The sequence below is a fragment of the Cricetulus griseus genome, chromosome 2, assembly GCF_003668045.3.
Source record: "Cricetulus griseus strain 17A/GY chromosome 2, alternate assembly CriGri-PICRH-1.0, whole genome shotgun sequence".
Taxonomy (NCBI): Eukaryota; Metazoa; Chordata; class Mammalia; order Rodentia; family Cricetidae; genus Cricetulus; species Cricetulus griseus.
The window spans coordinates 401,816,801-401,957,911 of NC_048595.1; the positions used below are offsets into that span (position 1 = coordinate 401,816,801).

The following is a 141,111-nucleotide window of genomic DNA, read 5'->3' on the forward strand; positions in this document are numbered from 1 at the left end:
TAGCATCTTTTCTTTTGTATTCATCATTTTGAGATCAATGACCCACCATCACTGAGGTAAATCCCATGCTGCTGAAGTCACATGCATTTCACCAAACTCTTTACTGAATGACAAAAAACTTCTATGTTCATACTTAATTTTAATGTTTCATACAAACTTTCAATACCAGTGTAGAATCCATACTCAGTTCCATAAAATAAGTAAAGACTTGAAATATACAGAGTTAGGTTGTCATGTGATAGTCATTCTTTGTGGGCCCACTACCTCCCAGAGGACTTACCACACTGAAAGAGTAAATGCTTTTAATGGAGGATCAGTATTAAATAAATACATTCTCAGCCAGCCAAGCATCTGAAAGGACCAAAAACATTGGCAAGTGTTTTACATTTCTGTTTTCTGACCTGGATTGAACCGGACACACTGAAATAATGTGAGAAAGATTGTTTTTAGCCAGAAGGGGAAGTAAATCTGCCAGCTCTCCAGTGAGCAGGCCTTTTCTCTCTCCAGCTTTGACCGTATGAGAAGTCATGTTAGACCTAGCCCATAGTCTGAACTACAAAGCTTTTCAGATGATGGAGAGCTTTAGCTGTAGGAGGAATGGTACTGTTGAAAGGCAGATGTTGCCAAGCAGCAGAGGTGAATGGCTAATCACGATCTGGAGCAGTCCACAAACTGTGCCTTGAGGCTTGAGTCTCAGTAGCGGTGTAATCCAGTCCAGTCAGGGACACCTAGCAAAGAGTCTCAAGGTGTGCAAGGAACTTTCCTTCATCCACATGTAGTGAAGGAAGTATATCAATAGTTATTCTCCATGTAAACCATGGCACACTAAGCTTATGCATTAAGGATTACTTGAGATGGTGTCATTTTATAATTTATAGATAACTCTAAACTTTGTTAGTTTTTACCCTGGTCTCCAATGACCAAATGTTTCTTTTCTAGACTTAAACTTTTTCTAATGTAGACCAGAGAATCATGTCTCATCCAAGATTATATATTAGTGTCAACATTTGGAAAGATTTTTTGTTCTACTTATTTTATCTTATTAAAAACATAATTTCATTTTCTTTTGGAACCATGAACCAAAGCTGAAAAGTCCCATGAAAAGTCAAACATCCTAGAATATCCTTTTGAGGGAAGAAGTGACACATTATCCTGATTTCACACAAACATTAGCCCTTGCCTATGTCTATGCCCGCAAGGGGATCACAAACTGAGCTCATTTTCGCCTTTTTGGTCACCAGCAAGGAACAGCTGGAGCCTCTTCTCTGTGTATTCACTTTTGGATACACTTAGGATCAAGCTCAGCTCTCTGTGTTTAACTAAGACTAAACAAGAAATGTTTCTTTGGACTTCCTAATCACTTGTATCTCCAGCTCATTAGTTATCATCATGTGGGTGACTCCCCAAAATCTGTTTTCTCCTCAAGTTGCAGGATTATAAGTAGACACAGTAACCTTGAAAAGATGAGGAATTATGAAGGATATGCACTTAAAATAGTTTTATGTTTCCTGAAGCCTATTGCTTAGTACTTTCGTTTTAAGTAAGAATGGCATACAACTGATACATGTGCTCAAATGGATTGATTTTGCCATTCTTAGCAACATTATTTAAATGTATTGATGGTATATATTTTCTCCACATCTATTCATTTGGGTCATATCCATGAAGCTTAATGTTTACATTTGATTAGACATGATAATCTGTTTACAAACCCTCCATTATTTGTCTATATATGAGGGGTATTAAAATGATAGCACTGATCATGTAAATTCATTTTAATTAAAGAGACAAAAAATTTTAATGGGAAAGCTCATTTCAGAATCAAATATTGAAGGATAAATTATTATTTTTACAATTGCTCTAAATCAGGATTATACTTTCCAATGGGATATATATATAAACTATATATCTATATACTAATCCCTTAGGTAAAAGCCTAGGGGATTAGTAACTAGAAGCAACCCTGTCAGGATTTCTTTTTTATTTCATATATACCATTGCATTTTGTGGCTAAACTGAAAAGTAAGCAAACCAGCCCATGGTGCCTAAAATACAACTATCAATGAACAGTATGGTCAATGATAGTATGAAAAGGAGTTTTAAAATATTGAGCATACTATATTCCTATCAAATAGTATTTAAATGTCTATGTTTGACAGGAACAAAATGCCTTAAATTGTAAGAATATTTATTGCATATTTATAAAAATCTCAACATTTGAATAAGAAGCTTAGCATTAATTCCTAGTGCTCTGCCATGTTTTCTTTTTTCATTTTTTTATTATTTTTAATTACTCGTATTTACATATCCATCCCCCATTCCCTCGCCCTCCCATCCTCCCATGTTCTCCACCCAACCCACCCCAACCCACCCCCTGACTCCTCCACAGGGATAGTCAGGCCTTCTACCAAGGACCTTAAAAGTCTGTCATATTGTTTGGGGGAGGGTCTAAACCCTTCTTGCTGTATCTGGCCTCAATAGTATCCCTCCATAGGGAATGGGCTCCCAAAGTGCATTTGTGCTCTAGGGATAAAGACCGGCTCTGCTGTTAGAGGACCCATAGACTGTCTCGAACTCCGAGCTGGTTTGGTTTGGTCCAATGCTGTTTCCCCAGCTTTATGACTAGGGTCTCCATTCTATCAGTAGGTCAGGTCCACTGTTTCTGCAGGTCTCTCCATCCCCATCTTGGCTCCTTTGCTCAACCTTCCTCCCTCTCCACAACAGAATTCCAGTAGTATGGTTCAGTGCTTAGCTATGGGTGTCTGTTTCTGCTTCGAACAGCAACTGGATGAAGACTCTCCTTCCTCTCCCTGCCACCGGGCTCCAATTTGCTCAGGGGTTTTTGTCCCCATCCCCTTCTTTGAGGAACTAGGCAATCTTCTCTTGGGGTCCTCTTTGTTCACGAGCTTCTCTGGCAGTATGGAATGTAGGCAAGTGATCGTCTGCTCTGTGTCTAAAAATCAAAAATGAGTGAGTACATAGCATGTTTATCTTTTTGTGATTAGGTTACCTCACTGAGGATGGTTTCTTCTAGTTCCATCCATTTGCCGGCGAATTTCAAGATTCCATTGTTTGATTTTTTTTCCACTGAGTAGTACTCCATTGTGTAAATGTACCAATTTTCTCTATCCATTCTTCAGTTGAGGGGCATCCAGGTTGTTTCCAGGTTCTGGCTATTACAATAATGCTGCTATGAACATAGTTGAACATATGTCCTTATTGTATGAATGTTCTGCCATGTTATCATATTTCCTTTCCAAATTTTTTCACAGGCCTGGGCCACCATCAAAGCATACTATGCCCACCTTCAGAGGAGAAATAAAGGGGAGAAAATATTAATCTAATGTGAATCTCAAACTTATTTTTTTAGTTGGGAAATAATTTTCCCCAGCAATTTTTTTTTCTGTTCATGCCCATCTATAAGGTGCCTATTAAATAAAATATTTTTTCAGTGAAAAGTAAAATTGCCATAACTGGCACAAATCAAATACACTCATTTTCTAGGTTTAACCTCTTGTCATATTTTCTGGACACCTATGGCTTCACCATGTAGATTCAGCAAATATATATATATATATATATATATATATATATATATTATATATATACTGTTTTGATAACTGTCATTTGTAGGCAACTAAAGTGTTCAGCATTGTAGCAATCCCTTCTCCACAACTGAATGCTTAGGCAGGCACTGTTTACAGCAGAGGACACAGGCTTCAGAATACCACATCAGAAGCTTAAGCAAACACTGTTTACAGCAAAGGACATAGGCTTCAGAAAAAGCTTTACTTTTAAAGCATGAAGGAATTTTAAAAGAATAAACTCTTTCAAACCAAGGCAATGCTAGAATGTAGAACTGGAAAGGTTTCCTGCATCTTCAGCATCTTTGTCAGTAAACATCACCCAAGGAAAAGCTGCAGATTCCTCTTATTTGAAATGATTATTCTGTTACCAAGTTGAGCCTTGTCCCCCTCTCTCTGGGACCCCTTTTCTCATAGCAGTGAGTGCTTCTTGAGAAGAAGACTCATGGAAACCGAAGCTCATCCTAAAGAAGACTCAGACAATCAGTAGAGGCATCTGCTCCCTGGAGCACCACATCGCACCCACCGTGCTGAGCCTGTGACAAACATGTCCCTGAGGCTAATTCATCTTAGGTGTGAGATGAAGATAATAGCAGATACTCCATGCATTGAGAAAAACAGTTGTATGTGTTAAGAGCTAAGTCAATGTGTTAGCATTAAGAGTAGGCATCCCAGACTTAAGTAAAAGTACCAGATTTTTTACTTACATAAAATCTAATCATCTCATATTGATTTTCTGCTATATTTATATATATATATATATTGGTTTTTTGAGACAGAATTTCTCTGTGTAGCTTTGGAGCCTATCCTGGCACTCACTCTGGAGATCAGGCTGGCCTCAAACTCACAAAGATCTGCCTTCCGCTGCCTCCCAAGTGCTGGGATTAAAGGCATGGGCCACCAACGCCCAGCAATGGTAGGCAATACTAAATACTTAAAGTCTCTGATTGTAGCTCTCATGGTTTTCCTTAATTGTTTAAAACTAGTTTAATCAAGAGTTGCAATTGGCACCAACCCTTTAAAAACTAGATCAAATCATGTCATTTTTTCCTACTCAAAACCTTCCACCAGGAGCTGGAGAAATGGCTCCATGGATAAAGTGCACAAGCATAAGGACTTGAGGTCAGATCTTCAGCACCTATGACAAATACCACAGACAGCAACACGTGTCTGCAACCTGGTGCTGAGGAGTGAGGGATAGGAACATCTCTGGTTCTCAAATACCATCCAGTCTCATGAAATGGTCAACTCCCAGTCAGTGACAGACCTCTATCTCAAACAATAGCTGCAGAGCAATAGCAGAGAACACCCCGCGGCAACCTCTGATCTCCAATGCACACACATATGTGCACACAGCATATGCCACACACACATACAAAACAAATGAATTATTAAAACCTCAAGTTGAAAGATGAAATCCTCATCACACCATATTCACCTAAGGGTGAATGAGGGTCAAAAATATCCATTCTGTTGCTTTTCTAACTTCACATTTAGACATCCTGAGTGCTAGCCACTCGGCTCCAGTTACAGGAGTTTCTAATTTTATTAAAAAAGAGAAAAGAAAAATCTGGACACATTCCCACCTCTGGACATTTGTAGATGCAGTTCTCTATCTGATATTCTGCCCCACAGCAATTGCAAAAAGATTTTCTTCCTTTTATTATTTAATTATCTATTACCCTGTGGCTTCCCAGCTTAGTTGTTGATATGATGGTCCTTATCTCTAATGCCATTTTATTCATTCTTGCTATAGTAGGTTCTAGATTATCAGTTCTTTGTACCTTCCCATCTTTACTTTACTGTGACATACTCAATTATTTCTTGGGATATGTCCATAAATGTGTTCATTCTTTGTATTGACTACCATCATTTCTCCCAGATGCATGATCTTATCTTGCATACACCTTTTAGTTTTTCCCTTCCAACCTAGTAATATTCTTCATGTTCTAATTTAAAATTATTAGGAGAAGATTATTGTTAAAGTATTTATTTTATTTTTGTACTTTTATGTGTTTTCACATGTTGGTGTATGCACATGAGTGTAAATGCCATAAGTGTGATAGGAAGTTGTTGGATCCCCCACAGCTGAAAGTACAGGCAGTTGTGAGCTACCAGCGTGGATATTGGGAAGCAAACTCAAGTCCTTGGTAAAATGAGTGCATGTTCTTTTTGGACACTATATATTTATTCCCAAAATCTGATTTAATTCAGCATAAACTGCTATGGTATCTTTCCTCTTTTAGTAGTATGTCTGTCTGAACAGAAAAGGCTGACTGAAACCCTCATGTAAGTTGTTGGAGCTTAAGAAAAATAAGCTTAAAAAGAGAAATAGTGGCTCATTTGGGAATAGGAAGAATGACAGAAATGCCAAAAGAAAAAAATTACTTGTAAAGTAGAATGCTCTCCATAATTTTCTGCTGATGGACATGACCTCTTTCTGAACCTATCTAGAACTAAGATATTCTTTCAACTTCTTTACTTTTTTTCTTTTTATTACATACATTGTATTCAAACCTTTCCCATGTTTATCAGTCATTTACTGAAGAAGAGTACACTTAATTTCCATGTATTAATTAAGACACTTAAACATGCATGGTAGGGTGGGGGAGTCTTCTTAGACCCAGAATTTTCTGGGACTCTTTTATCCCAAGTCTTTTGTTTCTTGCAGATCCACTTGAAATTTCTGTGGATATCTGTTAGGAAGATGGTTTTCTTTCTGTGCCACATGGACCCTTTCAAATCTTTTACTTCAAATATGTATTTTTATTAATCAACATAACTCCTTCTACTTTTGACATTCTGCTAGAAGAATCTTCTTTTGTTCATAGTACTCATACTGATACATTTTCAATCATACCTTTATGCTTAGTGGCAATAAACTTTTCAGGGAAACTTGGAAGAAGGTGGGAAACAACAATCGGGATTTTCCTAAGAAATAACATCCTGGTTCTCCTAATTATTCATTTTTTAACCCCAGTCAAAGCCACTTCACAGTATATTTGTAGTCTTATGTCTGAGTCCTCTTAATTACAAATACCTTGAGAATACAACATGGATGAAAATCATGTAGTATACTATCTGATGTTTAATCTAATTTCAGGAATTTCAGAAAAGGCAGACAGGAATTCTAGGCTCCAGGTTTTCGGTTATGTAAGTAAGGTGGCAGAAAACATTAAGTAGAGGGATGACCATGGTTTCACACTATGTGGTTGTGCCATTGACTTTGTAAAAAAACAATCTGCAAAATTTTTTGGTCCAAACTTCCCTCAGTTTTAACATATATTCTTTTTTCCTGACAATTTTTGGCTGATTTTTATGAGTATGATTTTTGATTCTTTATTTTTATCTATCCCTCATCACTCCTACAGAGTCTTTTAAGAAAATAATTCAAGATTATAGAGAGAGCAGCACCTTAACTTCATTATGGTTTTCCATCCCTTAACAATTACCACGCCTGAAGAATGGCAGATGCACTTGGCCCAAGATCCTAAGACTATAACTGAAATTTGCGGACCTTAAGTCAAGATATCAAAGGACAGGGGTAGAAAGCATAAACTCACGTCTCTTGAAAATTGAAAACTAGGGAGTGTCCATCATTCTTAATTTAAAACAGTGACAAATAAATCACAACAAGAGAAAGCAGAATATAATGCGATCATTTATTTTATTGGAAAGGTTAAATTATTCAATGCCATCATTTTTATATATATTGATGATGGTCATCTCCTGACACCTGAAGCTTTGCTAGATGGTGGGAAATAGCTCTTGGGATGCTTTATAATTACCACAGAAACCATCATCTGTTTTGGATGATACTGGAGACAGAAATTTTAGGTCACTTCCAACTCTGATCTCGTGTCTGGGTCTAAGTGAAATGAGTCATTTCCAAACAATATTCTCCAAGGCAAACATAGCACTTCCTGGTGCTTCCTTAACTTAGGGGTTCCTTGGAAGCACAGATTTGAAAAACCCTCTCATTATTTATCTTACCCCAAAACAGTCTTAAGACCTCTATCTTTACATAGACAACTATACAGGTCTCTTTCCAGCTATTGAAAATAATTCTTCATTTTCTTTTCAACTTAGTCTGCAGGGAACTTTATTAAATCCTAGCCCGTATATTGTCCTTCCTAATGAAAAGTAAGTCACTATTTCAAAAATTGTTTTTCTCTGGAAAATTCCTTTCCATTTTCAAAGACCTCAATTTTTACATTCTGTGATGGGCTCTTTCTTCACTGCTATGATTAAAACATGGGACAAAGGCAATTTAAGGGTGGAAGGGTTTATTTTGGCTGATGTGTTGCTATTTCCACTTATGACAGAGAAGACATGGCAGAAGGAGAAGGGGGCAGCTGCTCAAAATTGTGTCAAAAGGCAGGAAGCAGAGTGCATTCAGGTACCTACCTCATTTCATCCTTCTTATTAAAACCTGGAATAACTCTACCCACTCCACATGTAGAGTCGGTCCTCCCATCTAAGTTGACCTAATCTAGACAACCCCCCATGGAAATATTTGAACCCCCCTTTGACTTCACAGTCCATTGGCTACCAGTCCTTGAGGACAAAGGGGAGGAAGTGGCTACAGAGAGCTTTGTAAGGTCTGTGAACATGATGGGAAAAAGCCCTCTAGGAGATAACTTCAGTGAGGCAGCTCAACTTTATTCCTATATATACAATGGATATATAGGATTGAGGACAGTAGCTGGTGAACCACCTAACTTGCATTAAGTGGCATGCTGTTTTTGTCATATAGCTGGATTAGGAGCAGCAGAAACCTATCAAAATAACTATAGCATGTCACCTAATTACCAAATAGGCAGCAGGAGAACATCTGCAGGGAACTGTGTAAAGGGTTACACTAGAGATAAGTGAGGCATATGGAATATTTGTTTAATGATGTAAAGATGTGTTGCATTCTTTTATGTTTCGTTTGGTGAACTCTGTGAAGCTGTGTTACTACTGTGACTGTCTGAAACACTTGATTGGTCTAATAATGAGCTGAATGTCAGTAGCTAGACAAGGAGAGGAATAGGTGGGGCTGTCAGGCAGAGTGAATAAATAGAAGAGAAAGGAGCTAGAAAAGGAGGAAAAGAGGATATCAGGGGCCAGCCACCCAGCCACATAGCCAGACACAGAGTAAGAAGAAAGAAAAGATATACAGAAATGGAGAAATGGAGAAGCCCAGAGGCAAAAGTTAAACAGGATGATTTAGGTTAAGAAAAGGTTGCTATAAACCAGCCAGGATAAGACCAGGAAATTCATTTTGGTTTAATTATATTTTTATTTTTTTTGTTTACTCATTTTACATAACAAGTCATAGCTGCACCTCCTTTCCCTCCTCAACATTCCCCCAACCCATCTCATCTACTCCTCCAAAAGGTTAAGGCCTCCCATGGGTAGTAAACAAAACCTGGCACATTCAGTTGAGGCAGGACCACTCCCCACCCCCATTATCAAGACTGAGCAAGGCATCGCACCATATGGAATGGGCTTCAAAAGGCCAGTTTATGCACTAGGGATAGATCCTGGTCCCACTGCAGGAGGAAGGGGGGTGTCCCACAAACAGACCAGGCTACAAAACTTTTGCTCACATGCAGAGGGCCTGGTGCAGTCTTATGCAGGCTCCCTATCTGTGGAAGACCAGGCATTCATAAGTAAGAATAAGTCTCTGTGTGATTATTTGGAAGCTGGGTAGCAGGTCCCCAAAGGGCAAAGAATAAATAAGCCCAACAACAATTAATAAATTACTATGTTTGCATTACTCATTTTTTTTGCAAATTAAAACTATTTTGAGGATAGCTAAGATTTAAAATTGATTATAAATACTGGCTTAGATATTGGCCAAGGGAAACATCCAATCATTGGTAAAGCCACTAAGGAAATCAGTTTACAGATTCCTCAAGTTGTTAAAAATATATCTACCACATGATCCAACAATATCACTTGCATATTCTAACACAGAAACTTGTTCATTGATATTCATTTCTGTTCTATTTGTAATATCCAAGAAGCAGAAATAATATAAATGCATACTAATTGGTGAGTAGATAATATAAATTTGGCAAACTTAGTTCATATAGACAACAGAAAAATAATTTAGGTGCAAAGAAAATTTATATTATGAATATTTCATTCAAGTAAATGGATAGAATTGGAAACAATCATAGAAATCTGGAGACTAGTTTGGGATTATGGGGATTATATCAAGGAAAGGGGTTCTGGTTTTAAAAGTTTTTCATTCATGGCCCACTGGATCCCCTGCTGAGTGCCTGTAATGTGACAGAACATTGTAGCAGAACTGAAGAGAGTAATCACATCATAGTTTCTGGGAAGCAGGATTAAGCCTCTCAAGGGCACATGCCAGTAACCAAACTTCCATTCATAAAGCTGTATCTATTAGAGGTACCACCAATTTACAGTAGCAATATAGGTATTGGGGAGAAATTGAAAATCCAATCTGTAACAAGCTATATCTAGAGTTATGATATACTGACATTAATGGATGCTGCTTATAATTATGTACAAAAACTAAGTTAACTGGTACACAGTATTTTAAATGAGAATGAATAGTGCTCTGGTTGGTTATGTTTCTCATGAGCTGCTACTATCACTGATGTTTTGGTTACCAAGTAACAGATAATTGAATGCATTCTGTAGCCCCACTGGTAGGCTTGTTGCCATGCAAAAGGAAAATGATCCCAGTGGACATCTGGAGCTTGTCCTGAAATATTTTATTTCTCATTTTAACGTTCTTTATCCTAAAATCATTCACCTACCTACATAATTTTGTGATGATTATGTCTTTTCCCCAGTTAAAAGATTCAACTATAGAAAATAAATTAGAATTGAATATATACTCCTATCTAGTATATCAGTAAATCCTGTCAACATAAATCATCTGTTAATTCCTTAAGGCTATCCATAAAATTCCTAAATTTATTTGTGTTAAAACTTATGTCTGAAGTATCCCCAAAAGGGCTTGGATTGAAAGCTTCACTTATACTTTTGCATTACTGGGAGGCGGTGGAGGTTTTAGGAGATGAGGGGAAAGAAATTAGGCCACTGGGAGCATGACCTTGGAGGAAATACCAGAATCCCAACCCTGTGACCCTTTTCTTAGTTTCTTGGTGAACAGTTTTGGTATACTGTGCCACCACTAGGATTTATCCCTAGTGCATGAACTGGATTTTTGGAGCCACAGACTGACTAGGCCATACAACTGTCATCCACATTCAAAGGGCCATGTTTGGTCCCATGTAGGTTTCCCTGCTGTCAGACCAGAGTCAGTGTGCTTCCACTAGCTCAGGTCAGCTGTTTCTGTGTGTTGTTCTTTTAAGTTTAAAATTTAGAAGGCATGAGATGGAATATGAGAGATACAAGAGATACATTAACCTGTTTATTACAGGGCAGGAGAGGGAGAGATGTAATAAGGGTAAGAGAGAAAGAGAGAGAAAGAGAGAGAGAGAGAGAGAGAGAGAGAGAGAGAGAGAGAGAGAGAGAGCCTAAGTGGGCAGGGGTGTGTCTTTTAAAGGGGTCCTCTACATCTGCCTGCAGACTTAGTACCCATGGAACCCTGGGATGACCAGAGTACTGCCTGAATGCATTTTGCCAGATAATCAGGACAGGCCAGCATAATGCCTGAATCTTTCACTGTGGATATCCTAAAAATGGTCTTGCCTGCTTTGCAATATTATTGCTTCTCTCTCTCTTTGACTGGACTCTGGCAGTTCATCCCAGTGCTTAGCTCTGGATCTCTGCATCTGCTTCCATCAGTTGCTGGAGTAAGATTCTATGATGGTAATTAAGGTAGTCATTAATCTGATCACAGGGAAGGCTAGTTTAGGTATCCTCGTCACTAATGCTTAAGATCTTAGCTGGGGTCATCCTTAGGGGTTACTGAGAATTTTCCTTGTGCCAGATTTCTCACTGGCCACATAATGGCTCCCTCAATCAAGACATCTCTTTTCTTTCTCTCCCTCTCCGTCCTTCCCCCATCTCAACCATTCTGTTCAGTTCCCTGTGCTCTCTTCCCCCATCCCCTTCCACTCCCCTCCCATCACACTCCCAATTTTCTCAGGAGATCTTGTCTATTTCCCCTTTCCTAGGGGAGGGTATTCAATGACATCTTGAAATTTGCATGCAAATTGAGGAAACCAGAAAAATCCTTCCTAAGTGAGGTAACCCAGACCCAGAAAGACAGACATGTTATGTACTCACTCATAAGGGGATATTAGATGGAAAGCAAAGGATAACCTGACTATAGTCCATGACCCCAGAGAAGCTAGGTAACAAGGAGAACTCTTAGGGAAACATACATGGATCCTCCTTGATTGGCTAATTTTAGTATAACTGATGCACAAGTAATGAAGGGAGAGGGGAAAGGAGACACTGTTAAAAGTTGGGAGGGGGGAGAAAGTGTCACTGCTCTAGGCCATCAAATTCCTAAAATCAAGGGGGCCTTAATACAAACAAAAGTACAAAGGTTCTACTAAGCTAAGGGGTTTAAAACATTCACATAAACATCTTACAAAGTGAGGGAGATAAAAAGATTTTAATTAGCCTGGTCTACAAGAGCTAATTCCAGGACAGCCTCCAAAGCCACAGGAGCCCTGTCTCTAAAAACCAAAATAAAAAAAAAATTGAATTATTATGTTAACTTTGGCAATGAGTCAGGCAGCATTTTCGTGATCTTCTGAGAACTTGAGTAAGGCTGATTTAAGAGCAATACAATAGTTGTTTGGTAGAGTGTATTTCAAGGCAGGATAATACTAAAGCTATTGTCATATTTACTATGTGTTTTCCTCCTCCATGTATATGGGGGGTTGGAAAGAGAGAGAGAGGGTGGGGGGAGAGAGAGAGAGAAGTTTAGGCAAAAGTATCTAAAAACTGGGAAATTTGTCAAGAAATGGCATGTTAGCAAGCTTAAAGTTTCAGTTAAAGAAGATGCAGATGTAATTGGCAAAGTTGTTAGTGCCATAGAAGAGAAGCATAATTACTAGAACAAGAGAAGAGGTATCTGGAGGGCAAGATCCCACCCATGGAGACACTATCTTGTGAAAATAGCACACGCAGCACACCACAGCCACAACCCTACTATTATCAGCAATAAGTGTCTGAGACATGTAGGTCCTTGTGCTCACAGATAAGCACTAGGGAAGCCAAGAATGTTAAACATACAGGGTTGTCTCTTCAAAGGAAGAGAAGTATGATTTGTTTTCTGCCCAGAAGACTGGGATTAGATGTGGTTGATAGCCCGTGATCTTTTTGCTCTATCTGTGTGGCCAGGCTACACTGCATCTTCCAGACCCTTGTGTTGAGCTTGCTCATCTCAAGTCAATCTATCCTCCAGTGGGGCTATTCTCCCTCAGACCCCTCTCATGAGCTTCTTTATCTTGAGATCATTTTCTAAGGTACTTTATGGAACTCAACTTAATGGAAAATGTCAAAATATCACGTGTATTTTACAAAGGTTTCAATGTAGTCGTGTCTTAAATTTTGTTGTACACACAGGATTGAGTTAATTATCACCAGGAATTTTTTTTCCAAATTTTGCTGAGCTCAAATATGCCAAAAGTGATCATAATGTGGAAAAATCTTTCCTATGCTCCTGGATTGGTAGGATTAACATAGTAAAAATGCAAACAAAAAGCAAACTACAGATTCAATGCAATCCTCATCAAAATTCCAACACAATTCACCACAGGATTTAAAAATACAAGTTTCAGCTCCTTATAAAATCAAAATACACCCAGGATAACTGAAACAATTCTGATTAGTCAAAGAATTGCTAGAGGTCTCACTATCCCTGATTTCAAATTGTACTACAGAGCTATAGCAATAAAATCATCTCAGTTTTGGAATAAAAACAGATACATTTATCAATGGAACCAAATTGAAGTCCCAGATATAAATATATCTGATTTTTGATAAACAAACCAGAAGTACACACTGGGAAAAGACAGCATCTTCAACAAATGGTGCTGATCAAACTGAATATCTGCATGTAGAAGAAGGCAAATACTTGTCACTCTGCACAAAACTCAACTCCAAATGGATCAAAGACCTCAACATAAAACCAGATACACTGAACCTGACAGAAGGGAACTGGAGAATAGTCTTGAACTCATTGACACAGCACAGGCACAAAGATCAACATTTTATAAATGAGACCTCCTGAAGTTGAAACTTTTCTCTGTGTCAAAGGACACCAATAATCGGACAAAACAGCAGGCTACAGAATCTAATAGAAGGCTCATATTTATCATTTATAAAGAACCAAAAAAACTGGAATCAAGAAAGGAAATAATTAAAAATGGACACAATCTAAACACATAATTCTCAAAAGAGGAAACACAAATGGATGCAAAGTACTTAAAGAAAAGTTCCATATTCTTATTAATCAGGAAAACACAAATCAAAACTACTTTTATATGCCTTCTTATACCAAACAGATTGGCCAAGATCAATAAAATAAATGACATCTCATATTGGTGAGGATGTGGAGTAAGAAGAGCATTCATTCATCATTGATGGGAGTGCAAATTAGCACAGCCACTGTGGGCTTTATTGTTGCAGTTCCTCAGGAAGCTGGGAATAGGTCTACCTCCAGGTCCAACTATACCACACATGGCACATATCCAAAGGGCATTTCATTCTACCACAAGGACACTTTTTCAACTATGTTTATTAGAAAGCGCCTAGATGTTCAACATCAGATAAAGAAAATGTGGTATAGGTACACAATGGAATATTACTCAACTGTTTAAAAAGCTGAAATCATGGAATTTTAGGTAAATGGAAGGAGTTACAAAAAGTCATTATTTGTGAAATAACACAGACCCAAAAAGTTTAACACAATATATATTCACATATATTTGTATGTTAGCTATTAAATCTTAGATAAGCAGGCTACAATCCATAGAACCATAGAGGTTAGGTGTAGAGTAAGGGACTATCTGAGAGAGATCTTGCTATGAATGGGAAATAGAACAGACAGTAATGGATGAATGTGAGGCAGGGGAGAAGACTGGAACAGGAGGATCAAATAAGAAGGATGGAAGAGGGGCATAGGGATGAAATATGGGGAGTGGCAGACAAAACTAAAGGGCATTTGAGGGACCATATGGAAAACTACTACAGTAGAAACTTCCTAAAATACATAAATATATGAAAGTGATCTACATAGAATCACTAAATTACAGGGATAATGGAGACATAATTAGTCATCTCTCATCACCAAATGACATACATAGCTCATGGAATAGGTTATCTCTAATCAATTGTTATCAAAAGGAGCCCCATGGGGACCCACAAATAACCCAGGGTATTATCAAGGCTATTGGTTGCTCTCCAAAAACGGATGGTAAGACCCTATTGCTGAAGGCAATACCTACATAACTCCTTGAACATGGATAAGTTGAGCCGACCTAGAGCCTTCCCCCCTCATCGCACTGGAATGTATTCTGCATGCTACCAAAAGAAAAAGGGAAACACTAGCCCAGCTCTTTGATCTATAATGGTAACCTGACTGCAAGATGTGTGAGTGCAATTGTGGTCAAAGCCTCTGGGACTAACTAACCAATACAATATTAGATTAGATTTCAGGCCCACTCCATGAAATAGAACCCATCCCCCACAGTGCAAGAGCAACCGAGAACCTAGGACCAGATAGATCAGGGACCCAGTGAAAAACAAATACTACTGTTTTCTTAAAATAATCCAGCAATTAAGTGGCTCCTAATGACATTCTGCTATAGTCATAGATCAATGTCTTCCTCAGCCATCATCAGAGAAGGTTCCTCTTGCAGTAGATAGGAACAAATATAGAGACCCATAACTAGACAATTTGCAGAGAGTGAGAGCTCTGGGAATACTGTTTTTAATGTTATATCTACAACAGCTCCCTTTCTCAGGGCTCAGAGAATCTTTTGGAAAGGAAGTCAGAAAAATTGTAAGTACCAGAAGGTATGGGGACACCAAGGAAACAAAGCATTTTAAACACAGAAGGACCAATACACTTATGAACTCACAGAGATTGTAGCAACATGGATAAGGATGGGTCTGAGCCAAACAGGGTCCCAGCACTGAGAGGGAAATTGAACACAAGCCCTCACCCCTAACTTAGAACTTATCTGCAATTGATAACTGTTTGCAAATTGAAAGTTAGTTTACTCCAAAGGAGACTCACAGGGTATATAACATACTCTTAAGTCAAGGCCCCATGCTCTGAAGTAGATGGCTAACACAGAACTCAATGGATTTTCAGAGGTTCTTTCTCTCATAATGCTTTGTCAGGCAATTTTTTCAACCTTACAGGTTGAAATACATACATGTGTATGTACGTGCATGCATGTGTGTGTGCATGAGTACGTGCATATGTGTGTGTTCATTTATATACAGTTTCTGGGTTTGTGTTTTTATGGGATTTCTGTGTGTACATATGTCTATATGTATTTCTTGAGTTTTTCCTTTGGATATTTTCTTCTATTATGTTTGTTCGTTTTGACCTATTTGATCATATTTATTATCTAGCTCTTTTTCTTATCCTCCTTTCTCCTTGTGTTGATTTTCTTCTGCTTTCCAAATTGTCCCCATTCTGTCTTCATGTCATTTTGGAATTAGATTCTACAAGTAAGAGAAAGCTTGTTAATCATGAAATTTTAATTCCCATTGAATTTGGAAGAAAATTCTAACCCTATGATTTAGTTATTGTATGACTTTGGCAAATTAGATTCTCTGAGTTTAGCTCTAAATATCTTTAAGTAGAACTACAACTCATTGGGGTAGATTTCACAAGAATACAATGTGATGGCATATAGCTCCTACAAAAGGCCCTGCTCTCACAATGTGAACTAACTTACCTGCTGATAAGGATACCAGGATGACACACAGCTGGCATTTCAAGTATATGAGAGAGGTCTGTCTCCTGTGTCATGGAAATGACTAGCTCTGTATCCATTAACAGCAAGAGTAACGCAAATACTGTACCAAATGAAAAACTTTAAACTATTACTCTTTTTATAATAGTAGCTGCCAGTTAGTGAATCTTCTGGCTAGGACATCTTTCCAGAAATTTGTGTTTTATGTAACAAGACAATGATCCAAACATGTTCTTGGCAAACATTACCCAGGACTCCTTACTTATAACTACACCATGGCTAGCTTAGCAGTTTTCCTTGCATATAATCTTTAAAACATATTTCAGTGGAATATTATTGCTACCACCTTCTCTGAATTTCTTTCTAGGACACAAAAACAGCAGAAAGCCGTTTTCACTGCCAAACATCCTCTGTGTCTAGAAATCTCCCTTGGCAGTCAAGACAGTGGGTTTCCACGTCTGATCTGCATACATACTATCTTGGAAACTGGAAGCAGCTGCCAGCACTATGCCTGGTGCAGACCAGGCTCTAAATAAATGAAAGGATAAAAAGTCAATTGAGAAATGTATCTATTAATATTTTGAGAGCTAAAATTTGAAGAAAAATACAAATGACTATTGTCTACTTATGTAGTATATTCTTTTTTCCATTTTAAAATTCAAATTAGAAACAAGCTTGTTTTACATGTCAATCTCAGTTCCCTCTCCCTCCCATCTTCCCCTGCCCCCATTAACCCCCTATCCCATTCCCTTTCTGCTCCCCAGGGAGGATGAGGCCTTCCATGGGGGATCTTCAAAATCTGTCATATCTTTTGGAGCAGGGCCTAGACCCTCCCACGTGTGTCTACACTGAGAGAGTCTCCCTCTATGTGTAGTGGGCTCCCAAATTCCATTCATTTATTAGGGATAAATACTGATCTACTACCAGAGGCCTCATAGATTAACCAGACCGCCAAACTGACATCCATGTTCAGAGGGTCTGGAACAGTCCTATACTGGTTTCCCAGTTATCAGTCTATAAGCAACCCTTTGTTCAGGTCAGCTATTTCTATGGGTTTCTCCAGCCTGGTCTTGACCCCTTTGCTCATCACTCCTCCCTCTCTGCTACTGGATTCCAGAGTTCAGCGCAGTGTTTAGCTGTGGGTGTCTGCTTCTGCTTCCATCAGCTACTGGATGAAGGCTCTAGAATGGCATATAAGGAAGTCATCAATCTCATTATCAGAGAAGGGCATTTAAGATAGCCTCTCAACTATTGCTTAGATTGTTAGTTGGGGGTCATCCTTGTAGATCGCTGGACATTTCCCTAGTGCCTGATTTCTCTTTAAACCTATAATGGCTCCCTCTATTATGGTATCTCTAGTATATTCTTTTATATCATATTCTTTCTCCTCACCAAGCTCTATCCAGATTCCCTCATCCCACCCTACCACAGTCCGTGTTCATTCTCTGTCTCTTAAAAAAGTAAAGCAAAATATGAACACACACACACACACACACACACACACACACACACACACACACACACACACACACACACACACACAACACACACACACACACACACACACACACACACACACACACACACACACACACACACACACACACACACACACCAGTTCTCTTTCTGTTAGCTGACTATTCCTGAACATGCAGCCTGCATTTGGGTTGGCTCATATATCCATGGCCACTCATTTTCTTCTGCTAGCAGCTATCAGTTGGAAACAGCTTCTTGGTTAGGGGTTGGGCAGAGCTCTCAGGAGTTACAGACATCCAAAGTAGACAAAATCCCAGCAAGGAGAAGAAGTAAACACAAATCTCAGTCCAAAATAAAATGATTTGGTTCTTGTAAAAGACTGTGTGTGTGTTGGGGTGGGGGAAGTATGTGGAATAAATGAGTCATTTATATGTAGTTTCAGGTGAAACTACTTCGGAGGTGAAAAAATTATTTCAATTGAAAATATAACTATCAATCCCATCCAACTTTTTTTTAACTATTGATTTACTGTTTTTTAGTTACTATGTAAGTCATTAAATATCATGTTCAGTGTGATAAACTAGCCCACATCTTAGTTTGTTGAAGATATAAATATTGGAATACATACATTATTCCAAAATTACTGAAACATAAAAAGAGAAGTCTAATTTCAATGTACACAATACAAAGGATATAGAGTGAAGTCTTTTGAGCTTTTCCTATAAAATTATATGATTATTACATTGATCCCTTCCTTAATCTACATTCATATTATTAATATTTGTGACTAACAACTGAGTATATCATGATTAGGTTTTAAATATTGGATGGTCCCAAGTCTGATTCAAGATGTGAATTAGTCTTAATAAGATGCTAATTAGGCTTGTTATATATTTATCAACTACAAACTAAACAGCTCATATTAATAAAACCATGAGAGACAAATGTTTAGAATTTAGTTCTTCTCTTTGGGGAACTAAACATTTGTTTCCTGCCAGTTAATAATACAGCATAAAAAAAACACTACCACTTATGAGTTCTAAAAATAACATACATCAGTCTTATGGGAACTTCTCATCTTTTCCTAACACTAATGTATTAGAAGTAACCCTTTCATCATTTTTTTCTTTATAAACTTGCTCAGTTACAACAATCAGGCTTTAGGAAAGAATGTTCTGAGTTAAAAATACATACATTATTGAGGGCTAAGTCTCTCCTGAGAAAGGGCAGTGGATCTTACTGATGTAAGATAGTAATTTGAAATGTAATATTTACATTTTGCATTGTGGTGAAAAAATTCCTGGCAAAAATAAGCTCGAGGAGAAAGAGTTCATTTAGGCTGACAGTTTGAGAGTGCAATCCACATTGGCAGAGAAACAATGAGAGCCTGGTCACACCATATGTGTAGTGAGGAACCATGATACACAGGCGGGCTCAACTTTCTCTGTTTTGTTCCAGTCCAGGCTCTTAGCTCATGGAATGATGCTTTTCACCACAGAAGGGATATTCTGTCTTATATGGCTTTCCCCCTACATATGTCTTCTCCATTTTGTTTATATACACCCTCCCTTGTACTAACTTCCTAGTATTGTCTCAGTCCCTCAGAATGGATTTTATTCTCTTTTACCAGACTCTTGAGAAAGCTATTACCTCTACTTATTTTCATTTTACTTTCCCAACATTGAAGAAAGTTCTTCCAAGTTATCTTTAATTTCCTATGGTAAGATTTATCAACCACCACCAGCCAGGTGAAGAATCTGTGCTTTGAACCAATGAGATAGCTCAATGATTTAAGGCACTTTCCACCAAAACTGATGAAAGGAGTTCAGTATCCAGGATCCACATGGGAAAGGAAAGAACTGACATCTGCAATTTGTTTTCTCACCCTCGCAAAGACACATACTGTGACAAACCCGTCCCCCCAACAAACAAGCAAAGAAACAAATAAATGAATAAAATTTTAAAGATTAAATAATATTTTCAACATCTGTGTTTCACACTCTGATTTCACAACACAGGAGTTCTTTTATATTGTTAAGTAACAAATAACAATTTGAATAACATTTGAGTAATGTTTCTCCATCATAGTGGACACCATAAATACTATGTTAGAACTATAAACATAAAATTTCACTTAGCACAGGATGTGTCATATAATTAAGCTTAATACATTTTTATTGTATGAAAAAATGAACTAATTCTATAGATGTGGAAATTAATTTGAATGATCCATTCCTTTTTATTTGATAATTTGATCACTTTGAATCACATACATATGTTGTGATAAACCATAGTCGACTTTAAAAATGTACATGAAGTAATGATGCTTTGAATAATTAGTGGACAGCAGAGCAAGAAAACATAATGAGAAATTTGCACTTATTTTATTTCCCTCTTTTCAGGATGTAAAATGTTCTATATCTTGATCTATGTTAGTCAAGACAGACTAAGACAATATATTACAACATATGTTGTAAGATATTCAATGGAACAATGTAGCACCAATCTAATTAGTCTTAATAACAAAAACCCAGAGTCAGATATTGGGGTAAATGCTGAAAGGTCAGAGAAGTAAAGCAGCAGCTACTAAAGTTCTTACCTCTATGAAATTCTCAGACCCCTTTTGGTCTGTCTCTATGAATCCTCAGACTGAATGGGTAGAGATTCTGTCTCCACTCATCTTATATTCCTATCTCTGCCTCTCTAGTGCCTGGGTTAAAGGTGTGTGCTTCCCAAATACCAGGAACAAAGGCATGAGATCCCAAATGCTGTAAATATGTGCCACCACTGCCTGGCTCTATGGTTAAATAGTGGCTAGCTTCAACTTCTGATCTTCAGGGAAGCATTATTTGTTAGAGCACAAATTATTGTCACAGAACCAGATAAATATTGAAATTTGGAGTTTTTTTAATTAGGAAGATGTATACTTTACATTAATTTTCTTCACAGTAGTAAATGTAAAATTGATGACGAAATTGTTCAGAAAATGCCTTGGCATACACTGTATAGATTTGATTTTACATCTGATTTTAACTTCAATATAAAAATCATGTTTTAAAAGATAAAAAAGGAGGAGGCATCATTTTTAGTAATTACTGTCAAACTTAAGTCATTTATATCTTTGAAAAATATTGGTAATCACTGAACAAACATACCAATTGCCAAAAATTAATATCATTATTATTTGCCACAAATAACTCTTTAGGAATTAGTATATAATTTGAATGCAAACTCAAATCTATTAAAATACTATATAAATTTTTAATATGGCATGAGATATCAAATATATTTTGCAATATTTAAGAATATCTATTGTTTATTGGCAATATCAGTCAGTATCTTTTAATCATAAAATTCCAAGCTGAAGTATGCCAAAATAAATTACAAGGTTCCACTTTATTTCTAATATCATCAAGTAGAAGTTTCTGTAAGACACTCTCCAACTTCCTTGAAAAAAACTATAAAAGTATTACACAGTTAAATACTAAGAGTAGATGCTTAGTATTGCATTTTTAATGAAAAAATAGAAAAATATACGTTTAGGACCCTAGCTGAGAACTTACCAGAAATTATGCTCCTTACTTCACAGAGATTTACTTAGTTCATTCTCTGAGAATCATATGAATTTTAGTAGATCCTACTGAATTTTTTACCCTCAACCATTAAATCTGCATTGTTATTATTTTCAAATAGTATTAGAGATTGTTATATAATGCTTTGTTGATGTTTTACCAAAAAAGACAAATTAGATGTTTTGTGTTCTTATTGAAAGACCCCTGTCCCTTACCCCTTTCTTTCTCAAGTTTGTCTCCTCTTCCTCCTGTTGGCGGCTTCCCCGATCCCCACCCCCGGCGGCCTTTCCCCGCCACCCGCCGCACGCCCGGCCCGAGAACAAGCACCGGGTGGGCCGGCCCGAGAATGAGCACCAGGTGGGCCAGCCCGAGAACGAGCACCGGGTGGGCCGGCACGAGGGCGAGCACCAGGTGGGTCGGCACGAGAACAAACACCGAGTGAGCCGGCCTGGAGCCCTGCCCCTGAGCCCCCGCCCGAAGAGAAACACTCCGTCCCAAGGTCTCCGCCCCCAAGGTCAGCCATCAGGAAGGGGGGGGGAATTGAGTCTGCTGTACCAGACACCAGACACCAGACCTTGAGAATATGCTGATCTGGAATGGCTCTGTGTCTCATTTGAACCATCCAATGGAAATGATTCTGTATTTCGCCTCATTTGAAAGACTCTGTGTTTCACCTCATTTGAATAACTCTGTACTTTGCCTCATTTGAATAACCCTGTATAGCGCCTCATATACATTGACCAATGGGAATAGCTCTGTATAATGCCTCATTAGAATTATCCAATAGAATCCCTGCTCCTAGCTTGCGCCTTTTTCCCTATATAAGGACCCCTTTCCCTTGGCTCGGCGCGCTTAGCCACACAGAAGCTAAGTCGCCCCGGGTACCCGAGTCTCCAATAAAGCCTCTTGTTTTTGCATCCAAGTTCGTGGCCTCGCTGATTCCTGGGTGTGGGTCTCCCTCTACGAAAGTACCTCTTCGGGGGGTCTTTCATTATAAGTTGGCTTTGTCATTCTTTGTAAAAAAAATTTTTAACATTTACCCTGAATACAAATCAAAGGCAAAGGCAAATAAATACTGTCCTTGAGGAAGAGACACATTTTCCAATTCCTTTCATTATCAAAGACTTTATATTTTAAATTATTTAGGTCACTTATGAAAACATATGCATTCATGCATTCCTCATCACTATTTATACACCTTCTAGATCCCACCTCATAAATTGGCAGGGATTTGCATGACTGTGTTGTTGGAAGGAAGTACATGAGTGAAAGGGATGTATTCAGGGATTTGTAGAGTGTTTTTCTTGAACTGAACTAACAGTTATTGAATGCCAATTAACTCGAGAAAGACTACATATTTCCAGCACAATGAAGGGAATGGAGTGTCTGTTCTCCATCCATGTTATATGATTAAATTTGGAAAGCCAGATTGTCATCTCTAAGCTGTTTTGCTTTATCTTTTCCTCACAAAACAATGTATTGCATTCAGATTACCTATATTTCTGAATGTATTTGAAATACTTTTTCTATAGCTGTCACAATATATTAATGATATCAGTGGGAAAAATCAGCAATGTATGCATCAGGTAAACACTCCACCTCTGTCTTATAATTGTTAATGACATGAATTGCTTCCTAATACCAATGTACTATTTGATTTAAGTTTGAAACAATCCTCTCTTTAAATGTAAGTGTTGAAGGTTTGGTTTTTAGTTCTTATTGAAAAGAAAATGGATAGGTGGGTTAATTAGTTGCTGGAGTCATAATGCAATAGCATTATTGGCAAGAGGTAGATTTCTGTTAAATAAAGTAGGTCATTGGGTGACTTTACAGGTATCTGGGTCAAAACACCTGACAAAACTAATTTAAGGAAAGGATTTATTTTAACTTTCAATTTGAGTGTATAGTGTATTATGGTGAAAAAGTCACGGCAGGAAGAACTTGACAGACTGGTCACATCATATCCATAGCCAGGAAACTCAGAATAATAAATTCCATGATTAGTTCATATTCTCCTTTTTATTTGGTTTAATAGATAGAGTGGGGCTCCCTCTTTGTCTAAACCTAAGCATTCTTTATAAATGAAAATCCAAAATATCTGTCTGCCAGAAGAGCCACCTGGTATGAGACAGAAGAAAACCAAAATTAAGAGACTACTCTATTGCCACTAATCTAATAACACTTTGGTTTTACTTACTCTTTAAAACTTTTCTTAAGGTATAAATATTGTCTTCTGTTATGATATTACTGGTCATATAGAGTACAGAGTACTTTGTATTTAAGGAATGCCACTTACACCCCGGCATTCCATGGTAGGAATATACCTACATGGAGGCCTAGATAAGCCATTGTATGAAGCTGTAGACATGAAACCTGGAATTCATTGCAGTCCCCAAGATGTTGTAAATGCAGAGCCACAGTATATCTGTTGATGAGAGTTACAGACAAAAAGTGGAAGCAGCCAAAGAGAAAGAAGTACATTGCAGTCAACAAAGCATTAAGAGTACAGCCATCTATGTCTTTGACACTAGGCATGAAGCTACAGGAGTTGGAGTTTTCCCTGCTAGGTTTTGGTCTTTCTTTGATCCAATATGTCCTCACTATGCCTTCTTTCCACCCCTTTGTAACGCTATTGTATGCTTTGTGCCTTTGTATGTTAGAAGCATGTCATTTGTATTTTGATTTTACAAGAGGTTACAATTCAGAGATTGTCTTGAATCTCAGAAGTGACTTAGGACTTATAAGTAGCACTAAGAGTGAAAGATATTGGAACTTTTGAAGTTGGACTAAATGCACCTTGCACTGTGATACAATCACAAATCAATGGTAACCAGGGAGTGGAGTGGTGGTTTAAATGAGAATGGTCCCCATAGGCTCATATGCTTGAAAGCCTGGTCTCCAAACAGTTGGAAGAACTGTTTGGAAAGGATTAGGAGGGATATCCTGGTTATAGGAGTTATGTCACTGGGGGCAGACGCAGCCTTTGGGGTTTCAAAAACCCATCCTATTCCTAGTCCTAGTTAGTGCTCCTCTCTCTCTCTCTTTCTCCCTCTCCCTTTCACTCTCCATTCCTCTCCCCTTCCCCATCCCTCTTCCCTCTCCTGCACTCCTCCACATCCATCTCCCTCTCCCTCTCCCTCTCTACCTGTGCTTGTGGATCAGATATAATCTCTTAGCTACTGCCCCAGCACCATGATTTCCTGCTTTCAGCTATGTTCCCTTCTATAAGACTCTAAACCTCTAGAACCATGATTTCCAATTAAATGCTTTCCTTTATAAGTTGACTTGGTCATGGAATTTTGTCACAGTTATAGGCAGTTAACTAAGGCAGGCATCCTACCTCAGTGATCTTAATCTATAGAACTACCCATAAACATGCCCAGATATTTAAACCCAAGGTGAATCTAGATTCTTTCAAATTAGCAATAAGTGTGTAAGCCATGATAGTATATGCTGTTAAAGTATATAACTAATTTCTGGTCTATTCTTCACTTTCTTTGTACACAAACACCAGAAGACAAGCAAGTTTACACTTCAGTACCTTTCCACCATGACATTGGTTTGCCATAGGCCCCAGAACAATGGAACTAGAAATGAAAACCCTAAAACCTTAAGCCCAAACAATACATTTTTCTTTCAAATTATCTACTTGAGATTTTTTGTCACAGCAAAAGTCATGACAGCATTCTTAAAGTATGACAGGAGCTCCTTAAGGATAGAAAATGTAAGTTTCCTACTCTTGTCTTACTAGTGTTGGGCAAATGTTTGAATATTTAGTGGGTAGTTTATAAAACATTTCTGAGTAAGAATAAAGGTATGCTACTTAATTTAAAGGCCTAATGTATTAGTAAAGGGATCTTAATATGCAGCAGTTTATAGAATTAAAGAATTTTGCCTCTAAATAGGAAATTCCAATTTATCAATTTTTGATTACTATGTAGACTTAGCAGTAATTGAAAGTGTTGCACAAAAGAAATACCTGGATAGTGTTCTACTTTATTTTATTTAGAGATATCATCTAGAAAATATTTTTATTTTTACATATAATTATACAATTTATCCCTTCTTCTCACTTCCCCCACAGTCCTCTCATATACTTCCCATTCCTTTGTTTTCTCAAATTCATGGCCTCATTTTCTTAACTGGTGTGTGTGTGTGTGTGTGTGTGTGTGTGTGTGTGTGTGTGTGTATCCACATAACCCAAAAATATAAATGCAATCTACACAGCTTGTTACTTGTATGTATATGATTTGGCATTGGATAACCAATTGCAAGGGTTGGAGGTTTTTCCCAAGGAAAATCATTTCTACCACTCTCAGCATTCCTTACTGGCCTGTAGTTCTTTGTTTAGAATCTAGATCACATTTTAATTAGATAAATAAAAGTCTTTGGAAGTGAAATGCAAGTCTCTGTATTTGATTCCAGTGTGCAACTAAATTTGAAAAACACTTTTGCAGGGGGACTAGGGTGAGCTTACTTAATTGATATATTTGTAAAGTTTTTATTTGTCAATTGTTATTCTGTGCATATATATTGGGGCTCACATGTATAACAAAGCGTATATATAAAAGTTAGAAGAAAACTTTAAGTCCATTTCCTTTCTGCTTTGTATTTGGGTTTGTTTTGTATGTATGTATGAAGCTCAAGTTGTCAGGATTAAGCAGTGCTATAGAATAATCCTCTTGTACACTGTAAAGTTTTGTCACTTGAATTGGTTTAATAAAACAATGATTGATCCATAACCAGGCAGGAATTACAGGCAGAGCAACCAAACTAAATATGGTGGGAAGGAGAAAAGTGGGGTGAGGAGTCACCAGTCAGATGTAGAGGTAGCAAGAGGTGAATATGCCATGCTAATGAAGGTATCATCATGTGGCAGAGCATAAATAAGGAATATGGGTCAACTTATAGTATTAGAGTTAGCTAGTAACAAGCTTGAGCTATTGTCTGAGCATTTGTAATTAATATAAGTCTCTCGTTGATTATTTGGGACTGGGCAGTAGCGACAGGAAGCATCCAATTAAATGGGTGTTCCAACATGTGGCCAAAATTCTACATAAAACTTGACAAAGCTTTAAAAAGGATTCTAGACACACAAGAATAGAGTCAAGCACAGCTTCTTGGTAGCAGCATTTTTTCAGTGAACTCTGTTTACTGGTAGCACTTCTCCATTAAGAGATGGCTTTCTGGCTTAGTGATGGTTGCAAAAATGAGCAGCTCTTTTCAGAGGCCATGCTACCAAACACTTAATTGGAGTTTCTGGGTAGCAGGTGGCATACTACTCAATGGCAGCATGGACTCAGAGTTGGGGTGGTAAACATGGCTTCTAGAGCTGGTGGTAAACATGCCTCCACCATAAGACTAGCCTCTCAAGGAACCAAGGAATGGGATGAAGCCAGCTGTCAAAGCCACAGTTTAAAAGCCATACTTTAAAGAATCATGCTGTCAGCAAAAGGTAGAGAAATGCAGTAAAGACAGATTCAGACAAAACAAACAAAAAACAAAAATTCTAAACAGGTTACAGTGTGTTTAAAAGTATGTTTAAAAATATATGTAGGCTTGGGAGATAAATGAAAAATGGTAGAGAACACTTTAAAAAAGAAATAGAGTAATAAAATATAATAAGCCATGTAAAGATGAAAAATATACAGATGGTCTAGATTATGTATATTATTGTGCTGACTTTAAATTTTTGATGCTAAAAGCTTGGATTATGAAAACTGCTACATTAACCCAATCTATATATTTTAAAATTATCTTGACTTCAAAATTTAAGTAAAAAAATGTGTTGTTTTGGGGTAGAGGTTATGCTTTTGTTTCCACAGGAAATAAGAGGCTCTGGGTTTATTCTGGGTTAAGAAAAACAAGGGATGTGACAGTGAGGAGGCCTGGGAAATATATGGGGCCTCTTGTGTTAGATCAGTACTTATCCCTAGCATAGGAATGGACTTTGGGATCCCATTTCACATAGAGGGATATTCCCTCAGCCTAGACACACAGGGAAGAGTCTAGGCCCTATCACAAAGGATATGACAGACTCTGAAGAACCCCTATAGAAGGCCTTACTCTCCCTGTGGAGCAGAAATGGTATTGGATAGGTAGGGTGTTAGTGGGGGGAGGAGAGTAGGGAAAAGAGAGGGAACAGGAATTGACATGTAAAACAATCTTATTTCTAATTTAAATTTAAAAAGTTAAATTAAAAAAGAATAGGAATTGAGTGAAAAAAGAAAATATTTTCATAAACAAAAGTGATTTGAGTTTGGCATAAAAACAAAAAAGAAAAAAAGAAAAAGAAAAGAAAAATAAGGGATGATCCAGGAAGACCCCAGAAAAATCTCCAATAGGAATGGATAGCCAAGATAATCTAATGTTTCAGAGCACCTCTGTTTCAATTTACTCTGAATTCTGCAACCAGAACAGCTACAGGCTTATGGCTAAGATGATCCAGCCTCATAAAATACTCAGATCAGGATTTGAACATGATCCTAAATTTTCTCAGGGTTTCTCAAAGATTACTAGTGCCCCCAATCAAAAGAAAGTAGTCTAGAGAACTGCACCTACATCCCCAAAAATTAATTCATTGAGGGGGGTTGGTTACAAGTTGTTATGGATAATGGTCATGAAAAAGCTAAACAGGAGATTACATTAAGAGATCTTGTTCTGAAAAGAAAATGGAGGCAGATATAGAAATGACAGGATAAACAGGTAGATTATTAAATCTACTTTAATCCAAAAACAACTCCTAATCTTACATATTTTACACTGGTATAGATTTTGATTTATTGATACAAATTCAAAGTTAATTTTTCTATACTGTATGTATATTTCTACTCTTCTTTAAGGTATCATGTTTATGCAGCTCATTTTAAAATGTAATGTATAATTAAGAAGTACAGATTAATACTCATATATAATAGCAAACTTATAATCATGTTGGGTCTTTCAAAGTCATGCAGATATATATTTCAGATAGATAGTCAATCTTTAAACACTTCAAAGAACTACAGAATATTCCACTTAAAATATTTTAAGAACTTAGACTTCTTGACAGGATGATTGGCATCAAAGAAACTCCAGATGAAGTTGTTTTCTTTATGGTAAAAGCTAGACAATGAGCTAGAAACTGCCCTTGCCTCAACTGCTGACAGTTTGCTGGCCAAATTGGACAAGCAGGACACAAAAGAAAGTATGGCCAAATTCCTTGCTTCACAAGAAAGTCTGTCATATACACAAAGCCTGTAAGCCAGAGATGGATGCCCCAGTGTTACAGAGGAACTTTGAATGACTATCCAGGAATCCTGATGCTTATGTCATTGCATAACATTTCACTCTTCTGGGGTCTTTGATGGAGTTGAAGACTAAATAGTTATAATCATAGTTTTCCTTAGTTATAATAGGAAATAAATTAGATATAAAACTTTAGACTTACCAAGATAGATTATTAAGTATTTTCTCTAATTTTGCCAATACAAATAGGCTGAATTTTGTAGCAGTAATTCTTAATAGCTGTTTTTGTTGTACATGATCTTACAATGTTAAAGTTAAAACTTTCCTTTTTAATTAGACAAAAAGAAGGAAATGCTATAAAATAATCTTCTTGTACACTGTAAATATTTATCACTTGAATTGGTAAAATACAATGCTGATTTCCCAGTAGCCAGGCAGAGAGTATAGGCAGGGTGACCAAACTGGGGATGATGGGAAGGTGAAGGGTGCAATCAGGAGTTATCATCTAGACACAGAGGGAGCAGGAGCTGAAAATGCCATGCTAATAAAGGTATAGCCAGGTGGCAGAAAATAAATAAGAGATATGGGTTAACTTAAAGTGTAAGAGTTAGTTAGAACAAGCCTGAGCTATCAGCCAGGAATTTGTAATTAATATAAGCCTCTGAGTGATTATTTGAGACCAGATGATCTCAAATAATGGGCAGGAAACATCCAATTACAGAGCAGCAAGCACTTTATCTACTGAGCCATCTCATAGGCCTTCACTGATATATCCCAAAAGTCATAGCTAAACTTAAAGAGTTGATGACAATGAAGAAAACTGCTTTGATCAGTTTTAGAATTTCTGAAAGGATAATGATTAATATGTGGGTTCCTTAATCCTAATAAATTAGAAAGTATTTTCAAACCTAAAGAGAAATTTAAATCTGTCTTAGTCAGTGCTCTAACACTGTTAAGGAACACTATGAACATGGCAGCTATTATAGAAGAAAGCATTTAATTGGGGCTTGCTTACAGTTTCAGAGGTTTATTTAGTCAGTTAACATAATGGCAAGAACATGGCAGCATTCAGGAAGATATGGTGCTGAAAAGTAGCTGAGAGCTGCATCCTGACTCATAGACAGAGAGAGAGAAAGAGATTCTGGTCTTGGCATGGGCTTTTGGAACTTCAAATGCCACCCCTAGTGACACACTTCCTCCAACAAGGCCACACCTCCTAACCCTTCCAAAAAGTACCACTCCCTAATGACCAAACATTCAAATCTCTGAGCCTATGGGGATTATTCTCATTCAAACTACCACGAAATGTTTTTCAAAGCTTTATGATAGGACAAAATGTATATTGAACATGAAGGAAGATCCCCAGATTTGGATGTCTACCCATAAATGCACCAATCACATCAGTCCTCATCTACTAAAATGCCCAGGTTAGATCAGATCTGCACTTTTCTGTCCAGCACCACAATAATATCTAGTAACTGATTTAATAAGTGCATTGAATTGTTACTCTAAATATTTTCTAAAATATACAATTTTTCATTTGAGAAAGTATACTTGATAATTATGTTTAAACAGCCCCTTGGTAAGGATAAAAATCTTTTCTGTTACATTAAAGAACTCTACTAAGCTATAAAAATAAATTTAGTCTTCTTAGTTTTGATGAAAAGTTTTCCTTGGCTCAAATTCTTTGAAGTTGAATCCAGATACCAAGATTATTACCCATAGTCTGCATGAATATTTCCAACAATGTTGGCTGCTAGGCTGTGTGAATTGTATTTAATGGAATAATGTTGATTTTGAGAAATATTTAAAAACTGAAGAAAGCTATAATAATTAATCCTAGCTCTCCCAGATCTATGAAGAAATGATGTGAAAATTTTATATCAGATTTAGTTTAAAAAATTAAATTGGTTGTTGAAATTCTCCCTCTGACCATTATATTTAATCTTCTATTTGTTCTCATATTTGTATAACTGTTAATGGAGACAATTATCTTCATTACAATATAATTCTTGGCTTCTCATTTTCTTCATGACTACCTTGTAATAATAATAAAATCTGTGGGACTGAGAATATTTTTCTAATTTATTAAAATATGAAAGGTAAGGTAAGGTTAAAAGTTAGAGGAAGTTCAACAACTTGTCCAGAGTCAGCCCATTTCAGGGTCAGGGCTATATCCTGTATTTCTTTATTTCAAGGAGTCTCTTACTATGGAACTATGTCATTACCATTGTGTAGGGGACATGGTAACCACACCTGCTCGGAGCTGGCTACGAGGGCGTGGTCAAGGTGATGTGGGGGAAGGTTTAAGAGTGAGAGTCACGCACATGGGGGCCCCTTCTTCCTTTTCATCATGGGCTTGCTCTACTTACTCAGTTCCTGGCTGGCTGGCTAGATTGCTCTATAAGTAAGACATCTCCTGAATAAAACCCTAATATCTTTACCTGACTCCGTATCGGTAATTCTCTCATTACCATTGCTTCTTTTGTTTATTGTCACGATAGTTTTCAACTTTATTTACAATGATCACTCACTGAGGATTTTTATGATAGAATAAACACAGCAATAATTTGTAACCACTATAGATGAAGGCATGAGATGATGAAAGATGTTAAAATTTACCAAAGTAAACTCAATTCTGGGATCAGAGTTAACATCTCTAATCAGATCTCCATTAATGACTGTATCTTCTTACACTAGTCATAACTTCTTTAAATTCTAGTTATTTAAAAGTTTAATAAGAGCTATGAGCAGAGTTTTTCTGTTTTATTTTCAATATATTAATTATATGACTGCTATTTGTTATTCTTTTGCTTAAATGAAAGATAAAGAAGAGGAACACAAGATGAGACACAAGATAAGACATATATTCAGTTTCTTACAGGCCCAGCAGAGTAGGGAGACTAAAGGAGAAGAGAAACAGGGTTAATGGCTAACCGTCATGGCCAGTCACCAGAGAGAGAGAGAGAGAGAGAGAGAAGAGAAACAGAAGCAGACAGAGAAGAGGAGAGTAAAGAGAGCATAAATGGGCAGGGATCAGTCTTTTAAAGGTGTCCTCTGCACCTGCATGCAGACTTAGTTCCCATGGAACCCTGGGTTGGCCAGGGTACTGCCTGTTCTTCCAGGTAACAGGGGCAGGCCAGCATAATGCCTGAACCTTTCAATCCCACCTTTACTTATTATTTAAAAAAAAAAGGTGGGTGTTAGACATGGCAGATTAAGGAATAAGACTGCTTCCTGCTGACGTGGGGGGGTGTTGACCATCTTTGGGGGACCTGAGAAGGTTGGGGTGCTGCCACGTTCTGGGTAGCTGGTTGTTTCATCACACCCCAGGCTGTATGGAACTCCCCTGGAGCCTCTTAGACCTGGCAAGATGTTGGCAGAGCAGAGGACAAAGTTAAGTTTAGAAAAAAAATTTTTTCTTAGGTCCTGTCACTTGAGGGGAAGATTGTAAGATGAGGGAGGCGTTCCCGAGGAGTCCCAATGTGAGGAAAGGGAGTCCTGGGACCAGGGAAAGACTAAATAACTGGAGTGAATCTGACCTGTTTGTTTGGACCCAATTCAGCTCCCTGGAATTTACAAGAATCCTTAGAATTTGTGGAAACATTAGACACATTAGCAGCATATTCACGTTAGAAGCAACTTGGCTGAAAGCAGTAACATTTTAAAATTGACAGATTTTTTTAGGACAATGAAAAGCATCTTAATCTTGACCTTGTAGTTATGATCCTATAATGGTATTGTAGAACTTTACTATGAATAGTAGCATGAGAAATAGAGAAATCCAGAACATATTTTATTCTTTTTAATGTCTCAACTCACTTTATCATCACTTAAGCCTTTTTATCCTCAGAACTTCATGACTTTAATTCATACACCTTACATTACCATCTTAGACCTTCCATTTTCAGACCTTTATACCTTCCATTCTCAGACTTTCATAACTTACATTTATGCACCGTATTAAACCTTTCCATATTCAGACCTTTGTACCTTACATTCTCAGACCTTCATAACTTGCATTTTCCTATATTCTCATAGATAAACCCTAAAACACCTGTTCCTGAAATCTGTTTTGCTAAGGTTCAGGCATTATGCTGGCCTGCCCCTGTTACCTGGAAGAACAGGTGGTATCCTGGTCAGCCCAGGGTTCCATGGGAACTAAGTCTGAATGCAGGTGCAGAGGACCCCTTTAAAAGACAGATCCCTGCCCACTTATGCTCTCTCTCCTCTTCTCCTCTTCTCTGTCTGCTTCTCTTCTCTCTCTCTCTCTCTCTCTCTCTCTCTCTCTCTCTCTCTCTCTCTCTCTCTCTGGTGACCAGCCATGGCGGTCAGCCATTAACCCTGTTTCTCTTCTCCTTTAGTTTCCCCACTCTGCTGGGCCTATTATAAACTGCTTAATATGTCTAATATCTCTCTTAGTCTTATGTCTCATCCACCTCTTTTCTTCTTTATTTCTAATTTAAGCAAAAATTTAACACTATTCTTTTAAAGAACATAAAATAAATGCTATTACATATGATCATATTATTTTAAATTTTCTTTGAAATAGTACAACCTCAGGTAAATACTATTGCTTGTAGTGAATAGATACTATTACTATGATTTTAGCATGTTACATGACACAGTTGACTCTAATCATTCCAATGGCCCAACAAGAAAATCTATGCTATTCATTAAATATGATTAAAAGACAAGATTTCTTTGTGAGTTTTTATTAAAAAGAAAGTTAAAAACTCAAATCACAGGAAAATCTTTACGATGCCATTGTTGGTTTGAAAATAGCAGAGATCACTGAGCCCATAGTTATCATGATATGTAGGACCTGAACTTGACAGTGGGAAATGAAGTTATACAATGTTAGAAAACAAGGTTGAGTTCCACCAACACCCCAGAAGAAAACTGGACCTCAGTTTTGTGGTACTCTGATTTTAATCGAGTTTACAACCTTATAAGACTTCTGACTGGCAGAACTTTTCCTGTTTTAAATATATTGTTTTAAGAAATTAAGTTTGTTTCATTTTTTTACACAGAACTTGAAAACTAATAGAAGCTCCATTGACCTCAATTTTCTTTATGTTTAATCAGTAGTTTAGATGAATACTACACAGAAAATTGCTATTAAAATGAACAAAATATATTTCCATGTGAGAGTCTAGTATGGCATTCATTCAAACTTTCTTTGGGGAAATGTTTTCTAACTTATTCCCTAAAAGGATAAACTATTCCACTTAAATCCATGCCAGAAATTCCCTTCCTGATACAATTTTGTGCTAAATAATTCTCATTGGTAAATCTGTTCTTCTCCTTTAATTTTCATGAAATTGTAATTATCATAATTAATGCATATAGCTACTGCCTCTACCTTCCTTCATTGAGTATTTTATAGTAACAAAATGAACAAATACAACATCATTTAGTTTAACATGACCAACACAAAAGATGTACAAACCAGTATTATATTTTGAAAATATCATACTTAAACATTTTATTTGAGCAATCTATTAATGTAACCTTATCTTTGATTGTAGACTAGCTTTTAAATGCAAATGTTTTAGTTATGACACACTATATAATTGAAGGGAATGGCAGAATGCTGCACTGTAGCTGTTTCCTGTGGGTCTGGCATGGCTATGTTTGAAGGACAGGTTGCTCTGGAGACTTACAGGTATCTTTGACTCTTGTCCCTACAGGCTTAGTAACAGAAGAGGAGAAAGCAGTATAGTGACACCTTGATACCTGTACTAGCTGACTTTGTGTGTCAACTTGACACAAGCTAGAGTCATCAGAAAGGAGCCTCAGTTGAGAAAATGCCTCCATAAGGTCTGACTGTGAGGCATTTTCTTAATTACTGATTGATGTGGGGAGAGCCCAGCTGTGGGTGGTGTCATTTTTGGGTTAGAGGTCCTGGGTTACATAAGAAAGAAGGCTGAGCAAGTCAGTAACATCTCTCCATGGACTCTATATTAGCTCTTGTCTCCAGGTTCCTGCCCTGCTTGAGTTTCTGTCCTGACTTCTTTTAGTAATAAACAGTAGTACAGAAGTGTAAGCTGAATTAAACCCTTTCCTCCCCAACTTGCTGTTTGGTCAAGGTGTCTTATCGCAGGAATCAAAACCTGAACTAAGACAGTAAGAAAGCTTTTATGTTCTGTCAGAAGATGAGGAAAACCACTGGGATATTCATGTGTGATTCCACCTGTTCACTCCTGCCAATGCCTCTCCATACATCTTATGGGGAGTTACAATATATAGGAGTTAGAAGGTCAGTTGAGGGTAGGACCTTAGCTATACAGCTTTTATGAGTCATTGTGAATGCTTTCATTGGAGTTTTCAGTGATGAACCTGCTTTTGAATTCCTATTATAACTCTGATAGACTCATGCATTCACCAACCTAGAATAATTTCTTTGCTTTGTTGGGATGAATAACATTTATCTCGCCTCATTGTAAATAAACAAACGTACAAATAAAGTAATGCCAATGTGAGAATGAGCCCCAGTTTAGATGAGAAGATAATATACTGCAAAAGAGAAAAATGCTTATTCTTTTTATTTTTAATGTATGTGCCTGAGTGTTTGCCTATAGGTATGCATGAGCAGCATATGTGTGCAGTACCTGTGAAATCCAGAAGAGTATGTCAGATCTCTAAGAACTGGAGTTCGAGGTGGTGTTAGCCAGCATGTGAGTGCTGGGAATGGAGCCAACTCCCCTAGAGTAGGAGCTAGTGTACTTAAATTCTGAGCCATTTTCTCCCCCCAGTAAGGTGTTTTAGAAATCAATTCTTTGTAAAATGACCCCTCAAAATCCAGTAAAGCTGACAGCTGGCACTTGCCCAGGCTTAGGTTACTTTCATATCACAGCCTGTTATTTGGTATATAAACTAACATTTCTCACAATTGTCCCTTGATACAAGCAATATTTTTCCAATTTATAAAACATCCAAAGAAATGCAGAGACCCACAGCCAAACATTAGGCTAAGTTCTGGGCATCCTGTTGAAAAATGGGAGGAGGATTGTTGGAGCCAGAGGGGTCAAGGACATCACAAGAAAATCCACAGAATCAACAAACTTAGGCTCACAGGTGCTCAGACTGAACAGCCAACTAGGAGCCTGCATGGGACTGACCTAGGACAGCTACACGTATGTCATAGACGTGTAGCTTGATTTTCTTGTGGGACTCCTAACAGTGGGAGCAGGGCTGCCTCCTGATTCTTTTCCTGGCTTTTGGGTCCCTATTCCTCATACTGAGCTGTGTTGACCAGCCGTAATACAAGGGGATATGCTTAGTCTTAACAACAACATGCTATGCCATGTTTTGTTGATATCCATGGGAGACCGACCATTTTCTGAAAAGAAATGGAGAAGTGGATGGAGGTGGCAGCAGAGAGGTGATGGGGAAGGAGATGATAGGAGAGGAGGTAGCAATGTATACATATAAATAAATATTGAAAACTAATTTGATACTTTCAAATGATTTTTGCTTATTTTAAGTCATGTGCATGGGTATCAAAATAATTTTTTAATAATTGTAACATTAAGAAGGAATTAAAACACTATCAAACACAAAAAAGTCAAAGTTGTCTTCTTTGCTGACATCTAGCTGTAATTTTCAGCACTCCCTTTTCTCTTTTGTGGGTTGAGGTAGAATTGCACACAGTACTTAAAGAAACCTGTCACATGCCTGTGAAGAGATGCCTATGGCTTCCTTGTCCCTGTTTCAAGTGCTAATGAAATGGCAAAATTTGACTTAGATGGGATTAGATACAATCTTGAACTCAAAAAAACAATACTTGTTGAAAATACTACTGGAATATTAGTGTGACTTGCCTTGTGGGAAAATTTGCTTAGAGAAGTTTTAAATTATGGATTGTATTCTATGACTAAGACCACAATCAATTATTTCTACTAATTATTTCTACTTGTTCCAAACAACTTAAAACTCTGAACTGGCCTTTATTCCTAGCTCCCAAAATTTGAATTCATGTTTATGTACTACAAATGCAATTTTTAGAACAAAATTTATCTTCATTTCTATTCTCTATATTTTAAAATTAGAATGCTTCAAATATTCATGTCACTGTGTCCTTTTTCAGCCCATAATTTGTGAATTTACTAATTAACAGTAACAAGAAGACTAAATAAATCATCAGTGTAGGGGAAAATGTAGCATTTTATGTGATAACTGCCTGTAAATTTTAATGAAGTGTTATGGAAAATGAATCATCAAATTGATTGGCAATCATGTTTCCTTCTTGTACATTTGCACTTAGGTAATGCTCATTAACTTACCTTTATGTTTTTAACTAATTTATCATAGCTAGAGGAGCCTCTTTTCTCGGAATTTTATTGACTTTAAATAGGCATTAGACTTTTATGTAACAGTTGTGAATTATATCATGATAGACTTACACTTTTTATTGAAATTGTTTCTATATCAGTGCTTTACTTTCTGATTGCTATTAGGTGATTGGAAAAAAATCAAGAAACATAAGTTCAATATATTCAAATATAGAGGTGCTGGTGTATAATGAGAGTAGTCTGTGAAAGCAAATTAAGTTTTTTCTATTTATTTGTAAGAAAATCTATGCAAACAAGTAGAATTGGTGTGCATTTTTTAAATGAGTATTCATTGATCATGAAAATGTCTAGAATGTAGGCATATGTGATGCTTTTCTTTGACTCTGAAAATTCTGGTGCAGTCTGCTGTTTGCACTGTCTCCAAGTTCACTTCAGAGGTCTAAACAAGCCAAAGAACTTAGAAATTTTAGAAAAAACCACATAGGTTTCTTAATTTTATTAAACATTACTCCAGATTATTTTTGTTTCAAATATAGTTGTATTTAATCACTCACAAAAGCGTGTTTCCTTTGACTCTCCTTTAAAGGTCTCAATGTCTTTCTAAGAGAGATTAGCTGATAAACTGAAGTGTAATCCAACATTTACAGTGAAAGCTGGAATTATAATGCTGTCTATTTTCAGTCTCTGTAAAGACAGATGTATCCAAATATCTGTCATTAACTATAAATATTTAATTTTATGTATCAGTGTTTCAAAAGGATCATCTAAGCAGTAACTCAGCTATTTGTATATGTACAAATAGCCTGGAGAGAAATAACTACTAACATGCAGTCAAATTTTATTTTCATTTTGAAAATTTTCTTACAGAAGTTTTAAAGATCAGTATTTAACCTATATATCTCTGATCTATTTTAAGGTGCCAATGTGTAAGATATGATATGTTTGAGACTCATATTTTTGCATTATAATATCTTACTATTGTTTTCTAATTTGATTTATGAGATTATATTATGATTACATTTCTTCCTTTCTTCCCTCCAATCCCTCCATACACTCTGCCTAATTCTTCTTCAAATTTCTGGCTCTTTTTTCACTAATTGTAATTGAATGTATATAGGTATAGGCTTTTACATATATATCACTAAACATAACCCGCTCAACCATATAATGTTAATTGTATGTATATAAGTTTTCAGGACTAACTACGTGACACTGGAAAGCCTGGAAAGTGCTCTTCTCTGGAGAGAATCACCTCTCCTGCCCCCCAACTTTCCTTAGTTGCCTACAGTTCTTTGAGTGGTGTTGATGTCTTGTGGGCTTTTACCCTTTGGCATGTCTATTGGTGTTGTCCTTGTTCATCTCATGTTTGGGCATTCATGTTGGTGAGACTATGAGTGCAGCTTCTGCCATTACAAGGAGACACAGTCTACAGCAAACTCACTGATCCTGTGGCTCTGGACAATCTTTCTCCCCCCTCTTCCACATTGTTCCTGAACCTTAGGTACATGAGTATTTTGTGGATGTATCCACTGAGACTGGGGTCTACAACTCTGTGTTTTGATTGGTTGTGTTTCCTGTAGTCTCCATCTGTTGTAAAGAAAAGTTTCCTTGATGAGTGGTGGAAGACTACATCTATCTATGGATATACGAACAAGTGTTTAGATGTTGTCATTAGGGATTATGTTTGTTTAGTAAATCAGTAGCTGTAGATTCTTCTCCAATAACCATGACTTCACTAGCACTGAGTAGTTAGCTAGGTTTCTCACACCAGGCATGATTTCCTTCTTGTTGAGCAGGTGTGAAGTCCAATTGGAGAGCTGTTATTTACTGCCAAGGTATGCAAGCTACTACTGCCCCCTTAGTGTTATGAAATGCTGGTCACTGATATGGTTCATGAGTATTATACCTGGGTCGGACAGATGGTTTCTTCCATCATTTAAAAGACTGCATGTTCCTTCTAGTGCCATGAAAACTAGTACTCAGGGAGAGGGAAAAGTAAGTGAGTTCAAGATCAGGGGTCTCTGGGTGCTATCTTTGAAATGAATTGTATCTTCAAAACTAGGGATTTACCTTCCACTTTTGGGAGATAACCTAGAGTCTTTTACCAGCCTGTGTCAACTCAAATGAGGAATTTTTATGTCTGATATTGGGATTTTAGTTAGGTGGACTTTGATTTGAGAAAGGGTAACAACAGCCTAGATTTTAAAAGTTCACTAAAACTATATATGTGTATTTATATATGAAATTACATGTGTTATAGGGTGTTTCTGTTAGTTAATAGTATGATTCTTTGTGTCTTTTTAAAGACATCCTTATTGTTATTTTTCCATCCTCCAACTTTTTTTGGTATTTACCCTGTCCACAAAGAGTCCCCTTTTCTTGTGCATATATGGATGCAAAAATAATTAATAAAGGCCAGGTGTTTGTGGCACAAGTCTCTAATCCCAGCACTTGGGAGGAAGAGGCAGGTGGATCTCTGTGAGTTTGAGGCCAGCCTAGTCTACAGAGTAAGTTCCAGAACAGCCTCCAAAACAATACAGACAAACCCTGTCTTGAAAAACCAAAATATAAAAAAAGATAAAGAACAGACATACATTTGTAGTGGTGAATAAGGGGTATATGTGTGAGTCTGAAGGGCTGAAAGGGAAGGAGGAGATATAATTATAACACAAAAAATTAAACTGAAAATGTACAATATTCTAATGAGAGAATATAAGCCTCAGATATATCATACTTTATATATTGTTAACTCAAAATAGGTCAAAGATTGCCTTTTTATCTGTCAGATCCAATGGAAACTCCAGTACTGAAACAAACAAACAAACAAACAAAAAACAGTGCAAATATCCAGCAATGGGCTCAATCTGGACTGTAGGAAGATTTCTGGTACATTTCTCGGGAACTTGTGAATCTGGCTCCTACCTCCCAAAAAGATGCATGTCTCATTGGTAAAAACCTTTTCCTGTTGGGGATCAAGTGAAGGGACCACCAAACAGCTTTGGAACTCATTGGACATGATTGGGCCCTATGCCCATGTGAGTGAGCCATGCCCAAGTTAGTCTTGGAAACGCAGAGCCCCAAGGACTATATGTCCTGAGGACCTTATGCTGTCATTGAGCATAGCTCTGCATATTACCCTGGAAGTCACAATGATCCTCATAATCAGAATCGTATTAAAAGTCTCAGAGGGTTTCTAGCTACTCACTGGGCAGTGTTACTGGTATCTACAATAATAGTGATTGACTTTTTCAAGCATTGCTTCTGGAGCAGATCAATTATTCAACCACCACACTCAGAAAACAAATTAGATATGTAGAACGTTAGTATAGTTACATTAAGATATTTTTGTTAATGGCTTTGAAGTAGAAAATCTTGGGGATCAGAAAGGCACACTTTTAATAGTTGAGGGAGGGGATAATTGAGATCAGGGAACAAAAATGACAGCTATTGCTGGCTGATGTACCTTTCTTCCTAGGATAGGTTGACAACCAAAGGCTATGATTAATTCCTCATTCCAATTCTTCCCTCAGCTTCCTGATAAGATTTAATAAAAAAGATTGTTAATGAGTGAGTATACACCCTAAAGACTTAAAGTAGAAATGACTGGTTGATTGTTTTTCACATATGAAAATTTAGATTTGTGATTCTTTTAAAATTTTTATAAGATTACCTTTTGAGATAAATAATAAAGTGATTGGTCCTTTTTTGTAAAGGCAAAATGCAGCCTGCAAGCAAAACAACTGACTGAGAAAAACACCTTGCTTGCTTACACTTTGTTAATCTATAACAAGTTGTTTGGGCACGAATGTTTGTGGGTTCTTGGGGGCTAATTTGTTTTTCACCTGTAATATAAAAAAAATGTTTAACCATGTAAGGGATATAGACAGTATGTTGTTTTTCCCTTGTATTTGTTGTAATCATTCACTTGAAAAATAGAATGTATCTGCATTGTGACTTTTATATTGCTTGAAAGATTTGTTGGGGTATATAAGCCGTAAGGGAAAAAATAAAGACAAGAGGAAGGGAACCAGCAAAGTAGAAGAACAGAACAGAAAAAGAATAGAGTAGAACAAGCAACAAAAAGAATAATAATAAAATGAAGAACTAAGTTTGGCCCTCAAAAAAGTCCTCATGCATCTGTTTGTCTGTACAGTAGTTTGCCTACTCTCTATCTCCTCTTCAGTTTCTCTGACCAGCTGATGGCTTGCCATTTGGTCAGCACCCTGGGTGAGATCCTGATATATTGAAGAGGTGTGTGTGTGTGTGTGTGTGTGTGTGTGTGTGTGTGTGTGTGTGTGTGTGTGTGTGTGTGTGTGTGTTTTCCTTTTTCACTGGCCCCAGAGAATTAACTTCTGCTCCACTCACTGACCTCAGAAAAGTTTTATCCCCTCAAATAGAAAAGTCAGTTAAGTGATTGTCTGAAGACTCTGCATCTCTCCTTCAATTCCTGAACTGCCAAGGTCTTCCCAGCAGCATTTTCCTATTCTGTAGGCTGCCACTTTGTCTGAATAATGGTGTCTTTTTCTGTACAAAAGTTTTTAGTTTCACAAGTCCCATTTATTGATTATTGATCTTAGTGTCTATGCTTATAGTTTTCAGTTCCAAAAGTTTTTTCTTGTGATAATGAGTTCAAGATTATTCCCCACTTTTGCTTCTATCAGATTCAGGGTATCTGATTGTATGTTTTATTCTTTGAAACATTTGGAGTTGAGTTTTGTGTAGGGTGCTAAGCACTGATCTACTGGGATTTTTCTACATGAAGCCATCCAGTTTCAGTGTAACTATTTGATGAAGATGCTGTTTGTTTTCCAATATGTACTTCTTGCTCCTTTATGAAAAACTTAAGTGTTCCTTGGAGTGTGAACTTATGTTTAGGTCTTTGTTTTAATTATATTAGTCAACATGTCTGTTTAATGCCATTACAATGTTATTTTTAGCATTATAGCTCTGTCGTAAAACTTGAGATCAGGGATAATGATATTCCAGCAGTTCTGTTATCATTCAGGGTTGCTTTGACCTATCCTGATTTTTGTTTTTTGTTTTGTCTTTCTGTAAGAAGCTGAAAATTGTCCTCTCAATTTCTATGAAGAATTGTGTTAAAATTTTTAGGGGGGTTATGTTGAATCTGTAGATTGCTTTTTGCAAGATGGCCATTTCACTATATTAATCCTGCCAATCCATGGTTATGGGAGCATCTTCTGATACTTTTTTTAATGTCTTAAAGTTTTTATTACAGAACTCTGTTTTGTTTTGAATAAGAATGGCTCCTATAGGCTCATATATTTGGCTGTATAAAGAAGTGGCACTGTTTAGAGTGTGTGGCTTTGTTAAAAATAAGTGTATCATTGGGAGTGGAATTTGTGGTTTCAAATGCCCATGCAAAGCCCCCCCACCTCTGTCCACAAGGAATTAAAGAAAATTTTAATCAGTAAAGGAAACCTTAAGCAGCAGAGAGCTAATGCAAATGTAATTAACAAGGGACTAAGTTCCAGCCCCATCAAGCAGCAGAACCTGACAGCTTCAGCCATCTGATTTTAGCTTAGAGTCAAGGATATAGGAAAGGAGTTATGAAAGCTTGTACCTTTGCTAAAGGAAGATGTTGAGACCAGTCATGTGTAAAGGGTTCCCTGTAAGGAGGTCTAGAAAGTCTATAGTGTGAAGGTATGAAGGGTAAAGCCTGGATTGTGCTAGAGACATTAAGATGTTGTAAATGCCAGAGGTGTGGGATACCTGTCTTCAAAAACTGCAGACTGAGTGTGGAACCAGTCTGTGGTAGTTTGAATGTGTCTGGCTCCCATACTCTTATAAGTAGTTACACTATTAGGAGGTGTGGCTTTGGTGGAGTGGATATGGCCTTGTTGGAGGAAGTATGTCACTGTGGGGGTGGCTTTAAGGCTTCTATGCTGAGGACATTGGCGAGTGTGTCAGATGACTTCCTGTTGCCTGCTAGATGTAGGACTCTCAGCCACCTGCATGTCTGCCTGACCTCTGCCATCCTCCCTGTCATGAAGATAAGGGACTGAACCTCTGAAACTGTAAGTAAGCCACTCCAAGTAAATATTTTCTTTATAACAGTTGTCTTCATCATGGTGTCTCTTCACAGCAATAAAAATCCTAATGAAGACAGCCCAAGACCGCAGTGCATCACAGTCAACAAAACTGAAAGGAGTTGGATATTAGAAGAGCTCTTTGATGTAAGAGATGCAGAGCTTAGAGTTTGCCATGTTGATTTCTGGTCTTGCGTTGGTCCAGTATTACCTCATTATGCTCCATTTCCCTCATTTTGGAATAATAATGTATATTCTGTGCCATTTGATATTGGAAGCATTATGGGGCATCCATGCCACTATTGGACCAGTGGGCACATCATGTTAAGACAGCCATTATTGTTGTTTGTGAGATTTGAATCTGGATAAGACTGATGATTATTTTATCTTCTGTTAGCATGCATAGTACCTTTCAGAACATAAAAGCAAACTAATAGGGATGAAACTTTCTGAACAAGACCCCATTATGCAGGTATTAAAACCAACATATTCATCAATGGGATCTCATTTTAAAAATGGTCTTTACAGCAAAGAATACTACCACTCACATGAAGAGGTAGACTACAGAATGGGAAAAGTTTTACTAGCTACGTATATGACAGTTTACTATCTAGAACATATAAGGAATGAAAACAAAAATAAACATCAAGAAAACAAAGCGCCCTATTAAAATGGGACATGAAACTAAAAAGAGTTTTTATAAGATGAAATACAAATTGAAATTTTTTCTTAGAAATTCAATATCTTTAATCATCTGACAAGTCCAAATTAAAACTACTTTGAGATTTTATATTACTTGATCCAATGGTGACTAGAGAGTGGAATCTGGTGTAGCTATTATGGAAATCGATATGGAAGGTCCACAAAATATAGGCCTACATCTATTACATCATTCAATTCTACCACTCTTGAATATATATGCAAAGGACTCCATAGCCTATGGTAAAGACACCTGCTCATCCACATTCACTGCTGCTCTGTTCACAATAGACTATGAACATAAACAACCTAGATTTCCATTAACTGATGAATGATAAGGAAATATGGTATAAAATAAATATAAAATTTGTGAAATTCTAAAATAAATGGATAGATCTGGAGACAGCCATCCAGAGTGAGATAACCAGGACCCAGAAAGACAAACACTGTATGCATCTCTCTTTGTGAATCTCAAATATTCTACATTCTAAGTTCATCTAATGAATTGTTTCATTTTCTTTTCAATGATAACATGAATGCATTTTATAAACTGCAAGTTATTATTGTACACAGTTAGTGTAAAGAGGAGTAGGCTACTTGTGCCCACTGTGGCTTTAAACATTGAAATTAGGGGTTAACAACTTACTATCTTGATCAGCACAAACAGTGAACTAAAATTTTTTGTTTCTCTTACTAATTAAAATATTCTATCTTAGGGCTATAATAGCTGGTTATTCATGAGAAAACTGATAATCAAAATGGAAAGGATGAAAACTGTGCTTTAAAACATGAGACATTTACTATTTTAAACATGAGACATTTACTAAAACCCAATTAGACATAGCTCATATTCCCTTGAGCTTACAACTCCAGGATGTGGGAGTATGGGTTGGGTGTATTAGTTGCCACTAAACAGTTTTGCAATAATTTGAATGAAACTTATGAACCCAGGGAAGAATTAGAGAGCTTTCAAAACAAAAGACAAAAGAAACAGAATAGGCCCAGGAATTACTTTTTCAACCTAAACAACAAAAGATAAAATTAAGCAATATTTTGTGAGACAAAAACCAACTAAAACTTTAAATTGCCTCTGAATATGGAATAAATCAGAGGTATAAAATCAGTAACTCTGCTCAGGCTTGGCTAGTTTAAACAAATGACTGATTACATACAGTGTCTCAAAGAACCTAAAATCAAGAAGAGAACATGGAATCAGAAGACAGAATATGAATACTGGAACAAAGAAACCTAGTAGTTTAGAGAACAGTCTTTATAATATCCCTCATTTATTTATTAGCCCAAGGCTCTAATTATAATCAGATAATAATTTTACAGAAAATTTTGAGAGAATAGTACTTTCAAAAGAGTCAACAGTCTGTTCTTTTAGACATTAAGTGATCTTTCCAGATTCAACCATGTGTCAGCAGGAAATGGGTTAAGAGAACAACACTGAATATTTCCCTGTACCCACTTAAGATGTGGCAAAAAGTATATTGAAAAGAAGTGTTTTTTCCAGAGGTTAGAAAAACAAAGGAGTTCTTTCCAAGGAATAGAGTTAGGGCATAACTAAGGAGCATTCCATGGCTGTGGGGTAGAAAAACCTCATAATTTCTTCTCAGTGGGGCTTTAGAAGGCTGTGACTCATAGTCAGCAGGCAATACCCTTTTCTTTCCCCTTTGGTATGAGAGTGTTCCCTATTTTCCTTTCTCATCATTGCACATCATCTGTGTGTGTGCAACTGGTTAGATAGGGGGTATGTTTCAGCTCATTCCCAAGCCCTGTTCTCCAGATAAGGCTAAGCCACACTCAGACTGCAAGATACAGTGAGCATCAGAAGTCCTGGCTTTTAAGTCCCATCATTCTGTCACTTTGAAGTGGTGCTGGGTATGTTCTGTGGGAAAGGAAGATGAGAATAATTGGCCGTCCAAAAGGCAAACTCTAGTAAATACAAGTAAGATTTTCAGTCGGTGCTCAGCTTTATGCTTTGGGATGCCCTGTTTATCTTTAAGCCTAGTCACAGGACTTTCTTTGCTCAATAAATGTGAGCAGAAGTGACATGTAACCTGAACATAGAAGCTATTCTGCATCTATTATTACCTTACTACTGTTGAATCTGAACTCTCTGGTCCATGTAGTGTCCAGGGCCACTCCAGTGACCAGCCTCAATCTTAGAGATAGATATATTTAATGACTGAGATATAGGGAGTTTGGTTTTACGTTACAATTTGCCATAACTATTCTTCTAGACAAATACCATTTGAGAATTTGTCAGATTTAAATCTAATAGCCTTATAAATAAATAAAATGGTCCAGATAATGTGTACAAGTGCCAGGGGAAGACAGCTTAGCTTCTATGTCCATCCCCAGGATAGAAGCTAGGAAACCTAGAAATATTTGGTTTCTGAATCCTCCCATTTTATGTGAGTGGCTTGGGAGAGCCCTAATCACTCCACACCAGGCCCAGCCACTAAAGACATTGTTTATCCATCATGGAACACAATAACCTGGGAGACTGGATAGATAAATGATACCTATTTGGAGTTAGTATAAATCATGTGTATCATTTGGTTTGGGAATATTGGAGAAAACATGTAGGGTATGAAAAATTGTGTTGTATTTTATATTCTTAGAACCACCATTTTTATCATAATTTCTGCTTTGCTTTTTCCCTTAAACCCTATTTTGTTTTTTCTCTTTACTTATATTCTCTTACTATAAATACCTTTGAAATGGTAGTTTTCAAGTGAAATGCAGCAATGTGACGTGGTAGGAAAAAATAAATAATGCTATGTTCTTTTAGGGTATTTTACCTCAGAAAGACATATTTTAAGATGTCTAGTGTACCTGTTGTACAGATATCAGGATACCATCTCAGAAGTTGGAAATCAAAATGTGGGATGTTTCTAGCTGGTAGAAATTGTTATGACTAAATGATAATGTAGGATCTCAGAGCACATACACATTGGCTTTCAATTTCCATACTGAAATTTTTCACTAAATGTTAAAGGAAACATCACTACTTGAGTACAAATGACAGCAGCTGCTCTCTGGGGCACCTCCCTGTTTTCCAGTCTTACAGAATATTGTTTTCCAGTCAACCATTTCCTAATGTTTTTAGCTATAATAAATTAAATACAATATGATAGTTTCTAATAACCAATTAACAAATACCTGAGTATCAATAGCATTATGTAAGCATCATCTCAGTGTTAAAGGGACAACATGACGATTTTGATAAATGTAATTTTAAAAATACAAATCTAAAAATTGTCTACCTAAAATATTCAAGACAAAGTAGCACTGTCCATGGAGAAGCATTTTGATTCTCTCGGGAATATGTCCCCAGGATCAGACCACTTTCTGAGTCCTTTTTTCCGTGGCTGTGATGAAAGTCAGCTGTGCCACTAACAACCTCCTCTGGGAGCTGGCAAGGAAAAAGGGGATTGCTGTAACTGAATTCCCCATCCTCACCCTCATGTCACTGCCCTCAGTGAAACTGGTTGTCTGGAAAGACAAAAGTGAACAGACAGAAAGTTCAACATCAAGTTTAAAACTCAGCCAAAACCCACTTTATTTTAATGTAGACAGTGAGTTTCCACCCACGGCTTCCATCTCCTCCCAGTGTTCCAGTCCTGTTGGCTCATGAATAATCTTTTCCTGTGGAAAACTGCCAGTTACTTGATTATTATATTTTTCTTTCTAACTTTGAACTTGAATTATCTTTTGCTTGTTGAAAACCTTTCAGAAATGTCCCCAAATGAAATTTAGGTCTTATACTTTCATCTTTCATTTCTTATGTAAAACTTAATGATAAGTGCTGACTTACCACTAAGGTAACATTAAAAGATCAAATCAAGCTGTACATTGTCTTGGCACAGGAGAGGAATTGCTGCTGAAGGGGACATGTCTGATTTGTGCTGCTGTGTGTTTTTCAGACCTCAGACCTCTGAGACTTTAAACCTCTGCCCTTTAGATCCTGTCCAGATTACTTGGTTTATATCTCCATTTGTCTGGAAGATAGCAACACCAGGCTGAGCCTTTCTCACATCTCACTACTTCAAAGACGAATTTCCCTGCATGTATGGACCCTCAAAATTACTTTATCACCAATCATACATTCAGGAAAATCTCCTGATTTTGAAGTCAGCTAATTAGCAATCCTGATTATGCCTAGGTCATTAATTCTCTTTACTATGAAGCCAACACATTCATAAGTTCTACAAATTGAAGTTTAAGTATCTGTGGTCTATCATTTCACTACTTGCCAGAGAGATTTTTACACAGTTGTGGAATTGAGTATCCTAGAAGGATGATGTTAAACATATAGCTCCTTGGAATATTTTTAAAAAATAAAAACTCTTACTCCTTTTTCTGAGGCTATAGCATCACTATAAGAAGGATTTTCTTTGGGGGAAAATGACTTTAAAATAATTTCTCTTATGTGCAGTCTTCCCTTTAAAAGTCTCAACTTCCCTGCTGCTCGCTCTCTTTACTCTTTACTCTCTCTCTCTGCTTCTGCTTCACTCTCTCTTCTCCCACCTATGTGCTCTCTCTGCCTCTCTATGTCGACCGGCCATGGAGGTCAGCCATTACTCCTGTTTCTCTTCTCTCTTAGTCTCCTTACTCTGCTGGGCCTTAATAATAAACTAGTTAACATGCCTCAAAAAAAGAAGAAGAAGAAGAAGAAGAAGAAGAAGAAGAAGAAGAAGAAGAAGAAGAAGAAGAAGAAGAAGAAGAAGAAGAAGATACTAAGAAGTGTTATTAGAGAGAGTCAGGAGACACTGATATAATACTGATAAAAACATAAATTAGTGTAGTCATTATGGCTAGTCAAGACATTAAAAAATAACTACCGTATGAGCTAGTAATTCTACTTTTTACAATATATTCAAAAATATAATCAGTATGTTAAATATACTGAAAAGATACCTGCATGCCTATCTTTTTTTCATTGTTTGTTTGTTTGTTTGTTTGTTTTGCAGTAGTAGTCACACAAAATAGGCTATGTACACACTTTGGGTCCATCAGTGGTTGAGTGGATAAGGAAAATACCAAATGCATGTATGTGATGTTTAATCTTCATTGTTCTTAAGGAGCTTAAAGTGGGAGAGGAATGGGCTTGTGTGCTTTTTTCCACATTTAAGTCTCAAAAGTAGTTTTGTCTTATTCCATTACTAGCTCTAAATTAGACTGTGTTTTAAATTGAGCAGAAACAATTCTGCAGAGATTCTAAATTTCCTTCATAATTTTGTTGTTGTTAACAAAAGCAACATGTTCTTAACAAGTGTAAGTTTATTTGTTTTCTAACATTTTTTTACTAAAGGATACACCTTCAGTTTATAGAGCAGCCTCCACCCCTCATTGCTGTCAGTGTAATTTATCACTTGTCATCAGTCTCCAACCCCTCTTGGATATCCTCTGGGGAATGAGGCTCTTATCCTTACCAACATACATCTATCATTTTGGGGGTCTGGCCCAGAAATTGAACAGAGGCCAGTATAACATAGAGACAGATATGTAAAGATTGTCAATCAAGCTTGAAAACTGACGATACTTTATCCTGGATCATTAAAAAACTTATTAATTAACTGTAATTTTTGATAAATTTGAATCACTAATAAAAGTAATTAAATATGCAATGCTATCATTATTGATTGCTGGAAGTTAAATAATATCTAGGATGATAGGGTTTGATCACAATATTGCATCTAGACATCTGTCAGTGATCTGATATTTTAATCAGAAACAAAATCCAGATGTAATTGATTACCATACATGTACTCCATGAAATTTACTTTTACTTATTTACAGATCAGCACAATACAAAATGCAAACCAAAATCTAATTATAAAACAAAAATATCATTCATATTAGTAGGTAATTTTCCCCTTTTGTTGAAAATAGATTCTTTTCTCATATAATATATCCTAATTACAGTTTCCCTGCCTTCTACTCCTGCCAATTCCCCTCTCATCCAAATCCACTCCCTTTTTGTCTCTCATTAAAAATGAACACACTTCTAAGAGACAACAACAAAACATAACAAAATAAAATATAACAAGATCAAACAAAAATCATCATGTCAAAGTTGGACAAGATAAACCAACAGAAGGAAAAGAATCTAAGAGAATGGACAAGGACCAGAGACCCACTCATTCACACACTCCAGAAACCCATAAAAGCACTGAGCTGAAGGCTGTAACATATACACAGAGAACCTGGTATAGGCTTGGGTTCAGGCCCTGTGCTTGCTGCTTCAGTCTCTGCGAGTTCATACGACTTTTGCTCAGTTGGTTAAAGGGCCTTGTTTTCATGGTGTCCTCTATCCCCTCTGGCTCTTACACTATTTTTGCCTCTTCTTCCACAGTTTTCCTGAGTTCTAAGGGGAGGGATTTGATAGAGACATTCCATTTAGAGTTGTGTGTTCCAAGGTCTCTCTCTCTCTTTGTGCAATGTTTGGCTGTGAGTCTCTGTATTTGTTCCCATCTGCTGCTAGAGGAAGCTTCTTGGATGATGGCTAAATAAGGCACTGATCTATGAGTATAGCAGAATATCATTAGGACTTTATCACTGTCTTTTTTAAATTAATTAATTTTTTTACCTGCAGTATTTGCTTTTACTATACATATCTGGGCTATTTTGAGGGAGTTCCCTGCAGGTTGCAGACAGGGAAATGGCTTGTGAAGAGGTAAGAATGAAAACTCAGTTCAGATTGACTTTGTCAACATGGGTCAAAACTTCTAGAGAATCTGATGCCAGGCAGTTTATCTCCAATATAATCAAACCCACTATAATTTTGTAAAAAGTTTCCCAGTATAATATAATCTCCAGTGCACATGAAGGCATAATTACATCAAAACTCAACTCAGGGTACATTTCATTTCTTCAAGAAGATGGGTTCTAGACATATGCTACCTGTGCTAACTTAAGGACCTAAGAAAGTTTCATGCATATAGTGTAGAAGTCATTTAGGCTATTAGTCATCTCTGTTCTTGGCTGTGGGATCTTAGGGGAGCTTCTGGCTATACAGATAATGTAAGGATCATTTAGACTATTAGGTATCTCTAGTCCTGGTTGTAGGAGCTTGAAATAGCCTGACCCAACAGATAATGCAGATCAACAGACTGTTAAGCACCTATAATTCTCAGCCTCCTTGATGAAAGAACAAGCTTTATATCCATTCCTTTTAGAAGACAATCCTTCGTGCTTATCATTCCTGGTTTTCCTGTTTATCTCTGGACACAAGCAACTTTGTTCTGTGCTCCCAGTACTATCTAGTCTTTGGTTCTTGGGCATCCAAATAGTGTTGGGTATGGGTTCCATGGAGTGAGCCTTAACTCAAAATCAAACATTGACTGGTTATTCCCACTAGCTTTGTGTCACCATTGGTCTAGTATATGAAATATAATATTTAACATCTAAACAGTTAAATAATATTAATTTTTCCTAAAATTACTGTTCTAGCAATATCTTTAGACTTTAGAGGCCCATTACAATTATATATTATTTAGAAACTGTGCCAACATATGCAAGACCTGCACAAGTTCAAGCCAGACAAAGTACCAGCACTGAAAGAGGAAAAATTTAGCATAGGCTCATACCACTAATCAAGAAGTTTTTTACTGATAACTGCTAGCAAAGAGAAAATCAGTTTTCTCCAATGGAGTGTCACTGGGGTATATCAAGAAAAATTAGAAAAACAAAAACAAGAAAAATAAAACAAAAAATTAAAAAATAAATAATTAAATAGTATCACTTAATGTACATCTAATTGCTTATTTAAAGAGTAATAACACATTTCCATCTATTCCACAATGAGTGAATAAAAGCAATATGACTTGTTTAAAATCTCAAGGTATCTTTCAGCTGACATGAGCAATAATTGTGAAAACTAACAATTAGGGAGTGGTTGCAAAATAATACTCTGGAACACAAAAACAAGTAATATTAAAAGAAATTTAGCACTACTTAAAAAGACCACTATGTTAGTCTAGGAACTTTTGCAATTATATTATTTTCACAGAAGAAATTATAAGCAAAATAATTTATTTTTATGTATGTACTCTGCCATTCAATTTTTTGAATATCCCAAAGCAATATAAGTCCTCAACTATGGCACCACCAAATCAAAGTGTGAACTGTTGAGGATAATTTGGCTTTTCTTCCCCAAGCTTGGGGCTGCAGAAACCAAGATTCCTTGTAGCCTGAATAATATTTGTGTAATTTTGCACACCTAGCAAATTGATTGCATTCCTTTGAGGTGGTAAATCCAGGAGACTCAGGTATTCCTTAAAGCACAGAGAAGAACTAATTTTAACCACAGATGTGTCTAGTTTTCATTATCCAGTTCTGGGAGTTAAATCTTATCTAAATCTTTAGATAATAATGTCTGTATTTTTTTTCTTTTTACTACACACACACACACACACACACACACACACACACACACACACACACACACACACACTTACTATATCCATTTAGATTTGATGTGTGCTTGCATCTAGGGCTGGTCATTTGTGATTTAATCTTCTATGTGGAAGTTTGTCCATGGAGGAGACTGGTTCTCCCTTTATCAACAGTACTCCAGAGGCAGGGCCATGTGGGATTTTCATTGTCTTTACTGGAATGTCAAATGGTGTCATCATTTTGCTACTCTTGCTCAGGCAACCATATTGTCAAGAAGTCATGGGTACATTTCCCTGTCATGTTTATCAACAGGTATCCTCAGCCCTGGCTACTATAATCTTACAATTTCCTTTCCTCTGTTCCATGATTTTCTCTGTGCCTTAGGTGTAGGGTTCTATTGCAAAGGTATCAGTTGGGCTTCAGCACCCCAGAGTCACTTATTCTCTGTATTTTGCAATTCTGTCCCTGACGCCATCTCCATCTGCTGCAGAAAGAAGCTTCTTTGATGAGGGGTGATGGCTGCACTTACCTGGGAGCCATACCTGTTAGCCTCTTAGTATAGGGCTTGGAAAGCTGGGGCAAGAGAATTTCAGGTTTGATGTCAGTCTAATCTATATGGCAATATGCCTTCTCAAGAAATATGGTGTTTAGATACCTTTACAATTCTCCTTTCTTCTCTTTACCCTTTCTTGTCCAGCAGAATCATTTCTTTTATCTGTCATTAGTGTCCTATCTGTAAAGGCCCCACAATACAACTGAATACTTGCTACATCACAAAACATTTAAATTTTAAGCTTTGCTGACTACCTGAGATTGTTAGTTGTTTAGTGTTTGAGTACTAAGGAGCCCCTTCGGGAAGGAAGCTGTTGCTACACACCATTGTCCAATCATTTTTGTATTTACGTTTCATCAGTGACGATACTGTTCATCATTTCAGAGGCTTATGGCTATCACTAGGAAAATTAGTCGAATGCTTGAATTTTTTAAATTTGAGATGTTAGTTGTCTTACTGAGTTTTGAGCATTTCTTAGTGGACATGAAGTTTGCAAATAGTTCCCCCCCACCCCCTGGATTAGAGAGATGTTTCAGTGATTAACAGCACTGGATGCTCTTCCAGAGAATCCATATTTGAGTTCCAGCACCTACATGCTGGCTCAGAACCATCTGGGATTCCAGACTCGGGATCTGACACTCTCTTCTGGCATCCTTAGGCACTGCATGCACATGGTTCATAAATACACATGTAGGCAAAACACCCATACACAAAAGAAAACAGAATTTATTTGATAAGGCAAAGTTTCTTTCCAGTGTATATACTTTAAAATTACTTTAATAATATTATGTAAGGTTATCCTCTCCACCATTGCCTGGATTGTCAGATCGTGTCATCCTTGTAGGTCTCTGGAGATCTCCCTGATTCCTGATCCCTTCTCGGGCCTACAGTGGCTCCCTCTGATATCGTATCTCTCATCTTGCTCTCTTTCCTCTATTCTTCCCCCAACTCAATGTTTCTGCCCCTCCATTTCCTCTCCTCTTCTCCTCTTCTCTTGCTCTTATTGTAGCAGCTCCTTCCCCCCCCACCCTCATGCCCCCAATTAGTTCGGGATTCATGCCACTTCCATTCCTGGGGACCATTTAACCCTAGGAAGACTTGGTGGACTTTGCCGAGCCCCCGTTGAGGGCCCTACCCTGCCTGGGGAGTGGTGGGTGGATGGGGTGGGGGGTAGGCTGGGGGTGGGGGAGGAAGTTTGGGGGTGAGGGGAGGGAGAGGGAGAAGGGACTTGAAATAAGCTTGTTCCCTAACTAGAACTAATAAAATAAAATAAAATAAAATAAAAAAACTAAAAAAAATAATAATATTATGTAAAGATCCAAAGTCCTTAACATTGATGATTTTCTATTCATCCATTCTTTATTTAATATATTTTGTTTCAGGAAGTAGTACTACATTGAAGAGGCATTTATTCAACAAAACATGAAGACAATTTTTGTTCATCTTTTCCTTCATTGATTTTAGGACTGTAGACTTACTTTTAGGTAAAAATTGAAGTAAAATAAAGTTTGTTTCAATATTCTTTCAGCTCTTTAATTACATTTTTGCATTTGTAATGATTTAATTTTCAGATACTTAAAATATATACTGTTAATATCAAAATTTTACAAAAGAACTTAAGGAAGTATCCCCTCTTACAAGATTTCCCTCCCATTTTCCTCACATTCTGGCCTGCTAATCCCCATCATTTGAACTATGGTGAAAATTCGATTCAGCAGCAAGTTGTGATCACATGTGAACATGATTACTGCTTCACATTATCCAATTATAAAAAGGTCACACACACTATTGAGAGAATGAATGTATGTATATGAGGGGGCATGTTTACCACAAAAATGAAAATATTCATCTGCAAAGTCTCAGATGGGATTCACTGACTTCTCAGAAGCAGTAAGCAGATTCAAGTACAAAGAACATGTCCACCTTTCCAATCATCTTTTAGGAACCATGCCACATACAGGATAACCAAATGAAAGAAATAAATAAATAAAGAAGGAAGAACAAGGAGAAGGAGGAACAAAAGAAGGGAAGAGAGAGGGAGAAAGACAGAGACAAGGAGGAAGGGACAGAGAATAAGGGAAAGTCACTGGGAGGAAGGAAGGAGGAATAAAGGACGGAGTGAAGAACAAATACTGAAAGGGAAGGTGCTGTTGGCTCTGCTAGTTTTTATAAAAAAAAAACTATTGTTTACTGCTTTAAAACAGGTTACTTTTAATGGGTACCTAAAGTGTTTTAATTTGAAAGAAGAGTAAGAAAGGAAAAAGTGCATGTGATTTTCCTAGTAAGAGTGTGACAAAAAGATTGAATTACATGACAATCCCAGTTCCCTTCTCCCACCCTTCTTCCCCTACCACCCCCCCAACTAACACCCTACCCATCACATATCCTTTCTTCTAATCTACACCTGACTCAACCTTTCTGCTCCCTCATGACCTCGGCATCCCTCCCCTTCTTCCCTTCTCATTCTCTTAGCTCCCTCCGCCCTCTTCCAATTGTCTCAATTTGCTCAGTGGACTGTGACCATTTCCCCTTCTCCAGGGGACAATGTTTGTCTCTTTTAGGGTCATCCTTGTTTACTAGTTTCTCTGGCAGTGTGGATTATAGGCTGGTAATCCTTTACTCTATGTCTAAAATCCACATGTGAGTGAGTACTTACCATGTTTGTCTTTTTGTGATTGGGTTACCTCACTCAGAATGGTTTCTTCGAGTTCCATCCATTTTCCTGCAAATTTCAAGATTCCATTGTTTTTTGCTGCTGAATAGTACTCCATTGTGGAAATGTACCACATTTTCTCTATCCATTCTTCGGTTGAGGGGCATCTAGGCTGCGTGCAGTTTCTGGTTATTACAAATAATGCTGCTGTGAACATCGTTGAACAGATGTCTTTGTTGTATGAATGCTTCTTTTGGGTATATGCCTAGGAGGGAAATGGCTGGAGCTTGTGGTAGACTGATTCTCATTTTCTTGAGGAGTCGCCATACTGATTTCCAAAGTGGCTGTACAAGTTGGCACTCCCACCAGCTGTGGAGAAGTGTTCCCCTTTTTCATCATCCTCTCCAGCATGAACTGTCATTGGTGTTTTTGATTTTGGCCATTCTGACAGGAGTAAGATGGTATCTCAGAGTTGTTTGGATTTGCATTTTCCTGATGGCTAAGGGTGTTGAACACTTTCTTATGTGTCGTTCAGCCATTTTAGATTACACTATTGAGAATTGTCTATTTAGTTCTGTACCCCACATTTTAATTGGATTGTTTGGTGTTTCAGAGACTAGCTTCTTGAGTTCTTTGTAAATTTTGGAGATCAGCCCTCTGTCAGATGTGGGGTTGGTGAATATCTTTTCCCAGTCTGCAGGCTGCCGTTTTGTCTTGCTGACTGTGTCCTTTGCCTTACAAAAGCTTCTCAGTTTCAGGAAGTCCCATTTACCAATTGTTGATCTCAGTGTCTGTGCTACTGATGTTACGTTCAAGAAGCAGTCTCCTGTACCAAGGGTATTTCCCACTTTATCTTCTAATAGGTTCAGTGTGGCTGTGTTTATGTTGAGGACTTTGATCCATTTTGACTGAGGTTTTGTGCATCCAGCAATGCCAGCACCATTTGTTAAAGATGTTCTCTTTGTTCCATCGTATAAATTTGGATTGTTTGTCAAAAATCAGGTGTTCATAGGTGTGTGGGTTAATATCAGGATTTTCAACTCTATTCCATTGGTCTACCTGTCTATTTTTGTGCCAATACCAAGCTGTTTTCAGGACTATAGCTCTGTAATAGAGCTTGAAGTCAGGGATAGTGATATCTCCAGAAGTTCCTCTATTGTACAGGGTTGTTTTGACCATCCTGGGTCTTTTGTTTCTCCATATAAAGTTGAGAATTGTTCTTTCAAGGTCAGTGAAGAATTGTGTTGGGATTTTGATGGGGATTGCACTGAATCTGTAGATTGCTTTTGGCAAAATTGCCATTTTTATTATATTGATCCTGCCTATCCAAGAGCATGAGAGATCTTTCTATTTTCTGGTATCTTCTTGAATTTCTTTCTTTAGAGACTCAAAATTCTTATGGTACAGGTATTTCACTTTTTTGGTTATTGTTAGCCCAAGGTATTTTATGTTGTTTGTGGCAATTATAAAGGGTAATGTCTCCCTGATTTCTTTTCCACCAATGTATCATCGGTATATAGTAGGGCTAGAGATTTCTTTGAGTTAATCTTGTATACTGTCACTTTGCTGAAGATGTTTATCAGCTTTAGGAGTTCCCTGATAGCGTTTTTCGGGTCACTTATGTAGACTATCATACCAGCTACAAATAATGAGAGTTTGACTTCTTCCTTTCCAATTTGCATTCCCTTGATCCCCTTTTCTTGTCTTATTGCTCTAGCTAGAACTTCAAGGACAGTATTGAAGAGGTATGGAGAGAGTGGACAACCTTGTCTTGTCCCTGATTTTAGAGAAATTGCATTGAGTTTCTCTCCATTTAATTTGATGTTAGCTGTCGGCTTACTGTATATTGCTTTTATTATGTTGAGGTATGTTCCTGTTAACCCTGATTTCTCCAAGACCTTTATCATGAAGGGCTGTTGGATTTTGTCAGAGGCTTTTTTGGCATCTAGTGAGATGATCATGTGTTTTTTTTTTTTTTTCCTCAGTCTGGTTTACATTGATGGATTTTCGTAGGTTGAACCATCCTTGCATCTCAGGGATGAAACCTACTTGATAGTGGTGGATGATTTCTCTGATGTGTTCTTGGATTTGATTTGACAGTATTTAATTGAGAATTTTTGCATCAATGTTCATGAGGGATATTGGTCTGCAGTTCTCTTTCTTAGTTTTGTCTTTGTGTGGCTTGGGTATCAAGGTTATTGAAGCCTCATTAAAAGAGTTTGGCAATGACCCTTCTGCTTCTATTGTGTGGAATACTTTGAAGAGAATTGGTATTAGCTGTACCTTGAATTTCTGGTAAAATTCTGCACTGAAGCCATCTGGCCCTGGACTTTTTTTGGTTGGGAGACTTCTGATGACTGCTTCAATTTCATTAGAGGTTATAGGTCTATTTAAGTTGCTTATCTGTTCTTGATTTAATTTTGGTAATGAAATCTGTCCAGAAAATTGTCCATTTCCTTTAGATTTTCAAATTTTGAGGAATATAGGTTTTCAAAGTATGACCTGATGATTCTCTGGATTTCCTCTGTGTCTGTTGTTATGTCCCCAATTTTATTTCCTGATTTTACTAATTTGCACGATCACTCTTTGTTGTATGGTAAGTTTGGATAAAGGTTTGTCTATCTTGTTGATTTTCTCAAAGAACCAACTCTTCGTTATATTGATTCTTTGTATTGTTCTCCTACTTTCCATTTTATTCATTTCAGACCTCAATTTGATTATTTCCTGGTGTCTGCTCCTCCGGGGTGTATTGGATTCTTTGGTTTCTAAAGCTTTCAGTTGTGCTGTTAATTCTGTAGTGTGATTATTCTCCTGTTTCTTCATGTGGACATTTAGCGATATGAACTTTCTTCTTAGCACCGCTTTCAAAGTATCCCATAGGTTTGGATATGTTGTGTCTGCATTCTCATTGAATTCTAGGAAGTCTTTAATTTCTTTTTTTATTTCTTCCTGGATCCATGAATTGTGCAATTGGATGTTACTTAATTTCCATGAGTTTGTAGGTTTTCTGTATTTCATGTTGTTGTTGAATTCTAACGTTAAAGCATGGTGTTCTGATAAGACACAGAGGGTTATTTCAATTTTTTTGTACCTGTTGAGGTTTGCTATGTTGCCAAGTATGTAGTCAATTTTAGAGAAGGTTCCATGTGGCCCTGAGAAGAAGGTACATTGTTTTGTATTTGGGTGGAATGTTCTATAGATATCTGTTAAGTCCAATTGTGCCATAACTTCTATTAGTTCTTTTGTTTCTTTGTTAAGTTTCTGTCTGGTGTTCCTGTGCAGTGGTGAAAGTGGGGTGTTGAAATCTCCCACTATAAGTGTGTGTGGTTTTATGTGTGATTTGAGTTTTAGTAATGTATCTTTTACAAACGTGGATGCCTTTGTATTTGGGGCATAACTGTTCAGAATTGAGACTTCATCCTGATGGATTTCTCCTGTGATGAGTAGGAAGTGACCTTCTTCATCTCTTTTGACTGATTTTAGTTTAAGTCTGATTTGTTGGATATTAGGATTGCAACCCCTGCTTCTTTCTTGGGTCCATTTGATTGGAAAATCTTTTCTCAACCTTTAATTCTTAGATACCCTCTGTCTTTGAAGTTGAGGTGTGTTTCTTGTATGCAGCAGGAGGAAGGATTCTGTCTGCTTATCCATTCTGCTAATCTGTGTCTTTTTATAGGGGAGTTAAGACCATTAATGTTGATGGATATTCACGACCATTGATTGTTCATTCTTGTTTGTTTTTGATTTGGTGATGGTGGCAAGATTATGTGTGGGATTCTATCCTTTTTCCTTTTGGCTGTTGATAAAGTGGTGTTATCTATTCCCTATATTTTTCTGGTTGTAGTTAAATTTCTTGCGTTGCAGTTTTCCTTCTAGAATTTTCTGTAGGGCAGGATTGGTGGATATGTATTGTTTGAATCTGTTTTTTTCAAGGAATATCTTGTTTTCTCCATCTATATTGATTGAAAGCTTTGCTGGGGATAGTAGTCTGGGCTGGCATCCATTGTCTCTTATTGTAGGTACAATATCTATCCAGGACCTTCTGGCTTTCAGAGTTTCCATGGAAAAGTCAGGTGTGATTCTGATAGGTTTGCCTTTATAGGTTACTTGACCTTTTTTCTTTGCTGCTCTTAATATTTTCACTTTGTTCTGTATGTCTGCTGTTTTGATTATTATGTGGTGAGGAGACCGTTTTTGGTTCAGTTTATTTGGTGTTCTGTAGACTTCTTGTATTTTCATTGGCATGTCTTTCTTTAGGTTGGGAAAGTTTTCTTCTAAGATTTTGTTGAATATGTTTTCTGCACCTTTGAGTTGGATTTCTTCACCTTCTTCTATACCTATTATTCTTAGGTTTGGTCTTTTCATGGTATCCCATATTTCCTGGATATTTTGTGTTAGGGATTTGTTGGACTTAAGATTTTCTTTGGTTGATGAATCTATTTCCACTAGTGTGTCTTCAACTTCTGAGATTCTCTCTTCCATCTCTTATATTCTGTTGGTTATCATTACATCTGTAGTTCCTGATCATTTACCCAGCTTTTCTGTTTCCAGCATTCCCTCAGATTGTGCTTTCTTTATTGTCTCTATTTCAGTTTTTAGGTCTTGAACTGTTTCCTCGAGTGATTTGTTGATATCTTGTAATTTTTGGTTTGTTTTTTCTTCCATTTCTTTAAGGGATTTTCTCATGTCCTCTTTGAGGTCCTCTTTGAGATCCTCTATCATTTTCCTGAAGATATTTTTAAGGTCATTCTCTTCTGTTTCATCTGCATTGTGATGTTCAGGTCTTGCTGGTGTATGGTTCCTAGTCTCCGGTGGTGTCATTTTGGGTTTTCTGTTGTTGAATGTGCTTTTACCTTGTCCTCTTCTCATCCTTCTTCTGGTGGGTGTAGCAGGAGTCTCTTGCTCTCCTGGTGGGTATGGGACCAAGGTTCCCTTCTGGTAGATGCAAACAGATCCAATATTCTGATATCTGTATTCTTCTGGTGGATAGAGTTGGCACTGTTACCAGGGCCTCAGCAGTGTTTGTTTGTGTTGGGTCCCCCTGGGCCAGCAGATGGAGTCAGAGCTGCCACCAGGGCCTTGGGAGTATCCTGGGTGTTTGGGATTCTGCTGCCAAGTTCCAATCTGGGCTGGTGGATGGAGGCAGAACTGCCACTGAGGCCTTGCTGAGTCGGATCCCGCCACCGAATTCAGATCCGGGGCGCTGATCACTGGCCTCAGATGACTCTCAGCAGTGACACCTGTGACAAACTATTATTAAAAAGCAAATTTAATTTACAATTACTTTATACTACCTTATATGATATTTACTGGAAAGTATATCCATAGCACAAGATCATTACCAAAAAAATGAGTAAAGATTTGTTTATAATAAATTACGTATGTAAAATAAGCAGCAATTACCCACCTTTCCATTTTGATATCTCGCCCCTCTTTTCTTTGTTCTGCTTCTGTACTGAGAAATTTGAAGCTCTATATAGGAAAATAATAAAAACCCAGATACAGATATGGGGTTCAAGCTGAAGATCAGAGAAGCAAAGCAGCCAACCACTAGCTCTTACTTCTATCAGGTCTGGGAAATTCTATCCTCAACGTGGCTGGAGATTAATTCCCTTCTTGTCCACAATGTAGATGGAGACTAATTTCTTTTCTGAGTCTGGTAAACAAGGACAACTATAAGCGTTACTATCTGGTCTTCAACTCCCACAGAGACTCAAGAAGGAAATAATATTAACTGAGTAAGCAGGAAGTGTGAGCAAGCAACTTCCAAAAATTGTGAGAAATGACAAAAACAGCTGGCTGCCTGGACAGTCACCCAAGGTTCTTGTGCAATGTTGAGGCATCTATCTTCGGCCTATAGGCCCAGCATATCTGACAGATTTTTCTATGGAGCAGAATTTTTGAAGGACTGTTCAAAAATGTCTAAGCAAGGGTTTGCAGTCACTTTTTCATGTTCTGCTTGTAAAATTTGGACAGCATAATATCAGCAATCAAGGCAAGGTTACTTTCTCGCCCAGTGGCTTACTTTTGCCACAAAGAAAGTAAACTCCATGTGGAGTGTTCTCAATGCCAGTCATCTTCTCTTAAATAGATTAGTGCTGCCAGGAGCAAGCATGTCTCATTACCATTAAAAAAAAGAATCTATGTCATTAAAACATCTTAAAATGCATTATTTTGTGGATCTCTGAAGTGTTTGAAGATGACCTGTCTGTTTAAAATATATCTGCTTGACCTTGTTTTTTAACATTTTTTATTTTAAAACACTCTTTTCTCATTTTATATACCAATCCCAGATCTTATTGACTAGCTCTCTCTTAATTATTAAACCATTTCTATTAATCTGCATATCTTCACATTGTCTTCAGTTACTGGTGATGCCCAGACCTCTGGCTTCCTTGGCAGCTACATGGCAATTCTCTCATGACTCTCTCACCATGTTCCTCTTCCCAGAATTATCCTAGTCTGGTAGAACTGCCTGTACTTCCTGCCTGGCTACATTCTGTCTGCCCATTGGCCAAAACAACTATATTCATCAACCAATAAAAGAAATATATATTCACAGCATATAGAAGAGTATTACCCATGTTATCCTCTTTTCTGTCTAAATAAAAAGGAGGGTTTTAACTTTAACATAGTAAAATTATATATAACAAATAGTTATCAAGCAGGAACTACAGTTAACAATATTTAGTCCACTAACATTTGGAAAAATTAAAGAAAATATTTTGTCATCTATCCGATTCTTGTGAGTCTAAAGTTTTATATGCAACTTACCTTTTATCATAAGTAAGGTAAACCATAACCATAACTATCTGTCTTCAAGTCCGTCAAAGACCCCAGAAGGATAATATGTAAACTTTAGAATTGACAGAGATATCTTGCTGCCTGGACAGTTACCCAAAGCTCCTCTGTAACCTTGGGACATTCAACTTTAGCCTATAGGCCATAGTATCTGGCAGACTATTTAATGAAGTAGATCTGGAAATTTGAAGATCTGTTTTGTCTTGTATTGACAAAGTTCATCAGCTGCTCTTTCTGTAAAGCAGGAACCCTGAAGGATGATCCTGTCTCTTGGAAAGTTCAGCAGTTACTTTAGTTTGCAACCTTCTTGTCCAGTTTGGACAGCATGTTGTCAAGCAGTCCCAGAAAAATCAGTTTCTTGTCCAAATGGGTATTCCCACCATGCTGAAGACACACTCCACAACAAGTTTCTTCAATGCCTACCTTCCTCTCTGATGTAATTTGTGTTGGCAGTAGCAGTTGTATTTTATTGTCAGGCAAAACCCCAATAAACCATTTTAAATGCCATATTCTGTAGGTCTTTGAAAGGTTTTGAAGAATGCCTATCAATTTGAAATATATCTCTTTATATGTAGAAATCCTAGCTAACATAAGTTTTGTTATTATAGATGACTATTATGAGACTACCTATAGTCTGTATTTAATTATACATTACAATTTTAAAAGAGCTATATAAAAACAATACCTAAACAAAAGTAGAAATATACATATAACAAAACTGACCTTAAATATGTATAATAAACGAAAATCTATACCAATGCAAAGTATTCATTTCTATGTCATATTCCCTTTTTTGTTTAGATTTAAAATCAACTCTGTTTAAATGAAAACAAACATTTATAAACATTATTTGGGAATTTGGGTGTAGTTCAAAACAATTGCACATTAAAAACCTGAATAGGTATCAATGGTATGGTACACATACCTTAATTTTCCAAATTCTACAAAACAGAACACATCCATCTTCCAGATTTCATTCCTCTGAGTATCCTTTGTGTTACTTCCCACAGGTAGTGGAGCTTGGTTGTATAAAGAACAAGTAGGACATTTCTTTATCATTTCCTTGATTTGTTGCCAAGTGATAGCAAAGTCTTTTTGTTCAAACTTTTGCTATTGAAATGTTGTTTCTTCTTTATGAAATTCTGAGGCCTCTGGCACATTTCCTATCAATAGTTGATCAATTTCATATTGCCTTGTGCTAGAGCACCTGGAGGACCTGTATGGGATCATAATATATATATATATATATATATATATTCCTAGTCCTGATTATGTCCTGTAACAATAAATAATAAAGTCAATTCTTTATCATCTGCTATAAATTCAGTGGTCTCAATATACAAAACAATTCTTTCTGCATATTGTGCATTAGTAACTTTGTTGAGAGGTTCCATATGATCCATTTACACCATGGGAATAGCATATTATTCTGACCTTTAGACAGAAATATATGGACTTATATTCACTTTCCTTAAATTTTCTGATTTTTAATGTGCCTTTTCTGATGTATTTGCATCAGTACAGATTGTAGGGGCTCTAGTTATTGGTGTTTCCCATACAATATGAGGAAGGATCCAGTTAGTTCTCTTTATGAGATGAATTGCCTTGCTTTTGGGATATTTCATGCCGTCTCTCACAAAAAAAATTACTGTATGCTCTTTGCCAGGATTTACTTTCTTCCCATAATTTGTCAATATTATCATTAGTAAAAAGTACTATAATTTCTGCTGGATCTATTCTTGCTAATTGACAAAGTCTCAATTTTCCTTTTAGAATCAACTCAGAAAGTTTTTTGGCCTATGCCAGTTGATTCAAAGCCAAATGTCTATTGTTTTATTTTGTTTTGTTTTTTGTGAACCTATGTCTCACATTTGGTGCCAATGTGTAACAGGAATAATAAAAACCCAGAGACAGGTATTGGGGCTCAAGTTGAAGATCAGAGAAGCAAACTTGACAAACCACCGAGAGATCTTACTTACCTCTACAAATCCTGGGCAATCCTATCCTCAAAGTGAATGAAGACTGATTACCTTCCTTTCCTTAATGTGGTTGAAGACTAATTGCCAGAATCTGAGACCCTGCTCCTATCTTATGTATCTCTCTAGTGCTGGGATTAAAGGCATGAGCTCTGTTTTTATTTTACACTGATTCACTCTCATGTAGTCCTGGGTGGCTTTGAACTCACAGAGATCCATCTGCCTTTTTCTCCTTAGTCCTGTATTAAAGCTGTGCACCACCATTGTCTGGCCTCTATGGCTAACTAGTGTGGCTGGCTTGCATTCTGATCTCCAGGCAAGCTTTATTAGATCATAAGCAGTATATCACCACAGCTCCTACTCAACAAATGTGCTTAACCTTTCTCTTCCAAGTTATGTCATATGTTAACTATACATTTTCTATATTTTCATCTCACTCTTATATGTAATATATCTTAATTATTTCACACTTTTAGAAGCTTTTTGTTTACTTCATACTCCTAGAACTTTTTGCAAACAATCAGAAAATTATTGAATTACTGTAGCAAGTGCAGATACAATAGCAAAGTGATTAGCAAACAATCTCAGACATTAGTAGTTCACTAAATATTAGTAATAATAGTAGTGATAAAGTCAGACCCTCATTTTCATGGGTTAATGCTTATGATATAATTCTGTCCTATCACAATTATTCCTGTATTCCATTGGGAAATGATTTGTCACAGTCAGATATTTCTTACATAAACCGAACAATGGGAAGCATCACACTAATGGGATTGGAGACACTCTTATTCAGACAAATAAAAACATTCACAGTCCAGTTAGATAAGTAAATAATAGTATGCTCCTAAGTAAACTCCTTTTCTTTGTTTTAAAATCTGTGTTGGTCATAGCTGTGGCTGGTTTGCTTTGTTTTTAGGAGTCTCTCTAATTTTGGCAACGTGGCATGAGAAAGACACTTCTAGTGTTTAGTAATATAGGGAAGCTCCACATCAGCACATTTATCTCAAGCATGAAAATCAAGTTAGTTCTCTAATGATACCAGATGGTCTACTATCCTGGTGCATTAGCTCATGGTCTGAGGAGAATTGTAACACGTGGCAGGCTCAGAACAGAGATGATTTCCAAATCCTTTGCAGAGTTCTGAAAGATGGCAATAATAATTTGACAAAGAAAAATGATACACATGGTCTTGGCAGCAGCTTCTCAAGCTCAAACTAGTTCCACCCTTCCCTTCAACTTAATTCCAACATTATTTCACAAAGATTGTTGCAATTTTGAAAAGGATAGACAAAGAAAAGATCTACATGACTATAAACACAAAGACCTATCAGATTATAACTGCTTGGCAGTGCCCTGTTCCTTGTCCATGCCCAGTCCACACAGATTAATAATTGAAAATATTTGTCTTGAAATCCTTGAATGCTAACAGTAGATAAGAAATTGTTTAAACTTAAAGGAAATAAGATAGAATCTAAGAAGAATTAGTTCTGGAGTTGTTTGGAAACCCTAGAAGATTTCAAGTATCAAGGTTCTCAAAGTTTTGAGGAGTTTACAAAACTTTAGAACATTCAATTAAGATACAGTGAGTAACTAGTGGGATGAATTATTCGAGCCAGAACTGCTTGCACACACAGTGAGTGCTCTCCTTGCTTGCAGAAACTAAATTCACTGAACCAATAATCTGCATATTTTCACAAAGGTTGTCTTATCTGACTGCAGAAGAAAACAAGACATCTGTTACTTGACAGATATTTTGGTGGTATCTGCTCTGGACTGGAAAGTATTTGTTTTACTATGAGAAAGTAACATAAGCATAACGATTCAAATGTTTTCTGCTGTGTTTTAGCTCTCTTCTTATTTCCAACTACCATTGCAAAGATAAGATAATGTGGGAACCAGGGGCAATTGAGGCTTGTGTCCTCATACAGAAAGAATAACACATAAGTCTGTAATCCTCACAACTATTTCATTCTTACCATCCATTTAGATTTGATGAACTCTTTGTAGCTCTGGCTCTATTTATCAATAGATTTTGTACTGGCAAATCATTTCATGTATCAAAATATTTTATAAAAAATTTATCTATACTAGACACGCATGGATTTTTGCTCATTTAACTCTTGAACAACATGGAACACAATCTATTTATGATATAGCTTTTGTCATTCATTAGGCACTTTGGCAATCCAAAATTATGAAAGATATTCAGGATGAGAAGTGGTTGATCGATGTGTTCCAAATTACAGTGAGGTTCTGATGCATTCTTGGATAATTGGCTACATAAGGGTTTGGTGGATGTTTCAGTGATAAAGTGCTTGATGTGTGAGGATCTGGATTCATCTCTAGCACTTACATAAATGTCAAGCATGGCAACATGTGCCTCTCACTATGGTTCTGGAGGTAGGGAGATGTAGATGAATAGATATCCGGAGCTCATTGGCCAGCTGGAATGAGAAGTTCCATGTAGTAAGAGATCCTACGTCAAACTATGATGGGATGGAGAATCCGCTGATGAAAGTATCCTGACTTCAACCTATGGCCTAACCACATGTCCACATGGGCAAGTGTGTGTGTGTGTGTGTGTGTGTGTGTGTGTGTGTGTGTGTGTGTGTGATGTGTGAGTGTGCACACACACAGACACTCACATGCCACATACACACATGACAAATGGCAACTTTGGACTATATAAAAGATCAATGAAAAGATAATTTCTAAATAAAAATGGCTTCTTTCTTTGTTTAACTCTATTTTCTTTGCATCTTAACTGAATGTGCAAAAGTGTTTGCCAATGAAGTATGAGTAACAGTTGGCCTTAAAAAATGTGCTGTGACTCTTGTCTTCTCTTGGGATTGTTTTTCTCCCATTGTGTTTCTGTGTCAGCTTTGATATGAAAGCTTTTGCTTCATCTTATTATATTTTAGTTTGTCATGTTTGGTGGTTATCTCTTAGAAGCCTGTTCTATTCTAATAAGAGACAGAAAGGGAATAGATCTGGAGGGAAAGGGAGGTTGGGAGAAAAGAAATATAATCAGGTTATATTGTATGAGAAAAGAATCTATCTTCAATCTTTTAAAGTGCTCTATGAAAAGAATGTAGGAATTCAGATATTAGAAAGAAGCTGGTGATTTGGAAGAACTATAGGTTCCTCAGGATGGTAAGAGTGAAGAGAGGAGTGAAGGAAGGTGAGATGGGAAATTGAGTTGAGAAAGAATTAGTTAATCCTTCATGTCAGGAAGGCTTTTATCCTGAGGATGATAAAATGCCATAGAAGCTCACAGGCTTGCAAGTGAAATGATCAAATTTGAATTTCAGAATGGTTTCTTAAGATACGGTAGAGAGAGTAAGTGTAAAAGGGAGAAATATTAGTATTAAGGCAAGAAATTCAAAGGATGGTCTGCAGATACAGGCAAGAGCTGGGATGCACTGACTATCTCAGGGGTGGAAATGTGGGCAGACTTGGAAGAATGACTACTACTCTGCTAGTATAGTTGCTTGTGAGTCCTCCAAGATGGAGGGGATTAGGATGTGCAAAGCCAGGGATAGCAAACTGCCTGCTGATACCAGTGTGACTTGGAAATTAAAATATCAGAGATGATGCAAAGGAGGAGGAGGAATATGAAAGAGAGGAAGGGAGGGAGGGAGAAGGGAAAAGAGAAGTAAAAATCTTCTTTGTCTCAAATAAATGATACTCATTCACTAGTATCCCTTTTATCTGTAGTTGTACCATCTGTGATTTTAATCACTCTTATTTACCATTTAAAAGTATAAAATTGGAAGTATGGTAAAATAGCATACGCTTCTTCTGTCATAGCAGGATGGTGAACCTTCCCTTCAGCTACTATTTCCAAGCTGTATTTGATTCTCTCCCATATAGGCACTTAGAACTCACCTGTTATCAAATCTTCATGCAAGTGCTCAACAGTAACCTTTATTTTAATTGCCAGTGCCACCATAGCACAAATGTATTGATACTGTCAATCTGAATACATCAAAGAGAAGATGAAATTGTCCCCTCTTTGGTAATTATGATGAAGAAAGAAAAATATTCAGAGTTAGAAAAAAATCTATACTAAGAATGAATCTTCTACTTATGAAGGTAAGAAGGAAAACTAAATTCACCTACTTTAGTAGCTTCATCTCAACCTGCAAATGTTACAGCCATATTTCCTAACTGATTATGGCTTAGTTCAGATGGAAAAGCATGAAATATATGAATGGAAGACATAAATAGGAAAAATGTTTAAGTTGATATTAATGGTATGAAAGAAACCCTGGAGCCAGCCAGAACACTTCAACAAGAGATTTCCTAAAATAAGTGACACTGAGCCAGGTACATCAAAAAGGGTTAATTTAAACAAAGATAGTAATGGGTTTAGACTAAAAGATACAAAAATTACTGGGAACCTTCATTTCCCATTGAAGACATAAAGAACTTGATGATAAGGAATCTTTCAAAAAAAAAAAAAAAAAAACCTTCAATTACTTAGAAATGGGGCTCTTGAAGAAGATGCCTGGTAGGACCTAACTTCACAAAACTCAAATGGAAACATTGAAGTTTAAGACATGTAGAAACATGCAGGTGGGGGTGGGTAGAAAGAAGGTGGAGAGAGAAAATGGGAAGAGAGAAGGGAGGGGAAACTGTGGTTGGTATGTAAATTTTAAAAATTAATTTAAAAGACATGGAGAAACAGTAAGTGCTATTATCACATGACAACCCCACAATGCTTATGATGAAGTTAGGCACAGTGCAAAGGGCAAGGAGAACATGCAAAAACTAAAACAGAAGTTACATTCTAAGACCACATTCACATAGCTCTTATTCCAATGTTTTTTTTTTTTTAATTTTCTAGTTTATTAGTAGCGGCTGTTAATCACACATACTAAATACTGATCTATACATATAAAAAAAAGATGAACATTCTGGGTTCCATATTAGTCAAAATTTCAACTATCCTTTAAGGTCCTTGATTGCATCTGCCATAAATCACTGCCAAAATATATTTAGAGAGAATCCTTTGAAAAATGAATTACAAAATTACTTCCCTCTTTAGTATTTTATCTTTACTTATACATTATAGATGGAACCTTAGCATGAAGCTGTTAAGATACAAGAGATTTTGTAATTTTTCTCCAATTCTGAAAATGTTGGAGATGCTAGATTATGAACTGAAGATAAAATACATTGCCTTTTCCTGTGCTTCTATTTGTCGCCTTTTTACTTCATCCCATAGAAAGCTGCAGGATGCCTAACCCGAATGCAATTCTGTTTTTTGGGGGGTGGGGTTGTTGTTGTTGTTGTTGTTTTAATCAAAAACAGGAGGGGGAAATGTCTCATGCAGTCTCTGGTTCTCAGTTGTTGAACAACTGCATGTCCATGGTAGCTATGGATGGTTGAAGAACTTATAAATGACACTATGTTCAATTGTTTCAAATAGCATAGAGGACAAAGAAGTTAGCAAGACTGTTACAGAGGCAAAAAGGGTTGTGTTGTATTTATAACCATATGAACCACTTTGACACTGCTAGAATATATAGAAAAATGTCATCTTACACATTTCCCCTAGAAGACTCATTTTGATCATTGTGGACAGAGCTGTCCCTTTACACATGTCCATACCTTCTTTACACCATAGCATGTATGCTCTCATTTGAAACTATTTGATAACCCTCCAAATCATTCTGTGGATTTGCTATGGGGTACATGTCAGTTTAATTACTAGCACCTGTTCTGGAATGATGCATAGCATTCAAGAAGATCTCAGCAATTACATTCAAGATGTGAACAAAGGCAGAAGCCAATCAGTGCCTGTAGTTCCCTATAAGCAAAAGTGAAAAGCTACCAACTGTTTTCTTTCCACATCAACTAATGTGTTACCATATTTCTCCTTGCTTTGTTCTTGTGTTCTTTGTTCATCGATTTCTCTTACAAATACATTATTATATATGCAACTTTACTATGTTATTGGTTTATCATCACCTACAATTTTGATATAGAACTCTGTAATATTTCTTTTTTTATTTTTTATTTTTTTTAAGACAGGGTTTCTCTGTGAATCTTTGAAGCCTGTCCTGGAACTCACTCTGTAAACCAGGCTGGCCTCGAACTCACAGAGTTCTGCCTGCCTCTGCCTCTTGAGTGCCTGGATTAAAGGCATGTGCCACCACCTCCTGGTGATGTTTCTTATTCAGTATTCTACAGGAATGTTAGTAAAACTCCCATCTATATCACATCATCATGAAAGTCTTCTTTCACCTTAAAAGGACAGTACAAAGGCTGTCAGAATGTGCCACCATGAACTCTGAAGTTTCAGAAACTGAGCTGACAGGCTCTACTTATTCCCCCAGATGTGAAAATATCTAACTACATGGGAGTAATTATTACTCATGTTCTGTATAATTTTTAATTCATTCACTCTCCTCTACACAAATGAGGGCTATAATATTTTCAAGATTTTCTAAATTACTTAGGTAAAAAGCAATATTCATTAGTTGAAGAGAGGGAGGAATGAAGAACGAAGGGGTCTGTACCAGGTTGGAGAAACCCACAGGAACAATTGACCTGAACAAGGGAGAGCACATCGACCCCAGATGCTGTCAGGGAGGCCAGTACAAGACTGATCCAGACCCCTGAACATGGATGTCAATAAGGAGGCCTCTGCACTCCAGGGAGCCTCTGGTGGTGGATTAGTATTTTTCCCTGGTGCAAGAAGGGACTTTGAGAGCCCATCCCACGTGAAGGGTTACACTCTGGCCCTGGACACATGGGGAAGGGCCCAGGACCAGCATAGGAAGACTTGGTGGACTTTGCAGAGCCCCCATTGAGGGCCCTACCCTGCCTGGGGAGTGGTGGGTGGATGGGGTGGGGGAGGAGGAGTTGGGGGTGAGGGGAGGGAGAGGGAGAAGGGACTTGAAATAAGCTTGTTCCCTAACTAGAACTAATAAAATAAAATAAAATAAAATAAAATAAAAAGTAATATTCAGGTAACATTTCAGTTCCTTGGTACAGTTTTAAGTGTTTGTCCTGGCTAAAAATAATATTGAAGCACAATTTTCAACACTGTGATTTTTAGATACGCAGGGGATATTAAGGGTTGTCATGTTCTAGGAGGGACCCACCTACACAAATGAGCTCAGAATTGGTCTAGTTGCCTCTGTCTAGCCTCCTCCTCCATTCTGTAGGTGCCCACTTCATCTTCTGCTTTCTGGCTATGTGTGGAACAACACCTGGCCTTCATCAGGAGCTAAACAGAGACAAAAAGCATCCAAAACAACGAGAAAAAATAAACCTCATTTCTTTACACACTTCTTGTTCCCAAGTGTCTGCTAAAGCAACAAAAGACAGGTTCCTGTTGGGCAGCATGAGATTCAGCTGCTGTGACTGACCAGTGAGACAGTGGGCCCGATGCTTCTTTGATAACATCCATCTTTTGATATGAATGTATTAGCATAAGAAAGATTATAGTGGAGTAAGAAGAAACATGTTACCCTTCTCTCTAAGCTTATTCTACTAAGCCATTCAAATGGGGCTGGGGTGGGGGACTTACCATGAATGAGAATTGGTATGTTTATTGCTTCATTCTGAGGTATCCTATTAAATTAACCCTATCAAATAATCAAATTTATCTAATAGGTAACAAAATGAGCTCAGCAGAATAAAAGGAGTAACAATAAAGAAAATAGTCTGGATATACACAATCTACTTTTTGTGGTTAAAAACATACATATAACACTAGATTTACTCTCTTAAGCTTTACAGGTGTACAATATAGCATTATTAATTTTAAGCACACACTACATGTTGAATAGCATAATTAAACAGCTGATTAAAAACTGTTTGAACAATAAGTTAGATACCAATACTTACCTAAGAGGTACTTACATAAACCATTGGACATCAACTTGGAGACAATAATAAGAAAGTGAAAAATGATCTTGAAACCCAATTTATAGAGGCAGAGCATATGGTATATATTTAAAATGTGTAATGTAAAAAAATAAATAAAGGAAATTTGGAATTTGATAAACTGTTTTTATTTATTTAACTGTCAATAACTCCTAATTTCATTTTTTTCAAGTGTTGTAATTGATTTGGGACACTGAGTAAATAGTTGCATGCAAACAAAAAGTTATATTTTTTACTCTAAAGGAGCTAAATACTGACTAAGCTTACTTGGGAAGATTAGAAAAGATAGAAAGTGATAAGAAAGATGGTCACACTGAGAAATGTTGAAAAGTTTAGGGAATAATGATGAAAAGAAAAACCCCATGATCCTTTTGGAAATACTTGCATAAGTATGTCATTTCAGGGCAGCTCCCTTCCACATATGTAAGTTTTTCTGGAAAATGTGTTCATTTCTGCACTGTCAGGATGGGATCATTTTGTACCATTTACAGCATGAACAAACCCTGAGGGTAGGGAAGACCTAATTTTTCACTTTCTGATTTAGTTACTTGGCTAACACAAGCTGAACACTAACTGTAATAAAACTTGGATCGACTAGCATATTCTGAGACAATTAAAGATTAAGAAACATAAATTAAAAGAATGAGATTCTATTCAGATCATGATGTTTGCTGTCTTACATATATTTAGACACTTTTGTCCCAAGAAAAACAGACTCTTAAATCCTGTGGACTATTGCATTTTGTTTTTTTGTTACTTTTATTTTTACAATTGCAACAGAAACAATGACTCTTTGGCTAGATACCCAACTGAGTACTTTGGACCTATCATACCAGATTTCTCTTTAAATCATTTAAGACATGAACAAAGACTGGAGTCACTGTATACACTTTTCCTTAGTAGTTTCACAACTTTTTATCCCATTTATTCATTGGAAATAGCAAAAAAAAAATACATCTGTATTAAAAAATTAAGCCTGAAATGGATCACAAGAAAAACACAGAATAATGCCTCAAATAAATACATACCAGAGAATAAAACTGAGCTAAATATAAGTATAAATAGAACTAATGCCATGTTTAAAAATATTTATGGTGGCTACATTCAAAATAATATATGTGAGTTAAAAGCATATATTCTGGAAGATTTCGGAGAGCACTTGTGCTCATGGGCAGACACACACACATGTAATTAAAACAACAAAAATGAATAGTAAATTATAGAAATAGTCTCAAATTTTATTGTTATTGTTTTGTTTTTGTTCTTTGAGATAGGGTTTATGTCCTATAATTCATGGTTTTACCTAATTTTCTATTTTCTATGACAAACACTTGTTTCATACTAATAAAATGAAAACATGTAGCTATTTTGTAGTTTATTAAACAAGAATTCTTAGACTGCCAAGATGGTTCAGTTAATAACGATACTTGCTGAACAAATCAGGTACCTGGATTCAATTCTTGGATCCAATGGTGGAATGAGAAAACTAACTCCTAGGGGTTGTCCTCTAGCATCTAGATACATGCTGTGGCATGTGTGTACCAACAGTCATATACAGGTATCGCATACATACACATTCACAAATAAATAGACAAGTAGACCTTCCTTAAGCACCCTGTATGCAGGAATGCATCAGGAGTTAACATGTTAGATTGTATCACAAGGTGGCTAAAGCTGTAAGTAACAGGTAACTACTTAAACTTTAAAGTACAAAACACTTTCTGAGACTATCTTAACTGTAAGAGACTCTTTCCTCTTCCATACTTAATCTAATACTTTGCTTTCATCTATTCAAATTAACCTTTACATGCCAAGTGTTTTCTTATAAGTTTTTGAGAAAACAATTTTTTCTTGAATAGTGTTCCAAAATAAGCAGTTCAAATAAGATATGCTTTGGGAAAATGTTAATAAACTTGCCTCTGGCAAATGTTTTGAGTTTCCTTGTATTTCCTTTACTTGGCAGTGATTCATTTTGTGTTTAAATAATGAAGAAAAATGGCATAAGACTTTATAAGAGGATACTATTATTACACTGACAATTTTGTATAAAACTTCTATTTAATGTTGAGGGTTGGGAGACCTTTAATTGAAACAGTGGATTAAAATTTTAAAAAAAATCCTTAAGGCATGAATATTAACTAGAATCTGAACATCTCAAAGTCCCTTAGCTCTATCTTCTTTGCTCCTTCAGCTATTTGTTGGACAACAGAGAAAAGTTATCACAAAAACCCTAAACCCTCTCCCCATGGTGCTTATCGTCTTGCAAGCAACATAACATAGTGACTGTGAGAAAACAAGTCAAAGGTCATAATAAATGAGCACAAGTATGCAAAGAAGGAGATGTCGGAATGTGGGTGGCCCATATTTTGGCAGTGGTCTGTGTTTGGCCCATATCTTGGCAGTGGTCTGTGTTTAAAATATTAAGATTCCTTTGCTTCAAACTCTTCCTCTAAGTTCTAGGTTATTGGTTAGAAAACAAAAGTGAGAGCTGCTATCGTTTTTCTTTTTAGCTAAAGAGAAGAAAAGTTAACTACCCCTGTGTAGTTCTGGAGACAATAACAAATAACCCAGCAAAGTGGTGGGTGTGCTTGGCATCTGGGTGTTGAATTGCCATCATTACTGGTGTTTTCTCTCTATTTTACATGCTACCCTATCTTCTTAACAACAGCTAGGAAGAATGTTGCTAACTAGGGTGACTGCGGCCATTGATGATTTGGTGAGAATCCAAAATCCACAACCCCTAGGAATTTTCCTGGATCCTCTACTAGGAGAAACATTGCAAGCAACTTACAGCACACTAAATCAGCAAGGCTGGCCTGGAAAACCATTTATGTAATTTCTCTGCTTTTGTTTTAGGGAATCTTCCAAGACAATTGTCTAGAGATTCAGATATAATTTGAGCAGGGTATGCTAACGTGGCTTCAACAATGATCTTACTTTTCTTGTAATTGTGTACTTGCTAGTCATTTTTTCCAGTGATGTGTCATGCTGTCCCAATTGGCTGTCTGGCTGTTCTTTGCTCTGGTGTTTGCTATAGCAAAAAAGTGGAGATATAAAATTACCTTCTTTGACTTAGTGTTAGTTTTAGTGAAATCTCTCCAGATGTATCTTCTCTTATTTCCCTCTAAATCAAATGGTTTGTTGAAGGATCCATCAGGTTTTTATCTTATTTTGAGGGGGGGATAATAACCCAGTTGATATTCTAAAATAATCTTACATTAGCTATGAATTTCTTCCTAGTTAGTCATCATAATAAATAACTAACAAGCAATCTGTTGTTTCTCCTTCCACATTTCATCATAAAAGGATGTTGTATATCATCACTTTAGACTGCAAAACAGTGTTCATTAGGAAAATCTCACTCAATCCTTCTCAACTTGAGCATATATTTAATCCAACTGCTAAGTTTTTATTTTTGACCTACCCTTCACAACCACACTCAAATTAGCATTTTCGTCAGGATTGTATCAGCTGGACTCTTGGCAGTCATTAGGGTGACACAACCCTGATGCTGAATGTAGGTCAGTGTGCATGTCCCTTAGATGCTAACCTTCCCACTAACAACCAAAAATATGGCCTGGAACTCCTACAAACATGGAAACCATCACTAGAACACTATTAGCAGCCTTGCATATATACTTGGGATACTCAAATAGACAGACTGACATTTTCACAGTTTTCTTTGGGATTTCAGACAAGAAATCAATTCAGAAAAGAAAGATTTAAACATTTGTAATGCATTACATGTAGAGTGTCCACATTTGTGTGATGATAAGGTATTTCAGTACTTTGATAGTTCCTGGGAAGGGCTGTTTTGTTTTGTTTTTCCCTTTTAAAATGTTAAATCTAAAGGAAATTAGGTCAAGAGTAGTGAAAAGAATTTGAACAAAAGTCGTAAAACTTATCAGTGAATCACTGTATTCTCGGAGTATTCTTTGGTATGCCTCATTTAACTTTTACTCTCAAAATAGATTTTAAAATAGACACATTTTGTGTTTAATAATTAATCAACCTTGAAGTTAAGAAAAACTATGTGATATGTGGGTAAATTATCAGTTTTATTTTCATTTTTTATATCCTGTCTTTTAAGTGGTCCTTTATTTGTGCTTGTGAACACAAGCTTGATATCTTTGAATTTGTTTGTGAACAAGCCCTATATATTTTTCCTATTTTAGAAGTAAACTCATAACATCTGGAAGTTTTTAAGAAATCCATTATAAATCCAAAGACTTCCAATGCTGGAAAGAGTGATCACTTTTTCAGAGTTATGAAAATCCTTAGAATAATTAACTTATTGAAAAACTACAAGAACTCTAAAGGAAGGGCACAAAAAGAATACATTAACTGCAAAAGTGTTCTTCTGAATTAACAGCTGCAGGTCTTAGCCCCACCAGTTAGTATATGTTTATTGTCTATGTGCAAGTCCATTGGACAGGAACCAAAGTTGTTGCTAAAGGATAAGGGCTAATCCTGAATTGCAGTAGCTTTGGACCTTGGAAAGAATATTTTTAAAATCTGTAAATAAAGACCAACTAAGAGTTATGGGAAAAGTGAGTAAAAAATGAGAATGATTTCAACAAGGAAAATCAGGTTTTGTAGAGTAGTTGACAGAACAATAGCAAAGCCATAGAAAGCACCCATGATAGATGAGGTATTGTCAAAAGATAGCCATTAGCTATAAAACAGTATAAAACAGCATTTAGTGTCTTATTTTAGATGTGGTAAGAAATGGATAAGCTAGCTGGAGATGAGAGAATAAAGCAATATTCTTCAATTCAGTGTAACCATCCAAGATTACCACATTGAACTGTCAAGATGGCATAACTTCCATTTCCGTGATCACATCACATGTTCACTGCTATTCTCTCTGCTGTTCCCCACCACTCTACCTGAGCAAATGTCCCCCTTTTTTCTGCTCTTATTTCAGTTTATATAATCACATGTGATGATTTGGAGCTAGGAGTCTCATGTGAGAGAAAACATGTGACTTTTTTTCTGATTCAGGAAATGGCACAAGGTGGGGCACTCATTAAAGAGAGGGAGGGAAATCAATGCAAAAAAAGAGAAAGAGGATGGTAATATAATGAGGAACCACATTATTAACTATCTGCTTAAAATAAACAACAGAGGTAAGTCTATATAAAAATACATACATAGTTGAAATGAAACTTCTCATCTTTACTGACGTGCTACCTCCATGAGCCAAAAACTACCCAATGAAGCCCCAACACTGGATATGAGAAGCCCTTTTCTGAGTTGTTGGTCATGGTTGTTCCTTAGACTCCAAGACATGCAGGCTATTACTATTGTGCTTCATTGCTCCCCCAGGAAATGGAAAGTAAGTCCCTATCATTGAAAATACCACGCACTTCTGACAAATGGCCTGAAAGCACCTGAGGTAAAGCTGACCTGAGTACTTCCTCCCTTACCTTTCACAATTCCAGAATATGCCATGTAAGCTTCCATAACAAAAGACCAGTATGGTGTGATAGCCTTAAGAGTACAGGAGTAGTCAGCTTACTTTAGTGGTAATCAAAAGCTCTCTAGCTGGATTTAGAGCTCAATAAGAGAGAAATCATGCCTGGTACTGGAAACCTAATCAATTACTCAAGGTTAGTGAAGTCCTAGATTTTGGAGGAGAACCTACAAACTCCACTTTAACTAACTGCACTCTAAATATTAGTCCTTACTCCTCAGCAAGGAGGCTTCTTTTTGCAAGAGGAGAACATTACAAAAAATCACAACCAATCAAAATGCACAGTTGTGAAGCATAGTCCCATTGGATATATCTACAAAACACTATTCTCTCTCAGGCTGAGGGAATATTGCATAAGAAGGGTAGAAATAATGTAAGAGCCAGAGAAACAAGGCATTTGCTGTGAAACTTTAACTCCTAGGAATGTCAGAAGCTACCCCCATGAAGTCTCTCCAACATGAAGGCTGAAACTGAAAAAGGATGATACCAACAAACATTGCAAAGTGGGTGGAGGAAAGACCATGAGGCCTCAACCAACACAACTATAGACAATTAAGGACTGTTGATGGCAGGAGAAATAGTCTTTTCCAGAGAAGAATCACCAATTGGTGATCTAATACCAAATGTTTGGCCCTGAAATAAAGACATTAAAGGAGCATACAAAGTGAGCAGATTATATTAGGAACACACACACACACACACACACACACACACACACACACACACACACACACACACACACACAGAGATATGTAGATTGGATAGATGATAGATACATAAACAGACAGACAGACAGACAGACAGATATATAGATAATAGATGTGTGTAACAAAAATCAATTAAAAAAAGAGACCATGAATTTGAAGGAGAATGGAGGTGGTATATGATATAGGAGATATTGGAAGGAAGATAGTGAAGGGGAAAGGATGATAGTGTATTAATCTCAAAAGTAAAATATAAAATGGCACACATTTTATTTGGAACTTTATATATGGATTTGTTTATTTTCACTGAATAATTGACTCAACCACTTCAAGAAATACCCACAATATCTTTCAAAAGGATAGGTAATGGTAGGGACTGACTCATGACCTTGATCTTATAAATGTTAAAGAAACGTTAATATACCAACTCTAGTATTTAACATCCTGCTACCTCAATTCATTTCCCACATTTATCACGACCTATACATAGAGTAGACTTTGCCTTCTCGTGATCATGACTTTTAAGGAGGAATGGAAAATCTCAAAGATACAGGAATAAATATATACATTAAAAAGTATAAGTTTAAATTTGAAACAAAGCAACCACTTTGGGAATTGCCACATGAAAAGGAGAATCTAGGTGGTCACACTGAGACCCTGAGAACAAAATTTCCAACTTGCTAGCCCCAAGACGCTAATGTTGACATTAATTTATGTATGAATAGGGTACCTAAATGTACTCTCTTTAAGAATAATTTAACACCTACTCACATACATGTGAAGTTGTGTACACATACACAACACTATAAAGAGAGTGTACATTTGCAGAACTATACATATATGTAATTGATACATACTAAATCCAGTTCCCTCTTAAACATTGAAATTCAGTTCCTTTTGGGCCTATCTCACACTTCTTTCAGAAGATGGTGATTTGGCCTTCTATTTATCTCCAGACATAATTGGCTGCATTTGAAGAACTACTGCAGATGTGTTGGATACTGTTGAACATTCCAAAGTATGACTCAGATGAAAAATTATGTTCGATAGAGAGTCTAGTGGGATTTTCTGAGTGGAGCATCCCTCCTTGGAATGATTGAGTTACCAAAACCCCAGCAGGGAGCCCCTGAAATCTTGCACAATGTTTCCTCTCAGACTTTGTCAGTCTTATAACTTGTCTAAAGTAATCATACTGCTCAAGAACAGGTCATTTATGTCAGGGAAAGAGATGAATTTAAATTTCCCATGAAATTTCAAATATAACTGCAACAATTAATGATGATGGTAAATAATGTCACCCCTTAGGCATAAGTTATAAACACTTCATTTCAGGTAGCATGCTTACAGTACTTCCAGAATTTTCACAATTAAACAGGTAAAACTCCACGGTTCCTATCAATGATTAAAAGTCAAGTAAATAAATGACTAGAGATATCCACAAAAGAGGAAATCATATTTTATCCACTTCTATGATGATAAAGTAACACAGAAAAGATGAAGTACATTTGCACATATTAAGGTAGGGTCCAGAAACTTTGCTTGACTTTTTAAATGCTTTGACTATATACATACACATTTATTTACTGGATATAATATAAAACACACAGGAGAAGTATGGGGAAGCAGAAGGATTGTAAACACAGTATTCATGTACATAGTCTCAAAAATCATATAAAAATAAGAACTTTCACTCATTGATCTAATAAAACACTTGGTCAGTAGTCTGGAAGAAAGTATAGGCGAGGCTACCACACAAGGAGAATGCTGGGAAGAGGAAGGCAGAGAGATACAGTCACCAGCAAGATGCAGAGGAAGCAAGATGAGAACAGGTATCAAGCAACATGGCTAAACATAAATACAAATTATGGGTTAATTAAGTTGTAAGAATTTGTTAGAAAAAAAAAAAGCCTGAGCAATCAATCAGCTAAACAATTTATAATTAATATAAGCCTCCATGTGTTTATTTGGGACTGAATGGCTGCAAGACAGGATCAGACAGAAACTTACTTCAACAATGCCATCATTTTATAAGGTCAATCTATCAGAATTAAGGATTCTGCTGGAGGATTAAACCAAGACGTAAGGGGTGTTGGAGCTGTTGCCTTTTGGATGAATTGGCTGTTTCTTGCTGTAGACTTCTCGATGTAGCTTTTTCCCTCTGTTAAATTTGGGATTTATTTCCCATAGTTCAGCACTAATTGATCATTTATTAAGCACAAGTTCCCCTATGCATTTGGGGTATGTTGATAACATCCCCTAGTTATCACCCAGTCAAAAAACCTATTTCCCACAGCCAGGTCTTTGTTCCTTTCTCCAATGTAAATGTAGAGATCTTCCTTCCTGCAATTATCTTTATTGGTAGGCATTTGGCCAGCTTTAAGTACCCAGGCAAAAGTATTTCAAGGACATAGAACTACTACCTGCCTAAAACTGTTGATCCATAGCCACTTAGAAAATAGGCTTATCTTGGTTTTACCTCTATTGCCGATAAGAGAGTCAATAACCTAAACTAACCTTGCACTAAACAATTCTTGCATTTACTTTCACCTCAGCTAATTAATCCAAGATTTTAGCTTAGAGGTTTATTGCTTGTTTTTACCCTAAGAAAATAATGAGAAAGGTAATAAGCTATTTGCTCATCCTCAGAGGAATAGTAAACTTTCCTGCACACCTTCTGAAAACCTGCCCACCCAGAGCACTGGAAGGTTCCAAGTTCCATTTCTTGTGCAAATTAAGCTTAAATCTTTTCTTTGTTCTACAGCCTTAAACAAAGGTGCTATCCTTAGACCCAAAAAGCTTCTTTCAAGCAGCTGACTATAGCAAAATGTGCGCTGCAGACCAAAAGCTGCATGCATTCCTCTGCTTCTTATGCAGGTTGCCTGGCCACAGAGGACACTTACCCCACCCTTTGGGAAAATGGCTCCAGAGAGCCGCTTGGAAGCAGCCCATGGAGGGAAAATAGTTTTTACCTTATTCATGAAATCTTCTGATTAATAGAATTTTACCCCAATACTTAGGCCCTCTTAAAGAACATAGATAAGCACATGATTTCTCTCTTTTAGACTCCCTTGTTGATTTAATCCCTAGTTGACCTTGTTGAGGAGCCTTCACTAACCATCCCTACCTGGTTCCATAAATGATAACTAACAGTTATTGTTCTGTGTATAAATCTTATCTGCATTGGTGACCCTGGGAAACTCAAGCTTCACATTGCATTGCCAAAAGAATTACTGTTGTAAATTTATATATATCTGTACCCTCAATATAGAAGAACTATTTGTAGAACAATAAAGAGATGGATAGAAAGAACATGTTGTGAGAAGACTCATTTTTTCTATAGCCCTCAGAATTTAGTTTCCTTTACTTATTATAGTGTCTCTTTTGAACTCTGAACAAAGACTTTTAAGGCTGGACCTTGAAAGACTTCAATAAGAACTTGATCCATTCTTAATCTTCTTCATAAATACACTCATTGTTGAGAAAATGTTTCTTATGATCCATATAAAATTAATTTATTAAAATCTAAATGTCACTGTAATATACAACATTAACCTTATGGACGCTGTTTTTACTTGCCTGTGAGTAACCATGATGGCTAGTGAGTGATGCCTTTATTTAAAACAAAGTATTAATAGCCATGTATTCAAAATAAAAAAAAAAATAGAAAAGCAAAAACCCAGTCATATACAAAGAAAGACATGTACTTCCACATTTCACAAGACTGTTCTCTAAAATTAAGTATAAATTACTAATGTTTAATTCACTTAAAATTTACTTAAGAGTCAGAGAGTTGGCTTGGTGAATAAAGATTCTTTCTGCCAAGCCCTGGTGCCTTGGAACACACATGGGATGTAGAAGGGAAATGAATCCTACAAGTTGTCCTCTTACCTGTGTATGTAAACTGCAGCATGTACACACACACACACACACACACACACACACACACACACACACACAATCACAGAAATAAAATTTACTTGAATACAATACTAACATTTACTCAAACATTATTAATAAGATAAAACATGAATACGAATAGTAACTTCTTAAACAAACCTGACCACTAATTCTGACTTTATTTCTTTCTCTCCATCTGTTCTCCTGTCCTCAAAGAGAAAACAGGAGATTATGTGCCAAATTTGTATTCACACAATTCTACATTGCATAAAATTATAGTTGCCATAATCAGTGACTAATTCAAGTGGAAAACATGTGAAAACTGAAAAGTGTGGTAGTTAATTCCAATTTCAGTGAGTAACTTGAAGAGTCACATAACCTATTTGAACTTTCTTTTCAAACATGGGGTAAAATTCATCATAAAAGACAAAGCTAGATATTTAGAACCTCAGCAATATCAGCAAGTATTCAAATAATATATCACCCTAGAGTTATTTAGTATTTCCAAAAAATTTGACCAAAAGTCAAGAAAATGTAAGACTTGTGAAAAAGTTAAAGTCACAAAAATGACTACTAACATAGTTATATATAGACTCAAATTAAGAGGACAAATATACTGTATCCTGCAGTAGATCACAGAAATCAAACTTTTGGGTGTCATGTACCACAATTACTTATTGTTTACTCTTATAAATTTTATGATCAGGTATATTCAAGTCTTCCAGTTAAAATATGGCATTTTTCAAGAATAAGTCTGGACTTAGTATGCACATATTATTATTCAAAATCTTTTTTAAATTCCCCAAAGTTAGTACTACCCATGAACACTGAGTAGATATGTCCATCTCCTTAGGAATAACAAAGGCTTACAATGTACTTCGTAGCTACATAGAAAATTACCCTTTCATTCCTGGTATTCTGCTGAAGATCCAGTATATTTTGTGAGTAAAACCACAGGTACATTTCAAAGGGCCTTACAGTTAAACAAAATATACAAAATGACCATATGAATAAATAATTTTTTTGAGACAGGGTTTCTCTGTGGCTTTGGAGGCTGTCCTGGAACTAGCTCTTGGACCAGGCTGGTCTCAAACTCACAGAGATCTGCCTGCCTCAGCCTCCCGAGTGCTGGGATTAGAGGCATGTGCCACCACCACCTGGCCATATAAATAAATAATTGAAGAAAGCAGGGTCATGAAGTTGAAAGGAAATGGTGGGCCATAGGAGGCATTTGAGAGGAGAGTGCTGAAAAGAAGTGAGGAAAATACAGTATGTATCTGATGTGTATGTTATAAATAGAGTATTTCAGTTTGCCTCACAAAAATAAATGTTTGAGTAAAATGTTTTCCTCCTTAAAAAATGTCACAAATAAAACTTTAGACAAAGCAAGGGGGAAGAAGGGACAAAACAGAGAATGATGGACAGAGAAAAAGGTGGAGTGGAGGCAGAAGGGAGTGGAGACTTATGTTTCAGGATGGGACAATTGAGTTTCTCATTGCCATCCATTATGGAGAGCAGTGTTGACATTCTCTGGCCCACGGAGTTAGTCACAGCTGGGCTTGTGCATCTTGCCCAGCTCAGCTTTCCACTGACTTAGGAAGATCTGAATTCGTGGTAGACAATTGGCCACACCCTTGCTCTGCCTCAGCCTTGCTCTGCCTCATCTTTCCAACCGAGCTTGTCCAGAGACAGATTAGGTGCTGCTTTAGCTGGTGCAGGAATCTGCATTTTTGTTGTGTTTCCAGATGCAGAGAAGAGAACAGACTGACTTTCTTATGCTTCCTGATACTATCAGTTAAGTCACAATAGTATAGAAAGCAATTTGTGTGAGTAACAACCATACTGGGCTTGCTTACAGCTTCCCAGGGCATGTATTTCACCCATTGTGACAACAGCTTAGATCCACACCCATCTGGACACTGTAACAATAAACACTTCCAAATGAAGAGACAGAGATCTAGGACATAGAGCAAAGACTTGTAAAGCAGGACTTCCAAACACACTAAAAGTAGAAAAGAATAGTAAACCAGACAACCTGGAGGTGTTCTCCAGGTCTCTCCTAAAGACCTTAAAATAGAGCAATGCCTCCATCTGCAGAATACCAGCCCTATCTCTGTAGGGAGTGTGCTGGTCAGGAGCTGTTCTTATGCATATGAGGCTACTTAGAAAATTCAAGAAAAACTTAAAATATTATAGAAATTATGCATAACATGCATGAAATGGTGCACACAAGATGTTAAAAGTACCATTATTAATTTTTCACTCAGAAAAAAGTTCTTCTGAAATATTTCTATGCATCTCAATGTTCAATCACCATTTTAAATAACAAGAGATGTATTTGTGTATATTTGTACTGTTTTATGTACATGCCATAGATTTTATGAGAAAAACTCACATTTCTGAGTTGGTTTGAATGGAAAAAAACATTCAAGGAAAGGATGAAGATGGGTTGGCAGGCACATGACGGTCTTTGCCCCAGCTACTTCAATATCTATCATCCATCAGTTACTTTTCCTGCCTCTTCCGGCAGCCTTTCTCCAATATGGAATCAGAAGATGCACAAGAGGTGGGTCTTGTCCTATTCCTTGTTTCCTGCCACCAAATGGCATCACTTTTCCCCCTTGAACATCTTAGTCTCTCCTCCTTCTGAACAGGCATATAAGCAGGCAGGCACAGCATTATCCATGTTTATAACAATGAATTGTATGAAACAACAAAATTTAAACATTATTCTTATATATAAGAAAAAAATAAAATTAACAAAAAAGAGTTTTCATTGAAATGGTTTTCCTAAGGAGGAAAGTTTTGAATAGAAATGACTTCCATGAAATGGTATAAGAGGGGAAGAATTTCAAGTGTACATGCACAGAAAGAACAACACACTTCCGTGAAGTTAAGACTAGAGAAATAAACCTATGTGACCTGGATTAGGAGGTTGGCTTTGAAATGCACACTATAGAGTTTAAAGGTAAATGAAGGAATACTTGACTGAAAGTTAGGTATCAAGATATTAATTGGTCATTAGCGTCATAAAAAGGTTAACAATTCCTGCAGAGGTATAGTGATATTTAATCCTCAGAAAGATCTAGAAATGCATAGCAAAGCCCTGCTGATGAGGACTTAGAACCGAAACACAGAAAAGACTAAATCTAGATGGATTTGTAGTAAGCTGTGTATTAATGGAGATGAAATTAGGATTTCTTCTGTCCTATGCACTAAACATTTTCCCTCGTAGTTTTTACAAAGACAAGACATGAAAAGTTTTAATTTTTCTTTAGTAGTCTGTTCTGGCTTCCCCACACAGCATGTGAACTGGAAATCTTACAAGGAAGCAGACTTGGTAAAGAAATTTGTGAGAAAGGGAAACAGTAACAGATAATAATCTCTTAAGATCTGTTCAAACATAGCTCAAAAAACAGTTTTGTAACAATCGCCTGAAATCTAGCATCCAGAACACAGAGTGTGTGGGTGAGCTCAAGGGCAGACAGAGGGTTTTCCTTCAGTAAGTCTCCTACAGTTCCCTGTTTAAACTGAGTTAGGGTGGATTCTGGCAAATCCCCAACATACAAGTCCTTTAGGAAGATAAAGTTCACAAAATCACCATGACCGACAATGGGACTCCAACACTTTTTCAAATTCAAGCTGTTTTTACTGTTTCAGAGAGAAATTTAAAAATGTACAAACAGTTGTTATAGAGGATCACAAAGCACATTCCTGTGTGTTCTTGTCATGCAAATATGTATGTAAGACTAATGCATGTTATAAACATGTGCATAGGCTGACGTACACAAGCTCCAGATGTACTGTTTTCTAACTCGGTGGGTTGTGTCCTCTATAAGGGAAAAAAGAAATATTAATCATTGCTTTTACTGCCGAGGGGATGGGAGCTGCTCTCATATTTCAGAAAGGGGCTGGAAAGTGAGGGAAGCCAAACTTTTTCCTATTTAAGGCCAAAGCAGAGGAGCGTCAGTGGCTGAGTTTTATGACGGGCCCGGTGCTGAAGGGCAGGGAACAACTGATGGTGCTACTTTGAGCTGCTTTTTCTTTTTTCCTCTTGCACAAAGAGTCTCATGTCTGATATTTAGACATGATGAGCTTTGTGCAAAGTGGGACTTGGCTTCTTCTCGCCCTGCTTCATCCTACTTTCATTTGGGCACAGCAGTCCAGTGTAGGTAAGTAGGTACTGATTTCAACAGGCTTTCTGGGTTAATTTTGTCTTAACTTCTTACAAAGAGTCGCATAGGGAAAAAATCAGCCTCCTAAGAATTTCCTGCCTAGCCTTTGACTGTGGAATGCTTCTCTAACCATAATTTAGCTTTCTATGTTTATTTATAAAAAAAATAGTGCATATGTATGTGTGAAAATTCCCTAGTTGTTTAAGATAAAAGTGTGCTTAATTAATTTGTTTTCATGTTCACCTTTTTTTAAAAAGAAAAATAGCTTTAAAGCACTCCCCTCTTGTATTGTGAACATCTTGGAATGCTCCCAAGCCATCTGGAATTTATTGGTCTCTTGTAATAATTTCATGTTCTCCTTTGTACGCTGTTCTCTTTGCAAGGATGGGATATTTAGCCTTGTTTTCCCAATAAAATAATGCATTAAATCTGTTAGGAATAGCACAGAAGAAGATACTAGAAGACCAACAGAATCTCTTTATGTATTTCTGTAAATGGTAACACTGGAGTATGTATGGACATTCCTGAAATGAACCCAGGCTGCTGAAAACATGTCATTGTTTCTGTTTTTATTGCATTCTAAGAATGTGCATAGCCGATTAATCCATACTTCCTCAGAGTTTTGCTGAAGGTTGTTTTGTGTTCCACGTGTTCTGCTTAGCTGGATTTCCACTACTGGAGAGAAAATGTTTTAAAAGGACTCTTTTTTGCTTTCCTACAAACAAGGTAAAGATACTAGTTTTGTTCATAAAAGCTTACCTGATATATTTTTGGTAAGCAAATAGAATGATCTTTACTTTCTTGTGCTGAAAATTAAAGGCAATTTTCTCCTTATTTATTTAAATATTTTTACAAATGTATATGTTCCTCAACATCATGAAAAACTGGGGTGGATACTTTCCTTAAAATACTTGTGTTGCAAATCTTAACTATATTAGCACTTTTAAAACATACACTATCAAACTTATTTGTATTTAAACCTTTAGTTTTGGCAAAATTTTCATGAATATTAGGTTTTTCACTGTCTGTAATATCAGTATCTTTGTTATCTTCACAAATTATACATTCAAGAATAGGTGGGGGGATATACCCGATGACATTTATGTATTTTCAGTCCTTGGTTACAACAGAAAAGGAACACCCAGATTTCTTGTTCCTTAGTTTTCTCTTCCCCTTAGCCCACCCCCAGCCCCTGCCTTCTCCCTCTTCATCCCCCACCCCTTTTGGCTCCAAAGGAACTCCCCTCCCAGTTTTCCTTCCTCACTCATCACCCCACCCCCATCCTGAGCTTATCCACCTCCCCTCCACACTTCCTCATCCATCCCTTCTCCTGCCACACCCTCCTGAGCCCAGTGTGTCTCCCTTCTGCTTCCTTCTCTGTTCTCATTTTCTCCCCTTCCTTCCTCACACTTTTTTTTTTTCCTTTGGAGGCTCACTTCTCCTTTACCTTTCTGTCTTCACTTTCTCTCCCCATCCTGCCCTCCTGGAAGGTCCAACAATCTCAATGCTTTCCCTAGTAAACCAAAAGACATGGACCAAAAGAATGTCAATCCCCAAGCTTCCCAATAAATATCTTTGCATTTCTAGGAGAAGAATCACAGAAACTCATTTTTTGAAAAGACTATGCACCTTTGGGACTTAAATTCAAAATATACACATAGTATTTGTAGCTACCTAACAGTTATAGGAATATAAGAAATAGTGTAGACACAGTGGGTATGTGTCTTCCCAATCCAACATCACCATTTTAACATCTTTGTAGGCTCATTTGCTTCCAGCCTTACGCTCTCGTCATTAAAACTCAAAGAAAAATGAAAGGGATCTAAGAGCTTGAATTTCACATTTCTTGTAGGTTTTTAGCGAAAATCCTGCTGGATGGTTAACTTTGGGGAGGCTACAGTAGGTGACATCTATTCAGCACACTGGGAATATTCACAGAATCACAATGGGTTATCTCCCATGTCCTCTAGAAATCCCAGGAATATAGAGCTGAAGGACACTAACCTGTAATCGACTCGTGGGAGTTTTCAGGAGGATAAGACATGTCTCCAAAAGGAGTTTTGTCTTTTTACAGATCTGTGCAAATCTTTCTTTATTCATGCATCTGATTCCAGCTATGGAAAAACGTGGTCTGTTTTACATTTCCTGTGGTTTATAAGCATGCCAGATTTTTAAGTGCTAAAACATGCCACCTAGTGGCTGACAGGCAGGGACACCATTTACATAACCAGTGCCAACATGACGATTGCACCACAGGATTGGTATTTTAGGATGAGGTCTGTCTGTGTGTGTGTGTGTGTGTGTGTGTGTGTGTGTGTGTGTGTGTGTGTGTGTGACTTTTAAAAATTAAGCATTGCATTTTTATAAGTTAAAGAAATATAGATGATGAAATGTTGCCAGACATACTCACAAACTGGTAACAATATTATAAGACATGTTGAAAATGAGTGTTAAAGTTATACACATTTTCCAGGCAGGCATGGTTGCACCGACCTGTAATCCCAGCTACTTGGGAGATTGAGGGTAGGAGAATACAAGTCCAAAATCTGCCTAGGGTACAGGGTGAGTTCAAGGTCAGCTTGAGGACTGCAGTGAAACTGTCTCAAAATAATAACTTTAAGGAAGGCTGAGAATGCAGGTCAGTGATTGAGAGCTTGTCCATTAGATATTCCACCCTAGTTTCAATCTCCCAAGTGGCCATAGAAAAGCTATATGTGATTCAAATTCATAGTATGACTTTTTAAATGTATTTTCCCTACCCATGGGTTATCATCCTCACTTAACATTAGTATTTTGCTGACTATAGGCCCATATATGGATATTAATAATATTGTTCTGTTAGGGTAGGGACAGAAATTATTATAATTAAATGTCCTCTAATATTTAACCTTCCACATTTTGCTATGCTGATAATTTCACAAAAATTAACTGTGAACCATTAACTGATTTGGGATTTCAAAACTGCAAATAATTTGGAGAATGGATTCTTATTTCATGTTTTGTGAGTCTATTTCCCTTTATGTTCAAAAGGAAAGTTATAACTAATAATAACATTTTAGTTTTCTCTGATTTGTGTTGTCCCAATTATTAAATATACCAAACTAATGGAATAAAATATTTCATAAAGTCATTGGAAATAAGGGTAGTTCTAACAAGAGAAAATATTTTGTTAGAACATTGTAAATTATGTACATATCTCAATGTCAGCCATGTAACTGACAGTGTGTTAGTATAGATTAGAAACTGGGAAGGATAGGGTTAATACAGGAATGGAAATTTGAAGAAATGTTAAGTTATTTGAGAATAAAAACCATAAACTGAGTATCTGAATTTTCTTATTTTTGTAAATATTTGTCAATAAAAGAGAGATTCCAAACTTTCCAAACTCCATAAAGGTTTTTTTTTTTAAGGTAGGTTTTTTTTTTTTTCTATTTAATACACAACTTTTAACAGATTGGTCTGGTTTATTATGCAAAAGGCTCAGAAGCTAATGACTTAACCAGGAATTATCATCCCTTCCGTGACAATGTACACCACAAGTAAATAAAGTACCATTGATACACACTTTTGTTGTTTCTATTTGTGACCCCTTGAATTTCCTCAGCACCCCCACAGTGCTCATTCTGAGGGGTTAAAGGCCTGTTAGTGATCTGAGGGACATTCTGCTTAGATTGAGGATGGGCTGCCTGAGCGTTGTAGAAGCCCGCTGCCAATCTTCTGAAACCATGCTGGGAGAGAGGAGAGCAAAGATCCATTAATGAATGCCGACTCTTGTGTTAGGATCTTTCCCAGAGGTTTCTTTTTTAAAGGATTTGCCCAACACTGTAGTAGAGGTTAAAAGACAGCCAGCTCTTCAGAAAGGCCTGTTTCGTATCTACAGGCCCAGCCCAGGCCTGGGGTGGTAACTCAGAAAAGACTGCCACCTACCGAACGAAGCTCTGTGGTATCCACTGAGGATGAAGCTCTGTGGTGCAGGGTTCCTAGGTATTTCTTTTAGTTTGTGACAGAAGTCATAGCTCCACCTTGAAGCCATTAAAATGGGTAGCTTGCAAGTCAGAGCTGGGAAGACGAAAGATAAGCTTGCTTTTGCGGGACCTGGGTGACACTTGTAAAGCTGTGGTCCACTGTAACTTTTTGGAAATGTGGGTGAATTGATTCTTAGACAATGTTTCATTTTGTTTCTTAGGAAGAAAAGCTTGGTGTCATTATTTTGCGGGCTAGAAAAGAAATAGTTACATTGCATATTTTTATATCCAAAATTTTTCAGAGAGGAAACTTTGCCTGTCAGGAAGGCAGTGGAAACTCTGAGTTAGCTCTCCGTACAGCAGTCATTTGTTAGCTGCAGTTTGGAGCGTTCCATTAACGGCTAGCTGTTCTGTCTGTGCCTAACAAAAACACAGCCCTCGTGGATTCCTTTCAGCTTAACTAATCAAAGCCTTGCTTTTTCCACGGCTGAGGTCAAGCACTGCCATTTAAGATGGAATCTCAGAGAACAAAATGAAAGTTCAAATGGGAGGAAGGCTAAAATTGTCCCAGAGCAGTAAGGTTAGAACACAACAAATCCGAAAACTATTAACAGTTAAATCAGCTTTGAAAATTAGCATTGAGAGATGAGCTTTCCAGTAACACATTTGTCAGACATTTTGCTATTGTAGAGGCAGACAGACCACATTTCCCACAGAAACACTCTATGGTGTTGCATATAACTTACAAAGCCCTAGTATCATTCAAAGAAGATGCGATCAAGTTATAAATTCACGAACGCAAATCATATTGCAACTATATTTTCTGAACATTAGTGCCTTAGTCATTGTAAATACATCTATTTATTGGAAGCAGAAACCTATGTTTGTTTCTGCCTGTCTTCTTGCCTGGTGGTCTGGATGCCATCAGGGTGGCCTTAGAAATACAAACCTCTTTCATAAGGTCAAGAGAAATAAACAGTAGGACTCAACTCCAGATGATGTCTCCCCATTTTAAGATTAGAGAGTAAAGAGATTGTGCAGGCCACTGTTATTCCTTAAAAAGTCTGCCTTCATATTCCCGAGAGCACAGAGTTTACAAACCACATGGTACAGCAAACTGGTCCCCTTTATTCCATCCTTTCCTTGAAAGCAGAAAGAAAATAGAATTAAGCAGTTAAGATGTATCAGCCTTCACAAAGGAATCCTGGATTCAAATCTTCTTTTCTTTAGCTATTTAATCTGGGGAAATTTTGTTTCAGGTTCTTTGCTTGCATTGAGGATTGTAATAGCATTCAGCTGATAAGTCCTTTGCAAGCAGGATGGAAACCATAAAAATCAATGTAAAGCATCAGGTACAGTGATGCACACCTGCATTTCCAGCAGTCTGCTACAGTGGCGAATACCTACACCTACATTCCCAGCAGTTGGCTGCAGTGATGCATACCTGAACTTGCATTCCCAGCAGTCACCTGCAGTGATTCACACCTGCACATGCATTTCCAGCAGTTGGCTGCAGTAACACATACCTGTACCATCATTCCCAGCAGTCTGGAAACTCAGATCAAGGACTGTAATTTCAAAGTGGCCCGAGTTACAGGTGGAGACCATGATTCAAAAAAAAAAAAATGTCAGTTGCTCAAGAATAAGGCCTAGAACACAGTGCCTAGAACACAAATTTCATGATTTGGCAGATTATATTGTAAATATAATATAATATATGTAAATATTAAATAAATATATTTAAATGTTGCAAAGGGTAAAGATACCAGCAAATGTCCTCTGCTTTACCATGACTTCCCAGGTTTGATACTAAAGTCAGGGTCATGAGACATTTATTGAAGGGGTTCTGCTTAGGTAGCTTATATTGCTAACAGTAGGTGGTCATGCAAGAGTTAATAAAGCAAAAGAAACTATGTAACCCACCTTTTTAGAGCAAAGATGACTAAGAAAAATATGTGGGAAGTGTCGTTTTCAGCTACAATATCTACTTGTGACTTTTCAAGGGTCTGAGTTTTCAAGGAAGTCAACTTTGTTTCAAATGGATATAAAACAAATTATGGCAACAACTTAGATCCATTGATTCTTATTTTTTATTGGAACTCCAATTTCTTCTTTAATGCAGAACAATATAACTTTCTAAAACAAAAGAGAATATTTTACATCACTTTAAATGTTATGAGCAGGTTAAAAGAAAGACGTCACCCCAAAAGGTATCACATTAAGAATAGGAGTAGTGATTTCTAGAGGTGGGGGAGGGGAGGAGAATCATAGACTGCACAGAATGGTGCCAATGGGAAGTCACACCAAGAAGATCTGGTGTGTTATCACACAGTAGGGCAACCATTAGCAATAAAAATGTATGTTATATTTATAAGTTAGGTAGAAGTACATTGAAAGTTTTTGCCATAAAGTACAAATTTTTGAAGAAATAAGTGTTTAGTCTGTGTGTGTGTGTGTGTGTGTATCACATGGAACCCCATTACTGTAGAATTTTATTATTTTGTATAATAATTAAAACTATTTAAAACGATGTACTAAGATACATTGATCATCATATTGAAGTCTCTGTACTTATTAAAATCATAAATTAACATGTTAAACCTAGGGTTACATAATAGAAAACTTTTATTTGACTTCTTGTTTCCAAATTCTATTAGAATATTATAATTTTTTGAGTTAATGCCATGCTTGTCTACCTGGCAGGGTTCAGAACAAATAATAAACACTATTTCTTCTGATGTGAGAGCACCCTCAATGGGGTATACACATGGGGAGAAAGGTTTATGCTAGCTCCAAGGCCAACTAAGAACACATAAAGTCTTAAAATACAAGGTACTTAAATATAGCATTATCTGCTATATTAATTTATGTTTAACATAACATGTGTATCCAATAGCCCCTTTTAATAACCTGCATGTTGTATTAAAAGTGGAAAGTCATTTCTGATTCAAAGATAAGTTTCTGGAATAATTAGCAGTCTACCAGTGTTTTCAAAGAGCTGACATTGGACAGTTTGACTCCACACATTCAGTGAAAATATCCTAAGTTGGAGCTAATCAAATAAGAATTTCTTGTCAGTCTCATTAAGAGAAGTTGTAAAATCACTCATATTAAGAAAGGAGGACCCATAAAAAGATTTTAGTGATTTCACTAAAAAATTCTTCCATCTCAAAACTATTTTTTCCTGCCAGAAAATTGAGCATAGTTCTTAAAAAACAAAATATCAGTTCTAGATAAATAGGTTTAATGCTCATCGCTGTGTAGATTAATAGTCTTAATTATACAAAAAAGACTCTTTGCCTTCTCTTGAATTCCGTTCAAACAGCCCCATCCAAACAACCCTGCACCATTTGCACTGAGGTAAGAAGTTTGGTATTCCACTTTTATATTCACTGAGAATAAAGGTGCATTCTGTAAAGTTTTAGAAAGATTATCTTCTCTGACCTCACACGTCTGCTGCAGACACAAGAGGATCTGAGTCAATTTTGCTAAATGAAACAGATTTTTTTTCTTACCATATAACCTTTGTTCCCTATTGAAAATTTCAGTGGAACTGCCATTTTTGGTTTTTATTAGCTGTTACATTGGTAAATTGTTAAGACAAGAATGGGTCTTAACTTGACTCATACAAGAAGCCCAAGCTATTTCATAAGATGATTAAAGTTGTATTGGCACACATAAGTAGATGAGAAGTGGAAGCAACTCTATAGTCTGTAGAGACTGGATATTCTGACATTTCCCTTGATGGTAAAGTTTTAGATGACTCAAAAGTATCTAAATATGAAGGTAGGGAAAAAGAAATTTGCAATTGGAGTTACAGGAAAATAAAAGTTTCACTGTATGAAAAAATATGAAAGAACCCAACAAGACATTGTTTATATTCAAATTGTTTGCAGATGTTTAAAAGCTTATTATTTATTCATTCATTATTGGCAAACTGTCATAGTAATTTTCAAGCTGCTTTTAACCATACTACAGAGTTAACACTTCAGGAACTGAGATCAGGTTTTATTTTGGCATGTTCTAAGTTGATTCACTGTGAATGGCTGCTGAAATTTCATTTTCTTACATATAATTAAGAACCAACTCTAAAATTTTGGTTGAAGCTATTTCTTTTGCCATAGTAAGCCACAAATACATATGGCCTTGATTCATATTTTCCCTATTATTTCTACTGATTCATTGCCAATACTTGCTTTAAAGTTTCACTTTATTTTAGACATTTGGAAAACTCTTTATGTTCATGTATGATATATACTACATTATGTCATATAATGTTGAACCACTAATGCCCAACAGAGCTAGCAGTGACATTCAACACACAATCAGCTTTGTTCATTTTCCCAGGACAATCTGGAAGAGTTTTGTGATGCCAAGATTAGCTCAGTTTTCCCCTGAATTTCTCAACTAGGTTAATAGAATCCAGAAGGCCCAGAGTTAGTAAAAAAAAAGAATTATCCTTTTAGTTGCGTGCTCCCATCTGCCATTAAAGCAAAGAATAGCAACTGGGTAAAAAATGCTTATTTTCAGTTGTATAATTAATAATAAGTGTTTGAATGTTTTGTTGTATTTACTGATGCTAAGTTTTTAATATACATAAAGTTAAAACATTTACATTTATGGAAAATTGTGGTGTGACATTTTATCTTACTAAATAGTACCTTGGCACATAGCAATTATGTAGGGGAAATGTGATTTTTTTTAATGAAAGTAAAAAAATTATGTTTCAAACTTTCACCATTTTTACTGTATTCTGTAAATAGTTATAACTGCATGACCCCTCCAAAAAATCACATTTTGTCAAAACATAAAAAATGTCACATATTCTCATTTATCTCCCTGCAGACGAATCGGGATGCAGCCACCTTGGTCAGTCCTATGAGTCCAGGGATGTTTGGAAGCCAGAACCATGTCAAATATGTGTCTGTGACTCCGGATCTGTCCTCTGCGATGACATAATATGTGATGAGGATCCACTAGACTGCCCCAACCCAGAGATCCCATTTGGAGAATGTTGTGCAATATGCCCACAGCCTTCAACAGCTGTGAGTCTATAGGATATATAAGTTCTTCAAAGACTACATTTTTAAGATTCATATTTAAACATATGGATAGCATCTATAACAAAGAGAACTGGAAGGAACTGTAAGCCATGTATGTTAAACAGACATGCTGTCTTTACAAGTGAATGATGTCACTTCTAATTGAAAGCAGGGGATTGGGTGTAATCAGAATTAAGAAATAGTTAAGAATAGTGCCATAATTTACATATATTAATCTTTATATCGTTTATACTTCATAGGCTCCTGTACCTCCTGATGGTCACGGACCTCAAGGCCCCAAAGGAGATCCAGTGAGTAACATCTCCCCAAGGAGAAAAGTTAATGCTAATGACATTTCTAGGAAAGGGTTATTTTCCTTGTCATATTATTTCTATATTCAAACTGAACTTTCATCATTCTGAATTTTCTTCTGTCCTGTTCACTTGAAAATTATGCCAAAGTCAAATTGAAAATACATAACTGTGCATGTAAAGATTCACTTTTGCCAAACTTTGCAAGTCTTTGTCCCTTTGTCAATTTGAAACACAAAATGCAGGTCAAGATACAAAGGAAAATAATAAACTTCAATTATTCATAAGACTTAGTTTGAAATATACTTACCCCCAAGAACAAATATCATTGTACTATAATTAATTCAATATACAATGGAAGAAAATTCCTAATACTGATTCTAAATCACCCCGTATTTTACCAGTATTTTTGCCTTATTTTGTTTAGGGGCCTCCTGGCATTCCTGGGAGAAATGGTGATCCTGGCCTTCCAGGGCAACCAGGTCTCCCTGGACCTCCTGGCTCTCCTGGAATCTGTGAATCATGTCCAACTAGTGGTCAGGTAAGAAATTACAGACTTAAAACCCCCTCCATGCAAGAGGATTAGTTTGTCTTCATTTGGTCTGTATGACATCTCACAACAGCAACTTTTGTCCTCTGGTTTTATATATTTAACAAATCCTTACTTAGTGTTTCTATATGCTAAGAGCTTTAAAAGTATCCCACTGTCATCATGCTAATATGATTGTTGCTTTATCTTTCTAAAATGTCCTGACTTCTTAGCAAATATATGCTATACTCACTATGTTTGATGAATGGACTATCAGCTCCTAAAATAGTTAACATTTTAATTTATAAAGTGTTGTAATTACAGATTATTCCTTAATTCCTCTCCTAAAACTAATGACAATGCCTTTGGAGGCTTGGGCACTAAGCAGTTAACAGCTCCAAAACTAACTTATCAACTTCAGATAAACAGAGCTGTGTGTGCTTCTGTGGCTGCTGAACAGAATTCAGCCTCCAACACACACATTTCTCCTTCTGAGTCATGGCTACCAATCAGTCTGCACATAGAACAAATAATCAAGAATATAAACACTACAAAGTTCAGTTGTAAGGGTTTAAGTGAACTTGGAAACTACACAGACAAATATTTGTGATTTATAAAAGTGGTTTTCTAAAACAATTCAGCAGCAATGAGCATGCTGGAAATCAAATAGAACCTATCTAGACCTAGAACTCAAAATAAGCTCTGAGCATTTCTGATATTTTTCTAGTTTACAATGGTTCAATACTTATTTTGTAGGAGTTCATCTTTTATTATATAAAATCAGAAACTACATATATATATTTGTATATATATTTATGAATTTTATTGACCTCTTTGAAAATTAACTTTACTATCCCATGTTTAGCTGGAGATTACAGATTTGGGGGTCTGTGATATCAAAGTTCCTTTGTCCTCAAATATTCAATTACTCTGTGTGTAATACTATAACACTTATATAGAAATAATGGTTTCAGTAATACCATTGGAGGTCAAATTGAAAGGGAAAGTTTTCATTTAATAGTTTGCTAAAATCTTTATACATTACACAAGCAAGTATTTCTGTAGTGAGCATAATATTTAAAGTCATAAAAAGACAATAAGCAAGACAAACATCACATCTGCATGCAGAAATACATCCGTGAACAGCATATGTTGCGTGTGCTTATTCTAAATGCTCTTGAAAAGAACTATGATCTTTGTATTAATATGATCTGACCTATGTACCTAATCTTTTGCTACAGAATTATTCTCCCCAGTATGACTCATACGATGTCAAGTCTGGAGTAGGAGCAGGAGGACTTGGTGGTGGCTATCCTGGTCCAGCTGTATGTACAAATGTTTTTGAGCATTTTCAAACATCACTCAACCTTTGTTTCTTAACTCTTGAGTAATGTTCTTCTAGAAATATATTTTCAGGGAATTGTACAAAAATGGCTCATTGACTACCAGAATTGGGAGGGAAAACAGCAACCCTGTCATGATTTTCTATACTAACGCATTTCCTTCTTTTGGCATTTGAGCCCATGCCAGTATTGCTACTTCCTCATGTCCACCTGCATAGGGGCTCCCCCATCAACATGCTTAGTTACATACTCACCTCACAGACTCTCTAATTGAATGTAATTTTGTTAAGGCTTGTTTCTACTTTTCATCATCCCATCCAAGTTGTTCAGTATCTTCTTTTCATGTTTTATTTCATTGAACTTTTCATTCTAAATGAGTCTAACTCATGAATGTTCAATATCACATTCCATCTTTTCTCCAAGTTTTAAATCAAATGTGAATATTATATTAGTTATTGATCTTTTATGGTCATCTATCTTTTGGGGAGGTTGAGACAGGGTTTCTCTGTGTAGCTTTGGAGCCTATCCTGGCACTTGCTCTGGAGACCAGGCTGGCCTTTTGAACTCACAGAGATCTGCCTGCCTCTGCTGGAATTAAAGGCATATACACCAATGCCAGGCTCTCATCTATTTTAAACAATACCAATTCACCTTGACTGTGAAGGACTTTCCAAATGTAAAAGGCCTAGAGTTTTAATAACAGAAAACAGAGCTAATCATTCAAAGCTGGATTTGAACGTGTAATAAAATGACATATGTTGCTGACTCTTGCTTTGGATTAAGTCTCAGGAAGAGTGATTATATTGAAGCTCATAATTTACTTCGAGTAACAGAAACATCAATGTAAATAAATACAATATGCCAACAGGTTTGTGGCTTCTAAAGTTAAATAAAGAAATTTTACCAATAGATCCAAAAGATCTGCTAAAGAGTATTACAATTGGTATAAATAAAATTTAAAAAATAAATGTTTATAATTTTCTAAGTTTTTGGTAGATTTTTTTTTAATTTTTGAAAGTCACATGGAGAATCAATCATTTTTGTGGACATTGGTTATTACTATACTCATGTTATAAGCCCTCCTTTAATAAGATATACAAAACTAAATAAAACTACCATTTACTAACATTCCAGAAAGATAAGCTAAAATTAACTTAAAAATTTGGTTTCAGAATTTAGAAATCGTATACTACTGGTTTTCTAGCTTGGTCTGCACTTTTGAATGGTGATTACATCAACTTGCTTTAAGTTGTGAGTGACCCATACTTAATGGTTTCATTAAGTCTTCACATCAACATGACTGTGACATATCAATATAGCCATGAGGTTTGGAGTTGACTGACATGATTATTTAAGAAACTTGAATCATGATAGCTATAGTGTGAAGATATTTTCCACATAATGCTCAGACAAAAGACAAGAAATTGTTTACAACTCAGGAAGGAATCACTGAAACATTATAAAACTTATGACACTTTTTTTTTTTTACTGATTTTCTCCTCTCTGAATTCTGTCTTAAGGGTTGAAGTTAATATTTTTAATATTGATTAATAATCTAAATTGCCTCTCTAATTTCATCTGGAGTAAGGTTTTCATGCAAAAATCTTTATTGGAAATCTCATAGAACTAAGCATACCCAGGCTTGTTACTAGACAGTAAGATATAACCACATATGTTTTAAAACACGCAGGCATCATGTCTGAACAGACATCATTCATGTGCAATGCTCTTCACATCTATCTACTTCATGCTTATTATTCAAATTTACATTCTAGGGTCCCCCAGGCCCTCCTGGTCCCCCTGGCTCAGTTGGACATCCTGGCTCCCCTGTAAGTATAACTCTTTCCAGCGTTTTCAGGTTCATGAATATATAAATCAAGTTAATGTACATATGAATATAATTCAGCCATTTCAACATGAACCAATCCCAACTAAGTAAAGAGGTTGCAAAAAAGAAGTTGATTATTTTTAAATGTTACAATTTTATATTTAATTTTTTCTCTAACAACCAATCGCAGTTAAAGCCTTGGTAAAAGATAGTTGTTTCATTTGTACACAATATGCCTTTGAGTTAAGAACCATTCAATTTCAACTTCAGTGAAATAAACCCAATGGAATATGTTAACTATATTTGATCCTGAAAAAATGTTTTAAATCTTCGTAAACTGTGGTGATATTTCTGGCTGTATTCACTAATTATCGCTTCTTGCTATCCTCAAGGTGTAAGTTACCCACCCATGTGAAGCTCTTGCTATTTTATTTACAAAAATATATTTCATGGTATAATTATTATGTAATAATTATTATGTAATAGTGAAAGTGTTACATAATGCATTAAAATATATTTGCAATATTATTGTACTTTAGGGTTCTCCTGGATACCAAGGTCCCCCTGGTGAACCTGGTCAAGCTGGTCCTTCAGTAAGTAACACTTAAGGATTACTGAACACATTGACAATTCACTTCCCATGTGAAATTTATCAATTCCTCAGTCATTCATGGCTTCATCTAGAGTGTATGTTTGAACTTTTACATAACAACTTAGCATTTTGTCATGTTTGAGGTGAATTCAAAGATCTTAGAGATTCCTAACTGGTCAACTGTCCAAATCATCCACTTCTCAGAGTTAACAAAGATCATCTGTCTAGGATATGATCATCTAAAGTTTCTGTAGAGTCCCCTTGTATCTATTCCATCACTGTGCTTATAGGCCTACATATATCTGCATATAGTGGAGATAAGGATCAGAGTCCTCCATAATCATATACCATAAATATATATAGAAACTAAAATGAATGTTATTTTAATACATTTCAAAATATTGAGAAATGTCTTTGCATATTGACTATACATAGTCAATGTCTCAAAATACGCAAGTGAATATATAAATACACATTTTTAGTATGAGACATAGATACATGATATTTAAAGCTTTCACTAAATTTTAATCAATAGTAAAAATGAAATATAATGAAGGTATAATATTAATTCAGTGTAATTTTCATTATGAGACGAACAGAAGGATGTTTCAGGGATAGTTTTCCTTCCAGAATGCACTTAACATACAATGACAAAATGGAACAGAAAATTTGAACTTATCTGTTTCTATTTTCTCATTTCAGGGCCCCCCAGGACCTCCTGGTGCTATTGGTCCATCTGGTCCTGCTGGAAAGGATGTAAGTATTTACATATTTATAGGTTGAATAAAAATATTGCAAAATTCAACTTGAATGATAAACCATCTATTCTTTATACCGTTAGAGAAAATGGGAGGGTCAAGAGTACGGCATCAGCCAGGCTATTTACGGAGATTGTGTCTCAAATACATAATTGGAAGTAGTCTGATCTTACAACTATATGTTTAATCCAACCAGATTGCTCCTTAGCTACACCACATTTCCTCACGCATAAGCCTTTATATATCTTTATTTCTCTGCCTAGGGAGAGTCAGGAAGACCGGGACGACCTGGAGAACGTGGACTGCCTGGTCCTCCAGTAAGTCTTCTCCATTTGATAAGCTACTTAGTCACAAGTATTTTAAATTCAAAAATGCATAATCAAATTGAAGTAAACTTTAAAGTAAAATGCACGTTATCACCAGATTTTGATTCTACTTGAATGTTAATGAGCATCTTTCCCATTAATTACTTTTAGGGTATCAAAGGCCCAAGTGGCATGCCTGGATTCCCTGGTATGAAAGGACACAGAGTAAGTGACCCTAAGCTTAACTCTAACCCTTTATTCATGGATTTAGTAGACATAATTTATAAATGGACAAAGCATCTTTATTTTTAACTAAACATTAGATAAAATCAACCAAGTGCAAAATGTATAAACCTAATAGGAGCAAAATCCATCAAACTAGGCTTTACTCTTCTATAATGAAGGCAACTTTCCAATCAGACTGAATGGAACTTTTTTCTTCTATAAAAACAATGCCAATGTTTGATGTTTAAAGTACTTTACATTATTTAAATTATCATTACAATATGTAATAAAAGCCAGTAATTAAATTCAGTTTAAAACTTCCATTCTAAATTGTGAGCAAATTTTAAGAATTTCTCTGATTTTAAATATTTCTAGGGTTTTGATGGACGAAACGGAGAAAAGGGTGAAACCGGTGCTCCTGGATTGAAGGTGAATTACCATACACTTCATTCATGAATAAACTCATTTAGAGTCTGCATCTGTGTTAAGACTCACTTTATTGGACCTAGTTTTGTCCATCAACTGCTCTTTACGTATTATTGATGGCTTAGGGTAGCCCCTAAAAGCTCCTATGAGCTGATAACAAAGAATCTGGCATAGAAATGTTTGTGTGTCCCTGTGTGACTTATGAATGTGTATAGTTGTCATGTACTTAAAAGGCAGAAATTTAAATGTATGGTAATTAAAATTAAATGTTTACAATAATTTAATATTACTGAAGTGTATGTTTTCCTTAGTATTTTCTATGATGCAACATTTGTAACATCAAAGTGTTTGCTATATAAAATAGTAACATTTTGTATGTCTCTAGGGTGAAAACGGTCTCCCAGGTGACAATGGAGCTCCTGGCCCCATGGTAACTATGATTCTTCATATGATTTTCAGTCTTAGTTTAACCATCCAGCTCCATCACCTTTCTCCTTTCTCCTGTTCTCACACATGTCAGGTTTACAGTAAGATCATACTCTCAATTTTGCCTGCAGGGTCCCAGAGGGGCTCCTGGTGAGAGAGGACGGCCAGGCCTTCCTGGAGCTGCAGTGAGTATTGCCACAGTGTACCCAAATGAAACAGGATGTTGTTGTTTTTTTTTAATGTAAAAGCTGTCTTCAAAATCAGCTCAGTCCAGGGAAAGGAATGTCTTGTATTTTATCTCAGTTGGCATTGGGGTGTCAGTTTCATACATTCATTAGAGCACATATCTGCAGTCAGTTCTAAAAACCTAGAATGTAGGCCTGCTCCATGCCACCAATGTGGTGTCTCAGCATTGTAACACCAACTCTGAAAATACATGATAGTAAGTCGATTTTAATATATTGAGGAAAATTCATTTCAGCTGACCGTGAATTGTAGCCAGACATTACTGGTAATTAACCTTCATAATTAAGAAAATAATTGAGACAAACTTCTCTTTTTAGGGTGCTCGAGGCAATGATGGTGCTCGGGGCAGTGATGGCCAACCAGTGAGTAACTTTGTATCTAAACCTACTTTGTTCCAAAGTACCTAGAACTTATGGATATATATTTTATTATCACATTGTTATATAGCAAATCCATATTGTCTCTTGATGACTATTTATAAACATGATAACAATTTGTAGGTCCATGTCATTCAAACTGGTACTGACCCTCTAAACTATGCCTCCATTCTAGCATGACCATTTCCCCAGTCACTTGTTGACATATATTTAGCATACACTTGTGTTGAATATCCAATATTGGATATCCCAACAAAGAGTCATGCAAAATAGATGGTAATACTACATCTATGTAGTAAACAGCAGCATGAAGCTCAGGAGTTAGTGTCCTGCACAGTCACAGGATTTATGGAAAAGTGGAAAGAAATACAGATGATCTCACCTCAGATATGACCTTCTTATCTTACACAATGTTCCTCTGTAGAATACTCATGTGAATGGCAAACACCCTTGCATTTACATGACATCTCGTGTATTTTAGAGTTTTCATGGATCATTTCCTAGGAGGCTTCATTTGATTATTATTCTAACCACTTTTCATTACATGGAGATTTACATTGTTTTTAGGGTCCCCCTGGTCCTCCTGGAACCGCAGGATTCCCTGGATCCCCTGGTGCTAAGGTAAGCATGTAGTTCTTCAGAAGAATGTATAAATATCTTACAGACAAAAGCACATTGGATTGTTTCCCAAAGCTGACTTGTAAAATAATCAAATGTAGATTTTCATCTAAAGAGAACTTTAATGTACTAATCCTGATTCTAATATATGCATGTATAATCCTGGTCCTAATATGTATATATATACTTGATTCATATATATGCAGTAGCACTCTACTATTTTACCATCCTGGTATTTACTCTGATGGTGTCTGCCTTTTCCCAGGTACCTTCTAGGAGACAGCTAGAACCCATATCTACCTTTGTCCCTGTCTTTATGATTAGTGATCCTTTGTTTTATTAAAATATTTAACCATAGTACTATAACTTAGGGAAATAAGTTTAAACAGAACTGAAGATTAAACTAAGTTATTAGAAGTTGAAAGGAAAACTGACATGTTGGGATTTGACCCTTCAGGGTGAAGTTGGGCCTGCAGGGTCCCCTGGCTCAAATGGCTCTCCAGGACAAAGAGGGGAACCTGGACCACAGGGACACGCTGGTGCTCAGGGGCCTCCTGTAAGTAGAAGATAAGGCTGAGTGGAGACAAGCTACTAGGCTTACTCCTCTGAAGCATGCTGGGACATTGCTAGCAATCAAAATGGGTTCCTTGAAAAAGTGTAGTTTCGTGTTTGACTGTGATTCAGTCAGTAATGGAAATGGGAATTTGTGCATTCTAGAACTCATGAATGTTAATATTTACATAGTGCAGAGTAGAGAATGGATAGGCTAGTTATCCGATGCTTAGCAGGTTGCCTGTACTAACCACCAACCAGAAAATAAAACCCAAAACTTCTCTTATTCTTGTATTATTTAACAATTTATACCAAGTACATATTATATCTGAATTAATTTGTAATTATTTTCCTAATTTTATATGTTGTGCTACTGTTAAAGAAATAACATATTCTCTACAATACTTAATACCTGCCAGTAAATATATTCTCTAGACAAAGAACTCCAAACACACATGTTCAATCAGCATTCCTGCTAATTCCTTTGTGTACCTAGGGCCCTCCCGGGAATAATGGCAGTCCTGGTGGCAAAGGTGAAATGGTAAGCTGGGTCACACTCTATTCATCTCATACCAATTTATGTATTTAAGTCTGATGGTAGAAAAGAAGGTCTGTGCATGGCTAATGTTAGTGTTTGTGTTGTCCTTAGGGTCCTGCTGGCATTCCTGGAGCTCCTGGACTAATGGGAGCTAGGGGTCCCCCTGGACCAGCTGGCACTAATGGTGCACCCGGGCAACGAGGTCCTTCAGTAAGTTTGTCGCTCCTTCAACACCTGGAAGTTCATGCTTAACTCTTAAAACAAAATATTGGTATTCCTTTTACTCCTTCTCAGTTGAGTTTATATGGTCTCCCTCTAGCTGTATAACATCTTACTGGTTATGATTTTCTTAGTCAAATCCTGTTTTTACATAAAGATTTTGTTTCATTTTAGGGTGAACCCGGCAAGAATGGTGCCAAAGGAGAGCCAGGAGCTCGTGGTGAACGGGTCAGTACTCAACCAACATGCTTGGTTACTTAGAAGAATTGCAGTGAAATGAGAAAATAATTGGTAAAAGTTTCTCTGCTGAATTTCATTACAATTATTTATTATCTTTTTAGGGGGAAGCTGGTTCCCCAGGAATCCCAGGGCCTAAGGGTGAAGATGGCAAAGATGGATCACCTGGAGAACCTGGTGCAAATGGACTTCCAGGAACTGCTGGAGAAAGGGTAGGTTTCCGTACTGACCTGCTTCACCTTCAGGGCACAGCAACCTTTGATATTTTTTTCCTGTTTGCTGAGACAGGATCTTCCTTATACACTAGGATGGCTTGGACCAGGCTAGTCTCAAACTCCTGGCAATCCTCCTGATTTAGTTTTCTAATAGTGAATTGCTTTTACATGGTGTCTCACTACAGGCTGACCTCAAACTTAGGGACTCCTAACAGCCTCACAAGTGTGGAGATTGAAGGTGCATGACCACATCCTTCTATCCACAGTTTTTCTTTGAGTACCCAATTTAAACTTAAAACCCTGAAGAGTCAGTTTGCTTATTTCTGTTTTGTTTGTACATTTTGTTGATTGATTGTTTTGTGATTTAGTCTTTTTCACTGTTTTGGAGTTTGGGTGTTGTCTTATTCAGTTTTATTTTTTCAATTCTGGGAAGTGACCCAATGACCTGTACTTGGTGGGAAATGCTCTACCACTAAATTAAACCCTAACTTCTATTTAAAGAACTTTTCAACCTAAGGATATCTATACTGCTACCAATGGATTATGGACAAGTTTTAATCTTTTAGACTGAAATATTTAACTGTCATTGTTTCCAGGGTGCTCCTGGCTTCCGAGGACCTGCAGGGCCAAATGGCATCCCAGGAGAAAAGGTAAACACTCCAGTTCCTAAATGTCATTACTATCAATAGGTATTTCCTCTATACATTATCCCATTGGTGGAAAGATAAGTATCTGGAGAAAATGTATCATAATAACAAAACACAAATCATCTTCTCATGACTCTAGTCATGACTCTACTTCCTGGGCTTTGTGATGAGTGAAGTCACTTCATCTGTCAGTGAGTGAGAATCACTAATTCCAACATCACTGTAGGAACAGCAGATAGCACCCGGAAGTGCAGAGAAAGCTCGAAAGTAACTTCTAACCATTAGTGATGCTTATCTTTAAACACACATAAACATATACCTAAGTCCAATTAATAGTTTCTTATAAGCATGGGATATTCACCATAGTTGCCTCATTTTTTTTCTCCCAACAAGACACTCCAAGCTAAACCATATGATCTTAAAGAGCAGAACTCAGCAAGACAAACAGCTCTCCTTGAGAGGTCAAGTAATTCACAGATTAAGAGTGTCAGTGTCTAATTCAATCAAAAGCCTCTAAAGTTTGTTATCTCACAACTTAGGGTCCTGCTGGGGAGCGTGGTGCCCCAGGTCCTGCAGGGCCCCGAGGAGTGGCTGGAGAACCTGGCCGAGATGGAAACCCAGGAGGCCCAGGAATGAGGGTAAGGAGATATGTTTGTTTCAATAATGCTGCTGTAATGTGGTAAGAAGAAAGACAATACAAATAATAACAGACCCAAACCAACTTCAACCAAACAATACCTTTCAGAATGCTCAAAGTAAACAAGCTAAATTCCTTTAAGAAAACATGGGTTAAGACAGATGAAGGGGGAAAAAAGAAAATTTAGTATTTGACTAAGATAAATTTTTTAACAGAAAATAGGGAGTGCATTTAAAAGGCCACATATAAACATGTAAATATCAAAATTGTTCAGGTTGAGTATGTTGTACCTTTTCATTTAAAGTCACCTGACAGTTATGTTTTTCATTTAGGGTGTGCCCGGAAGCCCAGGAGGACCAGGCAATGATGGGAAACCAGGACCTCCCGTATGTACAATTATGACATCCCTTCTAATTAGCCCAGTAAAAAATGGGAGGCTTTCTGTGGCTAGATTTGAATATGTGAATGTATATGGTACTTTGATTATGTGTTCATCAAACTCTGACTAAGGCAGATGTTCTTCTTACTAGGGAAGTCAAGGAGAAAGTGGGCGCCCTGGTCCTCCTGGCCCATCTGGCCCCCGGGGTCAGCCTGGTGTCATGGGTTTCCCTGGTCCTAAAGGAAATGATGTAAGTGCTACCATTACTTTGTGTGATAAATATTTGACAGATGGGCTTTGACCTTCTGTAAGAAAATGCAAAGATACCCAAGACTTAGCATCTTCTTCAAACATGTGAAGAATATGTGAAATTGAGCATCATGTCAGAGATGAATGTAATGTATAATTGGCTATCTGTGTGTGTGTGTGTGTGTGTGTGTGTGTGTGTGTGTGTGTGTGTGTGTATGAATGAGAGAGAGAGAGAGAGAGAGAGAGAGAGAGAGAGAGAGAGAGAGAGAGAGACTTTACATGTGAAAGAGGATCAAAAAATAGGGTTTTGACTTTGATTAGGATTTTGTGGGGGGATTTATATTAACACTTTCCCTTTTCTTTAGGGTGCTCCTGGCAAGAATGGAGAACGGGGTGGCCCTGGAGGACCTGGCCTTCCAGTATGTGGCTTTTGTCTTTTTTTTCTGGCTGTCTAATCAATTTAGTCATCTCCAGACTCAGAACTTCTCTGATACATGTATTAATTCTGCTTCCCTAACTGCCATTGTTGTAGGGTCCTGCTGGAAAGAATGGTGAAACTGGACCTCAGGGTCCCCCAGGTCCTACTGTAAGTACTCATATGACTAAAGATAGAGGTAGGGTGGAAACAGAGCTGGGACAAGCCTTCAGAAATAATGTTATGCCTGCACTGTGTTACAATATTTCACCAAACACTTACTAGACATTGTTGTTTTATTATTGTGTTAAATGCTGGAATTTATTGTATGTTGTACTTAATTTGCCTTGTAGATCTTCTATAGCCTAAGTTTCCCAACTTTTTATACACTTAACTTTTAATGTAAGCAATAGGTCTGCTGAGATATGAAAGGTAGATTAAATATGAGAGGACAATTTTACAATGATGTATATCATTGTATTTCTCAACATAGGGCCCATCTGGTGACAAGGGAGAATCTGGACCCCCTGGTCCACAAGGATTACAAGTAAGAGCTTATTCTTTTAATGTTATTAGCTTTTAACAGACAATTCCATATTTCTCTTTCATACCTATTTTTGTGGCATAAATGTACTTCAGAATTTTTGCTACCATGCTACATGTTCATCTAAAACTTAATTTGTACTCTTTTTCTTCATTCTGAAATAGAATGTTAATAGTAGTTTCTTCTATGGCTATTCTAGAATGTACATGTAAAGTTATTAAAAAATGAACTGAACTTCTACAATTCTATATGCACACTTACTTCCTGTCACAATAAAAAGTTTATGTAGCTAAATTTATCTGCCCTTATTCATCAATACATCTGTACATCTGTATATAAAAAACAAAAATAAAGATATGAGCACAGGTTTGAAAGGAATAGCCACCCTCTTTCTGTCATTAGTTTAAGTAGGGCAAACAGCCTATACCTTAAAAATATTAAAATAATGTCATGAACTACATTGAAAAATATGTTTACATGTGAAAAACTTTCATAAAGCCATGTTTAAAGTGATCACATGATGTTATTCTGTTTATTTGCAGGGAATACCTGGTACCAGTGGTCCTCCAGGAGAAAATGGAAAACCAGGTGAACCAGTAAGTTGAAACTTATTTTTAAAAGTTAGAAACTACATTAAAAAAAGAATCAAAGAACATTTATTTATTATTAACTTTGTGTGCCCTCTTAGCTGAATTTTGATGATGTATATCAATTAATAGAGTCATTTGTTAGTATGTATGAAACCAATTAGATCTCTAGCAGAGTATACAGCAAGTACCTACCTGTCTGTCCATTTTCTTTGGAGAGGTATGTAGGATTATCAGAAGTTCAAGGTCATCCTTGACTACATAATGAGTTTGAGTTACATGAGACCCTATCTCAGAAACAATAATTAAACAAAGATGAGTTGCTTATTATGTCACTTACACAGACTTTAAATTTTGCTATAAGACAACAGAAATAAATAAAGCACATTGCTTTGAAATTTAAACAACATACAGGCATAGCAGATGTCAATATTGCTTATATTTGTGCAATGCATACTGAAAAATGCTTACCATTCATAATGCTGATCTTGTTGATCTTCTAGGGGCCAAAGGGAGAAGTTGGTGCACCTGGAGTTCCCGGGGGCAAGGTAATTTCTACTTTAACCTTTTAACTATGTTATGGAGCAACTGATTAGGCGAACACATTTTTCTTTTGCACATTGAACCAAAAGGGTCTTTGCTTTCAAGCTAAATCCATGTAAGCAAATTGCAAGCATTTCCAATGTACTTGCTCTATCTGAATACTCTATTTCTCTAACATTAATGTAAGCACCACAGACTCAGCCACCCAAGAGGAAGTGCTGCTAATGCATGGGCTCCCTACAGAGTATTGTTCTGCTGAAAGAAATGTAAACTTTACCTCTATGAATAATAACAGTAATTATGTCAAAACACTTTTACCTTAATCAAAACAAATGCACATTTCATTGTTTTATACTTTTTAAAAGATTCCTGTTCTCAAACAACTAATCAAATTTTATACTCATAAAAATATCAAAACTTTTAAGAAGTATGTTAAAACCTAGTAGACATAATCAAAATTATGTAATTTGCAATGCTTTTCTTTTCTGACAATGTGTTTCTTATGTGGATTACATTTTCGCTGATTGATAGGGTGATGCCGGTGCCCCTGGAGAACGTGGACCACCTGGAACTGCAGGGGCCCCTGGTCTTAGAGGAGGAGCTGGACCCCCTGGCCCTGAGGGAGGAAAGGTAACTATAGTTTCTGATGCCCTGGACTTTAAATGATGCACTTTAACTACTTTCTTGTCATCTGCTATGTATCTTTCCATTGCAGGGCCCTGCTGGCCCCCCTGGTCCTCCTGGTACTTCTGGTTCTCCTGGTCTACAAGGGATGCCTGGAGAGAGAGGAGGTCCTGGGAGTCCTGGTCCAAAGGGTGAAAAGGTACTGGTTGTTTTATCTTTATTCTACAATAAAACAGACTTTGTTTAAGGAAGATAAAAGGAAGGCCACACTACCAGAATCCATTTTCAAAATTATTTTTACCATTTTATTTTATGTTAAATTTGACAAAGTCCTATAGCAACTATTAATCAAAATACCAACTCTAATGCCAGCAAATCCTGAGGGTTTCTCTTATTGGCTGACTTTCACGGGGTGATGACACTGGTGTTTGTTTGGCAGGGTGAACCAGGGGGTGCCGGTGCTGACGGAGCTCCAGGAAAGGATGGGCCAAGGGTGAGTATTCACATTGGAAGAAATGAGCCTTGATAATGTGCAATGTGTGGTAGACCCTACTTCAGCTTTCACCATTTCAAAAAACTACTCTCATTAAATAAGATCATGTGACCACATTCTGGACATTAAAAAGACACTAATCACCTGACTGTTCAAATTCTGACTTTGCATCTATCACTCCCTGATAGTTCTACTGTGCCCTAAGAATGAAGAGAATCCTTAATAATATGAAAAACAAAAGCCAGGAATGACTACCATAATTTGTCAATAAAATCAAAAATAATTAATATTGCTAAGTAATACAGTTTTAAGAGGTATTTCAATAAGATCCTATATCACATTTTATTTATCTTCCCTAATAAAGGCAAAAAAGAATGAATCAATGAACTCACTGAATTCAACTAACTTCTATGATCATACTCACAGAATACATAGCGATGAATGTATCATTTGAAACAAAAACTGATCAGCTTTTGTAGATGAATGTCTCCACACTCTGATTAATAAAAGAAATGCAGTTTATTTCTTTCAAACTAAAATTAATCTTTCTGCAGGGTCCTACTGGTCCTATTGGTCCCCCTGGCCCAGCTGGTCAGCCTGGAGATAAGGTAACAACACTGTTGGAAACAAAAGTCAACCTTTGCTTCAGTAGATTCAGAACAATGACAGCATCATTTGGTCTTTTCTCAGGGTGAAGGTGGTGCCCCTGGACTTCCGGGTATAGCTGGACCTCGAGGTGGCCCTGTGAGTATTAAAGGAATTTTCAACATATTCTTAACCCTACACAGGCTATTGCCTTGTTTTAGCAGCTTTGTCCCTGGTACTCTGATCCTAATGCATGACTCTATCTTTAAAATATATGAGATGAAAGAAACTATTTAAAAATTAAAATCCACAGGAGATTATTTTTAAGGTAGCTTATTTCCTGAATAACTCTGGGGAAAGTACATAAATTGAAAGATACTACACATTTCTAAATGAGCATTACTTAAACTTTGCCAGGAGCACCCTTCCAAATCAAAAACCCTTTGCCTTGTGTTTTTGTTTAAGCGATGTATTAATTGATGTCTTACACTTTTGACATGTTTTAAATAATTTATATTTAGAAGTTATATAAATGTATCTATATTTGAACACTTTGAAGATATATTCCTTGAAAGTTATATCACAGTCCAGAGACAAAAGAAATCAGCAGCTCTGGTTTTCCTTTCTAATTTTGATAAGAAGTAAAACAGACTTCTAGGTTAAACTGTGTTTGCTTCGTTGGCACATTTCCCACTAAAGGAAGATGAGATGATGCAGAGGACATAGCATGATCCCTGTGGGGAAGGCCCTCATTGTGACTAACAATATATTTTCCTTCAGGGTGAGAGAGGTGAACATGGGCCTCCAGGACCTGCTGGCTTCCCGGGTGCTCCTGTAAGTATGGATGTCTAAGGATGAATGTCTCAGTGCCCATTTTGCCATCTTGCCAGAAACTAGTAGACACAAGTTACTCTAGTTCCAGTCTTTCTTCAGCTACTTTACCGTTCAAAGCTACTTTACCAATTTTTAGGTAACTTAAACACCTATCCTTCCTTATGTTTGGGCAACGGGGAAACACACCATCATGACGCTCATTTTCAAATTCACAGTCCTTGGAAAGACTTCTCCCTAATGCCAAATCATATTTTCTTCCTCCTCGTCTTTTCTCCTTCTCTTTTCTCCCAATATTTTTATTGATTTTGCTTTGGCTTGTCTTCAGAGAGCTTCCTATTCTTGTTTGATAGCAACATCTCCCAGCTTTAAAAAAAAGGTCTATATTCAAAAAGAAATGATAAGCCAAGAGCATTGTGAAGGAAGTCAGCTCACAGGCTGTCACTGTTGCTATGTGCAGGGACAGAATGGTGAACCAGGCGCTAAAGGAGAAAGAGGTGCCCCTGGAGAGAAAGGAGAAGGAGGCCCTCCTGGACCTGCAGGACTTCCTGGAGGTTCTGGACCTGCTGTAAGTCTTATTGCTAAGCCTAAAAACATCTTGGTTCATTAATAACTTAACATTTCATGTAAGATTTTGTGTTATGGGGGGAGAATGTAATCTTTAAAAGAATGTAGTCCTTAATTTGAATTTTGGTTTCAGTAGACTAGATATGATCATATGTGAGCTCTTATGATCTTTAGGGGAACATTACTGGTTTCCTAATGCGTAATACTTTTGTTAAAGTTTTATTTTGGTGCTGTATTTAATATGCCTTTCCTCCCCTTTGTGTTTAGGGTCCTCCTGGTCCTCAAGGTGTCAAGGGTGAACGTGGCAGTCCTGGTGGTCCTGTGAGTATTGATCCTCTTAACATCACTCAATGAACTGTGACTGAAAAGACGAGTCCAATCTATGTAAAGACCACCGAATGACACTAGAGCCACAGAGAGAAGATGAAAGTCAGTCAGTCAGTCAGTCAGTCATTGGCAGTTGTGTGTAAATTTGAAGCAGAGGTGCAAGCCATAAATAACTTTAAGATGGAATTCAGGTCCTGGCCCATTTCTTATCTTCACACTTGTGTGTGCACAGATTTGTGTTCTAGTTTTGCACTAATGAGGGTGTTTCCATTTCACAGGGTGCTGCTGGCTTTCCTGGTGGACGTGGTCTTCCTGGTCCTCCCGGCAACAATGTAAGCATTTTCCAGTCTTTTTTAAATGTATCTCACAGAATGACTTCATGTATCTAAGATGAGGAAGTGATATTTTAATATGTATCTGTCAAATCCTATATAAAATTGAAAATAAGTAAAAGGCAAGGAAAACAACCAAGATTCTTAATATACATGTTTAAATTTTAATTATTTGCAGGGTAACCCAGGCCCCCCAGGGCCTAGTGGTGCTCCTGGCAAGGATGGTCCTCCAGGTCCTGCTGGTAACAGTGGTTCCCCTGGCAACCCGGGAGTAGCTGGACCAAAAGGTGATGCTGGTCAGCCTGGAGAGAAGGGACCACCTGGTGCTCAAGGCCCTCCGGTGAGTGTTCTGCTATTCTGTTGATTGACCATATATTTTTATAACAAATTTAATAAGGGAAATATAACTGTATAGAAATGAGCTGAATCCTCCTTATCTATTATAACAGGGATCTCCAGGCCCACTTGGAATTGCAGGACTTACAGGAGCACGAGGTCTTGCTGGACCACCAGGCATGCCAGGTCCTAGGGGTAGCCCTGGGCCTCAAGGTATCAAGGTAAGTGTAGTTACCTTACACTGGATTCTTGCTTCCCTTCACGGATGTAGAGATTTCTTCACTGTATCAGATATGAGAGTGTTTCTAGTCAATATGCAAATTATGAAAGAGCTGACCTTCTTGACACTTCTAGGTTTACAAAACCAAACTTTTATTAAATCATCCCAAATAAGCAAAGCAAGAATATATATATATATATATATATATATATATATATATATATATATGTGTGTGTGTGTGTGTGTGTGTGTGTGTGTGTGTGTGTGTGTGTGTATAATTATGCCTTGAATATATAATCACAGACAAGCCAATATCACTGAAAAGCAATCTTGCTTTTTCTAATACCACCGTTAGGACACTTGTGAGCATCCCTCAATTTGTTCATTGTAACTATGAAGGGAGAAACTTTTCAGCTCATAAATATATAAGACTTTAATTGATATCAATTACTCATCCCTTCAAGTCATTTTACACTCTTGGTTTTCTTTCATTGCTATTACCATAACAGTATAGTGCTCAGTATCTGAATTGTGCATTCAGCAAATAAACTAACACAATTCCATTTGTATCTGATTCCATAATATGAAACTTTATGTACCATTTTCAAAATACGTCAGAAAATAACAGCAGGAAATTTAACAATAATTAGCATATCTAGCAAGATTCTAATAAATCCTGATTCTAGGTCACCGAAGTGATGGTTTATCATTATTATTTCTATTGTTCTACCCATAAGTTTCTGTTCCTCACAACCAAATGTTTTAAAAGAACTTTTTGCCATTCTGAAATCACTGTGCAGTTTGGAAACTCCAAAAAGTTTGCTCCCCCAATTCTTCCTTTATGAAGGGCATGGTGTCAAGAAAGTTGAACATCAATAGAAATTTAATAAAACACATTTTGCCCTCCAAAATAAAGAAATCTATTAACACCCTACTAGTTGATGTCTTAAATTGAAATGTCTTTTATTTCTTTTTACACAGGGTGAAAGTGGAAAACCGGGAGCCAGTGGCCATAATGGAGAACGTGGTCCTCCTGGACCCCAAGGTCTTCCTGGTCAACCTGGTACAGCTGGTGAACCCGGAAGGGATGTGAGTAGCAATTCAGGGAATATGTTCAACCAATCAGCTAATATTCAAGTTAAATTATATTTATTTAATTTAATTCCACTAAATTATATTTATTTAATTGTGTTTGTGTGTGTAAACCTGAGCACATAGGAACCATGCTATACACATGAAGGTCAGAGGATAGCTTTCAAGTGTCAGTTCTATCCTTCCACCATGTAGCTCCCCAGAAGTGAACTCAAGTCATCAGGCTTAGTCACAAGTGCCTATAGCCATTGAACCAGCTCTCCAGTCTTATGTCCTACATAGCCACATTCTCCTTCCTTCTCTGGTAATCATCCTGCTGTAAGTTAGAATAGTATAAAGCCCCCTGACCAACAATATCCCCCAATAAATTCATTAATAAAGGAGATACAACTGCTAACTAATTTAGGAAACAGGTTAAGGAAGAAAATTACAACATACATGTTTTATAAGAATATTCTTTATTCATTGGTAATTATTGTTAATTTTCAATTAATATTTTATATTAACAAAATATATTTAACAAGATGCTTCGTGATTTTTGAGAGCTATATTTAATGTGGAAATATTAAGTAAAGTTTAATTTTAGATTTCCATCATAAATTTAGATCTCCATTTCTCAAAAATTATTTGTTAGCTACTGTAAATACCACTTTAAGGTTTTTTTAAAAAAAATTATTACTCTCCTCATATTATTTTGTGAAATTTTAGGAAAATAGACATCCTACATATCTGTCAAAGAATTACAATGCTTCAAAGAAATAATCCACATTGTAATATATGTAATTTCTTGTCACCAAAAACAACTTTTCATTTCCACTAGAAGACAGACAGTAAGGGGACAGGGACATGAAAGGGAAGGAAAATTTACTATTCTTTGCTCAAAAATGCCATAGTGCTATCTAATGCTCTGTACAGCAATTAGAAATATTTAAAAAGAATAAAAGCTTTGCATAGTATTTGGATAATTTCAAGTCATTTCTCTCCCCCTCCTCTTTCACCAGGGAAACCCTGGATCAGATGGTCAGCCAGGACGAGATGGATCTCCTGGTGGCAAGGTATAACAAACCCATGTAAAGTAGGCATGCATAATTAAATGAGATGGCTGCCACAGATATGTGAGATCCATGCATTTGTTCTAGGGTGATCGTGGTGAAAATGGCTCTCCTGGTGCCCCAGGCGCTCCTGGTCATCCAGGACCACCTGGTCCTGTTGGTCCAGCTGGGAAAAGTGGTGACAGAGGAGAAACGGTGAGTTCTAATACACTCTTCTCTATATATGTGACCTGGTCCCTCAAAAAAAGAGACTGGGGTTGGGAGAGGATGTTACTTCTGCCCCTTGTATACGTCTCTGCTGATATCTTTCAGTATTAATTGGGACATCTGCCTATTTGCTGCAGGAATGCAGTCAGAATGAACAGAACTCTCTTTTCCTACTTTGTTTGTTTAAACCCTTTGGAAAGATTAAGGAAGGGAACAGATTTTGAAGGATAGAGCATTATTAGCTTCCAAAAATAGTGTGTGCGCTATTTCCCACAACGGAGCAAGTAATTGTACAAGGAGAACTATTTTCATTTTGCTAAAACTTAATTTTTTAATTAATTTAGAAATTATAGTTAACTTTTATGCACTATATTTTGATCATCTTCCCCTCCCCCATTCCTCTCGGCTCCTCCTGTCCTCCCTGCACACTCAACTTTGTAAAATGGAGGTGTGTAAGAGGCTCCACTCAGTTACACATGCAGTTGCTCACTTGTTTGCTTGCCTCCTAGGGGCCTGCTGGTCCTTCTGGTGCTCCAGGTCCTGCTGGATCTCGCGGTCCTCCCGTAAGTATTGAACATTTGTGCTATTGTGTTTTTAAACTCATTTTAGAGTGTAAAAAGGCACTCTATTGCTATTTTGAAATGTCTAAAAATTGGTCAGCATAACAGACACATAACTATGGAGAAAATACAAACTTATATTTGATGATACAGAAAGCAATTCAGCTTCTAAACTAAAAGTTCCACACAGCTCATCACACAAACATCAATTATGAGGATTACAATTACCAATCCAAAATTTAAACTGAAACAATCTTTGTTATTTGCAAAGTATCTTTTGATGGGAAGTTCTAGCTAATGGGATCCTGTAGAATATAGTACATTTATTAACTACAATCTAAGAAGATGGTATATAATAAATTTATTATTATAAAGGTAATAGAATTCTGTAGCCATAACAGACTTATTATAAATCCAAAATTTATTTTCTCAACATGTTTGTATAATAATGACCTTAATTTGAAATACATTTCTAAAGGGTCCCCAAGGTCCTCGAGGTGACAAAGGTGAAACTGGTGAACGTGGCTCCAATGGCATCAAAGGACATCGAGGATTCCCTGGCAATCCAGGTCCCCCAGGTTCTCCTGTGAGTGCTTCCACTTTTTCAAATACTCCTTTACTGCATGGCTGATGAGAGAGACTCAGAGTAGAACACTTTCCACCTCTGAACATATGCACTAGAAAAGATGAGACATGAACTCAAGAGCTTATTTAAAATAATGGTTTGCCATGAAACAAGGGAATGAAAGAGATGTTTATTTCATCATGATCACTGTGTTCTGGACTGATCTTTAACAGTCCCTTCCATAAGCCGTGGGAGATCTTCATTGGTTTTTGTCCTTCTTCCCTTTGCAGGGTGCTGCTGGTCACCAGGGTGCAGTTGGTAGTCCTGGACCTGCAGGTCCCAGAGTAAGTGTCAGAGAAGTACATCAGAAGGTGCATATCTCAAAATGTTCACACTGCAGGAATACATTCTAGCATCATAACATCATGTTCCTTTCTTAAGGGACCAGTTGGACCACATGGGCCTCCTGGAAAAGACGGAACTAGTGGGCATCCAGGTCCCATTGGACCACCAGGACCTCGAGGCAACAGAGGTGAAAGAGGATCTGAAGTAAGACACTGCTTATACATTCTTGATTTAACTTGTTATAATACATCGTTTCACAAACACCGCCTTGCTTTTAAACTGAGGTATTTAACACAGTCTTGATTACATTAAGACTTTTTAATACCACAGTAACACGAAGAAAAAAGTTATAGTTTGATGAGTCGTTTTTCCATACAATGACATTTACTAAACCAACCAAATAAACCATGCCATGCTGATCTCACACCAAAGGACTCACAGATATAACTTTATTTTTGTAGAGGTCTTGCTAATTAAATAGCCCTTACAATTCCTGCCTTCCTACTGATAAAATTATGGCTTGTGTCTTCATACTCCACAGCATTGAGGCAAATATTTAAAAAAAAAACATTGTTTTGACAAATAAACATGTGACAAATGGAAAAACCAATAAGTTGCAAGCACAAAGATACAATCGTAATGGGAAATTTGGGCCTAGAAGACAAAGTCCCTGTTTTATTCCTTTTCCTGTCAGTATTTGAATTGTGCTTTTAGGGCTGTTTGGTTACATCTTTATTTATACAGGAGAAATGATAAAGTTTGTCCTCGATACTATTTATTCTTCCATAATAGAATAACATGTTTGTTGGTAATGAATTACATTTGCTATAAATTGACAATCATGAGCCTACAAAATCATCTACATTTTTTTAATTAAAGCAATTGTAGCAACATATGTGGATTGCTTATAATCCATTTTCATAGACAAGTGGCATAGGCCTTCAGTGGAGACCCAAGAAAAGATCTTCAGTGATGCATATTTTTACCCACCTAGGGCTCACCAGGCCACCCTGGGCAGCCAGGCCCCCCTGGACCTCCTGGTGCACCTGGTCCTTGCTGTGGTGGAGGTGCTGCTGCCCTTGGAGGTGGTGGTGAAAAGTCTGGTGGATTTTCACCATATTATGGAGATGAACCAATGGATTTCAAGATTAACACCGAGGAGATTATGTCTTCACTCAAGTCTGTTAATGGACAAATAGAAAGCCTCATTAGTCCTGATGGTTCTCGTAAAAACCCTGCTCGCAACTGCAGAGACCTGAAATTCTGCCATCCTGATCTCAAGAGCGGTATGTTTGAGTCTTTATCACTGGTGGCTGTAGACTTACAGAAAAGTCTGCTCTACTAGCATTTGACCAAGAAAATTTTTCTGATGGGAAGTATTTTAAAGCCAATATACTATCCAAACATTGCTAATTAAGTTGAAAACAATAGATAGTAAAGGGGAAAAACAATACTTAAAGGTGTAGTTAAAGTATAACATAAGTAACTGCAAAATATTGCAAATATAAGAAAATGTAAGGACAGTTTTATGAAAATTTAACACAAATGTTTCTAAATATCAAAACAAAAATGATTTAGATGATCAAGTAGCATGTATCATCCTATTCCTATGGTTAGATAGGCATAATTTTATTATTTTTATTATTGTATTATATTTTTATTAGAATTCATTTTAATGAACTAATGATTAAATTTTAATAGTTTTATTAAATCACTCCTGCCTTTTATCTACTATGGGATGTCTAACTTTATCTTTATTACTAAAGTATATTTATTATAATCAATATATAATTACTCTATTATTTTCAAATTTTGAAATATTTCAAAATTATTTCAACTTTTAAATATCTTGACACAGACCACTTCTTTTGCTCAGAGTAACCTTGGGCATTATATAAAATCGGAGCTAAGTGTCAGTTAAATTAAACCATGATGCCATAAGTCTGAACATAAGTCTGTTACCTTTAAAATTAAAAATGAGATTTAGACAGGTATAACACACCAATCTATATGTCAGTCAACGGCTTTATTTTTTTTAAATTTTAGTACTTCTATGTTTCTTACTAGTTTTTTCACTTCAGAAATATCTATCAGGCATACTATTTATTATACACAAAGGCCTTAGCACTCAATGTTCTGAACCAAATAAGCAAGCAAATCTTCTGGCCCAGGCTCCACTTCTGAATTTAAAACCAATTCCCATTATCTCATTTGGTGACTTTTCAGGAGAATATTGGGTTGATCCTAACCAAGGTTGCAAGATGGATGCTATCAAAGTATTCTGTAACATGGAAACCGGGGAGACATGCATAAATGCTAGTCCTATGACTGTGCCACGGAAGAACTGGTGGACAGATGCCTCTGCTGAAAAGAAACATGTTTGGTTTGGAGAATCTATGAATGGTGGATTTCAGGTGAGAAAAGATTAAAGTATGCCAAAATACCTTCCATTTTATTTTTCTTCTTACTTTTTCTTGGTTACTAAGTAGAATACTGCAAACTTTTGTCTGGTTAGAAAACCATTACTCCTATAAAAGGCTAAATTATACCAGTTCAGTTGAGTGTAAACAGCTTTCCTTCCTTGCTAAGCTATTTACCTCTGCATACAATAAAATATAATCACATAACAGATATGAAGAACTTGGAGTGCAATGTCCATGCTGATATTGCATGAATCCCTTACCTGAGGCTGCAGTCACAGCCTTTGTTGTATTCTTTTGTCTGGTTACAGTTCAGTTATGGCAATCCTGATCTTCCTGAAGATGTCCTTGATGTACAGCTGGCTTACCTCAGACTCCTCTCCAGCCGGGCTTCCCAGAACATTACATACCACTGCAAGAACAGCATTGCCTACATGGATCAGGCCAGTGGCAATGTAAAGAAGTCTCTAAAGCTGATGGGATCAAATGAAGGGGAATTCAAGGCTGAAGGAAACAGCAAATTCACTTACACAGTTCTGGAGGATGGCTGTGCTGTAAGTAACAATGTCTTTGAAGCAAAATGGCAGATAATGTCAGAATTTGTGGCTTAATCATGCAAACTCTTTTGCCAAGAAGAAATCAGTAAGGGAGTCAAAAGCTGCCTAGTGGCATGAATTATTTAACATCTACTTATTTGTTCTAGAAAATGTTAAATATTACAAAAATTGAATAGACCCTAACTTCTAGATGGAAAACATTAGAAATGAAAATGATTGAAATTTAACTCATAACAACTTAGATAACCGTGAATATTTACTGTATATTATATATACTATTTATTATATAAGCTCTATCCAATATAACCACTTTTTAAAAACTGTAAAGATTTAAGTCTGAGTTAAGATCTATTCTGTTTCTCATAACGGATTAAAAGGAGGAACTCACTTCAGATGCTAACCACTCATATTGTAAGTGACTCACCCACTTCTTAACAACTATAATATGGAAGCAACAACCAGAACCAGGCTTGAGAGTGGGTTAGTCTATGATAATCTCCCTTCTGGGTACATTAAACTTCAAATACATAAGTTCTCAAATGTCTAGAAGGTTCCATGTGTACTAACTACTCCATGAGAGTAGAAGATGGTTTTCTCACATGATCGGTGAAGGAGAGTATTTAAGTAACTGTGATGCCCTGGTTCTTTTCTTACACAATCTTTTCCTTTTTTGAATAGAAACACACTGGGGAGTGGAGCAAAACAGTCTTCGAATACCGAACGCGCAAGGCCCTGAGACTGCCCATCATAGATATCGCACCCTATGACATCGGTGGTCCCGATCAAGAATTTGGTGTGGACATTGGCCCTGTTTGCTTTTTATAAGCCAACTCTATCTGAAACCCCAGCAAAACAAAATCGCATCCATGTGTTCTTCTTGTTATAATCTTGTCAACCAGTGCAAGTGACCAACTAAATTCCAGTTATTTATTTCCAAATTTTTGGAAAAAAAAAGTATAATTTGACAAAAAAGAATACAATTTTCTTGCCATTCCATCCACCCAGTACAGTTCAAATGCTTTTTGTTTTATTTTTTTACCAATTCCAACTTCAAAATGTCTCAATGGTGCTATAATAAATAAACGTCAACACTTTTATGATAACACTGCGTTACATTCTTTGGACTCCAGGCCACCTGCAGAGCAAAGGTCACATTTACCAGCCAAAGAATATCATTCTTTTCCAAACAAGCAAAGACGAAATTAGAAATGACCTCTCTATTTTAACTACCTCAACTGTTCAGACAGATAAATTCTGAGTCACAGAAGACTACACAATTTTCTATCACTTGACAAAACTTATGAGTTTCCTCAGTTACATGTAGAATGCTGGGAAAATCGAATCTTAGACTGCAGTGCAGGGAAGGAGCACTTTCAGTTCACAATGTCTTCATCCTAGGTAGCAATGCTTCTAAAGGTGCTTCTCTTCTGTCATTGCTGGTGAACTTGCCAATATTTGAGAGGGCCCTAAAGACACATGTTCCGGTGCTACTGTTTTCTCACTTTTAGAACTCCAAATCAAAATTAGTGAGCTTCACTCAAGCCTTAAATGCACAATATCTGTCCCTGTCACCCAGAATGATTAATTGGCATGCTGCAGGAGCCTTTCTCCCTTTACTCTGTAAAAATCAACAACAAAAAACAAGTTTGAGTTGCTTTTGTCACAATAACAGAGACTATTTTAAACTTTTTCTTTTGTAAGTTTGTATGTGGTTGTTGATTTTTTTCTCTCTTACAATCACTCATAATAAAATATCATGATGAAATAGTCCTGCTTTTTTCAGTGCTCACAGATTTAACAATAGCATGTTTACATGCAAGAACTTCAGTAATTTTCTAGAAAAATTCCAGTTGTATAGTTCAGGAATATAATGATTTAAAAATATGACATGTCATATATGTAGAATAAAGATATATGTCCAAGTGGGAATAAGAAAGAAGATGCTAGCAAGTTATTAGAAAAAGATGGGCTTCAGCAAAATGCAAATACCAGGTCCCTTTACCTGCATGTGCAATGTGAAGATATTGAAGAAAGATAGGAAATCGATTACCAGGGGCTATGAGTGGTATGATATTGAGGTCATTTTAATCAATAAATATAAAATATAAATATAACAGGAGTAAGTTTAAAATATCTATTGGTGACTGCAATTAATAATACATACTTCAAGTTACTTTTAATTTTTGATGCACAAGTCCCCAAATATGCCACTATTTTTATTTTTGAGACAGGACTTGGTAAGTTTCCTTCCTTGCTAAGTCTCTTGAGCTCACTCTGTAGGTTAGGAGTTCTGAAATGTAACACTTCTGTCCCAGCCTCTTGGGAAGCTAGAATTATAAGCATGGCTATCATGCTCAACTCATGATAGGTTTTATTATGAGATTTCCATACCTGCATTTAATATATTTTGCGCATTTCCACTTTCAATTTGAAATACTTTCCTTAGTAATATATAGCGTGGGCAAACACTCAAATTAGAAAGACAAATGTCCAAATTGATTATGTTACTAAGTGTGTTAACTAAAACAGTAAGAACAATGCATAGGGGGACCAACTGAGCTGCTAGCAAGGTGATGTTTAGACCCGGGAGTACAGCCAAGTGTAGTGTTGCCTAGCAGGTGAATAGTAAGGAAATCTATTATTTTAGATTATCAATATACCCTTATATGAAACGTCTAATAAAATCATTCCAATCAAATATTAGCCTAGAAATAACCTGTATGAACTGCCTTTTGTTTTATAATTTGGATATGCTTAGTTTGCATATTTATGATGCTATAATGCATTCTGTACATATTATTTACATATAGGTTATATATGCATAATAATTTTATGCATAAAGAAATAATGAGTGCAAACTAAGAATATGAATTAAATAATATTTATTATAATTTTATTTTAAAGGGATTTTAGATATAGAGCAAAGGATTACCAGCATACAATCCATACCACCAAAGAAGCTAGGAAACAAGGAGGACTCTAAAAGAGACATACATGGTCCCCTGGAGAAGAGGAAAGGGACAAGAAAGATCTCCTGAGCAAATTAGGAACATAGGGGGAGAGGGGAGGGAGCTAGGAGAATGAGAAGGGGAGAAGAGGAGGGAAGAGGAGGACATGAGGGAGTAGAAAGGTTGAGTGGGGGAAGAATAGAAGAGAGAAAGATAAGAGATATCATAATAGAGGGAGCCATTATAGGTTTAAAGGGAAATCAGGCATAGGGAAATGTCCAGAGATCTATAAGGATGATACCAACTAACAATATAAGCAACAGGTGAGAGGCTACCTTAAATGTCCACCCCTGGTAATGAGGTTGATTACTACTTTATATGTCATCCTGGAGCCTTTATCCAGTAGCTGATGAAAGTAGAAGCAGACACCCACAGCTAAACACTGAACTGAACTGGAATCCAGTTGTAGAGAGGGAGGAGTGATGTGAAAAGGGGTTAAGACCAGGCTGGTGAAACTTACAGAAACAGCTGACCTGAACAAGGGGGAGCTCATCGACCCTAGACTGATAGCTGGGAAACCAGCATAGGACTGATTCAGACCCCATGAACGTGGGTGTCAGTGAGAAGGCCTCGGAAATCTATGGGGCCTCTGGTAGTAGATCAGTACTTACCCCTAGCATAGGAATGGACTTTGTGAGCCCATTCCAGAAAAGGGATACTATCTCAGCCTAGACCCATGGGGGAGGGCCTAGGCCCTATCCCGAAGGATATGGCAGACGCTAAAGATTCCCCATGGAAGACCTCACCCTCCCTGGGGAGCAGAAAGAGTATGGGATATGTAAGGTGTTAGTCAGGGGCAGGGGAGGAGGGAAGGGAGAGGGAACTGGGATTGACATGTAAAGCAATCATGTTTCTAATTTAAATTAAAAATGGAAAAAAATAATTTTATTTTAAATTAAGAGGAACATATGAAATATAACACTTGACTCCTGTATCTACAACTTAGTGTATCATGGAGCTTTAATACTTTGTGTGCTCTTTATACTTAATATTCAGCTTAATGGATAGAATTTATTTGACAGTATTAAGCACGTAAACATAAACTAAGCATCTAAACATCCTGCAAGGAATTTGATTAGTCAGATGCACATGCCTGCAGTTGTCTCTCTAAAGATAATTGTGTTAGTTTCAAATTACTGCTGAAGCACATATACTAGATTTGTGCTTTTACATTTCTGGAGGTCAAAATCCTAAACTAGATCAACTGAGCAAACATGAAGTGTTAATCAAGTCTGTGTTCCTCCTGAGAGACTCTGCGGCAAACTATTATTTTCCTTTTCAAGGCTTCTGGAGATGATTGGGGTTCCTTTTGTCTGTGAGCCACTGTTATTTTCAAAGCCCCAGTACTTGGTTGAGCATTTCTCACATCACAGGACTCTGATGTTGCCTCTTCTTTTCTTTAGTGTAAAAGCACCTGTCTCACAACTTAAGTCCAACTGAATGATCCAGGACAATCGCTTTTCAAAACATGCTAACATTTTTGCTGTTCTTGAAAGACAAAATAGCTATAAGGCCATTGTCATCATATACCATTCCCACTATAAGTCTGCTGTGTCTAGACTTACAAACAGAATCAGATCTCAGAATGCTTCAGGGAGTAAAAATTAAAATGTCAGTCTCAGGAAGAGGCTGAAACAAAAGAATTAACAGACTTCATATATTCATACTGCCCAAAGTTTAGAAAATATGTGTGCCAGTTGTGAGAAACAAGACAAGGATCATGAATTTTAGGGAAAAAATTATCAATTCATAAACATAGTAGGAAGTTCTAGGAATATTTATTAACATGGATATTTAAGTAAACTTAGATCTCAGATCTGCTGAAGCTGAACAAATCTGAGACATCAGAATCTTCCTGGCAGGCAAATAATGTAATTCCAAAATATTATAAGATAGAAATGCTGGCATAGACTCACAATACCTGATGGAACCAATAGTTTTCTAATGTGTGTTGTTCTCTGTATAAGGTACTTATCTTTTTGCTGTGATAAAATATTAGACAAAAACAACTTAAGGAAAGGCTTAGAGGCTGAAAATTTCAGGAAATATTCCCACCAGGGCTATGAAAGCAGGAGCAGGAGGCATCTAGCCATATTGTGTCCATGTCAAGTAGGGAATTTTGAATACTTGGGCTCAGCTAGCTTTCTACTTTTTATTCAGTTCCAGAAACCCAGTCCATGGAATAATGTGTCCCATTCCGTGATGGGTCTTTTCATCTCAATTTATATTACCTAGATAATAGTTCACAGACATTCTCTATTGTGACCCAGCATGTTTCAGCCTTAACCCATGAGGTTTGGCCTGAGTGGGGGTGTGTGGACCTGGAAACTCCTAGCAACCCAATGGCGATAAAGACCAAACACAGGCATCTTGTCATCTTTAGAGAGCTCTCAGCTCCATGTTGTGAAACTAGAGTCTTTTCTTTATTTGCCATCCTTTCAGCTATTTCTTAACCATCCTTCCATGACCTCGAGCAAACCATTTCTGTCCTTCTCCTCTCCTCTGTGGTCACTCGCCCCTCCCTCCTTCGTTCCTCACACCTTGTCCTTCTGCCCAGGTGCAGGTCTATCCAGATTCTTAGGCCCATAGAGATGCAAAACTAGGAGGCACGCTATACTGAGGCTATGTAAACTATAGTAGACTTGCTAGTATTAGCAATACAATAGTGGGCCGGAGCTTTCCAGTGCTCCTGTTTAGTGAAACCCAAGGCTGGATCTCAAAATATTCCATAGCGGAACTATTTTGGTCCCCCACAATTCTCTGAGGGCATCCTACTCTAGACAATCCCTAGTGGCATGCCAAGAGCCTCATCTCCTAGTCTATTATAGATGTCATCAAATTGTCAATCAGTATTCATACTATGATGATGTTATAGAATATCTGTTGTTATTGAGTTATGTGAAGGTTTTGGCCATTGCTCTCAGGTAGAGAGGAACACCATGGTAACAGATGTTTTGATCTAGTTAGCACAGAGTACTGCTGTAGCTGATTTTGTGAGATAATATTGTGGAAAGAGTCCAGGATTTAGTAGTCCATTGCAATGATCTTGGCCATGGATGATGGTGTCCTCTACCAATGACCCCATCATAGACGGGATGAAAATAGTTGTATTTTGAATGTATTTTAGGTACATAGCTAACAAGAATTTCTAACAAATTTGCTTGTGGTACAAGACCAAGAGGAAAGTAAAGCAAAAACCAAGGCATATGACATGATTAACTAAAGAGTTGCAGATGATACAGGTCTTTAATCCAAATACTCAACAGCCTCAGGCAGAAGGATGCTGTGGAGTTGGAGATAGCATGAGTTACATAGTCAGATCTGGATCAAAAGTACAACAAATTAATTAATTGAAAAGCCGCCAGAAATTATCAAAGTAGAAAATATCAAGAGATTCAACATTTTTAATAGGGTATATTATGTTTTAGATACTTCAATGATTCAAGGAAGTAATTGAGAACATAAATCTATTGAGTATACAAAGAAAAGATAAAAGATAGAAGCCAAGACTATCCACATTTCAATGTGTACAAACTATTAAAATGAATGCAAAGCAGTCAAGGAAAGAGCAAAAGAATGAAAGGGATATGGGAAAATGTAGTGCCATAGATGATGAGCAAGATTATAAAACTCATATAGCCCCCTCCCAAAAGCCATATAACAAGCAAACAAATGACTTCAGTGGAGCAGCCAGCAAGTTGGGCACAGGGTTCTAGCCATGTTGCTTTTGTGAGTTTTGTACCTGCTGTAGTATGCACTTTAGTGATGCAGTTGCCTTTGAGCCACACATGCACATGTAAGTAACCCTCGACCAACTCCCTGTAATCCTAATACACCCACTGGCTCACCAAACCAGACTTGGATGAGATCTTTCTTTGATCTATTCTAAGTAACCCATCTCCACAGAAAAAGCATCATAATACAATCAATGTCCAACCTGGTACCAACAGACCCAAAGACATGTTGGGGAAGACGAGTTTCATGGTTGATACGAAGTGCAACTAAGGTTAATCTTCCTGAGGGTGAAGCACCCATAGAGATAATTTCAATAAATGTGTGATGTGAGAATCCATGCTTTGTTGATATAGAGACAGCTTTGTGTTCCATATGATAGGTGACAAAACTTGGAACCAAGGATGAACATTCTGAAAGTAGATTGTTTTTAGGGGAAATCTAGGAGCAGATGATTTCCTCTATATGGTATGGAGTGACATGCTTCCCTGATAAATGAAATCTGCCACACAAATACAGGAGCACACCTCAACATGACTGATGGACTAGTGAGTGCACTCTCTGAAAAGCACATATGGAGAGGACTGTTAGCAGACTGTGGAGTCTGCTGAATGGACTTGGCTGTGGATAATAAAACATAAATCTGAGGTTCCTCAGTCAGCCCCAAAAGAACTTACCACACAAGGGTGAAATTACAATGGGAAAAAGACCTTTTGGTGCTATCCTCTGCTCTAATTTCTGATGTGTCAGAAGAAGTAAAAGGAAAGAAAGATTCAATGGAGATGTTGACTTGTTGCTCATCACAGTTGGTACCTAAAAAGAAGACCCATGAGATAAGTACTTCCTCAGATTCAAAATCTTGAAACCCAGAGAAATAATCAGATAGTAGGAGGAGAGAAAGTAGAGACTCTATATGATTCTACCAAAGTCAAAACTTTAATACAGAGGAGCTAGAAATCACAGTAGAACATGCAGATAGAATCCTAATTTATGCCCCAAGATAGGAAACTAGTAAATCACAGAAGAGTTAGCATCCAAAGTGCTTGAATTGAAGGTCTTTTAAACAAGGTATAATAGAAGTCCTCACAGTCTGGGTCATGGGTCATGGGATGGGGGGGATGGGATCAGTTGGCCTGCTCTCCAAGAGTGGAGAAACTGGGTGATATACTTACTCGTTCCTCCTTGAAATAAGGGCTGCATAACCTAAGCCAACACTAACAAAATCAGTCTTGGATGGACTGACTCATATAAGTCAGCAGAGAAACTTGGTTTTAGAATCTGAGATTCTCATGAATATCAGAAACTGGAGAACAATAGAGGAAGGACACACATTATTGAGGGAACAGGGCATTCGAGATGCCATGCTTTAGTAATGTAGTAAGCTGAATAATACTGTTTACTAGAGAACTGTAAAAGGTAGCTTCAGTGAGGACTTCTGAACTGCTATGTGTCTTTGAAGGCTTTGTTGGACCCCATAATAAGATGTGATCTTCATGAGATGGAAAAGGGTCTGTCTTCTAAACGATTTAGACCATCATGTAAATTGAGCTCATAAGATAATAAAACATCCAGGAGGAAATGAAAAAAGGAAAACTATACAATGCAGGCTGTCCATGTTACTAAGGAACAGACTCTGAAAGATTTGTGTAGGCCAGAGTTCCTAGTACAAAAACTGACAGAAAGCTAAGTTCTGTGTTGCTGTGCTTCCAGAAGGCTTTAAAGCCAGAGCAACAGTGTCTTTTCAGCAGCCAAGTATTGAGGATAGATGGAGGGCAACTGGGCAAAGACTTATCTCGAATAGCAGCCATGGCAGCCAAGCTAGGCCAAGCAACATAAACCCAGCTTTAAAGAACCAATTATGGCAGCCCAAAAGCAGTGCTCTGGAGTAAGGAGACACAATGGCTTATGGAGAATTATCATGGATTCTGAATATATGGTTGGATAGTGTCCCCACATCTATCTTCTAACATGGCTTGTTTGAGGAAAGAACTGATACAACTGATGAGGTCTTTCTTGCTCTTTTGACCCTTGCTTATTTTTTAAGTATCTTCCTATCTATTCACAAGGTCATTTGGGACATATTTGGGATATACACTAGTGGGAGGGACTACATGAATCATGTTCACCCCCTAGAACAAGGCTTATTCACATACAGCTAATACTGACTATCTGATAGATTTGGAAAAGCATCTGGAAGAGCAATAAAAACAGCAATAAAAACTAGATAATGTTAACACCATCTTAGCCCACTTAACCACATGGATGAAAAAGGATGCCACAAAGCCATGCAGTTATAAATTAATATTTGAAGTCCCATAGCTGGCTACCCCTCAAGGATGTGATGGTTTACCTGAAACTCATGTCACTTGGTTAGAAGTTCCTTCCCTCTTGGTCGGTTTTTGTAGTGCTAGCTTTTTTGTAGTTGCTTTTCTTTTTCTTTCTTATTTTTTTTTGTGTGTATGTTCTGTAGGTGTTTTTGCTCATCATTTTTTTTTACTTTTAATTTAAATTAGGAACAAGCTTGTTTTACATGTCAATCCCAGTTCCCTCTCCATCCTCTGCTCCTTCCCTGCCCTCTGTCAACCCACCATCCTATCCCCTATTTGCTCCCAGGGAAGGTAAAGCCCTCCATGGGAGATCCTCAGAGTCTGTCATATCTTTTGGGGCAGGGCCTAGGCCCTCCCCCCTTGTGTCTAGGCTGAGAGTGTATCCCTCTATGTAGAATGGGCTCCCAAAGTCCATTTGTACACTAGGGATAAATACTGATCCACTGCCTGAGGCCCATAGATTGCCTAGGCCTCCTAACTGACACCCATGTTCAGGGGGTCTGGGTTGGTCCTATGCTGGTTTCCCAGCTATCAGTCTGAGCTCTGCCTTGTTCAGGTCAGCTTTTTCTGTGGGTTTCTCCAGCCTTGTCTTGACCCCTTTGCTTATCATTCCTCCCTTACTGCAACTGGATACCAGGAGTTCAGTTCAGTGATTATCTGTGGGTGTCTGCTTCAGCTTCCACCAGCTACTCAATTGAGGCTCTAGGATGGCATATAAGGTAGTCAATCTCATTATTGGAATAGCTTCTCTACTATTGCTTAGCCGGTTGTGGTGGCTCATGGTGGTAGGATTTGCTAAAGGAGGTTGGTTTTCTTGGTGATTCTAAATCCTCCCAAGTTGAAAATCAAGTTTAACCGTCAAAACTACCAAGATGTCAAGCATGATGCAAGTCTGGCATGACTGTTAAATGTAACCAAATGTTTTTCCATTGGACTTAAAGATTGCTCCACATGAACAGATTTATATTTGGCATGGTGAGTTAGGGCAAAATCATGTGGTTTGGGAGGTAATAGGCCCCAATGTTCAAGCAATTGCTATGGTTGTCTTCAATGAATGTAATGAGTTTTGCCGATTAAGGTGCTTTCTAAATATTTATGGTTACACATAGATTACTACTGTTGGCAGGCTTTATTGTGAAAAGAAACTTCTTTGTGGCAATTAATGTGGTGATTCATAACTGGTCAAGCTACTGAGAATAAATTACTCTTACTATGTGTCTTAGTTACAGTTCTATTACTGTGAAGAGCCATCATGACCAACCCAACTATTGTGCTATGGGCTTGCTTACAGTTTTAGAGGGTTAGTCCATGATCATTATGGTGGGAAGCAGAAAGGCCTGGCATTGGAGCAGTAGCTGAGAGATTTACATCCTGAACTTCAGGCATCAGGTAGACTGAGAGAGACTGGGCCTGGTATGGGCTTTTGAAATCTCAAAGCCCATTCTTAGTGATATACCTCCTCCAACAAGGCCAGACCTACTCCAACAAAACCATACCTCCTAATTCTTCCCAAACTTTTTCACTAACTGGTTACTAAACATTCAAATATATAGCCTGTGGGTTCATCCCCATTCAAGCTACCACACTACGGTACAGCGAAAAAGAATAACAAAACATTCACCAAGCTATACTTGGCTGGAATAATGTCTTTGTCACTGTGCCCTGTGTGAGGTAAATGGACATTTATTTATAACACTCTAGAGTTGAGTGAACTTTTTCTGGGGAGACAGGGTGAAGAGCAGCAGGCCAAAGAAATCTCCTAAAGGTAGCAGTATAGCTACTGACTATTCCAGAGTTCAACAGCCATGTCATGACAAAAAAAAAAAAAAAACCAAACAAACAAAAAAACCACTCTATGATATACAGTAAAAGCCATACAACAATAATCATTACAGAACATGTATAAACTATTTATAAGGAAAAGGGATTATCCTAGACCATATTGGTGAACATTTTCCTCACATATGAAGACTCAGTTTCTGTCTTGTCCGGTCTCACAGCCCTTTAGTGCCAAATAAATTCACAGAAGCTTCTATTATTTATAAACTGTTTGCCCTATGGCTCAGGCTTCTTATTCGCTAGCTCTCTTTTAATGATTGATCCATTTCTATCAAACTATGCATTGTCACAATACTGTGGTTTTCTTGTAATGCTCTGGCATGTTACTCCTTTGCAGGCTACATGACATCTCCCCCTTGACTGTTTCTCTGCCTTTTGTCTTCCCAGAATTCTCCTAGCCCCACCTATACTTCTTGCCTGGCTAATGGCCAATCAGCATTTATTCATCAACCAATATATTCGCAGCATACAGACGGAAGATATTGGGTATGCAATTCTGGATGCTGCTGATTTAATTAAACATAACACAATTTTATCCATGAAGGAAGTACTTTAATAGCTTTAATAATAATTGAAAAAACACAAAACCATTTTTAGTAATATTCTGAAACTAAAAACATGTCAAGGGACCTTAATTTTGTCTGGTTTATACTAAAGTCATACTTGTCTGGGTTCTATCTTAGAGGAATGTTCCTATTTTTATAAGTGAGTCAGAAACTTTGAAAAATATTTTCCATACAAGTGTTATTCTCTAATGAGGTAAAACTCACTAGGAAATCCTGGAAAAATATTAAAGCCTTCTATATGGTCGTTCATACACAAAAGCTCTCTGAAATCTCCACCTTCTGCCATGCCAAAGATTTACAGAAATATTGTGAAGAATAATTTGCTAAAACAAATTTTTCCCTGATATTTTTGCACTTCCTGTCTCATTAAACCTCCTTAAAAATGTTTCTCCTTAAAACTCCTATTTGCTTTCACTAAAATGCACTGATTTACTTTGTCGAACTTCCACATTTGATTTGCCATGGTACTTAGTAAATAGCAAGAGTCAGGCTGTATTTTGTGATCTATAAGATTTAAAAAATGGTAATTATCATATTTTGCAATATCAACTTAGTGATTATGTGAAATGTGTGCTATGGTTGCTAAACTCTTAAAAGTGAGAAATTCCATAATCCACAAAGTGTGATGAAATAACATTCAAGCTCTGTCTTGGGTTGATTCTCTGGAAACTCTAAGGTCACAAATTGTTTATTGGCATTTGTTAGGGAGTCGTTTTAAGATGTGTTTGTAAGAATATGTAAAAGGCAGGATGGGCAGAGAGAGAGAGGCTGACACACATGCAGGAAATACTGGTTTCAGAAGATCCTACAAGGTCTCCAATTTAAAAGATGGATTATTTTATCCCTGAATTAAATTATTATTCTGTGCACCAGAACCAAGAAGATCTTGGGATCTTCAAAAAGACAGCTTTGGTAACTGAAAAGACACATCAGCAATGGCATATCTGTGAGCTCTCTGTAGCTCTCTGCAAATTTGATCAACTATGGCAGTGGAGGGGGGAATGCAAGTAAAATACCAAGTTTCTGCTATAAAGTCTTCCAGCATATTGAATCATATAACATACTGATCATTATAGGGGAAAACCACACAGTTGTTTCTGTACAGAAATGTGTTATTTAGGACAGATAGTAAAAAATGAACCAAAACAATAAAGAATCTAATTAATAAAACAATTAGATGGAAATAAAGCTATGTTAAACATAAAGAATACCAAGCACCAAGTGTCAATTAGAAAAAGAATTGCCCAATGTGGTTTTAGTGTCAGGAAAGTTTTTTAAAAGATAAAAATTTGTATATAAATGGAGAATGTAAGTACCAGATAAAAACCATTGCTGGCTAAGAAACAACACAAGAGTAGAAATAAAACCTGGATTTTTTGCCTATGTTCATAAGACAGTGAAAACCCATACTCATCACTGAGTCATTACTAAACATAGGGGTCAGAGCAAAGCACTGAGCAAGATTCAGGGAGAATATGAGACCATGGAATTTAGCAAAAGCATGGTGATATAAATACTCATGCCAGGAGATTCAGAATAAGTTGTATTAGAGAAATTCAAAGCATTAGAAAGGAACAAGGAAAGAGCAATTGTGTTTATTTTGAACATTCATACAGAGTATGAAATACGAACAATTTTATATAATAATGTATTTTCAATTAGAGAAAGAAATAAAGAAACCAGTTCAGTTTGGTGATGCATTATTGACAATTTAAATATTCTCATTTCAAGATGGATATAGTTTTCACAAAAATAGTGAAAGATAAAGGTATAACTTTTGTGTAGAGCAGAGATTATAATAACAAGATGAGGCATTTTACTTACCTATTCCTCAGGACCATGTGAAAGTTTTGTTTTGTTTTGCTGCTGAAGCTTGAACTCAGGAACTTGCCCACAAATGAAAGCAACTTCTCTGCCACTGAGCTTCTTCTACAGACTCAGGGTAAAAAATTTACCTATGGAGAAGTGTTGATTAAAACATACAAACTCAAGGACATGAGGGGAACCATGATCCCCTTACAGACAATCTTGTTCATAACACAATAGCAGCATCTGGCTGGATTATAAAGAAAATGGGTGTATTCTGGCTAATAATTTTGACTCTAAAAAGAAGGTACATAGCTGTTGACTACCTCCTTGCTAGCAGCATCATTAGTAAGACTCATTGAACAAGTATACTTTTAACAGAATCCCTAATGCAATAATGCATTAATCACACCATGGATTAAGTATTTCATGAGAACAGAAGCCCAGTACTTTATTAATGGTGCCATCAAGGCTCTGGTCCTTCACTTTGTAAAATTAAGCTTTTGAGTTTTTTATAGCAACCAATTTAGACATAACTATTGAGTTATTGTATTTTAATAAAACTATATTTCTTCTTCATATGAAAAGATATAAAGAGCAAATTTTCTATTTCAATCTATTTTTACATATCCATATGGTAAAGCTGGTAAAATAGTACTTAGTATACAATAAGCAATTAGTTCCAGACTCTATAAACAGTATGCCATAAGTTCTTAATCAACACACACACACACACACACACACACACACACACACACACACACACACACACACACATTTCTGTGCATGACTGATTGTTTCTTGAAGCCACCAGTCATGCACAAAAAAACAGTGTTTTACAGTATCCCTCCCCCATTCTGTGGCTTTTACATTCTCCCTTTCTGTGATATTCCCAGGCAGAATAGGAACTGATAGAGATGTCCTATTTATGGCTAATTTTCAGCAATTGCTTATTCTTAATGTTTTAAATAGCTTATTCTTAATGTTTTAAATAGCTTTAAGTATTTGACCTGACCTTGTTGCTTAATATCTATAAAGAATTATAGTCACAATTTGTTTCAAAGGTAACAAATCACATTAAAACCAGCAATACTTATGGTGGAAATTTTAGAGAAAATAAAAATTAGACAAACATCTTAGTAGGGAGTACAGCACATTTCTTGGAGAAAGAGTTATTGAGTGTAGAGAAACATGCTGTGGTATCAGGCAAAGGAAAGAAGATGAGGGCAGCTGAAGGAAGACTTCAACAGTCTTGTGAGATAGGTCTCCCTTTAGAAAAGACTTAAATACAAAGTTACTCAACTTTAGCCTTTCTCAGACTCCTACATGGCAGCTAAACACCAAAGTGATTTATCTGGAAGAGTGGCTGAACATGATACAATGTGTGACTAGTTGGAGAATACTAGGTCAGGGGTGACTAAATACATGTGGAAACTATCCATGTACAGATGGACAGTGAAATCATCTTGCTCCAAAACAATGACCTTAGAGAACAAAACATCAGCAATTGGGGATGGTACTTATTTGAAGTGGGTGTGGACAAAAAAACATCCAAACTTGTATTCTGGGGTTTGAAAGTGGGAAAATTTAATTTTGAGAGCTGACAGGGGCTATAACGATAAAAAGGAAATTAAACAGAAAGCAGACACCATTGCTGCAACAATACAAGAAAGAATCTAGTTTTCAAAACTCCTCTTGAATTTGCCCTCACTGGAGCCAGCAAGAGCACAGTCAGAAGTCAGGGAGGCCATTGCTGTCCATCAGAGCCAGTGATGCTCAACATCATACAAGGAAACTTATATGAGGACTCGCAATGCTTTGAAGCTCAGTATCCTATTGAGCCTTACAGCTCCAATTCTAAATAAAGAAGTTTTCAATTCACGTTACATTTTTCTCATTAAACCAACAATTGTAGTCATTCTGTGTCTCCAGCTGCCTTTCATTATAAGATGGAGCTCATAATAGCTTTGGCTGCTAGGGAAACTATTCACATTACCACCATAGTCCTGCTTCCCTCTACTTCCTCCATTTCAAACCCCTGTTATATTTCACACATCTGCTGTCCAATTATTTACAATATAGATGCTATTTAACCAACACTTTTAAATGTATGTAGTTCCAATGGCATCCCTTAACTTGTGGCAAATCACATTCAGTGATAGATTAAATATATTTTTCAACTTTAAAAAATTGAAAATTAAATCAGTTAAGGCTTTTCATTATGGCAAAAAATTATAAGCAAAATCATAGAAGTTTTCAAAATGTACAGTTATATCTCTGTGAATCCTTTAGAGTCTCACAATGTTTTACCCAGATATTTTAAACCAGAATTTTCAACTTCCACCATATTCCTTTACACTGATTTTGATGAATTTGATCAGGAAATTCTGGAAATGAGAGGAGGAAAAATGATGTGTCATCAGAGTCAGAGGTGGAATAAAGTTTTCTTCTTTTGAAGGTTCTCTTTCCTTTAAAAAATCTTTCTTCCTCCCCCTCCCTCCCTCCCTTCTCCTTTTCCCTCTACTCCAAATCCCCTAACAGCAGTCTTCCCAGAGACCTGTTCTTCTAGGCCAACTGTTAAACTCTTAAAACCTTTGAGCATGATTTGTTCACACCCGGTGCTCCAATAGCTACTTGATGAGCCTTGCATATTATTTTTAAACTATTTTTCTTTTATTAAAAATAGATTTTTCCCTCTCTGCAACTGGATTCCAGGAATTCAGCTCAGTGTTTAGCTGTGGGTGTCTGCTTCTGCTTCCATCAGCTACTGGATGAAGGCTCTAGGATGGTATATAAGGTAGTCATCAATCTCATTATAGGGGAAGGGCATTTAAGGTAGCCTCTCCACTATTGCTTAGATTGTTAGTTGGGGTCAAACTTGTAGATCTCTGGACATTTCCCTAGTGCCAGATTTCTCTTTAAACCTATAATGGCTCCTTCTATGATGGTTTCTCTTTTCTTGCTCTCCTCTATTCTTCCCCTGACTCAATCTTCCTGCTCTCTCATGTCCTCCTCTCCCCTCCTCTTCTCCCCTTCTCTTTCTCCTAACTTCCTCCCCTTCCCCCTTCTTTCCCCCTTCCCCCTTCTCCCTGCCCCCTCCCCCTCCCTTCTCTCCCCTTGCTCCCAATTTACTCAGGAGATTTTGTCCTTTTTTCCCTTCTCTGGGAGACCATATATGTCTTTCTTAGGGTCATTTTTGTTTCCTAGCTTCTCTGGCAGTGTGGATTGTAGACTGGTGATTGGTAATCACCTGCTCCATGTCTAAAATCCATACATATGAGTGAGTACATACAATGTTTGTCATTTTGTACAAAAAGGGTTACCTCAGTCAGGATGGCTTCTTCTAGTTCCATCCATTTGCCTGCAAATTTCAAGAATATATATATATATATATACATATATATATATATATATTCCCACTGAGTAGTACTCCATTATGCAAATGTACCCAATTTTCTTTATCCATTCTTCAGTTGAGGGGCATCTAGGTTGCTTCCAGGTTCTGAGTGATAAGCAAATGGGTCAAGGCCAGGCTGGAGAAACCCACAGAAACAGGTGGCCTAAACAAGGAAGAGCTTATGGACTTAGATTGGTAGCTAGGAAACCAGCATAAGATCCACCCAGACCCCCTGAACATGGGTATTAGTTAGGAGGCCTGGGCAATCTATGAGGCCTCTGGCTGTGGATCAGTATTTATCCTTACTATATGAATGGACTTCAGGAGCCCATTCCACATAGAGGGATACTCTGTCAGCCTAGACACACGGAGAGGGGCCAGGCCCTGTTCCAAATGATGACAGACTTTTAAGATCCCCCATAGAAGGTCTCACCCTCCCGGGGAAGCATAAAAGGGATGGAATAGGGAGTTGGTGGGCTGCAGGGGAGGAGGGGAGGGAGAGGGAACTGGGATTGACATGTAAAACAAACTTGTTTCTAATTTAAATTTAAAAATAGATTCTTTCACCAGACAATGGAGGCACATAATCCCAGTAATCAGGACAGAGAGTCAGATGTATCTGTGAGTTAGAGGACAGCATGGTCTATAGAGTGAGTTCCATGGCAGCCAAGCTACACAAAGAAACCCCGTCTCAACAAAACAAAACAAAATGATTCCTATCAGAAACACACCTGACTTTTGTATGGATACTCTAAAATCCAGAAGGTCCTGGATAGATATTCTACCTACACTAACAAACCATGGGTGCCAACCCAGACTACTATACCCAGCAAAGCTTTCAATCATTATAGATGGAGAAAACAAGCTATTCCATGACAAAACCAGATTCAAACAATACATATTCCAACAATCCAGCCCTAGAGAAAGTTCTGGAAGGAAAACTGCAACCCCAGGGAGTTAACTACAACCAGAAAAATATAGGCAATAGATAACCCCACTTTGTCAACAGCCAAAAGGAAAAAGGGATAGAATCCCACATATAATCTTGCCACCATCACCAAATCAAAAACAAACCAGAATGAACAATCAATGGTCATTAATATCCATCAGCATTAATGGTCTTAACTCCCTTATAAAAAGGCACAGATTAGCAGAATGGATAAGAAGACAGAATCCTTCCTTCTGCTGCATACAAGAAACATACCTCAACTTCAAAGACAAATGGTACCTAAGAATTAAAGGTTGGGAAAAGATTTTTCAATCAAATGGACCCAAGAAAGAAGCAGGGGTAGCAATCCTAATATCCAAAAAATTGGACTTTAAACTAAAATCAGTCAAAAGAGATGAAGAAGGTCACTTCCTACTCATCACAGGAGAAATCCATCAGGATGAAGTCTCAATTCTGAACAGTTATGCCCCAAATACAAAGGCATCCACGTTTGTAAAAGATACATTACTAAAACTCAAATCACACATAAAACCACACACACTTATAGTGGGAGATTTCAACACCCCACTTTCACCACTGGACAGGAACACCAGACAGAAACTTAACAAAGAAACAAAAGAACTAATAGAAGTTATGGCACAATTGGACTTAACAGATATCTATAGAACATTCCATCCAAATACAAAACAATGTACCTTCTTCTCAGGGCCACATGAAACCTTCTCTAAAATCGACCACATACTTGGCAACATAGCAAACCTCAACAGGTACAAAAAAATTGAAATAAACCCCTGTGTCTTATCAGACCACCATGCTTTAAAATAAGAATTCAACAACAACACGAACTACAGAAAACCTACAAACTCATGGAAATTAAGTAACAACCAATTGCACAATTCACAGGTCCAGGAAGAAATAAAAAAAGAAATGAAAGACTTCCTAGAATTCAGTGAGAATGCAGACACAACATATCCAAACCTATGGGATACTTTGAAAGCAATGCTAAGAGGAAAGTTCATATTGCTAAATGTCCATATGAAGAAACAGGAGAATAATCACACTAGAGAATTAACAGCACAACTGAAGTCTTTAGAAAACAAAGAAGCCAATACACCCTGGAGCAGCAGACGCCAGGAAATAATCAAATTGAGGGCTGAAATCAATGAAATGGAAACTACGAGAACAATACAAAGAATCAATATAACAAAGAGTTGGTTCTTCCAGAAAATCAACAAGATAGACAAACCTTTATCCAAACTTACCAAACAACAAAGAGTGATCATGCAAATTAATTAAATTAGGAATGAAAAAGAGAACATAATAAGAGACACAGAGGAATTCCAGAGAATCATCAGGTCATACTTCGAAAACCTATATTCCTCAAAATTTGAAAATCTAAAGGAAATGGAGAATTTTTGGACAGATTTCACTTACCAAAATGGAATCAAGAACAGATAAGCAACTTAAATAGACCTATAACCCCTAATGAAATTGAAGCAGTCATCAGAAGTCTCCCAACCAAACAATGCCCAGGGACAGATGGCTTTAGTGCAGAATTCTACCAGAAATTCAAAGTACAGTTAATACCAATTCTAACTCAAAGTATTCCACACAACAGAAGCAGAAGGGTCATGACCAAATTCTTTTTATGAGGCTTCAATAACGTTGATACCCAAGCCACACAATGACACAACTAGGAAAGAGAACTACAGACCAATATCCCTCATGAACATTGATTCAAAAATTCTCAATAAAATACTGGCAAATTGAATCCAAGAACACATCAGTGAAGTCATCTACCATGATCAAGTAGGCTTCATCCAGGGATGCAAGGATGGTTCAACCTACGAAAATCCATCAATATAATCCACCATATAAACAGACTGAGGGAAAAAAAAAACACATGATCATCTCATTAGATGCCGAAAAAGCCTTTGACAAGATCCAACACCCTTTCATGATAAAGGTCTTGGAGAAATCAGGGATAATAGGAACATACCTCAACATAATAAAAGCAATATACAGCAAGCTGACAGCCAACATCAAATTAAATGGAGAGAAACTCAATGCAATTCCTCTAAAATCGGGGACAAGACAAGGCTGTCCACTCTCTCCATACTTCTTCAATATTGTCCTTGAAGTTCTAGCTAGAGCAATAAGACAAGAAAAGGAGTTCAAGGGAATTCAAATCAGAAAGGAAGAAGTCAAACTCTCACTATTTGAAGCTGATATGATAGTCTACATAAGTGACTCAAAAAACTCTACCAGGCAACTCCTACAGCTGATAAACACCTTCAGCAAAGTGGCAGAATACAAGACTAACTCAAAATCTCTAGTCCTACTATATATGGATGACACATTGGTGGAGAAAGAAATCAGAGAAACATCACCCATTACAATTGCCACAAACAACATAAAATAACTTGGGGTAACACTAACCAAAAATGTGAAAGACCTGTGCCATAAGAATTTTGAGTCTCTAAAGAAAGAAATTCAAGAAGATACCAGAAAATAGAAAGATCTCTCATGCTCTTGGATAGGTAGGATCCTAGTAAAAATGGCAATCTTGTCAAAAGCAATCTACAGATTCAATGCAATCCCCATCAAAATCCCAACACATTTCTTCACTGACCTTGAAAGAACAATTCTCAACTTTATATGGAGAAACAAAAGACCCAGGATAGACAAAACAACCCTGCACAATAGAGGAACTTCTGGAGGCATCACCATCCCTGACTTCAAGCTCTATTACAGAACTATAGTTCTGAAAACAGCTTAATATTGGCACAAAAATAGACAGGAAGACCAATGGAATAGAGTTGAAAACGCTGATATTAACCCACACACCTACAAACACCTGATTTTTGACAAACAATCCAAATATATACACTGGAACAAAGAGAACATCTTCAACAAATGGTGCTGGCATAATTGGATGCCAACATGTAGAAGACTACTGATAGACCCAAGCCTTTCGCCCTGCACAAAACTTAAGTCAAAATGGATAAAAGACCCCAACATAAACTCAGCTATGCTAAACATATTAGAAGATAAAGTGGGAAATACCCTTGAATTAATTGGTACAGGAGACCACTTCCTGAATATAACACCAGTAGCACAGACACTGACATCAACAATTAATAAATGGGACCTCCTGCAACTGAGAAGCTTCTGTAAGGCAAAGGACACCATCAGCAAGACAAAACAGCAGCACACAGACTGGGAAAGATATTCACCAACCCCACATCTGACAGAGGGATGATCTCCAAAATACACAAAGAACTCAAGA

General features: G+C 37.0%; 1 protein-coding gene and 1 long non-coding RNA gene across 4 annotated transcripts; one reads left to right on the forward strand and one right to left on the reverse strand.

Annotated features, from left to right (window-relative positions):
• Positions 1-60,247: 60,247 nt before the first annotated feature.
• On the reverse strand, positions 60,248-88,456 carry LOC113831922. 3 transcript variants are annotated; one of them, XR_004768655.1, is made up of 5 exons: positions 88,337-88,456; positions 87,780-87,845; positions 71,294-71,418; positions 63,125-63,415; positions 60,248-60,648 (listed from the first exon to the last, which is right to left on the reverse strand). It is a non-coding gene; the product is annotated as an uncharacterized LOC113831922 (long non-coding RNA). The 3 variants fall into 3 exon arrangements; XR_004768653.1 differs by lacking the exon at positions 87,780-87,845; XR_004768654.1 differs by lacking the exons at positions 60,248-60,648; positions 87,780-87,845 and adding an exon at positions 60,806-60,870.
• Col3a1 (collagen type III alpha 1 chain) lies at positions 86,040-121,301 on the forward strand. The gene is made up of 51 exons (XM_027396818.2): positions 86,040-86,329; positions 95,143-95,342; positions 95,600-95,650; positions 96,078-96,191; positions 97,421-97,504; positions 99,298-99,351; positions 99,890-99,943; positions 100,645-100,698; positions 100,964-101,017; positions 101,177-101,230; positions 101,606-101,659; positions 102,042-102,086; positions 102,214-102,267; positions 102,646-102,690; positions 103,273-103,326; positions 103,781-103,879; positions 104,372-104,416; positions 104,525-104,623; positions 104,807-104,860; positions 104,974-105,081; positions 105,681-105,734; positions 106,271-106,369; positions 106,701-106,754; positions 106,899-106,997; positions 107,362-107,415; positions 107,529-107,582; positions 107,905-107,958; positions 108,498-108,551; positions 109,046-109,090; positions 109,617-109,715; positions 109,801-109,908; positions 110,149-110,202; positions 110,757-110,810; positions 110,893-110,946; positions 111,568-111,621; positions 112,079-112,186; positions 112,453-112,506; positions 112,791-112,844; positions 113,023-113,184; positions 113,294-113,401; positions 114,382-114,489; positions 115,494-115,547; positions 115,632-115,739; positions 116,261-116,314; positions 116,790-116,897; positions 117,167-117,220; positions 117,318-117,425; positions 118,216-118,507; positions 119,448-119,635; positions 119,953-120,195; positions 120,877-121,301. The coding sequence occupies exons 1-51, from the start codon at positions 86,245-86,247 to the stop codon at positions 121,021-121,023; spliced, it is 4,401 nt and encodes a 1,466-aa protein (XP_027252619.1). The 5' UTR covers positions 86,040-86,244; the 3' UTR covers positions 121,024-121,301.
• The last annotated feature ends 19,810 nt before the right edge of the window (positions 121,302-141,111 follow it).

What these genes read in the sequence shown, in the direction of transcription:
- Col3a1 (XM_027396818.2), top strand. Translation starts at nt 86,245, where the DNA reads ATGATGAGCTTTGTGCAAAGTGGGACTTGGCTTCTTCTCGCCCTGCTT. An exon ending in GTGGACTGCCTGGTCCTCCA is followed by an intron (nt 101,018 to 101,176) that starts GTAAGTCTTCTC and finishes AATTACTTTTAG; the next exon opens with GGTATCAAAGGCCCAAGTGG. An exon ending in CAGGAAAGGATGGGCCAAGG is followed by an intron (nt 110,203 to 110,756) that starts GTGAGTATTCAC and finishes ATCTTTCTGCAG; the next exon opens with GGTCCTACTGGTCCTATTGG.